The sequence below is a fragment of the Halichoeres trimaculatus genome, unplaced genomic scaffold, assembly GCF_033239565.1.
Source record: "Halichoeres trimaculatus isolate MK-OKI-2021-1 unplaced genomic scaffold, fHalTri1.1 fHalTri1_scaffold_6, whole genome shotgun sequence".
In the NCBI taxonomy this organism is placed as follows: Eukaryota; Metazoa; Chordata; class Actinopteri; order Labriformes; family Labridae; genus Halichoeres; species Halichoeres trimaculatus.
This window is the reverse complement of record NW_027437184.1, coordinates 32,739,830-32,861,725: the sequence shown is the minus strand read 5'-3', so window position 1 is coordinate 32,861,725 and position 121,896 is coordinate 32,739,830. Positions and strand designations below refer to the sequence as shown.

The 121,896-nt window shown below is 41.8% G+C and overlaps 2 protein-coding genes across 6 annotated transcripts; both read left to right on the top strand.

Annotated features, from left to right (window-relative positions):
- The first annotated feature begins 1,520 nt into the window (after positions 1-1,520).
- mtmr4 (myotubularin related protein 4) lies at positions 1,521-85,015 on the top strand. 5 transcript variants are annotated; one of them, XM_074671928.1, is made up of 19 exons: positions 1,521-1,608; positions 16,535-16,635; positions 43,371-43,460; positions 54,368-54,484; positions 58,270-58,352; positions 59,381-59,547; positions 59,659-59,755; positions 63,004-63,117; positions 66,624-66,823; positions 67,499-67,627; positions 70,691-70,802; positions 71,360-71,555; positions 73,619-73,804; positions 76,847-77,017; positions 77,463-77,617; positions 77,791-79,225; positions 79,393-79,503; positions 79,678-79,766; positions 83,291-85,015. In XM_074671928.1, the coding sequence occupies exons 2-19, from the start codon at positions 16,633-16,635 to the stop codon at positions 83,466-83,468; spliced, it is 3,633 nt and encodes a 1,210-aa protein (XP_074528029.1). In that variant the 5' UTR covers positions 1,521-1,608; positions 16,535-16,632; the 3' UTR covers positions 83,469-85,015. The 5 variants fall into 5 exon arrangements, with proteins under 5 accessions (XP_074528029.1, XP_074528031.1, XP_074528030.1 ...); XM_074671930.1 differs by lacking the exon at positions 1,521-1,608 and adding an exon at positions 15,406-15,508; XM_074671929.1 differs by lacking the exon at positions 1,521-1,608 and adding an exon at positions 15,759-15,880.
- A 6,990-nt stretch (positions 85,016-92,005) lies between these two features.
- On the top strand, positions 92,006-103,472 carry ca4a (carbonic anhydrase IV a). Its single transcript, XM_074671455.1, has 8 exons — positions 92,006-92,201; positions 95,573-95,617; positions 96,865-97,029; positions 97,121-97,266; positions 98,756-98,848; positions 98,933-98,999; positions 99,090-99,253; positions 100,915-103,472. The coding sequence occupies exons 1-8, from the start codon at positions 92,138-92,140 to the stop codon at positions 101,092-101,094; spliced, it is 924 nt and encodes a 307-aa protein (XP_074527556.1). The 5' UTR covers positions 92,006-92,137; the 3' UTR covers positions 101,095-103,472.
- The last annotated feature ends 18,424 nt before the right edge of the window (positions 103,473-121,896 follow it).

Genomic DNA, 121,896 nt, shown 5'->3' with positions numbered 1-121,896 from the left:
GAATCTTCAGAGGGCTGCAGGACAGAGAAAAGACTGATGCAGTGAGCTGTTCTGGGTAAGTCTGAGGTGACAAGAAGTGATGAGACAAGAACTGCAACACCAGAATCAGTCCTTTACTGATAATCACTAATTTTGAATTCAACTTAAAACGATTCATTCATTTTTATCTATGTGATGACAAAAAAGCCAAAATGGTCAACAGAGGACCAGAAATCTTGATACTTTTTTGAATAATTGATTTATTTCATTGATTTTCACCATGGAGAAGATTGGTGTTATGAACACCGTGTGAGTGTAGGCAAAGAAATTCAACAAGTGTAAGTCTGAACACTCTATGCCACAAACAAGTTAATCAAATCATAACATTTCGACCCGCTGGTCTTCATCAGGAAATTTAGAAAGATGACCCTCAGGTATAAATTTTGCACTCTATCTAAGAGATGAACCAAAGTTCAAAAAGGCTACAGGGAAAAGAAGACTTTAATTTTTCTTTCTTTGACCCCATATCACATAAACAGCAGTCTATGCACAAAAATCCTTACAATGGTGTCTAACAAACGGGTAAAATCTGTACCAGCCGACCATATTTGCAGTATATTACAATTTATTCATTTATCTTTTGCATATTTTTTCACTTTGTTTATATATTTATTAACTTTTTATGGCATTAAGTATGTGTGCACACTTGTTTTTCTTCATGGTAAGACGTGTTATGACAGATAAAGCAGAGGAATGCAGAAGTAGCCTCAAAGACTGAAAATGATAACATTAAGGAAAAAAGAATCACACTGACTCCACTTCATAGCTTAGAAACAAAATTAGTACACTAATACGGGCCATGAATTTGAACATGGTTTACCCATAAAAGGTGTTCTTCACTTATTTTTAGAAGACAATACATCTTCATTGTGTATTTTCATTTGGGAAAATACACAATTCTTCACCTCTAAGAGGCTGGAAACAGAAATGGCTGGGTAATGTTATTTATCATTTTGATAATCGATGACTGTGAATTGACTTATAATTCATTTAACTGTCACAGTTTTAGATCAGCTGATCCCTATTGTTTAAACAGTGAAGGCTGTGCTGTCTTGATTTGCATAACAGCCCTTGTAACATTTTTCTGAACAATCTGTTACAGACTGAGCTCTCTGTTCCTGCCGCTCCTTTAAAAAAAATGTCACGAATTCTTTTAACATATTTTCCCTATTTTTGGTCACGGCGTGTATTCTTGAGCTTGTTTCAAAATGACAGCATTTTTGTAATTGATCCATTTTGGAAACCCTCCTCGATCGGCTTTTATTGCTGTAACTCTGCCTGGACGCACACACCGAGCTCTGTTTGTGTGCTGCCAGTTTGTGCCGCGCTGTGATTTTCTATTGGTTCTCCTCAGGAGCTCTCCGGCACGTGATTGGCTGATCTGTGGGTGTGTGAGAGTCACTCGCTCGACTGTTGTAGAATCTGTTTGGCCGCCATTGTTCTCTAGCGCCATTGGTCTACAATGTTCAGTTTGCTGCTTTGCTATTGGCTCGCAGTTTTGTCATCACACAAGAATGCGGAAGTCGTGCAGTCTACTGAGTCACCGTTGTGTCAGCTGATTCTTTCTGAGTGAGTAACTCGATTTATTTTATGAAATTAAGTAACTTCTGAATGATGTATTGTGTGTGACAGTTTACCAGGCTTTCAAGCTCATGTTCGACGTACGAACCTGAAGCCGTTTTTCGTTTTGTGTTTGAAAATGGGCGATTTATTCATACAATCTCTACTACTGCTGCTATCCGGCAGCTAGCACCATGCTAACGTTTGCAAACAGTCAACACACACATAGGCACACACACTTTCGGTTTGACTAACTAGTCTCCTCCTGGTACACTGTCACTCTGCTGGGAAGCTGTAGACCAGTTTCACTTTCACCTTACATGTGTGTGAACTTTATCCCTTTTATTGTACGTGTACACCTGTTGTTTTGTCAAACATTACCTGTTCGGTAGTACTGCGCTGGAACTGACAATATTACCGGTTATTCTGGAAATTTCTCCATATTTCTACAGCCAGAGGAAAGCCCCGTCTGGAAATTTATTTTTTCAATGAGGAAGAGAAACTGGTTTTCTAAAGGCCATGCTTCACACTTCTGATCGTTTGTATCTGCTTAAATGAGAAAAGTGCAAATTCCTCTTTTACACAGGTACGGTAATTCACCCCTACTCTGCATAAATCAGAATTAGACAGTTAATATTAGGTATGGTTTGCATGTGTCTAAATTAACTGCTGAACAACCTTTTTAATTTCTCCATTCAACATTTTGTCATCTAGACTGTGTATTAAAATAGATACCATAAGTGTTCACTGACTGTGAAGGCAAAAGATTGAGAGCTCCCCCTACTGACTTGAGATACAGGGATTAACTGTTTTGATTATAGACTGCTTTAAAATCTACGGCATCCAAAAGCGCACATTGCTGCAACTTTAAGCTCTGTTCTTTGTGTAAAAATACTTTCACTTAACACTAAATGAAAACTGTAAGTGGAATAGAAATGTCTGTTTTTTTTCTGAGGTTGATTGTCAGGAACAGTATCTTCATCATGGACTCAAGTTCCACCGAATCTTAATAGGATCATGGCCGTTAAAGAGCAAGCAGTGTTTTGTAGATACGAGTGACCATGCTAACCGTGGACCTTCAAATGGATGTGTCAGTGGTTGTTGCCTGACAGTAACCAGTAAACAGGGTCACATTCAACACTGAAACACCAGTGACTTCTGTGACTGTGAGCTATTAAATGTGTTTTCTGTATTCAGCCACATTTTCTCCACAAATATGCAAAATGAATTTGATTTTCTAAATTCAGTTTTTACTTTTTGTAGTTAATAAAAAAGCTGATTATAAGCCAAGGTTATGATCATTGACTGTTAAGTAAAACGGATGTCACCTTGCTTGGCTCAAGGGAGGTCTCCAAAGAAAACAAAAACGCCCCCCCTGGTGGCTGGCTGCAGTACAGGTTAAAAAAATCGGTCTCCCCAGCCATTCCAGATGAGCTGTGGTCAAAGTTTGAAAAAAAAATACTCCTTATAGAAATGTTTCCTACATTCATATGCTGTGGTGATTTTACGATATTACTGGGTTGTACCATGTTCAAGTCCTATTTTTTCTGAGAAGTTTCATTTGTATTCGTTTTAGACGTTAAAAACAAGGCTTTAAGTCACGTTTAACAATGCTGCTGTTTTTATTGTGACATGTTTGATGCAGTTTTCTGGATGTAGTTTTTTGGCTCCTTTATTAAGACCCAGGTCTCATACTCAGGGGTGGTTAACTCTAATGCATTGCTAGACAAACCATTGTACTGTGCAGTTCTTTTGTTGCCAAAATGCGTGTGCAGCCGTAACTGTTTAAAAACAGAAAATGGGTCTATAAACTTTTGTTTATAATGTCATATTTAGAGAAAGAACGCTCTCCCACTCTGAGAGTTTCTGTTGTCGCCTTTAAACAGGAACCGGTTCATTTCGCACCATGTGACAACAAAGTGATACCTGTGCAGGGTTTTTCCCACATTCGAGAGAGGAAGCCTCAGAATTCCCCCCCTTGTTAGAGTCTGGTTATGTTTATATTCAAAGAGCTCAGCTTTCTTTGGACATTATCAGGTAGCTTTGTCATTCCTGGCAGCATTTACAGCAGTACAGTGGTATTGTGGCAGAGCTGTATCAAAATCAGTCCAGTGTAGTGGAAAAGATGTTGCCAAAACTGTCTGTGCTTCGGGGGAAGGTGTCCCTACTGATAGTTTTTTAGATCCTTGAGCTACAATTCTTTTTCTTCTCATCTTATGAAGACTGGAAACTAAGGCGTGTTGTCCATTCTGTCATAAAACAAAAGACTCCTGATTGATTTGCAGATATGACTTCTTATCTGTTAATCAAGAAAACTATAAAAATTACAAAATAAACAAAAAAATCAATTTAGCCTAAGGAATTAGAATTGCATTAAGGGATGAGTACCTTACACATTTGAAATTAGGGATGTTTGATACCACTTTTTATGCAGACCGATACCAGTACAAGTACTACTTCTTGAGTACTCGGTGATACCGAGTACTGACACTACTAGTACTTTTGATACATAAAATTTCAATTAACAATGACAGATTATTTTGATCAAAGACAGCACAGTCACTCTGACATTAAGTCCAAATAAAACACAAACAACTCTGAGTTTAGAACTTATTTTGATCAACATAAAAAAGTAATATTAAAAGTGCACAATAAAACTAACAACTGTCAGAGTACAAGTATTTACTTAAGTAAACTAAAGTGCAAAATAAAAAAAGTTTAACTGTTTACTCTTCCTGGTTTATTCATATTGTCTGAACAGGACCTGGCGCACATTTGCAGTAGTGATAAAATGCAGCAACTAGCAGCAACTAGTGGCGAGGAGGACTTGCTCGACATAAGATTTTTTTGCCTAGAGTATCTGCTGCTAGTATCTGCAGCCTTCACGAGTACTGAGACCTTGTAAAAAGGCTGGTATCGGCCCATCCCTATTTTAAATGTTATGGTACTAGGGTCGTTATTTGCCTGGCACTTGGTATTGGTACTCACCAATTTTCTGTACTTTTGAATGTTTATGTGGTAATAAATGTTAATTTTTAACCATAAAATCTCAATTTCTTTCAATTTAACATATTCATTTCTTAATATATAAACTTTCAACTTCCACTCCCTCACAGTCACAAGGATGTGTTTAGGTACCTAAACATGATAACACTTGATTTTATGTGAATCGGTACTTGATACTACAGATACAATTCAGTTGGTACCTATAAAAGTACCTAATTTAGTACCCATCTCTAATTGTATTGCAATGCATTTATTTATCTCAATATGCTGACTTCATAGTTTTTGGGTCCGATCTGAATTTAACATTTATATCACTTAATATGAGGATGAGAATGAGGACATTTTGGCAACTTCAAAATCAACTAAAAATAATGTTTGAAGTAACGGTATTATCATTCAATGGGATTATAAATGTGTGCTGAGTAGATCTCCAACACCTACAGGAAGTACAGTTTTACTGTAAACTAGGCACTGATCACAATTTTCTGGCCGATCTCTGGTCACCGAATCTTTAAAAAGCCTGACCTGCCAATACCAATATGGGCCGATACTGATTTTTATTTTTTATTTTTTATAACTGACAGCATAAACCTTTAATGTTCCAATCTTATTTTATTGAAAATCATTGAACAATACCTGTAAAAAATAAAATCTTTATTTTTTAACTTGAACCAATGAAGTGTCCTGAGTTTTAGGTCTCAGAGCAAAAAGCAACAATGGCTGGCTGTCAGACCTTCCTGGAAGAATATATGATCAGTTTCATATGTAAGGATGGACTGATCATCAATCCCCCAAAATTAAGGAAATTGGCACTGATCTATCAGTGTATGTCTACTGTAAACCTCAGCAGAGGATAAGTGGGGAAAATATATTACTCCATGGATCGACCCTTTATCACCAATGTCTAATTTTTGACATGCTCACAAGACGCCATACATCATCTGTGAAGTCTAAGTCCCAGAACTGGAGCAGTAAAGCGTCATGGTGGTTGCCAATAACTGACACTGCTACTATGGATAGGAGCAAGTGGCTTTGCTACAACGATGTATGATCAGCATTTCAACCCTACAGTAAAAAACAAAAAAATGAATGATGAGGTTTAAATGTTTAGTCAACTAAAAGCAAGATTCCCTGTTCATAAACGTAGCAGATGATAGTTAAGGAGAGCTATAAAGAAAGGTCATCAGACCTCACACTCTTGACATAAATACCCTCAGATTATTTCCCCTGAGCCTCAAGAGAAACCTGCTATTTAAAGATGTTTTTTATTATCACAATTATTCAAAATAAGTCTCTTTTTATCTCTCATACAGCTGTTTCTGACTTCAGTGACTGAGTTTCACTTCTCTTACTGCTCGTACTCAGATATGGGAAAGCATCTCCTCGGTCTGCCACTGAGCAACCATCACCTCTCAGAAGATCAAAAATACACTGACTTCAAAGCTTTGTGTGGGAAGAGGTTCAAACGTGACTTTTCAGTAGAAACTCTAATTTTTGGATTTTGTTTTGATTTTATGTGTTTTGAGCAGTGACTTTGGAAAGTAATGCAATGTGGTGTTGAATGCTCGCTCAGATTGTTTTCCTCTTTAGTTGTAATTTGATTCGAGTACGAAAGACAACATTTAGAGAGCTGATGTTCAGCAAAACTCAAGAGTAAAATATGTCTCTTCTTAAAATTTATAAAATAAATATGCCTAGGATTGAGTTGGAGCTTCATCAATGTATGATGTGTAGTCTGATATAAACCCTCCTCTTCAGGTTGAGGAGCGTCTGTCAGTCCACTGCGTTGAAGGAAGTCTCCAGTGCAGTTTGTTTTGACCTTTAACCAGTGACGCGGTCCGTTTCAGTAATTTATATGCTGCTATGGAACAAATGTCACGGTGGCTGTCTGCGGTGGCCATAAAGAAGAGGGAAGTCATTCTGTGATGATACCTGATGCTGTACCATATCCCCCCACCTCCCCACATCAACACCAACGCTGCAGAAGTGAGCAGCTCACAGCTGGCTCTTCTCCTCAGAGTCAAATGAAAAAAAGGTTTTATTTCTCTCACAATAAGCTGATCAAATAAGTAACGCATACAGACTGAGACTTTATGTTGTGTCAATATACAGTGTCAAACCAGACGCTGAAATGCAGCTTATTTTAATCCCAAGGCAAGCAGCCGTCAGTGAAGAGTAACATCACGTACGAGTTTAAAGGTGCTGTGAGGACTTTCTGTTTGGCGTGCAGTGCAGTGACACCTGAGGCTTGAATCTGTAGTCTCTAAGCACCGTTGTGAGGACGTGACTCTTACCAGGGTGTGAGTGCTTTTAACTAGGGCTGTCATTTTAATTAATTAGATTAATTAAGTACACCGCAAATTAACGTGTTATAAAAATTAACGCAGATTAATCTGGATCCCAAACCCGCGGGGCGTTCAAAGACGCACTTAATTTTAAATGTCTGGCATTTACAAACCGTGTGTCCTACTTGGAAAAAGAGGTGTTCTCGTCAGATTTTCAAATTTCCGACGGTCCCTGAATGTATCACACAGGACGTCAGCAACATGCTTTAAACCTGAGGGAGGGAAGCGAGAGTGATTGTGCCTGCCGTCCACATCGCGTTTATTCACACGTCCTTTTTGAACATCTGCAGAAAATCAACCATTTGCTCTAGCTCAATTCTGTAAAAAACAGATAATTCTACACTCTTTACTGCATTAAACAAGCCCTGAATGATCAATATATATCTTGTATTTAAATCTAAAGAATCCTTTGAAAATTTGCTTCCATCTTCCTGGCGTCATATTTCAGCTTGGGGCTGCTATGCACCAATGAGCAACAGTTTGTGTGTTCAGAGCATGTTAAATTGAAAATACTTCACTTTTCTTTGATCCAAGACTTGAATTAAGTGATTTGTACATAGTTCCTCACAGTTTTTAGCCTTTAGCCCTGGTTCTCCTGACCTCATAGAAGTATAGAAGTTCATATTGCAGTGAAAATTGAGTCCACATCTAGTAAAAATGTGACAAAAGCAAAAACCGTCCTAAAAATCAAATCAGCTTATTTTAGGTGCAGGACTGTGTAGATTTTGTAAAGATAGAACCATAAAACTTTTTTCATGTGTTCCTTATGCATCAAGGTACCTAAATATTAGTTGTATATATTCCAACCTTATTTTTAAATGTTTTTTTAATGTCTTTTAATGTAATTTTAATGTCCTGGAATTCAAATTCTTTATGTTGGGACCTTAAGCAGATATGAGATTGAAATGCGATTAATTAGATTAATTAATTACAAATCCTGTAATTAATTAGATTAATTTTTTTAATCGCCTTACAGCACTACTTTTAACACTACTTTTCTTTGTTTAAGACAACTTTTCCTAGGATGCAAAGCGAGGAGAATGTTTTTGTAGTTATGTAGAGCTATCATTTGAACTACAACAACAGTCAAACTTTGTAAACTCAGTTGTGTGTCCAGAAGGTGAGCAGACTATCTGTTAAGTAGGGGTGTAACGGTACACAAAAATCATGGTTCAGTACGTACTTTGGTTTTAGGGTCACATTTCGGTACATTTTTGGTACAGTATGGAACAACGCAGAACCATTTGCTTGTTTAACATGTTTATTAAACCAAAAACTTGCCATCATACAGTGAGGGGAGAGTCTTCAAGCTCCGGTTGGTCGTTAGCAGCAGCCATGATGCACAATTCAGACACAAGCTCCTGTGGCTATGGAAGCTCTTTGATATTCATCTTCTGATTGGCTCACCGTGAGACGTCACGTCCACATGATATACACATGATTGCAAAGCACGAATCACAGACCACTTTCCTCATGAATATTAAAACGCCTTCCCTGCTCAGCCAATCATAGACGAGTACTCAGGTGAATATTAAAGAGCCATGTGCAGCGGCTTATGTAAATTTACTGTACTTGTTCGAATACAGCACTGTACCGAACCGAACGGCCTTATGGAGCGATTCAACACAGACACATGTACCGTTACAACCCTACTGTTCAGTGTTCCTCAAAGCCTGCTACTCTGAGTAGGGATGGGTACTGAATTAAATACTTTTATAGGTACAGCCCAAATTACATCTGTCGTTCCCTGTACTGATACTCGTAAAATCAAACTGTACCATGTTCCAGTACCTAAACAAACCTTGTGACTGTGAAGGAGTGGAAAGTAGGCCATTTTCCATGTGGGACATGAACACAGGATTACAAGTTTATATACTGAGGAATGAATATGTTAAATTGAAAAACTTAAAAAAATTATGATGAATGATTCCATGAGGAGGACCTGTTTAAATTGCACTCCCTTGCCACCTTCTGGCCTGTAGTCTCCACACACTTTCATAAACTACTTTTGGCAAGGCCTGTGTTTGTTTTGGAAATAAATGGAGACTGGATTAAAACAAATTTTCTTTGTTAATACAACTTTTTACTGGATACAACGCACCGAAGAAAGGTGTTTATCTGTGCAGTTACGTAGTGCTACGGTTTGAAACGTGACATCAAGTAAACGTTGTAGCAGCCAGCTATATGTAGTGCTATCGGCAGCCCGGTGCTCTGACATATCTGTAGGCTAATGTGACGACAAGTAAACACTTTCATTTTGTTTGTAGTTCAGTAGTTGTTTATATTTAGCTCAGCTAGCAGCTATAACGTTAGTGAATCCTGGTTATGTCCTGCCAGTCATCTACCAAGCAGAGCTAACGTAACCTCACTCTTCATTTTATTGATAGACTCTCAAGTTTGAACAGACCACTGCAGAATAGCTGCTGACTGCGGGTTGGGATAAACATTACCACAAACAGATTAACCCGTGTTTTAGCTCGTGCTCTATCACTGTCCTGTTTAGCTTTCTTCTGCTCTGACATCCTTTTTCTTTTTGGTCCAGCTCCAGTGTCCAACATTACTTCTAAATCAATCACAGAATAACTTTCCAGCAGAAAAAAAACCCTCTCATCAGCGTGATGTCAAAGGGACTTTCAGTCTGCGTGCTATAAATGAATTCATGTTCTCCCAGAAAGTCTGACCCAACCACAAATACAGAGGAATAACATTTAGAAATAAACAATGTTGACACTGAAAGTCTTGTTTTAAATCTTCGATTATGAACAAACAAATATATAAAACTGAGACTGTATCAAGATGCCTTACAAAGTCCTTACAAGACCTTCAGAGAGACAACAAGGTGTGATCTTGTCAAGGTGTTTTATTAATGTTTAACTGCATACATGTCATGTACAGTATGTTGCAGCAGTGTTAACATAATATCAGAGAACAGTAACAGGGTTTGACTTGTTAAGACACGTCAGATCCTCAGGAAGGCGTGGTCATGACCTGGCAACATTTCTCTCCTCACCTTTGTGTTCAGAGGAACACACCCTGCAGTGAGTGGAATCACACGATAAGACATTTAATTATGTTCAATATGACAACACCTGAGCAGTACTGATCATAACCTGTTTCCTCTATCACTTCTGATAAACTGTCAGTGTTATGAGAAGAACTGGAGGCACGTGGCCTCAACGCCTGTCAGCTGATTTCTTTGAAATCCTTCAGGAGCAGGATGGTCACAGACAGCTGGGGCTGTGCGTCATGTTTGTGTTTCATTGTTTGTATGTAGGAAGAGTGAATGGTGGCAAAGCATGCTTGGTTATCTGCTCTACACAGTGAACTGATGGACTCATGAAAATGGTAGAAATCTGCATTTTGAGGAGCTTGATTATCAAACTTGAGTCACACGCTATTCCAGTGTGGTTGATCCAGATTAAATGTTTGACCAACCTGAATGATGGCCTTTATTTTCTGGATGATGTAAGCCAGAAAGGCAGAGCGCCACAGAGTCAGCTGTGTCAGCTGAAGCGGATACTGACACGATTTTGGTTTTTAAGTTGCAAGATGAACTTTAAAGGTGGGTCAAATGTCGGCCCATTGGCACGTTTTCCATGCTGTGCACAGGATAGCGTGAGGGCCAGTCATTGCTGTTCAGCTCTCTGAAATGGTCTAACGGCTTTCTGGCATGTCCAGATGTAGATTTTAAAGCAGAGCCACAGGCGGAGTCACCAACTTTAGGGCTTGTTGTCCTTATTGTTCCCGTCCAAAACAGCTGCTAAAGCACAACGATGGCACGCTGTGAGTAAACTCCAATCAGCTCTATTATGGTGACCACCTCTCCAATCATGTCCAATCATGAAGTGATTGTTGTGCTGTGCAGCTTATTCATGTTTTCAGTTGGGTCCTCTCAATTCAACTTCTGCTCAGTTTTGAAGAAACTTTATTAACAGCAACATTTTCGAACGTCTTAAAGTGATACTCCAGGATGGAACAAGTTGGGTCCTATCACAAGGTTTAGGGCAGAAATTACCCCTACAACAGTGTTTTTGTGCAGCAGAAGCCCAGAGCGCTCGCACCAAACACCCCCTCCCTGCTCGTCTGCTGGTTTCCTCTGCACTCAGACGGGGCCATATTTTACTTGACCAATAACACAAATAAATGGACTCCCACCAAAAAACTCTGATATCAGTCTGTATTCACGCTTTCTATAGAGGATTTTCAGTGTGTTACTTTCACACAAAAACACCGCTAAATAAGGCTCTAGTTCTCATCGTGTCTCTTCGTCCTGGCAGACTACCTGCGTTTGTTCATATCTGGCCTGCCATGCGTGGACTGATACACTAAGCGGCGAACGCCTCATAGCCAGCTGTGGCTCTGCAGCAGAGGTAGCGCCGTTTTATGACACGATGAGAACTAGAGCCTTATTTAGCGGTGTTTTTGTGTGAAAGTAACGCGCTGAAAATTCTCTAAATAAAGCGTGAATGCAGACCGATATCAGATTTTTTCGGTGGGAGTCCGTTTATTTGTGTTTTTGGTCAAGTAAAATATGGCCCCGTCTGAGTGCAGAGGAAACCGGGTGGCAGGGAGGGAGTGTTTGGTGCGAGCGCTCTGGGCTTCTGCACAAAATCACTGCTGTAGGGGTAATTTCTGTCCTAAACCTTGTGATAGGACCCAGCTTGTTCCATCATGGAGTATCACTTTAAGGGGGCTTTACACCGCCGCGCGGCAACCTGCCGCCTCCAGTTATTTCAATGAGGGATGGGTGGCAGACGGCAAGCAGTTTTGGCTGCGGTGGTAGGACCCAGAAGCGGTTGCCGCCCACATGCACCCGCACAGATCTTCCTCTGCCGCCCGGAGTCCAGCCTGTTGAACTTTCTGGTGGCAGCCTCCAGGGAACAGTCAATCACATCAAAGGAAGAAGAAAACCCGGAAATAGCAGGCTTCGCCGGGCAAAACGAGCAATGGAGGAGCTAATACTGCTGGTATCTGAATATCCAGAGCTCTACAATAATAATAAAATCTTTCATATGCACATCATACAGTAAACAGAAACTATAAGGTACTACTCGGGGGGTAGTGTTTTCGAGGAGGGAGTGTTGTGAAGGACTTTTGGGCGGGCTCTGCTGTGACATCCGCCGAATCACCTCTTAGTCACTGCCGCCTGTTACCCCATGCTCATGCCGCGGCGGCAGGAGCCGCTTTGAAAAACGCTCTGCGTTTCAGGGGTCCCCGCAGGCAGAGAAGCGGTTGAAGGGGCGCTTTAGTCTAAAATTTGAGCTGACATCCAAATATGACACATACCATCACACAATAAATGCCCGGCCTCACACGCTTCTGAAAAGACTGAGGATTTGATTTTCAGTTAAAAAAATGTTATACAGAAAAAAGTGGTAGTTAATTTTTTTTATAAATTGTTTCCATCACGTTTTCTGCCCAACAGAAAAAACTGAAACATTTAAATTTCTAACACTCTCAGCACCATCTGCTGCACACCTGGAGAGACCTTGGCTTTCACTAGAAGTGATTAACAGTTTGTGATGATTTTGATGTGTGGTTTTAGATTAGGAATGGGAGATGATTCTAGTATTATCCCAAATATTATCTCATTACAAAAAGTTACTTTTTCATTGTTTTCTCAGGTGCTTAGTTGTAGTGCTGTACCCCCACCAAGCAGTGGCTGCAGCACATACTAAAGCTGTTTGCAAACTCCATTATATAACAGGAGAAGAAGATTCTAGGTGAAACCGTGTCGTGGAGGTCTGGTGGCTGCATCAGCTACTGCTGCAAAAGCTATAGAAGAAAAAAAACAAGTAACAGTCGCTGAAATACAGGTGATCCAGAAACTGAGAGAATGACAGAGACCGAGCATGGCCGTTAAGTGTCAACAAACACCAGCTGATGCTGAGTCATGGAAACACTGGCATAAAGGTTGTGACAGCAGAATCTCTTCCTGGTGAGCACACAAATGAATTGTTACCTCGATGTGTGTCACGTGGAGCTTTGTGGTTGTATGACTGGATTCCTAAATGATGCACATAAAAGATAACCACAACCTGAGTACAAGCCTCTGGATTTTATTAGAACATGTAAAACCAAAAGCAGAAAAGAGCAATATTAGTTTTTTTTTTTATTGATTAGCCGTGTGTTCCTGCGAAACACAGGTGTAGTAAACCAATCGTCAGTGACTATCTACTGGTACTTTAGCTTGAAACCTCCATCTTTACTTCAGAGTTATTTGTTGAAAAGTGCAGCCTTTACAAGACATTTGTGCAGTCATTTTTAAAAAGTTTTTTAATCCAGCCACCTGATCAGCAGTGGTACCCTTGTAACCCTAAAAATACTGATTTGGGCCCATACCATTTTTTTTTCAAAACTGACAGCATATACCTTCAATGTTCCAATCTTATTTAATATCATTGAAAAATACCACTGAAACAACAACATCTTTTTGTTTTAACTTAAACAACCAATGAAGTGTCATGAGTTTTAGGTCTCAGAGCAAAAAGCAACAATGGCGGTCAGACCTTCCTGTAAGTATATAAGAACAGTTTAACATGTAAGGATGGGCTGATCTAGGCCTGTCACGATAATCAATAAATCAATTAACTGAATGATAAATAAAAACTTCCTCGGTAAGTTTGCCAGCCTCGATAAACTGACACGTGCATGCATGTTTGTTTTCCTCCTCTCTTTCGACCAAAGAGGCTGAAAGAGAAGATGGCTCACTACGTCTATCTTTCCTAACATTGGGGTGCAGAGGTTCTATAGCGGATTTAGCAGATTTATAGCAGAGTGAGCATCTGTCAAAAATGCGATCTTTGGGGTGAAGACGGGGCTGCTCGCGCGTTCACACGGAGAGAGCTGAAGCTAGCGTCCTGAGGGGTAAGGAGGAAACACACGCTAATATGAGTGATGGCACCAAAGATACGGTTCTTAAGCCGCCTGTCACAGTCACAGTGTGGGAATATTTTGTTTTTTATTAGAATGAACAAAGTGTGAGCTCATGAACACCAACAAGCTGATATGTCGCATTTGTTTGAAAATAGTGGCGACGAAGAAGAAGAAGGGGAGGTGCAGTGGAGCCTTGTTCTTTGACAATCCGCTCTTACTGAGGCTTTTAGTCTGCAAAGTAAATAGAAATAAAAGCACCAAATGGTGGGCGCTCAAAGACAGCTACATTGCCAAAGAAATGCAGCCCTTCAATACGGTTGAAAGCCAGAAATGTTCAAAATGTTTGACACAGTACGGATTGATTGGGAAAAAGTACATGCTACAAACAATTCAGGAACTGTATAAACTCCCTTTTATTTAGGCTATAGTTTTTATTGTTGTTATTTTTTTGGAGTTTCGTTTTTTCTTTAGAGACAGGGTCTATGTTTTATTGTTTTTGATTAGTATTAATTATTTTCATTGACATGTATTTTTTTTCTAAATCAGAGTCCATTTCATTTTTATTGTATTTTTTTTCTCTTTCTTGTTTATTAAATTTGTTATATTTTTTTGTTTAATTTATTTTTTTTTAAATATCCTGACCTTTTAATTACAGTTAGATACTCTGAACAAATTAAAGTTTCTTGCTTTTGATACGGTGTACTCACTTTATCTCATTTATCATAATTACATCAATGAAAAAATGGAAAAAAAAATCAAAATAATATTGACATTAATATTGTTTATTGGCAATAATATTTTGGAAAATTATCATCTAGCAAAATTTGTTATCATGACAAGCCTAACAACAAACATGCATTCACATGGTGATATATCGAGGCTGCAAGATTATTGAGTTCATGTCATTTATCGTATGATTAATTGATGTATTGTTTGACGATCTTCCCTAAGCTCTGGTAGACATTTATAACTATCTGTCCAGCCTAAACTGTGTGCTCAGTTAGAAGTGTAAGAAGTTATAAAAATGACAGCAGCTGGTTGAACCAAAGCGACCATGAGCCAACATCTGGGTCATCTGAACCTGAGTTCCAAGTTTTTTTCAAACAGCAGATCTCTGGTTTGTGCAGCATGAAGTTTTGCTTTTTCTTGAGTGTTTTTGTGCTGAATCAGTGTTTGACTTTTCTTAATGAATAATAACTCTGATCAGGCTTTTGTGTTCTCTTTCTTTCAGCATGTTTAAAAAGTCTGGCTCTATTTCTGTGTAAAGAGGTGACTCATACTGCCCGGGGTACAGAGTCGTACCTTTTCAAAGCAGTTATGACCAGTTGCCTACATGTGGAGTTTCTGTATTCATTCCTTATTAGTGCTGAACGCCGTCCCTGTTGATAGAATGAGTCATGATGAGCGGAGGTGGGCGACAGAGAGCCAGCTCGTGCCCTGTAGTATGGCTCCTTTCGCTCTGAGAAGCCTGGCACTGAGGGAGTGGGAGGGAGAGGGAGTAAGCCGTGGAGAGGGAGCATGAGCAGGAGGGAGGGAGGGAGGTATGTCATGCTCTGGATTACAACCAGAGTGTTTGGGAGACGAAGTCTGCTGCTTCTCTGCAAGGCACTGACTTTAAATCCACTTTAAAGTTGGAGAAAAGTTTCAAGAAAAGTTTGCAGCCTCTGCGGCACTTTGTTCAGGTGAGAAACATCGACTTTGGTAGTATTTTCTGAGTGGAGAGTAGTAGTTTTTCTTTTTTTATATGTTGGAGCGTGTGCAAAAGGGGGTGTGTCTGGAAAAAAAACAAGTGCAGGAAAGTAGGACAGGGAGATCTCTAATCTAGTTCAAGTTGTTTCCTTTTAATCAATGTATAATAGATATGTGTCGTCCTAAACACAAGGAAGGGAACACGCAGGCTGTGTTTTGTCTTGCTGCCTGTTTGTTTAAACCCTGTGTAGTAAACTTACACTGGGCTTCCTGACTGAGCAGCATTCACAGGAAATGAATGCAGCTCAGGTTTAGAGCAGTTTTCTTCACGGTGGCTGAATGAATCAAGTGTTTCGCACTTCAAAGTAAGTGTTTAAATTATTTTTCTGACACCAACTAATCCCTCTTGTGTTCGTGTTGGTAGAGAATCACGATAACTTCTGAGTGAAGGCACCTGTTGGTGTGCACTGGGTGTGGACACCAGTTGTAAACTTTGTCCACATCGGCAGTCTCCTTCCTCCGCACTTATCTGTTCTCTGATAATCTCGTGAAGAATGTTCAGTTTATGTTTCTTGTAAACCTGATTTTCCCCCATCAGGTGGGGTCAGCTGAGGTGATCAGACTCCACACATGTGGCTGCATGCCTGTCTGCAGCGCTGCATGCTCCAAATGTTTACACTCACTCGATCTCGTTTCTATGGTCTGCTTCGTCTTGTACCAGACACTTCAGCCGTCACTCAGAATGAGAAACACTCGTCTGTAAGATGCTGGATTTGAGGCTTTCAAACAGGAAGTATGGAGTTGATCAAAAATGAAATACATCCATGTGTAACCTTTTAAAAACGTCAGTGATTTAAGGGTCAGCTTTTCTTCGTCTGTTTCTCTTTAAACCAAGAAAGGCTTGTCTTTGGCGACCAGCCATTTACGCAATCACTCACGCTCAAAAGCCACCCACACACAATCACACTCACTCACACTCACACCCTATGGCTGAAGGTAGTGTGTTTGTACTTTTGCAGGAACCATTGCTGGCACAGCTGAGCCCAGTAGACTGGAGGAGAGGGAGGGATCTGAAGAGGAGCGCCCAGACCGACTGTCTACAGCACCGGCAGGCAGCATGGTGAGCCAATCACACCAGAGGGGAGTGGAGGGGAGGGGATGCTTTATGTTTGTATACACTCAGCTGCAGATTCCTGAGTGCCGCTCTGAGCTCCATGCGGGCTTTTTGAGGATAGAATGGCAAGTTCGAACCGTTTCACTCTCACAGGAAATGGCACAGCACTCCCACAAGCTGAAACAGCGCTCAGGGTGTTGCGACATGCTACAAAAACTTCTGGCATTTATTCTTGACTCACCACACATGTGGTTTGGAGCTGCATGCTTAATTTTGCTTATTAGGTCAAAGTGTTCATTTTCTTTTTCAGACAGTTTTCTTCTGTTCATGTGTTTGTTTTTGCAGCAGTTTTAACAGAGCATATAATGTGATTTCTGTAACAACTAAAGAACCCATATTTTTGTGAGGGTGTCCTGGCTCTTATTTGCATGCAGGCTCCATTGAGAGGTGGATTAAAGTTCCCCTTGCAGCATAGTGCTAAAAGTTTGCTGAAATTTATCACTAGAGACGTTTAAAGGGGACATATCATGCTGATCCCTGATATAATACTTTCATATAATATAATAAATTTGAAAACAAGACCTTACACCCCCTGAATTTTCAAAAAATGAGATATTGTATTTTTTCTGATATCCTAGAAAGAGATTTGATGCCTCTGAAAATAGGTCATTGACATTTGGCTGCAAGATTTTGACCGTCGTGACGACACGAGGTACATTTCTTTTTATTGGAGTAATCTGATAAAGCAGCTCCTCCTCTGTGATGTCAGTTAGTCACACAACCGCCACCAAGGGATACACCCACCAAGAGCGGACTGACTGAGTGCTGGATGCAGGGACTCTGCTCTGCTGAGCAGCTTGGCTTTACATGGTGGATTAGCAGTTAAAACACTGTAGTTTTAGCAGACGTCGTAATACTTGTGAGACTGTGATATTTGCATGCTTGTTCTGACATGCACTGTGAACCTGGACCACAATAATGCTGCGGTAATAACATAGTGACGAACTGACGGTAGAGGCGATCTTTAGACTACACTTTCAGCATGATGGATAAAACAGACAGAGAAAAGTGAAGGAGCAGGATGGAGCCCTGTTATAGAGATAGTTTATTGGTGAAGTCTGCCTATATTTCCACGTATAAACTATACCTGTTACAGTACCGGTTTGACTCACCACACTGAAGCGTCCTGAGATGATCTGTGTCCAGGTGGATTTTCTTCCTCCTGAGCTGCAGAACCGTCCGGTTCTGACTCGGGGTCCAATACAAAAGGACGTATCCTACACTCTGCCATTTTATTAGTGCTATCAATGCCTTACGGTGAAGTTTTGGCAAACAGCAAACTCGCTCGGTCTGCTCCATCCAATATGGTGATTTTGTAAATACTGCCATGCTGCAAAAACTGCCCCCTGGCTCTACCCCCTCCGCCCCTCTGATAGAACTGACCAATCAGAGCACAAAGGGCTGTGACGTTGCGAGGTTACTGGAGGTCATTCTGGAAACAGAGCGTTTCAACAAGATCTTCAGAACGGCCTAAAATGAGGATATTGAGAACGCTATTGTGGGGCAACGAAGGAACTAAATGACTTGTACTGAGGGCAGAAATGCTTTACAGGCATCCTAGTCTGGCATAGTGAAAAGGAGAAACAAGCATGATATGTCCACTTTAAATTAAAAGTGATTTAAAAGAAAGTTGCATCCAGTCACATGATGAATTTGTCCATGTTTTTGAGTCTTAAAACGAGCTACTCCAGTTGATTTTTTCACACAGCCTGGAATCTAAACTGGAGTAAAAGTCGATTTTCCTCAGGCACCATCTCTCTGCTCTCCAGTAGTAGTTTCCTCAGCAGGGTTACGACTTTATTGCAAAGTTTGTTTCATTCAGGAACGTGCTGGTGCATCAGTAAAAGTGCTCTGTAGCACACAACAGATGTGAGGCTTCGTCTGCCACGTGTCTCTTCTACGCATACAAACTGTTCCTCACATATAACACACACACAGTGAATGTGACATCAGGGATCGTCAAATGAGTGTAAACCTCAGCTTGATGCCTGGAACATGAAATGTGTTGCTGTTGTGCAGTGGTTGAGACGCCCCCCTGATGCTCTGGTACAGAACGTGCTGACCTGGACTCTGTCCATTCATCTGCCCTCTAGTGGATGCAATTGGCTATAACGCTTTGGGCAAAATTGAGGCCTTTTTTTATTATGTGCAATGTTCCTCAAAGTAATCATTGTAAAATCACAGAGGGGTAGTTGTGGGGCTCCGTGCTGCTACGTCAGTCTCTGATTTTACTGTATGTGAGACAAATAGTGGTTTGTGGAGTATGCTGCTGCAGTCATGGCTCCAGGGTTGTAATTATAGTGAGGCAGAACAAATAAAATGGGCATGATGCAAGACATTTGTAGGTCACAGCTCTGCTTACAACTCAAGGGAGACATGCTGCATGTACTTTTTTTAGACAATTAGTCCAAAGTTTAAAGCTGGAGCTCAGTTTGAGGGTGAATGTGTGATTTGTTTCAGTGTTATCACAGCACATTAAGGCTATCCTGTGTTGTGATAGCAGAGATATACATAGCTGTTTTTTAGGAGGACCCTGGGCACTGGGTGTTCCTCTTCTTCCCTGTTCAGCGTACAGTGAATGTTCCTCAGCCTGGTCAGCCAGAGAGGGGAAGCAGTGACCAGAAGAGCAACAAATTCCTCTTGAAGCTAGTGTGTGCAGCTTTTATGGGACAGAAATAGGAAGTGTAACAGGAGGATGTGTGTCCCGAGGTTCTGGTCAACTGCCTCCACAGAATGCCAGCCTGGCTGACTGCCCAGCTCGCAGCCTTTTTATGGGACACACACACTCGAGCTGTGGGCTTAATTGATGGCGGGGCTGACAAACAAATAATGTGTCCAGCGAGGCAGGTTAAATGAGAGTGCAGACCCCAGATCGTCCTGGGGTAGTCCTGTGTTAAAGGGTGATTTCAGACATTTTCACTGGTCTCTACTTCAGGTGTGTTCAATCAAACGTGCGTTGGATTGCATGTAGGCCTGTCATGATAACAAATGACGATAATTTTCCAAAATATTATTGTCGATAAATGATATTATTGTCAATATTATTTGATTTTTTATCCATTTTTTCATTGATGTAATTATGATAAATGGGATAATAAAGTGAGTACACTGTATCAAAAGAAAGAAACTTTAATTTCTTAAGAGTATTTAACTTTAATTAAAAGGTCAGGATCTTTTAAATAAAATAAATTAAACAAAAAATATAATAAATTTAACAAACAAGAAAGAGAAAAAAATACAATGAAAATGAAATGGACCCTCTTTTAGAAAAAAATACATGTCAATGAAAATAATTAGTACTATTCAAAAACAATAAAACATAGACCCTGTCTCTAAAGAAAAAACGAAACTCCAAAAAAACCAACAACAATAAAAACTATAGCCTACATAAAAGGGAGTTTATACAGTTCCTGAATTGTTTGTAACATGTACTTTTTCCCAGTCAATCCGGACTGTCTGTCAAAAATTTTGAACATTTCTGGCTTTCAACCGTATTGAAGGGCTGCATTTCTTTGGCAATGTAGCTGTCTTTGAGCGCCCCCATTTGGCGCTTTTATTTCTATTTACTTTGCCGACCAAAAGCCTCAGTAAGAGCAGATTGTCAAAGAACAAGGCTCCGCTGCACCTCCCCTTCTTCTTCTTCGTCGCCACTATTTTCAAACAAATGCGACATATCAGCTCGTTGGTGTTCATGAGCTCACACTTTGTTCATTCTGATAAAAAACAAAATATTCCCACACTGTGACTGTGGCAGGCGGCTTAAGAACTGTATCTTTCGTGCCATCACTCATATTAGCGTGTGTTTCCTCCTTACCCCTCAGGACGCTCGCTTCAGCTCTCTCCATGTGAACGCGCGAGCAGCCCCGTCTTCACCCCAAAGATCACATTTTTGACAGATGCTCACTCCGCTATAAATCCGCTAAATCCGCTATAGAACCTATGCACCTCGATGTTAGGAAAGATAGACGTAGTGAGCCATCTTCTCATTCAGCGTCTTTGGTGGAAAGAGAGGAGGAAAACATGCATGTACGTGTCAGTTTATAGAGGCTGTCAAACTTACCGAGGACGTTTTTATTTATCGTTCAGTTTATTGATTTATTTATTATCATGACAGGCCTAATTGCATGTGTTTTCAGATGTACAGAACACACCCAGAGGTAATTTAGTTTGCTGCTGCAACAGGTTTGAAGTTCCATAATGAGAGATTAAATAGAGAGATTAGAAAATCAAATCATCTGGTGAATATTACTCAGAACAGAGGACATGAAGAGACATCATGCAACATAATTCTGCATGTGCTGTGTTCTTGCTGCATCAAACTGCATTTCTGGGTCACTTTAAAGACTCTGTGCTGGTCAGCAAACGATATTTCCATCTGCTCTCGGTTGCTGTTGATATAAGAGTTATCTTCTTTAGGTGGGATTGCCAAGCGTTTGTTCCAGCAGCTTGTTCCACAGGTAACATGATCCTTTTAATTCTGTCTTGTGAAGCAGCTCTTAATTGCTTCTCAGCCCACAGCCTCTTTTTTCCCCCCTGCAACAAAACAGGAAGTATTGAGTTCATCTGTTGTCCACTCATGCTGCAGCATTAGAAACAGGATAATAGAAGCATGGAAAAGGGGACAGTGGAGTTGTTTTACCCCTGCTCTCCCTCCCCACAATGCACTGTAATGCTACCTTGTAGGGCTGACAGGACTATGAGGTAAAGTTTGTGTAGGCATCGTGCAGCTTGGGTGTTACCGCCCTATTAGATGTCACCTGCTTACACAGGATTAGGTCACTCTTTGCACAGGGTTTCTCCTTTTTTCAGAAAGCACTGGATGCTTACAGGAGAAATAAACCTGCAGAGTTCATGGCAGGTTGTTGTTAATAATTCCACCTTTGTTGGACTGTGACTCTTAACACTGTTTAACTCAGCTCTGGTACTTCATCTTGTGGGATTTTCAGAAAATGTCTTGAACAATTCAGGAAATTAGGCCTGTGAAGTTTTTCAAAGCTGTTAACCTGGCGTGTTCCTTCCTGAAGTTAAAATGTGTGTGTGTGTGCGTTTGTGTGTGTGTCTGTATGTGTTTGTGAGGGGGGGGTATCTTGCAGTGAAGGTCACGCTGTACCGTTAACAGCATATCAAAAGCCCTGTTTCCACCAAGCAGTCCGGTTTGGATCAGGTTTGCCTGACCCTGATAGCCTTTCCACACCCAACTGTGCCCCCTTGTGGTAGGCAGGGTGTAAGCCAGATGCCGATAGCTGCATTATTTAAATAGTTGTGTGATGCTGTAGCAGCGCAACACAGTGTACCTCGCTAGTAAATCCAACAAAGACAATAAACGTGGCACAGTAAACAAAGAGGAATGATGGAAGACATCCGGCAATTCGTCCTCTTTGTGATTGGCATGTGATTCTTTTGTACCAAGAACAATCAAGCTTTGTTTCAGAGAAGGCTGCCGTTGTGGCATGGTAAGTGACGACTCTTTCGACCAATCAACAGTCTGCAGTGTTGTAGCTCCACCTTCCAGGATCAGATCAGTTCAGTCTGGCACCCCTACAGAAGGGTCCCAAAAAGTGGGACAGTACGTCTTGGTTATTTGGGGATCTGTCCTTGGATTAATCAGTGGAAACTAGGGATGTCCCGATATTACATTTTCACTTCCGATACAATACCAATACTGCAGCATTGAGTATTGGCCGATACCGATTTTAATCCGATACTATATCATGCATACCTTTATGACTTATTTTGTAGTATGTCTATCATGTTAGAAAAGGCTTGATTAAGTGATATTATTCAAACAAAGAACAGTAGTCAGCAACAGTAGGGATGAGGAAAAACTGACCCATTTATTATTAACCAATGGGTAACAGAAACTGCTTATATCGGAGTTTTAGATGCATTCCGAAACGATACCGATATTTGTTTTTCTGCTGATATCGGACCAATAGCCGATATCAATATCGGATATCAATATCGGACTGGGACACCTCCAGTGGAAACCCCGTAAACTTTCACCAACTGAACTGCTTGGTGGAAACAGTGCTCAAGATGGCAGACAAAGCTGTGTGCAGTACTGTAACAACAGTTGTTTGCTATCTCATTGGGTGGTACCTGATAACATTTTCAGTAGATCAGTCGTGAACGTAGAGGAGCAGAAAACTTGTGCTGTCGTCGAGTTAGACTTTGAAGCTGCGACTGGTCATCACGGGCTCAGCTTGGAGTGGATTTTATCTGCTGTTTTCACACAAACTTCTGAAAAAGAAACAATCTTAAGCTCACTTTGGAAATTTTGAGCAATAAATTGAGTGCATGTCAGAAATACTCTCTGGGGTTAGAGCTTGCCTTTATTACTTTTAGACATTATGCTTTCGGATTCACAATTCCACTTTCTGGTTATTCATTATCAAACCAAAAGCTTATTGTTTTTTCCGCTTCATTCAAAATACTAAATAATCTCCTATACCTCCTACCTGCATTTTCTTTGCTATGACGTCACATGTTTGCACCTTGGCTGCCAGTCATTTTCAGAGCATCTTGATCTATCTTTAAAGACAATTGGTTTTTCTATGACTATGCAAACACTAAAACTCGAGTGGACTCTCCTCTTTCATGTCTCTTTTCCTGTTTTTGATCCAAAAAACAGAGAGAACATACTTCTTTTAGATTGGGCTTGTTTTGGGCACCCTATCCTTTGATCCTCTACATGATCTCCATCATCTTTTCTCCCGATTGCGCCGCTCTTTCTTTCTAAACTATGACGACACATCCTCAGTTGGAGCATGAGCTGCCTGAACTTTTCTGACTTGCAGCGTCTCGCTGTGCCTCTATCATCTCACATCTTCTCCTCACATCCATGCTGATCTCTCATCCAAAGAGCACGCCGCTCTCACCCACAGTAGCTTACGAGCTTGATATTAATTGACAAGCTCCACTCCACGCTAAAATTTTTTTTACTTCTGTAGACGCAGTAAACAGCTGTAATTGAATTGAAATCTATAGATGTCAGTGGCAGTTTGTTATAATCTGGATTATCTCTTCATATAACTGATATTTGGCTGAATTATTTCAGGATCAAAATGTTCTTGGTTGTGAGTCAGGCATACATAAAAACAGCCAAAGTAAATCAGAATCTGTTTCTGTAGATCTGAAGCTTTCAAAATGGAAACTTAATTTTTATTTTCTTGGTTAAAAATCTTTTGAGCAATTAAGTGTGGAGCTTTCTTAAACTTATATTGAAAATTTTAGCCACATTTTTTTGATTTCTGTCTCTGAGTGGGTTCATACAGACTCTGCAGTGTTCCCCGGGGTTAGTACAGCATTTATGTCTCACATATCGAACCTGCCCTAATTCCTCATATCTTATTCATATCCCACTTCTGAATCTGTGTGTCAACATGTAGGCTGACACTCTGTGTCAGTGACTCGCTGCCCTCCTTTCCTAAAATAAAACCTGAGACACAACGGGGCCAAATCTGATGCTCACTTTATGGACAGTCCAGGCTGAGCTGGACAGGCAGAGAGGGGGAATGTGAAGCAGGGGGTTTGGACTCTGAACCCCACAAAATATAACTCATGGAGCAGCACTGGGAAAGACTGAACCGTTCATTAAACTGTGCATTTTTTCAACCATATAAAAATATGTTGAAAGCTTTAAATCTTCTCGTTTCAAAGTTTATTGATAAGTGAACCCTCCCTTCTTCTTTTTCCTTTTAGAAAGTCTTTGATGAACTTGCGTGCCTCTCTCTAAGGGGAAACCCGCAGGCTTATAGACTTGATGAGGCTGCACTTGTTCGGGATATGAAAAGTTTTAATCTTTGGGCTCCCGCCAAAGAAATCAACACTACTGACTGAGGTGTTGAGAGATTTCCTGTCCCGGGACAGATAAGCTAGTGGAGCCTTGAAAGCGTTTGTTCTCTCGCCCTCTACCTGCTATGAAAACCAAGGTGGTGCACAATGAACGTCCCAGTAAAGACGTCTCTGTGAGGCTGGTATGTTCAGGTTCTGCTGCAATGCAGAAGACTTGATTTCACTTCTCCATTCTGCTGAGGGGAAATGAATCTAACCACAGGTCACAAGTTTACCATGTGACATGAAAATGATTCTGGGTGAAGTCCTGCTCAATTTATAGAAGTGCACTTTATGGCAGTGGATGCATGAGTCCATTAAGCTGATGAGACGAGAGCATGCTGCACTGGAGTGAATGCAGCATGCCTCCTGCAGCACACGGCTCATCCTCCCCGTTATCAATGACAAAGTCTAAACCTTCAGATCCACTCACATTGTCTTATTTGGGTCTTAAAGGGGACATATCATGCTGATCCCTGATTTATTACTTACATATAATATAATAAATTTGAAAACAAGACCTTTCACCCCCTGAATTTTCAAAAAATGAGATATTGTATTTTTTCTGATATCCTAGAACGAGATTTGATGCCTCTGAAAATAGGCCATTGCCATTTGGCTTCGAGATTTCGACCATCATGACGACACAAGGATCCTTTCTTTTTAATGGAGTAATCTGATAAAGCAGCTCCTCCTCTGTGAAGTCAGTTAGTCACACAACCACCACCGAGATACACCCACCAAGAGCAGAGTATAAATAAAGCTCCCTACTAGCTCTGGCTGACTTGACTGAGTGATAACATAATGACAAACTGACGGTAGAGGCGATCTTTGGACTACACTTTCAGAATGATGGATAAAACAGACAGAGAAAAGTGAAGGAGCAGGATTGAGCCCTGTTAAAGAAATAGTTTATTGGTGAAGTCTGCCTATATTTCCACGTATAAACTATACATGTTACAGTACCGGTTTGACTCACCACACTGAAGCGTCCTGAGATGATCTGTGTCCAGGTGGATTTTCTTCCTCCTGAGCTGCAGAACCGTCCGGGTCTGACTCGGGGTCCAATACAAAAGGACGTATCCTACACTCTGCCATTTTATTAGTGCTATCAATGCATTACGGTGAAGTTTTGGCAAACAGCAAACTCGCTCGGTCTGCTCCATTCAATGTGGTGATTTTGTAAATACTGCCATGCAGCAAAAACCGCCCCCTGGCTCTACCCCCTCCGCCCCTCTGATAGAACTGACCAATCAGAGCACAAAGGGCTGTGACGTTGCGAGGTTACTGGAGGTCATTCTCCAAACTGAGCGTTTCAATGAGATCTTCAGAATGGCCTAAACTGAGGATATTGAGAATGCTCTTGTGGGGCAATGAAGGAACTAAATGACTTGTACTGAGGGCAGAAATGCTTTACAGGCATCCTAGTCTGGCATAGTGAAAAGGAGAAACAAGCATGATATGTCCACTTTAATGAATAAATGAATGAAAGAAAACATCTTCAAATTTGCAGTTCCTAATGATGTTACTCTGCACGTTAACTGGGCGAGTACTGACAGGACATACTGCGGTCAGGGCGGCAGCTGATGCATGTGCAGAGAACATATGTTGAAGCCATGTGGTTAAATAACAATGTCTGGCTGTTATATAACTGTATCTTTTTTTGATTTGTGATCCCTGAGACTCATCTATATGAGATAATTGGTCTGAGGAGATGGTCTGTTTTTGTTCTTGTGGTCATTTTATCTCAGCAGAAACAAACTTTGATGTGTAAATAATGAGCCCATGTCCTCCCTGCTGTGTAAGATAGCAGCAGTTGATTGACAGGTTGTTGAAGTATGGATCCATAAATTCAAAGAAAATAACTCCAGATTTCTTCAAATCTTGTTTTTTGCTTCTGTATTTCATCTGCTTTTTGTCTGGTAGGTTTTGCTTTGCATCTTCTCCTTATCAAAACACTCTAGTGTTATTAATTTAAATACTTAAATAAAGGTTTATTTTTGTCATCCATCATAAAAATCCTTCCTCCTGATGATCTATCCTGTAGAAAGAGGCTTTATTACACAACCCAATTCACCTCGACAGCACACTTAATCCCACTGATAGTACTGCAGTGTGCATGCAGCCTATGCTGTGTGTACTATGTTATATGTATTACATAACGCGGGTCATACAGCTGAAGGCGCATGGCTGTCACGACTCTGCCAGGGAGGAGGACATAAGAGGGTGGAGGGAGGGGCTCTGTGTGTGTGTGTGTGTGTGTGTGTGTTCCCCTGTAGTAACGGGGACACCGTGTCCATCATATACAGCCTGTGACCTTCACTGCAAAGATTTCCTGCCCCTGTGTTTGGCTCTGAGACATGTAGAGATGGAGGATCCTGCAGAATGCTGTGTCACTGAGGATCCCTGCATAGACTCCCTGCTCCTCCCTCCTCTGTCCTCTGCCACACATTTCCCTCTCGCTTTCTGTCCGTGCTGCCGCTTTGCTTTCTGATAATGAACCAGGTGTCTCCTCCATATCTCTCTGTGTGCTGCAGAGCTTGCTCCTGGACTTGTTCTGCGTTCGTCTGAGCCCAGAGAAAGAGCCTCTGCGGTTGATATCAGATATTGCACGTACAGCAACCGGAGCATCCTCCTGTTACTGGCTTCAGCGCGTCGTTGCTGGGGGAGAAGCATATTTATGAGGCGATGTCGGTGAAGGGTGAACAAGGAGGGAGTGGGGGAGGAGTGAAGGATGAGAGAAAGACAGAGGGAGAGATGTGAGCACGTGAATGTGAGGGAGGGAGGTGGATGCGCATGCAGAGGGTGGAGCTTAGCATCAGGCTGTGCTGCCTCTCTTCCTTTCTCTCCTGCTCTCTCTTCTGGCAGTTTCCTCTCATCCATTCGTCACAGTTTGGAGGCTCATCTGCAGTCAATTCATCACTTTCTCCTCAGTTTGAAGTGATTTCGTGGACCCCTGCTCTGGTTGCTACCTTGCTGGACTATCCTCCCTCTTTCAGCCGTGCAACAGGGGCTGTCTGCAGACTCCAGCGTGCTCTCTTCGTACTTTGGGAGTGGTGGGGGAAAGTGGGATCGGTTCCTGAATGAGAGTTGGGCCCAGCGTGTTGTCCCACAGCACCTCTTGAGAAGGGGGACCATCCCAGAGGGTGGGAGGGGGAAGAGGTGCGTCAGGCAGAGGGGTTTCGGAGTGGACGAGGGGAGGAGAGGCTCCAGCTGGGAGAAGAATGGTTATGCCGGCTCCTCGTGCTCCGGTCGTGCTGCTGCTCTGTAGGCTACGTGTCATCCAGGCACGGCCCTGCCTCTCCTCGACATGAGCCTCGCAGGAAGGGTGTCCTGCTCTATGCTCAACTGCTTTGTAAGTGCTTTATTTCAGCTGTTTGTTTCTGAGGGGTGTGTGCACAGGCTTTCTCCTTCAGAGCTCGTCTGCTCGTGTGCGCCTGCCGACAGGTCAGTGGGGGAGGGGGGGAAAGGGGGTGTTGGTCGACACACGTGAGCGCTGTGGTTATCAGTAAGTAAGCTTTGCTGACTCTACCTGCAAACAATTCAATCGCCTCTGGTGCTTTCTCGTGCATGTGATGATGAAAAGAGACTTCATCACTCTCATCAATCATCTGTGAGCTGCTGGTGTGATGATTGACGGGGAGGAGTGAGACGTGTAAAGTGTGTGTGTGTGTAAGTGTGTGTGCTGCTGGGAGCGAGCACATTGTGCTCTCACTGTTCCATCCATGGAGCGCTGAAGTGTCTCACTGCAGTGGAGGATCTGCATTGAGCTGCTAATGCTGCTGCTCTGTACAGGGGTCATGGGCTAATGACTGATGCTGAACAGGTGTTTCTTCAGCTCGCATTTTCAGACAGAGAGGTGAAGAGCAACATGAGGCAGTCAATGAGTTATGTCTCAGGGCCAAAATTAGCTGAAGGCTCACAGGTTAACCCCTGACCCTTCAGCCCAGTGTCTGGATCTTTTCGTGACTAGCTTTGAGTCACTTTGTTTACTGCCTGCACACAGTAAAACTGGTCCACCAAACAATATCTGGAATCTATGAACCTGGTTGAAATTATTTAATAAATAAATAAATATGCAAAAAATAAAAAAATAAATTATATATATATATACATATATATGTATATATATATATATATGTATGTATATATATATATATATATATATATATATATATATATATATATATATATATATATATATATATATATATATATATATATATATAAAGAAATAATAATAATATTATTATTATTATTAATGATGATAATAATAATAATAATAATAATAATAATAATAATAATAATAATAATAATAATAATTATTATTATTATTATTATTATTATTTTTTATTATTTCTTTATTATTGTAATAAGAGCTACAGTTGTGATACTTATAAAAAACTATTTGTTTATTGATCATTGTGTATGCTGGTGTAGAACAACTGGGACAGAATTTAGTTAACAGAACAAAAACTTGCTGAATGTGAAAATAACGGCTGGTGTTTGAAATGACAAATTAGCAGGGAGTTGATAATTATCTTGTATTTCATACCATATTATTCATGTTAAATTTACAGCCAGTAGCCTCCCCCTTTTGAAACATCTCACAACCTGCATAGGGCAAATCTCCCTCAGACATTTTTATCCCTTTTGACCATAAAACAAATGAGTTCGTCCAACAGGTGACTTCAGACTCTGTCAAATAAAAAACCCTCCTCTGAATCAGGGGTTGAGTTTACCTAAGCCTTCCAGCATGAAACTGACAGGACACGACAGATAAACAGCAGCTCCTGACATCAGTACGTGGCACATTCATTGCTGATGGGCTGATGTCTGTCAACAATGAAGCGGTCAACCCAAACCAGTGTTTATCTGACACATAGGTACAGCCCTAATAAATTGACACATACCTACACACACAGAGTGAGAATGTTTGAACGGACACCAAGGACATAAGCTTTATCTTTACAACTAAACTTAGCTGTGGAGTCAAAGCAGCGTTTGTGAAGAGGGCTAAAATCAGCCTCCAAACATGCTCACAGTAATAATACTAAGTTAATACATATTGACATATCGTAGAAGAAACTACTTAATCTACTACTTGGTCCATTCACGACAATGGTTTGAGGATGAAATGCAAAAGTATTGTTGCGTTTCTGCCTCTCTTTTACACGGAAATATTGTTGAAGCCGACCTAAAGACAAACACCTGAAAACAGCCTCCAGAGTGATTTTTTTTTTTTCGTACAACAGTTCCATTGTTACGATCGTGATGGACCATCGTGTTGTGCTTGTGCTGCTCAATCTGCTGTATCTGCTGACTGTATCTGATGCACAAAATGAACATCTGTTGCTCCACTTCTGCTCTTAGCATTCACCAACACACCAAATGATCGGCCCAACTCTAATTCAGTGGAGATCTACCAAAAGCTGCTTCTGGACAAGACAGTTATAGCACCACCTACAGGCTTGGCATGCTTACTACAGCGTTTTCAGCCCCTCTGTGTTTCAGTCAAAACAGATTTCTTTTTCACTGCGTCTTATGTGTTTAAGGGTGAAACATTGTTGTGTAAACGGGGCTTTAGCCACTCAGTGAGCACAGGTTAGCAGAGAGTGTTACAGAGGGTCAAATTGAAATAAACGTGTTACAGGTTTGAACAGTACATGGAAAAATGCACTGAGTTTCCAGTTTCTTGAATCAAATTAACCTTGTTGATTGAGATCTTTTCTCATGTATCTAAAATATATTTTCTTCCTCTCAATAAATTTAGACACTTACCCTGCTGCTGCAGATTCTCACCCCCTGCTAAGAATGGAAGAGTGATTAATTGCGCAGCCTAAGTGTGAACAACGCATTCACAACCAACAGCAGTGGTTGTTGAGATGTTTCACCACAAACGTCGACCTCGTGGCTGCACAAGAAGAGCAGTCAATTCATCGTCTGGTGACCATGAGTGTCTCTTCAGGACTGTGTGCGACCAAAAAGATGATAATTCATTGAAGGTAACTTGCTGGTTGTGTTGAATGTGAACAACCAAACATCCAAAGTTGTTTACCTCCCCCTGACGAAAGGTCAGCATCATAGACTAGGGCTGAACAATTTTTGAAAATAATCTCATTGCAATTTTTTCAGACCAAAAGATACTGTTAATATTTTAACAAGTCTTTTTTGCATTTCTTAAATGAAAGAGAAAAAGGAACACTGGAAAAATGTACTGTCTTCCAGATGTCATTAAGAGTAACAATCCGTACAAAACAAAGTGATTAAGGGGTATGGCTCTGCCAGCGTCTATCATTCTACTGGATGGATCTTTGTAGCTCACATGGGGTTTTTTTTTTGCCAGAAAAAACAGCATTTTAACTTTTGCTGGTTTTAAGGGTGGCCAAATACAAGTTACTATATTCCTTCCAGATCTGTGTACATGAAACTTATTTCTTTTTTTCAAATTGCAGCCTTTGCTATTTGAATATTGCATTCTATTACATTGCGATGTAGGTTTAAAATGGATTAATTGTTCAGCCCTATCATAGACCGTATAAAACATGGACGTAATCTCCCCGACGTCACCCGTCTGTTTCTAAAATGGTAAATGAAGCACATCGGCTATAGCGGCCATATTGGTAGTGGCAAGGGCTTCGCCTACAGCCATAGGGCACTTGTCGGTCACATGACCCTCAGCTGTGCCTCTTATTGGGGGAGCTCGCAATCTTAATATCCTCTGAATGGCCGCGTTAGAAAAAAATTCACCCCCGTACAGTGGGTGCAAGTAGTAACGTTAGCGACTCAGACAGGAGACGTTCTTTGAACCAGGCTGTAAATAGGTTAATTTCTGCTTTGAAAACTGTTTTTTTTGGCTTGGTGTGTTTGTGACTTCCGTTACTTCCAGAGCCAGCCTCAAGCGAACACTCGAGAAACAGATTTTAGCACTTCAGCATTGTCTCATTCTTAGACCAGAGGTTGCCGCTTGATTAGCATACACAAACATCTTGTATATTTTACATCATATGCATCAAAACAGCCTGCAAATATTCATTGATTTTATCGATTGGAAGCTGATGTTGACATCAAAACATCCACCAATCAATGAGGCTCTACTTTGCTTTCCATCCCCGTCTCTTCTTCAAGAAACATTAACCGTTGATTTGTCATGTGGATCAGGAGGACTGTGGCTGCTGGCTCCTCTTCTTTGTCTTTGTGACCAGACATAGGCAGGCGTTGCACAATTTATGAACTGTCTTTCATATGTCTACTGTGGCTGAGTTTGCAGTTCTTCCTCTGCGTCACTCACTGTATAATTTATTATCTACATCCTGCGTTACAAAAGTGGATCACAGCTCTGTCAGTCTTGTTCTGAGGAAGTGGGCTGTAGCTCTCGGCTCACTTTGCATCGTCATGACGATCATTTTGACCCAGCTGTGTAAAAACCATAAATGCTCCTTCTGTCTCAGATATATGGTGTTTATCTCCCTCAGCGTAATGTTGTCTGCACCAAATGGAACTATAAAAAGCCTAATTGAATTCGTTTGAAAGATTTTCCATGACTCAGATTCTATTATACCAGGTGGCTAAATGAGTTAAGGGTGTAAGTACGGCCAAAAGCTTTTTGGGGATATGCTTTATGTCTACCTTCCCACACTCTTTTTTTGTGCCTGTGATGGTCGGATCTTGAGTTTAATCACCCTGCATCTAACAGTAACATCCCCAAGAAGTCTACACTTAATGTGTCTCAACAAATAGAGAAGACATGGGACATCAAGGGAGAGAAAGTTTTAATGTCCTCAGGAGACAATCATGAAGATGAGGCTTCGGGGCACTTAAGCAAAATGCTGGAAAAAAGAGAACAAAATACCTTTTAATCTCTGCACTTCCTGCCAAACAGAAACCTCTGGGGTCAAAAAAAAGAGGCCAACCCAGAAATACCAAAACATGCAGCAGTTACTTTAATGGCCACCAGAGGCAGGCTGGCTTATTGGAGCAATAATATACACATTTTTCCAGCCTTCTAAAAAAGAAAAAAAGGGAAAGAGATCATTTATAGGGGATGCCTTTTAATAGTTTATTTTTTGTGCATCTGTGCCCATTTATCCAGAGACAGTGGGCACAGAGTTGAGCAAAAATATTGAACTTAATGTGGAGCTCAGTTCTCATTCATCTGAGAAAATGCCACCAGAAGTGAGAAAGTTCCCTTTCTCACATTGAAAAATATTTGTAACCTACTGCTGTAAATTCATATTCAACCCAGTCTGATTAATGCAGTCCTATTGTGATCTGAAATTGTGTTGAACCAAGCAGCTCAGGCTGACAGCCACCACAGGGCCAAACAGAGGCAGCAGTCCTTAAAACAGGGGGTGAGCCTGTTTCCTTTCCTCAGTGTTTGGAGTCTGTAATGTTATTAAGTTTCTTTTTTCACTCAGTGTTACCTCCATAATTAATGACAACACCAAATAGGGTGTGTTGTGCTTTATTTTGTATTGATTTCCTTTGATCCCCCCCTTTCAATGATTTTCAGCTAAAAAAAACTTACTTTTCTCACTCTGGTGTTTTACAGAACCCTTATTTAAGCCTCTGTCTGAAATGCTTTATTTTAGCTGCTGTCTCTTTAAGACTCCCAGCCCCACAAACCCCCTTCATTCTGATTGGTCAGCCTTCTCAAGGCCTCACATACCTCTTTTAGAACTGGTGCTGGTGCTAGCTCCAGTTCTAAAAACTGCTGCTAAATAAGCACCAATCTTTGCTGGGCCAGAGTGAAGCACCGACTACTTCAGGGGGCGGGGGCGGGGCTACAAAGACCAACGTTCAGAGATGTAAAACAGCCATTCTCAGAAAGAAAAGCTACAGACAGATTTGTCTTTGAATTTGTTGGCGTTTCCTCATTCAAAACTCAAAACTGCAGCAAAATTGAAGCAGCAATGCATTACCTCTTATACATCAGGTCTGTACCTTGTTTTTCATTTAACGCACTTAATAGCCTTATGTTTATCTAGTTTCACAAAGATTAATTCTACCTCATGTTCATGCTTTCACATTTCTGCCCCTAAGTGTTCACAAACACAGGTACACATGTAAAGGCACACACACACACACAGATGAGCACACTCTGTGTAGCAGTCAGGAAAAATAATGTCACAACCATCACAAAAATAACAGTTTAAAAAAAAAAACTCTGCCTCAGGGCTGCACGATATGGCCTAAACCAGTGTCTCGATAGTTTTGAGCTGCATCCCGATTCACAATATATATCTCAACATTCTGATTACTACTTTTGATCACTATATAAACTATAAAATCAGCCCTTTAATGCATAAAATGACAGCTATATAACAGTTCAAGGAGCCCCTCAGTTGGACTCTTTTAGAATTTGCATAACTAACCCTGCTACTGACGAGATGCGCAACCAAGTTTTTATCTCTCTTTTCCTGATGGAAAAAAAAAAAAAAATCAGCTGGAAAGTTTTCTGGGTGGGCAGGGAGTGAGCTGCTTCCTGTGGCAGGAGCACCAGCAGAAAGTGAAGGAAGTGAAACTGGAAAGAGAATTATATTCATCTTACAACATTTTTGTTTCGCTTTCTACTTGGTGGTGCAACAACCTGCGATATATTGTGTATATTCGACATATCGCCAACCTTCACGTCGCTTTTTTTCAAGCACTTTTGGCACCATTTTTGTTGCTGCCTGCTGCCTCAGACGTCCACAGCCAATGCTGGCCCTCCAAACGGCTACGAATGCAGTGATGAAGTGACGTTTGCAGTGACACAGTGACGTGGCTCTAACCTGGCTCTGGTTACTAGCGCCCAACGAGCACTGATGGAAAAGAAGCATTGGGGGCAGAGACATGGGTGGACCTTGGTGTTTGAGGCCCGTATCTCCAATGTGTCATTCACTAATTGTATTCTCATGTGATGACCTCATTATTTCAGCTCAGCTCAGTGAGGTTTTGTGAAGATCCTGTTGCGATTTTTAGAACGGAGCATTTTAATCGGTTTAAAGACGGATTCAGGTGTATGTCAAACACTGGAACAAGCATCAGTTTGAGAATCTGCGCAGGTTTAATATGAACGTCATCCAGTAGTGTTTAGTTATATTTATGTTAGAAATAAAGAAAGTATTATACCCCCTCTTTAACATAGTCTGAAAGAGGACGGGGAGGCAGGATCATCTATTTAAATGATTTGTCACATCATCCTTAATCTCGACCTTTCAGTCAGGCTGCTTCACTCTCACTTCAGTCTTTGCCATGTTTGTTCTTCACTTCCTCTCTGATTCTGTTCTGCTCCGTCCTGTTGTCCTCTGTTTCCGGTTCCTCCATTCTTCCTTATTCACGCTGCGTACGCCTCATTTAGTGTGTTCAAAACAGTTCATACCTCAACTCTGAAAGACATACGAGCTCCAGTTTATCTGCATTTTCAGAGGTCACCTCTGCATCATGTCAGGATTGTCTAATCTGTCCATCTCTAGGACAAAGCCCCGTCCAGATTAAGTGAATAATCTGATGAGTAAAGACAGAAAATTGTTTCCCAAAGCTTTGGAGAGACTCTGCTTTGAAAAAGAGGTTGTTGTATCTATGGCAACCAGACACTTATTCATGAAGACTGAGCCAGCGCCTTTTTAATCTGTCTACCTTTAGATGTCATGCCGCCTATTTTAGTTCTTTTTTTCATTCACACAGTTACAGAAGTGTCTGGAAGGTATTTTTCACACCTGTTCTCCCCTGACAGCGTGGAGCCCTGTTTCAGTGCGTGTTTTCACCTCAGCATCCTTGTTGTTAACCTGCTGTTTCATTGTGGTCCGCGCAGCTGCCTCCGTTCACTATTGCTATTGTGTCAGTTCATGTTATCGAGCAATTACATGTGTTATCCACTCTGACATTAATACCGGAGAAATGCATGGAGGCGTATGTGTTTGCCTGTCAGCTCCGGCGTTCTGCTTTCTGGTTGGACAAAGGTGGGGGAGGGTGAGCAGGCTCGCAGCAGTGACGAAGCAAAAAACGTGTCGGCCACAGGACAAGCTGTGCTCCATCTTTGAGAGTGAGAGCATTTCTCTTTCTCCCTTTAATCTTCTCTAAGCTGATTGTCCGCCCGGTTTTGGACACAATGCAATATGCACAATTCAAATTTCAGCAAACAGAGGAGCCTCTCTGCTCGTGTTTGTTTGCAGATGTAAGAACAGGGCTTTAAGCTCTGTTTTGATCAGCTGTGCTCTCCCCATGCTAAGGGATTTATAAAGCTGGAGTATCAAGGTTGTGTGCAGGAGCAGTTTCTAAACACAGATACCTGGGCTTCAATACAGCTCAGCCCAGATTCCTCGTTCACATTTTCTTCATAATAAACAACTGTAATAACTCATCAGGGAGACATTTTAATACATAATCTAATGTTTATTCAGTATTTTAGCACTAATGCATCAGTGTGAGGCGTCAGACTGTTATTTACGGACCTAAACAACATCTACACAACTTTGACTCAGCAGTTCAGTGCTTTAAGGTACACTGTGTTCCCAGCGGCCGGAGAGAATAGTGCAATGTCAGGACTGCTCCATAAGAGAATCAAGGAAACGCTGCCAAAAAATCTACCAGGTTTTGCTGCACAAGACATATAGGATCCAACAAAGTGGATGGATTATTGATTCAGGATGTGTGTATGTGTGTGTAAAGATTAAATGTTCCTCTCAGCTGATTAACATTGGATTTCTTGGTGGGGTGGTTCTGTAATCATTGCTTCTCCAGTAATTTATGATGGCTGTCTGGCATGCCTTGGTAAACTTTATTCCCTGAAAAAAAGAGGCAAAGTGCATGTATGTGTGTTTGTGTGTGTGTGTGTGTGTGGACCTGGACAGCTCTGGAGGTGCAGACTGCCCAGCAACAGTGTGTGAGAGCAGCCTGTATTAACCTGACCCTCTCAGGATCCCGCTGACGGATGGTCGCTGTCATGCTCCACGTATTCTCTGCTGGAAATAAGTCAAACTGATGATGCACAGCTGCCTCGTGGGGCTGATGCCGAAGGCTGACTCAGGTCAAAGGTCAAGAGATTAGCCAGGCTGCATTGCTGAGGGATTTAGAGGAGTTCAGACAAGTTAACTAGTCTGAAATTTGGGCTCCTACTGATGTCTGGAGAATCTCTTTGTTTTCAAGGAACACAACAAATGTAGTTTCTAATCCACATTCAGAGTTTGGTGTATCGCTCTCTGGCTTTGTTCTTGTTTTTGATATCACCTGTTCACTTGACCATGTAAACAAGCAAGAGTACAAATAGAGAAAGAAAAGCCCTTTGATTTTGAACTGTACGTGATGGCAATAATGTCTTATTGGCATTGGCGTTAGATATAAACACTGGTTGATCATTAATTTTAATAGTGTTCTGATATGTTATGCCCGTGTCACCAGCCCCGTCTCAGAAAATAAAAGCTCACCATCATCTTCTTTATGATTAAATAAACAAATAAAAACGTACTAAACTGGTGAGGGAATAGTTTGGATGTGAATGGGGTATCTTGTGCTCTCTGGGTAGTTCGACTTCCTCCCACAGTCCAAAAACATGCTCATCAGGTTAATTGGTGGCTGTGAAACCGCCTGTAGGTGTGAGTGCATGTGTATGCATGTTTGTTTCTTCATGTTAGTCCTGTGATGGACTGGCGGCGTATCTGGTCCAAGGTACCCCAACTCCTGCTCAGTGACAGCCGGGAAAGGCTCCAGCCCCCTGCCAACCCAAACAGGGTTTAGGGTTTAGGTGATGAATGGATGGATAGATGGAAAGGATACCCTGCTTAAAGTGATACTCCGGGATGGAACAAGTTGGGTCCTATCACAAGGTTTAGGGCAGAAATTACCCCTACAGCAGTGTTTTTGTGCAGCAGAAGCCCAGAGCCCTCGCACCAAACACCCCCTCCCTGCTCATCAGACGGTTTCCTCTGCACTCAGACGGGGCCATATTTTACTTGACCAAAAACACAAATAATCAGACTCCCTGCGAAAAAATCTGATATCGGTCTGCATTCACGCTTTATTTAGAGAATTTTCACCGCGTTACTTTCACACAAAAACACGGCAAAATAAGGCTCTAGTTCTCATTGTGTCGTAAAACGGCGCTACCACCAGTGCAGAGCCACAGCTGGCTAAGAGGCACTCGCCGCTTAGTGTATCAGTCCGTGAGCACAGCGTGCCAGATATAAACAAACGCAGGTAGTCTGCCAGGACGAAGAGGCACGATGAGAACTAGAGCCTTATTTAGCGGTGTTTTTGTGTGAAAGTAAAATATGGCCCCGTCTGAGTGCAGAGGAAACCAGCAGAGGAGCAGGGAGGGGGTGTTTGGTGCGAGCGCTCTGGGCTTCTGCTGCACAAAAACACTGCTGTAGGGGTAATTTCTGCCCTAAACCTTGTGATAGGACCCAACTTGTTCCATCCCGGAGTATCACTTTAACACAACAAAAATACAGTCACAAAGGAAGTTAACGTACACAGAAAAGTTGTGAAAGTAAGTAAATGATTGTTTTCTTTTATGACTTAAATATAGCCCTAATGCTAACATTATCACATGAATGATTCATGAAGCTAAATATAAGATGATGTATTACCAGTAAATAAAGAAATAAAAGTACTATGAAGGATATCACAGCACCCCTACAAAGATATTTATCACAGATGAATTTTAAAAAAGATGATCATTTACTGACTTTCACAACTTTACTGTGTCTGTTTGGATAACTAACCTTTTTAACTTTAGTTGTGACTGTGCTTCTGTTGTGCTGTGGCGTTTCCATTCACGTTGCAGCTTTTGCAAATCGTCTGACACCCATTGACCACCATAGAAACCTGCATTTTTATAAAGACAAGCTAGCTGGTTACAGAGTCTTCTTCGGCTGTATCTTTGTCTTTAAAAGTTTGTTCATCCTTTGAGATGAATTTATTATGGAAGCTCAAAAGAAACAACAGAATATCTTTTTTCTAACTGCATATTTGGCGCTCTTATCCTAACATTCATGTAGTATAAACATCAAATAGAAAGTATGATAATAAGCTCTATCTGGTGACGGGGATAACCATCTTTGAATAATCTGTGATAAAATCCCAGGTGGGAAGAAGGACAGTTTTCCTTTTCCTTCCCTTTCTATGAACTTTTTCACTTCAAATCAGCATCAGACTGGAGAGAAGCTTCCAGCTCGCCTTTAACGATGGGTGTAAGACTCAAACAAAGGGTTAGCACCAACATAAAGGCATCAGTTCAGTGAAACGGAGCAGAAGCACACAGAGATACAGACAGTACTCAGTGATGGAGCAGCTCACTGTGACACAGCCTTGACACCCACCTCTGTGTCTGCCACCATCACTGACGTTTATTACAATTTATGGTGCTGAGGTAGCAGGTAGACTGGCTGTGTGTCCAGACTCATCCCATTAATCTCTCTCCCAGTACACACTTTTTATACCCTCAATACAAACTCAGACCTCAGACCTCGACACCTGCACTCTGTGAACTCAGCTTCAGGGCTGGAACTATCGATGTGATCCATTATTGATTTGTTTTAAGCTCCTTGTTGAGCTTTATTTTCAGTAAAAAGGAAAAAATCAGTGAAATGTGTCTTTTTACATGGTGCTAAGTTCTTGTTTTATCAGACATTTTCAATATGTCTAGACAACTAGACGTAAAGAAGTAATCTAGAAATGTTCTGTTTGTTAATTATTCGATCATAAAAGGACCATTCAAACTAATTTAAAAGCTTATCTTTTTACATAAATGCATACATAAACATGGTAGACCTTCTTCTTTTCATTATTAATCATATTCAGGGACATTTTTTAGTCATCTTCTTTGGCTTATAAATTCAAACTGTTAATCTTCAGTGGACAAACCTCCCATGTTGTCAGAGCTCATCCTGAAAACGCTTCGGCTGTCCAGCTCCTCTGATCTCTCCTCCTTTGAAATCAGATGGAGACAAGTTGGTGGCTTGTAGAGGAGGGGGCTGTCGCTGTGGGATCTCCATCTGTTAGCAGATAGCCCAACGGGTGGTATGCTTATCATGGGGTATAATCACCGGCTTGAACCTTTTGGATGACAGATGTAATGATTGTAAACATGGCAGGAGGTCCACGCTGTCGGCCTTTAAGGAGTTTCTGCAATAATATGACATTTTCTGTAATTGTCCACGGACAAGTCTTTTATTTGCAGGCACCAACCAGTCAGTGGATCTGTCCAAGTGGGGAAAAAAACAAACAGGTTACCATGTTTTGCCTCGCACTGCTCTGCCCTTCAGGACACCATCTCTGTTTTCATTAGGAAAGCATCAACATATGGTTATATCTGGATGTAGAGGCCAAATCCAAAAGAGGAGCAAACATAGCAGCTCTGTGGAGTCAGTGCCATTTAAAAAGGAGGGAAATTATAGAAGTAAGTAGAAAACATAAACAAAGAGCAAACTCAAAATGATAGAAAAACAAAAATAAAGTTATAAATGGTATTTTAGGTCTGCCATGCAAAAATGCTCCAACCTACTGGCGTTGACATAATACAGTTATTGTAAACGCAAAGAAGCACAAAATTAAGTTGAACAGATCTGTCCTACGGATTGGCCCTTTGTCACCGATGTCTGATGCCATTTACTCAGATTGAACAATGCATACTCAACACGTCTTGTTTTTAATTATAAAAGCTGAAAATGCTGGTGACTTTCCTTGTGAGCTGTGATGCAGAAACCCTTTCAGCTGCTGCAGCTGTCGCTCTGCTCACTGGTTACTTCCATTGTTTATTTAATGCTCTACTACCCGGATGTAATCAGGCACAGGTATCAGATTGAATAATGAGGCATGGTTAGGTGGAATTTTGAGATGAAGTTGTTTGTAGGCTGTGTCTGGTTACAGTAGCATAAAACTACTGGACCGGATCAGTGACCAGCACAGGGATGTGGACATTAACGTATAAGAGGACTGAAGGGCTGGTGGTGCTAGCTCTGCTGGGTTTTGTGACACTCTTAAAACATGTTGGACATCATGTACCTGTAGATTTGTTTGTGATTAGCTGTGTTTAAATGTTTTGTTCTAACAGCTTTTTAAATGTTTTCTTACCTCAGGACCAAGGGTATAATAGTTTTGAAAATGTCATTATAGTTTAGTTTAAGTTAGTTTTGACATTTTTTTCCATTACAATTTAGTTTTAATTAGTTTTACAGCGGGCATTCTAGTTTTTTATTAGTTTTGATTTTAGCAACAAGGCTTAGTTTTACTTTGGTTTTAGTTTAGTTTTAGTTTAGTTTTAGTTTAGTTTTAGTTTAGTTTTAGTTTTTTCATACCTTATTAACCAGGTGCAGGATTCAAAAAGGTCAGAGTAAATGTTTTGTCATACTGTTTATTTTTAAGTCCAACATAGTGCTCACTGCTCAGTCAATGCTGATACTGAACTGTTGACTGTTGTCTGAAACACAAGAAAAAAAATATAAACTTAATATAAAAAATATAAAGATAAATTGTATAAAAATAATACAAACATAAGTGATTAATACAAACATAAATGATATAAAACAATAAAATATGAGCTTTAATAATTAGAAACTTGGACTCTGTAACAATAAAGACAGACTCACATGAAATTAAACTATTACAGATGCTCTGATTCATTGCTCCACTACGTTTCGTCGCAGCACAGCGCACAGCGAGTCAGTGCAGTAAACAAGCACGTCTCAGTACGTCGCTATGATGGTGCCGTACGGCGCTGACAACTGCTGAAAACTGTCGTAAAATTGGTTGGGAAAATGTGTCAGACTAATTTAAATCTTAAAGGCTATTAATATTGTCAAAAACTATAACTAAGGACATTTTGTCTTGAATTTTGGTTAGTTTCAGTTAGTTTTGTGAACACAAGGTACAGTTTTAGTTTACTAATCGTTTTTGTTTTCTTTTCTAGTTTTTATTAGTTCGAGTTAACTGCAATGTATTTTAAATTTTAGTTTTCGTTTTTAGTTTGGTTTTAGATAAGTATTACAATCTTGGGTCAGGACACAATGGTCAGTTTGACACTCGAAACAAATCAGTCATTTGTCTCAACATTTTTTTATTTTACGATGAACTTTATCATAGATTTCTTTTTACACTTTTTACAATTTTTTTTACTTATTCTCTTTCTAGGATTTCTCTTTATAATATCTTTATAATTATCCCTCATAATTTCTATTACTTTCAGCAGCCCCCAATAATTTGTCATGACAGATTTATTTGTTTATCATTATTTTTATTATTATTATTTTTTTATTTTTTATTTTTTTTTGCAATCCTGTAACTCTATAGTGAAGAGGCATCCAAGGCAGGTTCATCATTAAACAATGAATAAATCAGTTGTTGCTGAAATAACAGAGATAGACTGCGTGTGGAGGAGTGAGAGATGTGCAGGCACTCGTCACTGCAGACAAAAGAAAACTAATGTTACAGTCAGTGAAGAGGGCCAGAGTTTATCATTGTTCTGTGTGAAAGGAGGAGGAAAAAAGTTATCTGTTAAGACTTTAATTTGAGCTGAAACAGACATAACAGTATGTCTATGTGTACTTGAAGTTATTGAGTAGAAGATTAAACACATCAGAAAAAAATGTTTCGGCTACGTGGGCATGGCCTTGACTGACTGGAGTAAAATTGGTCAAGAGAAGTCCAATAACAGGTGAAGTTTGCTTGTAATGAAAGTGTTTGTTCAGCCTGAGAGCGACACCGGCTCTGTACGCTGCAAGGTCGACTGCTGCTCTGTTCCCCTCTCGCTCTCATCTCGGCTTCTTGAGGTGTTGCGGTCTAAATTTAGCCAAACATCCATCATAACTTGATAAGTCTCCATTTGGATGTCGGATTTCTCAGCTCGCTCGGAAATATCACCATAAATAGGTCCTCGAAACAGCGGTTCATGGGAGGGTAAGGGACACCAGGAGTCAATGTCAGAGAATGACTCATGAAAAACTCGCCAGGTGTGTAAAATACTTAACCCAGGGTGAGATCCTGCACATGACTGTAACACCCAGGCACAAAGTCTGCAGAGGTTTCAGAGTCTGATGCCAAGAGCTGTTTATCATTTGTTTATCACCAAGTACCTGCTTGGTGCCAAAGCAAGCAGAACGTGTACATGTACAGTCTGGGTTTTCCCGCTACTTAAAAAGTTCACAGACGATGAAGGGGGAAAGTTTCAAATATTCTGCCTCGCTGACCAAAGTCAAGGTCATTTCCCCCCCTGTTTGAAAGGACTTTTGGGTCTCTTGTGGTCAATTTTTAATCTCATACGTGACGCCTGGCAGTAAGCTAATGGAAATTGTGAAATCCCAGCTGGCATGCATCTCACACCAAAGTCTAACCGCCCTGATAATATCCAGGTCAAGAACACAGACAGAATATCCAGTGGGTTTGATTTTGGGGATGATGTTTTTTTTTGTGGTAGCCTCTCAGTGTTCTTTCTGTTGGACTCGTTGCTATTTTTATATTTTTCTGGAGAGGACTTGTACTGGGAATTTCATTTATTGACTGTGAGATCATCCATAATTTGTGGGCAAGCTTTTGCTATTTTAACCATTGGCATCTCTTTTTGTCTTGAGCCAGAAGTTGACATATTTTGCTGAAGGGTATGAACTGCTTGTTTGAGGGATCTTAAGACTTCAATAGTACATCTACTTATACCTAGTGCAGTTGCCCCCTCTTGGCCAGGATAAATATTACAGGTTTCAAACTCCCCCACATTATTTTTTCTTTTCAGACCCAGAGTCTCCATCGGTTCCTTAAACACAGCCCATGTTTTTAATTTCTATCTTTGCGAGCCGACCCGCCCTGCTCTGTCAACCAAGAGAATGACAACGTTTTTATTTACCCGACCACCTCTGTGTTGTGTTTGTGTCTGACAGGGTGAAGAGGGGCCTCCCAGTCTGGAGTATATCAAGGCCAAGGACCTGTTCCCCCAGAAGGAGCTGGTGAAGGAGGATGACAGCCTTCAGGTGAGCCACACACAGTTTTTATTAACCCTTGACTCCAGCTGCTCCAGAGCACAGACCCATCTGCTCTGACACTCAGCGGCACGTCTGGAGAAAACCAGGAGCTGCTGAAAACACAGTGTGGCACTAAAGCATCATGACCTCATCTTCAGTCCAGGCTGCTCGTGTGGCTGTGAGCGTTCCTCTGTAAACACCTCTTCTCTGTAACGTTTCTCTGCCAAGACATTTCTGCTGGAGTCACAACTAGGCAGTGTTAGGGCCAGAAACTTAGGCCAGAGCCTTCATGTCCTCTATCTACCAACAGTTCTACTTTTCAAACACATTAATTCATTTATTCCTTGGAAAACCCACTGAGGTAGCCCCCTCATGTCAGTGATGCCAGGGTACAGGAAGTAGTACGGCAAGTCAAATAAAAATCATTGGAACAGTCTTTTTTAAGATGGTACAGAGTTTATTTTTCATCTTTAGTCCTGAGCCTTGGTGTTACAACGTCCCCCAAAAAATAAGTCTATAGAAAAGAAAAAAAACCGAATAGTTGTGCTGATTAAAGTCCCAGAACACCATTTGTTGAAAATGTCAGAAGCTTGACTTTCCTGTTTTTACTTTAAAGATTAAAATATGATAATCGAGCCTTTAATCGAGCCACAACAGGGAAGTTTACAGGATTACAGTAGCAAAAGTGGTCTATGGTGGAAACAAAATTAGCATGAGAATATTAAAGATAAAATAATAAGTGGAACTTGAAAAGTTACGTACAGAATAACTTATGATAAGATAAACTTTATTATCCCCAGAGGGAAATTTGTTATTGACATAAGTGCAGTGCTGCTCACAGTCAACTCATCATTCATTCCTCCACCAAGGATGATGTGTTTTTGGGAGTTTGTCTGCTTGCCTGTCTGTGAACAACATAACTCAAAAACTAATGAACGGATCTTGATGAAATTTTCAGCAAATGTTCAAATTGAGACAAAAAAGAAGTGATTAAATTTTGGAGGTGATCCGGATCACCGTCTGGATCCAGAACTTTTTTAAAGGATTCTTTATCATTGTGAGATAGGGCTGTTTTCACCATATGTGTACATAACTACGCTATAAATGGTTTGATTGCTTTGCAAAACAATATAAAACAATGTCACCATAATTTCTGACAGATGTAAAAGTACAACCTAGATCCTGGCAATATTCTGAATACTAAGATCCAGAATATGAAATATTTACCGGGTCATCATATTTTCGACACTGTCAGGTAACAAATTATCGAACAAACCGGCACCTAACACCAAATTGTAGCAGACAGTCTGCTGAAAAGGAGTATTACATTAAAGTAGGACTAAAGTGTTATGCTTGGTGGAGGTCTGCGCTCTCCGAGTGCTTTTCTAGTTCATACATTCATACTAATTTATAATAACGTGCCTGTAATAGAATGAATAACTTAATGAAAGCTAAGTTCACTGTGGCATGCCAGTGACTCAGCACATGTCAATAAATAAAAAACATACCAATGAAGTAAAATCAATGTCTTAAAAAAAAAAAAAAAAAAAAAAAAAAAAAAAAAAAAAAAAGTAGGGGAGACTGGGGACAGTTGCAACACTTTTTACATTACCCTCAGTTACTCTGAGAATATTTGGACTAGTCTCACCAAATCTGTACATATTAAACCTACATCTGTCTGCTAAATGCCCATACCATTTAAAGATGGCTACATATAACATATTAATCACAATATTAATTTGAATAGAAGAATTCAGACGTTGCAACTGACCCCAAGCCTGGGGACAGTTGCAACACAGATCAGGGACGGTTGCAACATATGAAAAAAACATTAATGTTTCACTAATTATCCTCAGTGTTTTGTCTAAATAGGACAAATACTAATGTTACGATCCAGAGTGGGCTCAAATTCAATTTTCATTTCTGTACAGCTTTAATGTATTTAATTAGTTTTGTTTTGTTTAAAACATGGGCCTACCTTGAGTCAATGTGCAGATATTACTGAAGCTATAAAAACTCAATATTGCATTTTGGGACAAAAAGAATGGAATAATTTCTTTTTTTACAATTTCTCTATTTAGATGATTCATTCACTATATGACAAGTTTATATGACACATACAACATACAACAATAACTAATTGCTAATTTTTGCTCTACAAATTATTTGGGAAATTATTCTGTTCATCATTAGCGTTAGTTTCGCCATATGATTGCATGTTCTGTTCATCATGAGCAATAAAATATATTAATTTTGCCTATTTTGAACTAAAAATCTTAAAAAGTATGGTTGTGTGGTCTCTTCTAATATGACTAATCTAATATCATGGGGACAGTTGCAACAGTTGCAACTGTCCCCATGATATTAGTCATAACAAAACACCATGTGCAAGCTAGCCACATTGACATTGACACATGCTCACCATGTCATTTAATGGTCAACAAACAGTGATTCAAACTAGATAGGTTTGGGTTAATTCATACATAAGGTCAGGACAGTATGACAAAAAAACAGTTCATGAAAAAAGCTACTTTCATACCTCCAAAACAACTTTACTTGATAGAAGCAGGACCAGATGCTCAATATGGCTTCTCTCTCCTTGGTGGGTAGAGGGTCTAACTGAGCATGTGCAGTGTGAGTGTCATCACTCTAGCATGTTTCTGATTGGAGAAATAAGGCTTGTTGCAACCGTCCCTTGTTGCAACTGTCCCCAGTCTCCCCTATGATTGAAGGGCGGGGTAATTTTTCTTACCTATCACTCTCATAGCACATTGAAGCATTTTGTTGGTCTTCAATTTTCACTAAACAGATAAGGCCATCTATCTGATCAGACTTCCCATGACAGCTTTATAGAAGGTCAGCATCACACTCGCACTGATACCAAACAATCTGAGTCTACGAAGAAAACGCAGTCTCTGAGCAAGTTTGGCACACAGGAAATCAACATGTACATCCCACTTTCGTAAAATGTCTATCTGGGTGCCCGAATACATAAAAGTTCACCTGCTCAGTTTGCTCAGTTTAACTACAGGAAATAAGTACAACCATAATACAAGGATGAAATGTGCACAGACAGGTCACATAACAAGGTAAAAACTAACACAGAACAATAACACATGGTGCGAGGTGCTGCATATGTTAAGAGTTCACCTGTTTATAAATTGTATGGGTAATAAAAAAGTTATTGCCTCCTGAAGAAAGTGAGATTCAGCATTCACAGGAGTGAAAGCGTCTGTGGTGATTATCTGGTCTGACAACAACAACAAAAAAAAGAAAAACAAAAGATTTTAACCATGAAAAGTATCATATCACAGGAGCCCAGTAATAAAAGAATTTATAAGCTACGTGTTTTTGGAATTGGTCACTGTAGGGTTAATATGTGCCAAGTTGTTGATGTGGTGCAGAATCATTTTATGCTCTCCACAAAATCTCCAACCAGAGAAGAATCCCTGAACTTCCTCATAGCTCACAGCTTATTCATGCACGACGTGACAGGAGTGGCAGGAATGTTTCTGACACAAGAGGTTGAAAATGTCAACACAGCGTTTTTGTGCACAGGATGGAGGAGCTGGAGAGGTGTGAGTCACGTTTCTGTAGTAGCAGCGTTTCTGACGTGTGGCTGTCAGGCTGACAGAGGAATGACAGCCTGCTCCTTTACCGCTGCCTCTGGTGTGTTCTGCATGACTTAAGGGCGTTTGTAGCCCACGTAACACACTCATGTCTGTCTGTCAGAGAGATGAGGGAGACCCTTATCAGTTTCATCAGCTGAGGCTGTCAAAGTTTCAACTTGATGATGCTTTTTAATACAGTGTCATTTGAAAAGCTTCAGTCAGGCAATTTCATTTTTACGTTTGATTATATCAAAAGCACCAAAGCTTATGAAGGCTTATATTTCCCATTAGATGAAAGATCTGCCCAAAGTCGCTGTAAAATCAGCACAAATACTTCACACTAACAACAACTCCATCCAGTTTTTAATAGCTGAGCTTTACAGGGGCTGGGAGGCAAATGGTTCACATTGTATTGGGCTTTTTTGTTTGACAATATTAGAATTGTCATTCTTCATCAAAACATTTTTTTTTTCTCTGAATCTTTGATTTCAGTCTTTGTTTATAAACTGGATTTGAAAACAGTTACCACTTTTCTCCAGCAGAGGGTGAAATGTTTCTCTCTGACTAACGAGATGTGCATTTTTGGGGGGTAAAATTTTTTTCCTGATACAGTCTGTTATAGACATGCCCTGATAAAAGGATCGATTTTGGGGGATCGGTGATCGGCCCAACCTTACATATGAAACTGATCTTTTTACCTCCGGGATGGTCTGACAGCCAGTGTTTGTTGCTTTTTGCTCTGGCCTCAGGACACTTAATTGGTTGTGTAAGTCAGTGTTTCCCTACCCTGGTCCTGGGACCCCCTGCCTTGCTTGTTTTTTATGTTCCCAACTCCAACACACCTGGTTCAAATGATCAGCTCGTCATCAAGCTCTGCTCGAGCCTGATAACGAGCCATTCATTTGAATCAGGTGTGCTGGAGTGGGGTAACATCTAAAACATGCAGGGCAGGGGGGCCCCAGGACCAAGGTTGAGAAACACTGGTGTAAGTTAAAAGGTTAAGATTTTATTGTTTCACAGGTATTGTTCAATGATTTTCAGTAAAATAAGATTGGAACGTTGAAGGTATATGCTGTCAGTTATAAATAAAAAAAATGAAAATTGGTATCGCCAGGTAAGGTTTTTTAAAGATCTGTGATCAGCCAGAAAATTGTAAGTGGTGCACCCCTAGTCTGTAGACATTATCATCAATATTCAACTTTTTGACATGGTCTGGTGTTACAAAAAAAAAAAAAAAAAAGCAAACTTACGGCTGAAATACACCAGATCCACCTGCAGTCCGTCTCTGCTGCATCATGGCAAACAGATCTAATAGGTTTCATTCAGGTCAATGGGTCAACTTACACTGGATCTGTTCTTTTACAGTACGTCTGCGTGGCTGCTCCGTCATGTCAGGTAATACGCAGCTCTCCTATTTTTGACGGACGCAGAGCTGTGACGCTTAAATTCAGCATAGAGAAGTATGACCATGACCAGAAACTACCTAAAAGTACCCAGTGACTTTAAAATAAAACAAACCATCAAAATTGGATTATATTCAGCTTGACTATGACGACAAATGGACATAATAAGAGGAGCCAGACCAGGAGCCAACAGGTTTGAGGTTTTATAGCCCATCATGAATGAAGAGAGACTTATCAATGGAGAGGGACGCGCGGCAACTTCTCGGGCTGTGACTCCAGCTGACTGTCAGACACGCTGCTTGTTGGACACTTCAGATGTATGTGGTGTATTTTGGGCATAATAATCGGAAAAATCAGAAATACGGAAGAATCGCAATTTGAATCAATTTGGCCCCCTAAAAATCGTCAAAGAATCAAATCACATGAATAGCATGTCAACCCAGTTTGTATACTTCACTGTGCCTCTGAAAAAGCAGACTCCTGAGCTGAGGACAAAGAGCGGAGCTGATTAAAGCACCAGCGTCACTACAGTAAGCAGGATGGATCTCAGTATTTTTCACAATGGAGACACCAGCAGCCGGACAGAGCTGGGCAGCTTGCACAAAGTGCCCCCTGTCCCGTTGAGTTCATGCTCTCCGGCTGTCTGGTGGGTAATGGAGCTGAGCATCATGTGTCTGGAGAGCTGGACAAAGGGAAGGTGGAGCCTGGGGTGACTGTTGTCTCTGTTTTTATGGGTTTCAATCAAAGCAGCTTTCCGCTCGGGTTGAAATGAACTCGAGGGAGGAAAACTTGTTCAAAAGATTTTTCTTTATGAGCAGCACTGGTTTTTAAGTGCAGCGCGTGCTCCGAGGTCTCTGTGGTAGATCTCTTTATTAAAACACTTTTTCTGCTGCATGGCGTCTTTGAATGTCATTCACCTTCCAACATTTATCAGTTTCTGCTCATCTCTGCTAATGCCTTCCTTCTCCTTCACTCATTCTGTCACTTTCTAGTGTTTGTCTTTGTGGGTGAGCTTCACTGACACATGATGTCTCTAACTGCAGCTTTCTGCAGGCAAATTACAGGCATTCCCCTTCCCCACTGCGTTAATACCCCGCTGCCTCTGCTCCTGTGTGCGTGCAGGCAGCGGTGCATGCTTGCAGTTGTGCTTATGCACACGTGCTCGTCCTCTCAGGCAGGCTGCTCAAACCGGAAGTCACGACTCTGAAGTCAGCGAGTATTATTCATGGGTCTCTCTGCTCCCCCATCCCTCTCTCTCAGTCTTTCTTTTTTTTTAATAATTCTGCTGCTGAAGGCTTGGCAGAGGAAACGTGACACAGTATCTTCTGCTGCACTCACTGGCTGCCGGTGACTCACGCACCTACTTTTGGAGCACAGCTTGTAGAATGCAGCTCCAGTCTGTACAGCATGTTAACTATGGCACTCTCAGCAGGACGTGTTAGGTCTCTCACACAGCCGAGCGGCGGCTCAGACACTCTCTATCTGCATGCTCTCATCTGAGCGTTCTCCTGCTGATATCTAATGGAAATGGGCAACATCCCCTGATTCATCAGGGATGCAAAAACGCTCCAATTTAGCCTCCCCTTCTTTCTCATCTTTTATTTATGTCCCAGAAATGTATCTGCATATTTTTCTGTCACTGTCAACAACTTCAGCTGCTGTGTTTTGTTGTGGTGCCAGCTCTGTTTGTGCGCCTGTCACTTGAAGTATGATTGAGTTGCAGAGATGAAGCATTTCTCGACACATGCGACACCTCCCTGTCGGATTTTACAGATTCCTCTCTTTAGAAGTTCTTGTGCGGGGTGCCAGGGGGGCCTGCAGCCTATATTTGGCTCTGTTGGTGTTTGAGTGTGGAGTACTACGTGCTCCATTTCCCAGGTTAAGCTGTTCTCTCTCTTATCCTGCTTCCTGTCCTGGATCACGCACATGTTTCATGTTTGCAGTGTGCAACAGCAGGCGGAGTAATAAAAGTCAGGGTGTCTTGTTTTCAGACAGCTCTCTAGAAAGTCTAAAAACACCATAATAGTGCTGATTTATTCTATATGAAGGGTGTTTAGAGGCTTGAGCTGATGCTAACACATATTAGCTTCTGTGCCCTGCGTTCAATAAATAAGGCTGTTCTTTTTAACCATCCTGCCTAATGTTGTTTTAAGTCAGCCTGATTTTCTGACATCTTACCATAATCCCCCCATCTGCCCCGCTGCATGTCCCCTATTAACATGCACCGCTGGGCCTTCCTCTGCGTGACTCAGCAACGCATGCTAAAGCAGGATGAGGTAATGTGGTCTCCAAGCAACGCTGTTGTCTGCACTACCAGCAACTAAACAACGAGGCCTGAGTTGCAGTTTGAGGTCCCCAGGCGCTCACACACAGCAGTGATGACTAAGAGAAACTCAAGTGTGAGGAGGTCGTGTAAATGAGGAGGGAAGTGGTGTAATACAACCTCCGGTTTGTAAGGAAAGAAAGGGAGCCCGGTCCACGCTCTGATATTCTTCCTGTTTGAAGCAAGTGATGGTGTGTTTCTGTGGATGTCACAGCTGAAGTCTTCCTGCTGCCCTAAATGTTCTCGTCACTAACAGAGCACTTACTTTATTTCCAAAGCAGCCGCAGTAAACAACAGAACAATAACAATTAGCCGAGCGGTCAGGGTGAAACTGACCCCTCTGAAATCTGCTGGATGCCTCTGAGTCTATACCAAATGAGACATTGTTTAGAAGTTGGCTACAGTAGCTGGCTAATGCCCGGCCTGAGAAATGTTTTCTATTAACCTCCGTTGGGAACCAATTATCTTAATGTAAGGGTCTCACAGCAGCCAAAGTCTGGACTTGGCCGCGTGTCTGATAAAACGGGAACGAGTAAGAATGTTAATGGACAGTTTGCGATCCCTCCCGGTGTACAGTCTCAGCTCTGGAGCAGACAGGCTCTCTCCCAGCAGAGCCTCTTGTCTGCCGCTCATTCAGCCTCACCAAAAAGCCCACTGTGCTCACAAAGGTCCTTCTGTAAAGCTACTATGTGCTAATTGGACAGCTACACATGCACACTGTTTCCCACATCTACTCCTCTTTGTCATACCTGAAAGGTTACCCCTGCTCTGATACTCAGAAGTTGGGCCTCTGAAGAGCAGGAGGTGCCAACACAAACTTTGCTCTTAGTCTTTGGTCATGTTGGAAATTTTCTTGGGTTAAATTTTCAGTTCCAGTGAAACTCTCCAGAGTATGTCTGTATCAAATCAGGGTCATTTATTACACATTAATGATTAATCTCTTAAACTTTGCTTCCTCAAAGACACCCTACAAGTTGTAGTTGTTGCATTATCAAAACTAGGAACATTCATTACCACTTTTTTCCAAACCAATATCTGTACTTCCTTTTAGGGATGGGTACCTAGTTAGATACTTTAATTGGTACTGACCAAATTCTGTCAAAATTACTGACTGATGTAACGTCAAAGTTACCATGTTTAGGTACCTAAACACATCCTTGTGACTGTGAGGGGGTGGAAGAGTATGCGATTTTCCATGCTGGACATGAACGCAGCATCGCAAGGTTATATATTGAAGAATAAATATGTTAAATTGAAGACAAAAAAAATATCCGTAGACAAATTGATATTTTTACCACATAAACACAGAAAAGTACAGAATATTGGTACCGTTGAGAACCGGTACCGATTGCCAGGTAACGGGTATCGGTACTGTATCATTTCAAATGTGAAAGGTACCCATCCCTACTCCCATTTGAGCACTTGCTGATACAGAGTGCGGATACCACTAGTACTTTTGATACATAAAATTTCTATTTACACTGACAGATCATTTTGATCAAAGACAGCACAGTCACTCTGCCACTAAGTCCAAAATAAAACACAAACAACTCTCTGAGTTTACTACTTGTTTTTTAATAAATTAACAAAAGTGCGGAATAAAACAACAGCTGTCAGAGTTTAGTTATTTTAAGTGCAAAATAAAACAGTTTGACTGTGAACTCTCCCTGGTTTATTCATGTTGTCTGAACAGAACCTGATGCCAGTTACTGTGGTGTCAAACAGCAGCAAGCGCCAAACTATTGGTGAGGAGGATTTACTTGATGTAAGATTTTTTTACCTTGAGTATTGGCTGGTATCCACAGCCTTTGAAAGTACAGATACCTTGAAAAAGGCTAGAATCAGGCTGATACCAGTACAAGTACTCACCCATAATCAAAACTCAGTCCATTTAAAAAAGCTAGTTATGTTTTTTGGAGACCAAGCCTATGACAACGTTTTTCTACAGCTTTTTTTCCCCCTCCATAATGGAATATTTACACCAATCTTGAGATCATTGGTCACTTCAGGAGCTCTAAACATTTTTTGAGAAGGATGTTAGGCCATTAAAAAAAATAAATCTGACACTTTTTCAGTTCTGGCTTTCAAATGAGTTATTCCTCAGAACTGTGACTTCAACCTAAAAATACTATGAAGTTAGGATTAGAGATAGTCAAGGTTATGTCTTTAATCTGTGGTATACAAAGTTCCTCTTCAGCAGTGCTGTGCTGACATTGCCTGGTGGTTAGTAAGGATGAGGTGTGATGTTAGAATATTTGAATAATCCAAAGTTTGTGTGACCTTTTTTTAATCTGTAAAATGTAGCAGTCAGAAAGTGGTTGTAGGTTATCTGAACGATGTTTCCTTTTTGTCATTAAATAAAAGAAAACTGATCATAACTTAAGAGTGTACTAAATAACATGAGACAGAATAAATGTTAGTTGTTGGTAAAACAGTAAGCGCTGTGAGATACAGGGCTGGAGAAGAATGACGCCTACAATGTCAAAAAGTCTTGAAGGAACTCATACAAAACAAAAATCCAAAAAGGTTTCTAAGAACCTCCTGTTACTACTAAAAAGTATTTAAGATCATATCCAACTAGCCTACAAACAAAAACTTTACACAGTCATTAAATGGATCTTCAAATGATTCAAATAATTAAGACAGCAGTGACTATCAAATGGTTTGTTTTGCCTGAAATGCTCATCGCTAGCAGTTAGGTTGTACGCCCCATGAAGTTAGCCTTCCAGAAAGTGGCCCAGGATTATTTTTTTACCCTTCCTCCACCTTGTTTACCGCTCTATCCACAGTCCAATCCTCTCTCTAAAAATAGGGTGAAAAATACAAAAAAAGTTACTTAAAGGAAAAAAAAGTAAATTGTGCAGCAGTTTACTTTTCACTTTGTTGTAGCACTTTTTGCAGATCACAATCAGCTATTTGGGTGTATAGTAAATGTAAAGGTTTACCCAAAGTCTTTCCTCACTCTCTCTCTCTTTAATCACTTTACTGTTTTCTTAATTAAAAGCCAAAGTACCATCCATTAAAAGAAGTTTCTAAGGACACTGATAATTGCGTATTGATTGTTAACCAACATCTCCTCAGCTGTGGAGTCCTGCCCTCAATGCTGCTCACAGTGCTGAGAGTTTTATCAGCAGTTCAGTTAGAGCACCCTCTACTGGACAAAGTCTTAAATCACCCCAAGCATCATCTTCTGCATTCACGTGTTCTGCTACAAATTGTGAGTAACATTTCAGAGGTTTCTTTTGTTGAAAGACAGTGATCACCACAACAGTCTGTGGGACTGAAGGTATTATGGTCTAACTAGCAAACGTGAGCGTGTTTACCAAGAGAGTGCAAGTGTTTTACTTTGTGCTTTCTGAATATTAACACCAAAGCTCTTCTTGATGCTTGCGTTTAGCTGAAAGCAGCACCATGCTGAGGTAGCACCTCACAGAGCAGCTGGTATGGCTCCATGTAGCCTGTTTAAATATGCATGTTGGTCTGCCCTGCAGACATAATGAAGCTCGACAATAAACAGGTGGTTGTGCTGTGTTTTTGCGGCGGCGGCCTTAACAATCTGGTTGTTTTGTGTTTCTGCAGGTGCCATTCCCAGTTCTCCAGGGGGAAGGGGTGGAATATCTTGGTCATGCCGATGAAGCCATCATTGCCATTTCCAACTACCGGCTCCACATCAAGTTCAAGGACTCTGTCATCAACGTGAGTGCAAGTCTGAGACAGTAAACACTCAGAGGAACCACAAATGGAGAGAGTCAGTGCAGCCTAAATAGCCTGAGTGTGTTCTCTGCTGCAGTCATGTCATTACTGAGGCCAGCAGCAGGAGAGAGCAAGCAAGAGGGGCTGTAATGTGTAGTCTGGATGCACACTCAGGCTTTTACTCTTTCCCTCATATAAATTTTTATAAACACATAATTGTGCTAAGAGGGCAAATAAACCAACAAGAACTTCACATAAAGTGGTTTTCATCATATCCTCGCCCAGTTGGCATCAGGTTGTTGCACCACAGGAGCGGCAGGCCCTCAGATCTCCATGCAGGGGAGGTTTAATGTGACATCAAGGCGTCCAAAGACCCGACCCCTGCTGGCACCCATGTCCAGCAGCTCGCTCCTGCTGACGTCAGGTCTTGCTCAAAGACAAACAGGCCAATTGTTTGCATTCACTGGCAGCAGAATTCCTCCTCCTTCCAAAGCCCCTGTCATGTTTTCCAGAAGGATTTAGGCTTCTGGAAAAGACGACAGGAGATGGGAAAGGAGGAGGGGGCAGGTCACATGGATAGTCCTCACCTTAACTTAGGCAGCAGAGTTAAAGTGAAGCGTTCAGATGTCACCAGTGAGCCGTCACTGTCAGGATGGTTTCCTGCCAGAGTCCTGCCTTGACCCAAGCACCACAGATGAACTCTGAATGAACGCCAACAGCCGCAACCTTTCACCCACCCCTCCACCACTCCTCCCCGTGCTTCAGAGCTGTTTTCTTGCCCTTTGCTCCCGTCCATGTTTGTCTTTCTCTCCATGATTTCCATTCGGCCTGGTCATGTGCTGCAAGTAGCACACTCCATGATTCACTCAGTTATCGTTTCATCTTTCAACCTCTTTTGATGTTTTCCTTTCTGTTAACTCTTCATTTCCTTTGCTTTCCTGAATTCCTTTGGTTTAATAGTTTTCCCATTTCCTCCTGTCTTGTGTCTTCCCTCCCTCCCTCCTTCTCTGTCTGTGTGTGTGCTCCATGGTGTCACTGTGTTTTAGACCTTCCCAGGTGTGGACAATGAGATATCTGTGAGTACCATGTGATAAAACATCACCCTCTGCCACCGTCTAGACAGCTTAAGTCATTCAGCTGCTCTTCACTTAAAACAATTACAGTACACCAGGGACAGACAGTCATTTACACCCTACCTGCTGGTAGCTCTGATTGATTCAGTTCTTCTCGCAGATTATTGTGGTACGTGGAGTTTTCTGGCTAGGAGAATAAATGAATACAATTAATAAATAAAACTTATTTTTAAAAAAAACACAGCATATTATGTATTTGAGAGCTGTTTGAAAAAAAAAGTTACTAAATATAAAGTTGCTCAGGTGAATGTGAACATCACCTTCACAGGTTCATATTGTGTTTCATATTAGACAAAACAAAACTTAACAAAATGTTTCGATGTAAGATACTTTGTCATCCACAAAGTAAAATATGTGGCCTATAATTAATATACAAGTCATGAGAATTCATGATATTTGATTAACTGAAGAACACAAAATGCTTACAGTGTAGGATTGACTTTTATTTTTTAATGAAGTTGATTTTAAAAAACAAACTTCTTTAAAAAAAAATCAAAACAACTGCATGTTAGCTTTCAATCAAACACATGTAGCCTGTGAATGTAAATCTGTTACACAATAAAATTTAGTTTAACATTGAACTCGGAAATCTCTAAAGCGTCTCTCCCTGTTTCCTGGACTTAAAGAGGGGGTATTGTGCTTTTTTCAGTCCTGCTGGTTTCCTCATAGTACCTTTGGATGATTTACAGCTAGACAACTCCCTATTCTCTTCACCCTGGTGTTTTAAAACTCTTCTATCAGCCTCTGTCTGAAACACTTAATTCGAGCTGCTGTCCCTTTAAGGCCCCCCGCTCTAAAAACACCCTTCAGTCTGATTGGTCAGCCCTCTGGAGGTCTGTTGGGGCCAGAGCTATGCGCAGATCTTGGTGTTTAAGCGCCCACCCCTCCTGTGTGTCATGAACCAGTTAGAAGATCCCCACATGATGACCTCATCATTTCAGAAAGTCTCCTGCAGATCCTGTGAGGATCTTATGCAGAGCCTAGGGATGGGTATTTTTCACATCTGAAATGATAAAGTATCTTTAAAAAGCCTGGCCTGCTAATACTGATTTGGGCCGATACCAACTTAACTGACATAAGTTAAGTTGATATAACTGACACCATATACCTTCAATGTTCCAATCTTATTTTATCCAAAATCATTCAACAATACCTCTGAAACAATAAAATCTTTATTTTTAACTCAAACAACCAATAAAGTGTCCTGAGTTTTAGGTCTGAGGGCAAAAAGTAACGACTGGCTGTCAGACCTTCCCAGAGGTATAAAATCAGCACCGATCGTTCGGCGTCGATGTCTATACTCAACGGTACCAATATTGGGTACTTTTGTGTGTGTTTATGAGGTTTAATAATAGAATGTCAAAGGTTTCAATTCAGTGTATTTATTTCTCAATATAGAACCTTGCAATGCTGTGTTCATGTCCAGTATGAAAAATCTCCTACTCCTCCATGCGTTAAGTACTTAAACATGGTACTGTTTGATATAACGGGAATTGGTGCTTGGTACTACTGACAAAATTCCGTCTGTAATTATAAAAGTACATAATGCGGTACCCATCCCTAATGTAGAGGTTTGAGAATTTGAATGTTTAGTTTGAACATCCAGCATTGTTCCTTTATATCCATAATTAAATTATGGAAAAGCAGAATAACCCCTCTTTAAATATCAGCCAATGAGTTCTTCTGCTACAAAAAAAGCAAACATAATCATTGGGTAGAAACACTGGTTGCTGACGCCTCACCCTCTCTACAAAGAGTCTATTAACAAAATGTTTAAAAATGTGAACAAAAACATAGTTCCTGTCTGCAAAGTATTTTCTTTCTCAGTTTTTGTACCTCCAGAAGTGTTTCAACAAGCGTATGCTGCAGGAAAATGTTCTGTCTGGAGGGCAATTAAACAGGAAAGTAATTTGACATAATTTATTTCTTTCTCTCATGGCAGCCATCTAAAAACCATTTGGCTCTAATTGATGTCTTTAAACAGAAATCTGCATACAATCTGTTCTCAGACATCTTTTTTCAATGACGACTCCATCTCAGCTTTCCGGATGGTCTAATCAGGCTTTAACTAAGGCAGTGGGGAATCTTGGCTGGAGGTTTTTGTGACTAACTACTTACAGCACTGGAAGCTCAGAAAAGTTGGCAGGTAGCTCCCAGAGGCATAAATCATCATCAGACTTCAGACTTCTCTGAACACTGCATGTCTGTTTGCTGTCATTGTCACATGTTAATTCATGTTTCATTGAGGACTAGAACCATGGTGCTGGATCAGAGCAGTGATCAACCTCCTCTCTGCTTTAAGATACTAAAACTTCTTTCTATCAGTGTAAGGGTTAACTGCCGTCTATCCTTCCCTCACTCTAACAAAAGGAGGAAGTACTGGAGAGAATAAAACCTTAAATCATAGCCCAGGACAGTTTGATTGCTTGGAAGTCACAATGAACTTCCTGTTTATAGCGTTTGTGTGTTAACACGACAGCTGGTTTCGAGTCAAATGACTTCAGAGGCCTTTTTCTCCTCCACCATGAGATTAAAGTTTTACTATGTGTATCTAACCTGGTTTCATTCTGTACTAGAGCAGAGGGTGTTAACCTCTGTGTGCGCTGACAGCGTGCCAACGGCCTGATCACACCTGCTCTCTGTCTCCCCCTACAGGTGCCTCTCAGGCTGATCGAGAGCGTGGAGAGCAGAGATATGTTCCAGCTGCACATCATCTGCAAAGACTCCAAAGTTGTCAGGTAGGATAAGCACCTCTCACACACACACACACACACACACACACACACTGCAGACATATGAGCTCTGCAGGCAGATTGATGCTGTTATTAAGCGGAGTAAATACAGAGCAGTGGTCTGTGAGGCACTGGAATAAATAATACAGGAGTTCAGCTGCGTCTGCCTGTAGGAGACAATTTATATCTCACACAAGCACGCGTAGCCGCAAATCAATGTGTCCAGGTTTAAAAATAGAGGCTACAACTCCAACCGTAGTTTTATGGTATGAATATAATTAAAGTGCTTCATAACCCAGAGACAGCGGCGGTTATGAAGATCATGTCCTCACAGTTAAACACAGTTACCTCTGCCTATTTAAAGTAAGGGAGCTCAGCAGGTGTTCTCACTGAGAGTGAGAAGAGCTCAACTATTCTTACCAACACATGTTTTTATAAACTGATTCCTGCTTCCACCTTTGGTTTGAGTTTGTATTTATAATTTTGTGACCACTCTTTGTGCCTCTGTCTCTGTCTTTGGACTGAAAAACAAACAAAAAAAACTTTACAAGCCTTTCTACAAGTTAGAACAACCATCGTTACAATCTGCTGTATTACACGTTAAATAAGATAAGAATACGATGATGGTGGATGCATCTGTTGTTTATCTTAAAGTGCGTAAGAGAAGGAGCTGTGTAGTGTGTGCTGAATTGGAGCTGTGTTTATTTGATGATTTCGTTTCTCCACTCTCATGATCAGCTGCCAAGATCAGACAGATGGCATGTATATAACTACTACCTAACATGCTCACGCTCAGAAACAGTTTCCAGTCAAGAAGAACAAGGCCTGCTTTTAAATTCAGAGCGTGGATTCTGAATCCTCGTCTGTCCGAGGACGCCTGTAAAGTTCCAGACCCAGAGAAACCTCCAGATCCTCAGCAGCAGATGTGCGGGCAGCGCCCTGGTTCCACTTCATTAGGCAGCCTTGTTATCAGCTCGGTTTAAAAGCTGGGAAATAACTCTCATCTCGCTTTTTTTTCTGTACATTTTCCACAGATGCCACTTTGCAACGTTCAAGCAGTGCCAGGAGTGGGTGAAGCGCCTGAACCGGGCCATAGCTCACCCGTCCAGGCTGGAGGACCTGTTCGCTCTGGCCTATCACGCCTGGTGTTTGGGAGGCAGCGCTGACGATGAAGACCAGCACGTTCATCTCTGTCGCCCAGGTAAGAAATATTTCATCAATGATAAATATTATCTATTATCGTGCTTTACACAAAAACATCTTAAATTCCACTTCCTTTCTTTTGTGTGTGTGTGTGTTTTTGTGTGTGCAGGTGACCACGTGCGGCAGAGGATGGAGATGGAGGTGAAGAGGATGGGTTTCGACACGCAGAACGTCTGGAGGGTGTCAGATATAAACTGCAACTACAAGTACGACACAGATACTTCACCTTAAAAAACCTGACGCCTCTGTAGCAGCAGATATCTTCATAGCGCTGCGTCTTTAAAAAGCCATGAGCTGTGACAGAGCAGGGGCACTGTGTACCTCTGTGCTGCCTGAACAACAACTTGTCTTTGCACAATGAGGCTCTGAGTGTCAGGTCTTAATCAGGAAGTGGGAGTTCACTCAGTACTGACATTAGTATCATGTCACAGTTTTGCCATGGCAGTGTGACCCAAACCTCCTCTCGTGGTCATTTCCACTGTTGTTATGAAAGAAAGTCAACGATGAAGAGAAACAGAAGAACTGAACTTCACATGACCGCCGGAGCTTGGAGTTGCGGTTTCAAAGTGTTTTTCTGGGTTAAGATCACTCTGCTTTGCTCTGAGGCCTTTAAAACTTGTTTCTCAAGTCTGAAACATCAGAGCCTCCCGCTTTTATGACAGCCAGCCTGATTACAAAAGAAATACACAACAACTGTATATACCTTATATAAACTCTGTTTAACAACATATTTATCAGACCACTACTCAGTTTCAGGTGTTTGCCACCCCTGCCTTAAATTAACATAACATTTTTGATTACTAAGACATTCTTTTTCTCTGTAATGGTTAATTCACTAGTATGAAATCTTTAATGCTAAAATTTTGACATTATTACTCATGAATATTCAAATGATATGCTTTACATAAAAGCATAAAAAAAGTAAATCTTGTTTTAATTTTTTGATTGCCAGTGTAGCAGTTACCTCAGTTTGTGAACTTGGTGATCAGATCTTAAGCAAGCAGCAGCCCCTGGACTTAAAATGTGATGACCCATGTGGAAATGCTAAAAAATTGCACTACTTGGAGATTAAACCAATGACCAGCTGCAGAACCACCAAAAACCACCATCGTGTCGTAAAACGGCTCTACCTCCGCTGCAGAGCCACAGCTGGCTACGAGGTAGGGCTGAATGATTTTAAGAAAAGATTGAATTGCGATTTTTCTGGCAGATATTGTGATTTCAATTCGATTCACGATTTTCTTCAAATCAAGCTTTGGGATATTCACATGTAGGGCTGAACGATTTTAGGAAAAGATCTAATTTTTCTGGCAGATATTGCAATTCACGATTTTTTAATCATCAATAGTGATGATAAATAATCTGTTTTCATCAACTTCTACTCTTAAACAGAGGCTTTGTGTTGTTGACCTGCTTACCAGCAGTTTTAACACATAGATTGCCTACAAATTTGTAAAACAGAATGTGTATAATACTTGACACAACAGATCCTGAGTCAGTCAGGAGCGCTGCAAAAAAAATTGCTGCTTGGCGATCTCAAAATTGCATTGTCTAAAATTGCGATTTCGATCTGAAAACGATAAATTGTTCAGCCCTACTACGAGGCGCTTGTCGCTTAGTGTATCAGTCCGCGCGCTCGGCGTGCCAGATATAAACAAACACAGGTAGTCTGCCAGGACGAAGAGACACGATGAGAACTAGAGCCTTATTTAGTGGTGTTTTTGTGTGAAAGTAACGCGCTGAAAATTCTCTAAATAAAGCGTGAATGCAGACCGATATCAGATTTTTTCTATGGGAGTCCGTTTATTTGTGTTTTTGGTCAAGTAAAATATGGCCCCGTCTGAGTGCAGAGGAAACCGGCAGAGGAGCAGGGAGGGGGTGTTTGGTGCGAGCGCTCTGGGCTTCTGCTGCACAAAAACTCTGCTGTAGGGGTCATTTCTGCCCTAAACCTTGCGATAGGACCCAACTTGTTCCATCCTGGAGTATCACTTTAACTTATGAGTTATGCCCATATAAGGTCATGGCTGACTTAACTGACAGGTGGGCGCCCTATAGCTGGCTGCAAAGAGGCTAAAGACCCGCCTCTGTACAAGAGATAGACCAGATTATTCCGGGCTGATACCGATACAGATTATTAGTAGGCAAGGAGGCCTATAACCGATATTTGAAGCTGATGTTAATTTGCAGTCAAAGTGAAAATATTGGTGTCAAAATTTTGAATAATACAAACTCCAACACTTAACTTCAACTGCACTGCTGACTGGCTGTTTCCCAAGCCATGGCTCTGCTTGTAACCAATCAGATGGTACTGTGGGTGGGACCGTGCTGGGGAATGAGTAGTGGCTGCAGCAGAACCACATCAACGCAGTTTTAAATTTGTTTCTTATCGGCCGTCGCATTTAAAAAAAAGCTCAATGCCTCAAAATGCCAAATATCGGCCCCGATAATTGGCCCAGCTGATAATCGGTCTATCCCTACTCTGTATCTTATCCAAACTAGAATGAAATTAAGTTGAATACAGCATTTCCAAAATGGCCTCTCAATCCCTCCTCCTGAAACACTGAGGTGCTTTTATTTCTGTAGTTAAGGCTCATAGCATGGTATCAAGTGCCTCAAGGTGGATGTTGATGTCAGGTGTAAACAGCATCTTCCTTTAAAGGACTCTGACAACACGGATCAATGTGAATATGTTTTCACTTCGCCTCATCTGACCTCAGAGCCCCACTCCGCCCTGACTAATGCTCAGTGTTTACCCATCAACATTACACTTGAAGCAGCCAGTCAGGCAGAAATAAAGCAGTTTACAGTGTGTTTATGTTTACCTGTATCAGACTCAAGTCTCCTTCACCAAACGGCACACATGAAAAAAGGTCGGTCTGCTCAGAAGACCCCGGAGAGCTCATCCTGCTGAGGGAGACAGACACACAGGACAACGGGCTAATTAAACGAGCCGCAGCCTGCTGAGGCCCATGACTCAGCACAGAGTTTCACTTTCCCTCTCCCCATCACACACACACACACACACACACACACACACACACACACACACACACACACACACACACACACACACACACACACACACACATGCACACACAGCCTCCCTCCCTCTTCTGTCCGCCAGCAGGTGAATAGAAATTGAAGAGAGCATCATGGGAGAGGAGGAGGAGGAGACCGGAGACAGATGGAGTTAGACTGAAGCACTCAGTGATTTATTTTCTGCCAGAGCTGAGCCGTTGATGCAGGAGTGACCCTGAAAACCACGTTTGTGTATTGTGTATCAAAGCTCTGTTTAACCCTGGTTTGTGTTTTCTCAATGAAACACTCTGTCCTCTCACACAGTTTGGTTGAGTTCGCTGTGGTATACATTCACTGCATAATCTTTACTGCAACATAAACAACATTTATTCCCCTTGAGTGAAACGTAATGCATCTTATTTATTGTCATCTGCAGGCTGTGCTCCAGCTACCCGCAGAAGCTTCTGGTGCCAATCTGGATCACAGACAAGGAGCTGGAGAGTGTTGCCTCCTTCAGATCCTGGAAGAGGATCCCCGTGGTGGTCTACAGGTTTGTTTACAGACACACAGTGCTCACATACAGAGATAGAAAGAACTCACACTTTATACTCAGGCAGACATGCAGGTACTTGTGTAGAAAAAGAAACAAGTGACAGCTCTTAGTCTTCTCCTTTTGTTTAAGTAACTGTGGAAAACAGCAGCCTCTGAAATGTATTCACAGTGTAAAAGTCATGTAGGCCCTGAAATCAAAGTTGTCTTGACACCGCCTGCACAAAAAAAGTCTCCACCTGGATTTAACTAAGCAGATGGGTACGAGCTTCCTGTTGGATAATTACTGAATGAGCGATTATCTTTCATCTGGCAACAAGTTATTTAACCCCAACTGGTGCAATGAGTTACTTCCCATTTCTTCAACAACCATGTGGAAAGACACATCTCATGGTTGTCGAAAAGATGTTGGTCTGTTTGAGAAGGGTCAAATCATTGGCGTGCATCAAGCAGAGAAAACATCAAAGGAGATTGAAGAAACTACTAAAACTGGGTTAAGAACTGTCCAATGCATTATTAGAAACTGGAAGGATAGAGAGGCCCCATCATCTTCCAGGAAGATATGTGGCGAAAAAAAATCCTTAATGATGCTGATCAGGGATCACTGAAATGTTTGGTGAAATCAAATGGAAAAAAAAAACAACAGTAGAACTCAGGGCTGTGATTAAAGTGAAAGTAAGAGCATTCCCACGCACACATTGTGAAGGGAACTCAAGGGATTGGGACTGAACAGTTGTGGAGCCTTAAGAAAACCACTAATCAGTGAGGCTAACTGGGAAAAAAGGCTTCAGTTTGTCAGGGAGCATAAAGATTGGACTCTGGAGCATTGGAAGAAGGTCATGTGGTCTGATAAGTCCAGATTGACCCTGTTCCAGAGTGATGGGCCATCAGGGTAAGAAGAGAGGCAGATGAAGTGATCTCCCATCATGCCTAGTGCCTACTGTCCAAGCCTGTGGGGGCAGTGCTCTGATCTGGGGTTGCTGCAGTTGGTCAGGTCTAGGTTCAGCAACAGTCTGGGCTCAAAGAATGAGGTCAGCTGACTACCTGAATACACTGAATGACCAGGTTATTCCATCAATGGACTTTTTCTTCCTTGATGGCACGGCCATATTCCAAGATGACAATGCCAGGATTAGGGATGGGTACCGACCGAATTCTGTCAAAAGTACTGGGTATCAATTCATGTAAAACCAAAAAGTACCATGTTTAGGTACCTAAATGCATCCTTGTGACTGTGAGGGAGTGGAAGTGTAGGTGATTTTTTCATGCTGGACATGAACACAGCATTGCAAGGTTATACAGGTCCTTCTCAAAAAATTAGCATATTGTGATAAAGTTCATTATTTTCTGTAATGTACTGATAAACATTAGATTTTCATATATTTTAGATTCATTACACACAACTGAAGTAGTTCAAGCCTTTTATTGTTTCAACATTGATGATTTTGGCAAAAAAGTAACAAAAAAACAAAAATCCCTATCTCAAAAAATTAGCATATCATGAAAAGTTACTCTAAACGAGCTATTAACCTAATCATCTGTATCAACGAATTAACTCTAAACACCTGCTACAGATTCCTGAGGCTTTTAGAAACTCCCAGCCTGGTTCATTTCTCAAAACCGCAATCATGGGTAAGACTGCTGACCTGACTACTGTCCAGAAGGCCATCATTGACACCCTCAAGCAAGAGGGTAAGACACAGAAAGAAATTTCTGAGCGAATAGGTTGTTCCCAGAGTGCTGTATCAAGGCACCTCAGTGGGAAGTCTGTGGGAAGGAAAAAGTGTGGCAGAAAACGCTGCACAACCAGAAGATTGTGGAGAAGGGCCGATCCCAGACCTTGGGGGGACCTATGGAAACGGTGGACTGAGTCTGGAGTAGAAACATCCAGAGCCACCATGAACAGGCATGTGCAGGAAATGGGCTACAGGTGCCCCATTCCCCAGGTGAAGCCACTTTTTGAGCCAGAAACAGTGGGAGAAGCGCTTGACCTGGGCTACAGAGAAGCAGGACTGGACTGTTGCTCAGTGGTCCAAAGTACTTTTTTCAGATGAAAATAAATTTTGCATGTCATTTGGAAATTAAGGTGCCAGAGTCTGGAGGAAGACTGGGGAGAAAGAAATGCCAAAATGCCTGAAGTCCAGTGTCAAGTACCCACAGTCAGTGATGGTCTGGGGTGCCATGTCAGCTGCTGGTGGTGGTCCACTGTGTTTTATCAAGGGCAGGGGTCAATGCAGCTAGCTGCAGGAGATTTTGGAGCACTTCATGCTTCCATCTGCTGAGAAGCTTTATGGAGATGAAGATTTCATTTTTCAGCACGACCTGGCTCCTGCTCACAGCGCCAAAACCACTGGTAAATGGTTTACTGACCATAGTATTACTGTGCTCAACTGGCCTGCCAACTCTCCTGACCTGAACCCCATAGAGAATCTGTGGGATATCGTGAAGAGAAGGTTGAGAGTCACCAGACCCATCACTGTGGATGAGCTTAAGGCTGCTATGGAAGCTTCCTGGGCCTCCATAACACCTCAGAAGTGCCACGGGCTGATTGCCTCCATGCCACACCGCATTGAAGCAGTCGTTTCTGTAAAAGGATTCCTGACCAAGTATTGAGTGCATAACTGAACAAAATTATTTGAATGTTGACTTTTTTTGTAATAAAAACACTTTTCTTTTATTGGTCGGATGAAATATGCTAATTTTTTGAGACAGGGATTTTTGGTTTTTCTTTACTTTTTTGCCAAAATCATCAATATTAAAACAATAAAAGGCTTAAACTACTTCAGTTGTGTGTAATGAATCTAAAATATATGAAAATCTAATGTTTATCAGTACATTACAGAAAATAATGAACTTTATCACAATATGCTAATTTTTTGAGAAGGACCTGTATATTGAAGAATAAATTTGTTAAATTGAATTTTTTTTATTTCATTATTTACCAAATTGATACTTTTTACCACATAAACACAAAAAAGAACTGAAACTTGGTACCGTTGAGTACCGGTACTGATTGCCAGGTACCGGGCATTGGTACAGTATTGTTTCAAATGTGAAAGGTACCCATCCCTAGCCAGGATTCATCGGGCTCAAATGGTGAAAGAGTGGTTCAGGGATCATGAGACATCATTTTCACACATGGATTGGCCTCCACAGAGTCCAGACCTTAACCCCATTGAGAATCTTTGGGATGTGCTGGAGAAGTCTTTGCTCAGTGGTCAGACTGTACCATCATTGATGAAGATCTTGGTGAAAAATTACTGCAACACTGGATGGAAATAAATCTTGTGACATTGCAGAAGCTTATTGAAACAATGCCACAGCGAATGGATGCCATAATCAAAGCTAAAGGCAGTCCAATGAAATATTAGAGTGTGTGACCTGTTTTTTCAGCCAGGCAGTGTATTACTCCCCATCTTTGCACACGACACTAAAACACCTTCAACCCAGTTTTCTATTCTTAACGTTTGGATTTCTGGTCACTGACTTCATGTCCTTCACTCCCAGGCACCAGAAGAACGGGGCAGTGATCGCCCGCTGCAGCCAGCCTGAGATCAGCTGGTGGGGCTGGAGGAACACAGATGATGAGTACCTGGTGACATCCATCGCCAAGGCCTGTCAGATGGTCACCGGAGCCAAGGTCACCTGTGGAGCGCCTGGCTGCAGACAGCGCGGTGAAGCCCCAGACTCCTGCGACAGTGATTTTGGTAAAGCAGTTGTTTTGATGATGAATGCAGATTCATGCGTGGATTTTAAGTGCATGGAGGCTCTAAAAATATGATCAAACTCAGACTGGTCCTTATGACTCAGAGGGGAGAAAACACTTTGCATAATTTACATGTCTCATTAGTTTCCCTTCTGTAAAGTGGACCACAGACAGATAATGATGCTCAACACAAGTGCAGAGAACAGAACATCTTCAGCTCTGAAGTGTCAGTAATTTATAGTGAGCTAAGATGCAGAAAGTGACATTTCTGCTCTTTTCTTGTTGTGGATTTTATGAGGACACCAACAGGTCAGATAAATGCATGTGGAGAGCGATAAAGTCTCTGAAAGACGTGAAAAATGAGCCCAACGCGAGTGGCAGCCAAACAGAGACCGAGTGCACAGAGAAGTGGTCCAGTCAGCCTTAGAGTAATTACCCGTCCTGTCTCTGTGGTAGTTTTCAACTCGGCTCTCATGACTTTAATCGTTACCAATAGCAACACTGTTGTTTTCTACAGCAGGTGAAGATATTGATTTTTCAAATTGAGTCAGTGTCCAGTTTGTAAAGTCCCTGCTTGCTCCTCTCTGACTCACACTGTCTCTCCTGCTCTCACAGAGGTTTTCTTCCTCTCACAGAGCCACAAATCATCTGTCTGTCCTCTCTCCTGTGTCTCCAGACTCCTCTCTGACGGGCGGATCCGGATGCGATGACAACACAGTGCCACACAAGCTGCTGATTCTGGACGCTCGCTCATACACTGCCGCAGTGGCCAACCGAGCCAAGGGTGGAGGCTGTGAATGTGAAGGTCAGTAAAACCAAACATCTGAAAAGTCTCAAACAATTCAATGAGTTTTTACTGCACGAACAGAACTAATGCTTGGTTTTTGTCGGTATGACTCAATTTCCTCTTCCTTTATTAAAAACTATACAAACAGCTTCACCCGTACTTTTAAAGACGAGTCTCATGGAGCCACTTCTAAAAAAAACATTCATCAACAAAAAAATGAGTTAATAACAGAGCTGAAATATGAAGTCTTAAATAGGGATGTGACGATCTACTTGGCTCAGGAGACGAGACAAAACAGGATATTGGGTTCACGAGACGAGGCAATATTTTCACACTACTTTTAGGATACAAAAATGAAAGTTAAAAAACAGTGCATTTGCATTTTAATTTTATTAGTAACTTACACCCATGCATGACCCAAGGATGAGCTTTTAACTTAACTCCAACTTTTTTTCAAAATTAAAATTAAATATTCTTTTTTAAGTGCAAGCAATACGTGCAAAACTATAACCAAAAGTTTTACTCTGTCAAAACAGAGTCTGAAAAAGTGAAAGAGACTGATTCTTTCTTTTTGAGCAGTACAAAGCCTAGCCTCTGCTATGGTCATGTTCTTTTTCAAGAATATGAGCATATCTTCATTTTCTGGAAGCAGTTAAGACCTTTGGGCATTAACTATGTCTCCTGCAGTTGAAAGCAAAGGCGTCCGTCAGTGTTGTCTGGCCTGTAACAGTTTTCGTCACAGGTGCAGTTGCTTTTAGAAGCGAGCTGCAATGGAATTGTTTGTGCCTAATGCCACACCGGACCTGAACTTGTGGATTTAAATGCGCTTCATGCCTGTAACGTGCCGAGTAAAAGCCCGAGTCTGGACACTGGACTATTTTGACAAGCTGAGGGGCTGATGCGCGTCACTTTGCTGGCAGAGTAGAGAGCCCGCTCATTTAAAGCCCAAAAGCCCAAAAGAGCATCTGAAAAACAATGAGCTTTGGTTTCAAAAGCATGACAGGAGAGTGTGTGAAGGCTTTGGAGATCACAATCAAAGCCTCATCCACCTCCACTGGCCCTGCTTGGCTGTTCCCTGCAACCTCATCCTCAACCCCCCCGACCCATGTTCCTGGAGGTCTCCCTGGGGATAATGAAGGGGTCGAGGAAAGAGAGGAGCACAGAGAACTTCCATCTTTTCCCTGGCTCTGCCCCTGCCCCACTCTTTCCTCCTCTCTATCAGGCTCAAAATTCCACTGAGAAAAACACAGTCGGACTCAGTGATGACCCGTGCAGGCAAATCCAGCCGGGAACGAATGTTTACAGAACTTACATTCAAAACCTGTCTCCTCAGAGACTTTCAACCAAGCCTACTCCTTTTATTCCGTATAACTCTGGATAATGACACAGCTCACAGATTATTTTCTCCTCCATCTTCTGGCGGGGCTGGAGACGGAGCAGGTGGCAGTCCCCCCCCCATCGTCATCAAATCAATGACGTCGTGGGGGAATGTCATCACTGATTGGCTGCCGCGGCACAGCCTCACACGAATTCACGTTGTAAGTTCAATATTTTCAGCTCGAGCGATTAGGCGTCTGGCTCTCAAATGCGCCAAAGCTCGAAATGCACGCGTCCAACAGGCCGTCTAGGGCAATCTGCGTCGAAACGCGTCTTTGCATTGACTTTGTGTGTAATCTTGACGCAAATTTGCTTTCGGTGTGACCGTACCATTAGCATCATACTTGTATTAGCCACAGTGTAAAGCACTATTCTTTTACACTGCTTACATGTCCTTGTCTTGTCCATCAATCAGCTGCCGTCAATTACTTCCACAGGATAACCAAAATTCTGCCACACAAAAGATTTAAAAGTGGCGGGGGCATCTTCAACAAGGCTATTTTTAGACTCCGACGTCATTCCTGCTGCGCTTGATATGCTGCTTCTTCTCCTTTTCTTCTTATTCTCAGTTTCTGGTAGACTGAAGGTCTTTGCACACCAGACGCGTAATTTTCGCGCTAATATTTCGCACGGTTTTCATTTTTTTTCGAATACAAACATGTTTTTGAATGTAAGCTTCTACACCAGCGATGTTATTTCGCAAAGCAAAATTGCGGCTTTTATTTTTTCGGACCGTGGTTGATTTTTCCAAACCTCCGCTCATGACGAGTACACAACCTACCAATCAAAACACTCATTGTTGGCACGGCACAGACAGAGAAACATTCAACATGGCGGAACAGCTGATCATCCTTGTGTCTCAGCACCTGGTTCTTTTCGACTAAAGATTCAAAAGCTACAAAGACAACAATTTTAAAGACTATGTTTGGAGGAGAATAGCTGTTTTTTTTTTTTTTTGAGAATGTATTAAATCGCATCGCTCCTGGTGTGCATATACACACGTGTCAAAATTTGCCTCCGAATTATTCGCAATTTCGTGCCGTTTAATTGCATCGCCGCTGGTGTGCAAAGGGCTTACCAATTGGAAAGATGCCTTACTGCCCCCAACAGGTCAAAAATAGAAAACTGAATAGCTCACAGTCCGAAAGGCATCTGCCCTGGCTGTACCTGGGAATCAGCTACGTGTTAAATGAATGCTGGTATCAGACAGGCTGATATATAAACAATAGAAAGGCAAAATAAAACCAACAAAAAAGAAAGAAATTATTAGTCAGTCTGGTGAGAAGGTAAGAGGTCCATAAAAAGTTAACACTTCAGCTGAAGCCTACATGGATATCACTACATGCACCTTCATTTTTACAAGTTTCAGATTTGATACTTCAGAATTCTTAATCTCTAAATAGGAAAAATGAAGGTTGAGGCACCTTCAAACAGGTGAACCAGTTATAGAGGAACAAAAAGCTACCTTAGGAAATATCAACTTGTTGTGTGTAACATGTGCCCTGACCCAGATAATAAACAGAGGCTCCTCTCTGTTTGATGACATGCTTCTGCAAATGTCCAGTGTTATGAAAACTCTAACTGCTCCACCTCTCACTGTCAAACTGAAACCACTCGTCTAAATCCATGTGCTGTAGGTTAGCGTTCTTTCTGTCTCATGAGTTGTGACCTTGACCCAGGTTGTTTGTGTCGCTGTGTGTTTAGAGTACTACCCAAACTGTGAGGTGATGTTCATGGGAATGGCCAACATCCACGCCATCAGGAACAGCTTCCAGGCTCTGAGGACTGTCTGCAGTCAGATCCCTGATCCAGGAAAGTAAGTCGATCTCTTTGACCTTTCCGGTTCTCTAAGCCGCTCTGCCTCCCTCCTCATCCCCCTCCCCTCCCCCGTTTGAAAGGCCTCACCTCACAGTAAGGCAACACCACACAGAGATGGGAACAGTGCCACCCAGCCCAGACCCCATCCTGCTGGGCGGGCCAGCTGTCAGTCTGCGCACACTGACAGTGGACTCGTCTGTTTGGTGTTCCTGTTTGTTTTCAGCGCGTTTGTGTGTGTGCTCTGACCAGCTGTGCCTGTTTAACTCCTGTGTTTACACATGTGGAGGTGTATGTAGGACATGTATCACTATATGTACAGTACGTAGGGTAACCCAGCTGCTCTGACGTCACACCCTGTTGTTTTCGAGGCTCCATCACCGCCACTGATGGAGGTGTGTAGAAATGTAGGTCAGTAGTTTCTTCCTCCTCTCCCACAGCCTGATGGTCTGAGTCAACTCTACAGATGTGTTTCTGGGACCAGATCACATCAGTTTCTTTAAAGACGATCCATGCAGATTTGTCCTCTCCTCATCAGTGTCCTCTCTCTCCTCTCAGCTGGCTGTCGGCGCTTGAGAGCACCCGTTGGCTGCAGCACCTGTCTGTCATGCTCAAAGCGGCGACTCTGGTGTGTTCGGCGGTGGAGAGGGAGGGTCGTCCTGTCCTGGTTCACTGCTCAGACGGGTGGGATCGCACACCTCAGATTGTTGCCCTGTCCAAGATCCTGCTCGACCCGTACTACCGGACGTTAGAGGTGAGGGTCTGAATAAAACAGTGAGTGTGAGGGGAGAGTTAAAGCACAGTTTAAAGCAGTTTTACTGGGATATAAATAAACCTACTGGAACAGTAAAAGTCTGGTGAAACACTCCAGCTTCTCTTACCTTTGTTTTTCTCACAGTCCCACAATAACAAGGACAGCTCTGGCTCTTTGCTGCAGGCAGATCTCAGACAGGGGCAGGTGTTCAGTTTCACAACAGCTCAGTGTTTCCTGTTAAAAATAACATACTGGAGGAGAAGAATCCGTTTTGTTATCAGGGATGATGAAGTTGATGAAATGAGGAACCTGATAAAAAAGGTTTCAAATTGTGATAAGTTCGAAGTGCATTGTGGGTAGGCCTGGGCGATATATCGATTATATCGATTATATTGATTAATTCGAATTTTTCCTTGTGGACGATTTAAAAAATGAAAAATGTGATTTTTTTTCTCACCACTATTGCACACCTTTTATACCGCAGCAAGCGCTGACTCTGTGCAGTGTGATTTAACAGTTCACTATCAAAACAACAGAAACCTGAATGTCATAAAATGTTCTTGTGCGTCTTTGACACCCAGCACCTTGACGGACACGTGTTCCTTATGGTCCGTATCAACAGCCCAAAGAGGTTGATATGAACTAGACCTCTCATCAGTAAACGTTTAAATCCCTTTCTTCCAATCCTCTGTTTTCTATCAGTCACTTTTCAGGAGTTTGTGTCCATTAGAATGGACAGTAGGCCTGAAGCCATGTCACTGACCTCAATTCTCCAGTATTGAAGAATAAGTTTACCACAATAAAAATAGTACACCAGAACAAAAGAATGAATTGATAATCATTTGAAAATGTTGTATATGCAGAATATACAGTCCTTGAAGTCCTTCAAATGATCAGTGATGGAAATGGCTCTGATATTGACATTTTTGAAAGCGATGAGGAAGATGAAGATGCTGATAGATTCATAAGAGTTGGTGAGTGTAGGAAGTCAGTGAATGCCATATTGAGAAATTATCATGTGTTACTAAGCATAACATAATATTACATATGAAATCTAATAAAAAATAAAATGCAGACAAACCTACTTAGTAGAGACAGATAGCCTAATGTTTTGCTAATGATTTCAGCGAAAGACAGGATTGAGGCAGAGGTACCAACAGCAGGGGAAGAAGCTGAGGTTGAAGCAGTGGAAGGTCAGGATGACAAAAACAGAGAGGATTGTGAGCCCACAGAAAATGAGTTGTTGCACACCCTCTGCCACTGTGTTGATTGGGCCCAGCTCAGCTGAGTTGGCCCATCAACCCACCTGGTGCTGCCTGTACATGGGCTGGTCAGACCCCGCCTCCAGGGAGGCTTGGACTGCCCAGGCCACCACATGAGCCTAGACAGAGCATAGCATCTGAAGTTTATTGTTGCCTTGTTGGTTTTGTTAGTTTGCTTTAAGTTGTAAACTGTTCTTATCAAGCCCATCTGACATGTGTTTCCAGTAAATACATATATATTGTGTTTTTTTTTTGTTTCACAGCTGTTGAGACCCAATGTCCATTGAAATGGACAAAAAAAAAAAACTATTGACTACTGTTGATAAAAAAAAAAAGATTGATTCTTGTTATTGGAGGCATATAGATGGGAAAAAAGTCGTTATTATATTTTTCGCAACCTAGGAACATAAATCAGGTCTGAAGGGGTTAAAACTTCAAAGTGAAGTTACTGAAACAGAAGAAAAGCTGAAACTTTAATTTCAAAAGTCAAATAGAGGTTACTTTTGTTAATTTTTTGACAAAATTAAAACAAAACTGGTTTTCAGTTATCTCTGACATTTGTACTTATTGTTTTCTTTAAAAGGAAAAAAAATGGTCAAAAAATCGAAAATCATTTTTTTTGTGAAAAAATCAGAGATTTTATTTTTAGGCCATATCACCCAGCCCTAATTGTAGGTAATGTAGGCAGAAAAATCTGAGGTGGTTTCTATCCTTGCAGGTCTCTGTGTTAAAAGTCTGCAGTGACAGATTAATGTCAGCTGTCCTGTAAAACTGTTAACTTGATCACTGCGTGGTCCACAGGGTTTCCAGGTGCTCGTAGAGACCGAGTGGCTGGACTTTGGTCATAAGTTTGGGGACCGCTGTGGTCACCAGGAGAACGCTGACGACGTGAGCGAGCAGTGTCCCGTCTTCCTGCAGTGGCTGGACTGCGTTCACCAGCTGCTCAAACAGTTTCCCTGCCTGTTTGAGTTCAACGAGGCCTTCCTGGTAGGAGCATCGTCTTTCCCTTCCTCTGTTGCTCTCATGATAACTGTGAGAACGTACTGTGGATCAAGCTTCAGCAGTTAACCTTAAAGTGTGGTGCAAACTGGAAAAGACTTTCAACATTTTAAAGACGGAAGTTTTTCCTTCAAAACACATGCAATATTTCTTTATTTATACGCTGATGTCATGTTATACTGTCGTTCTTGATCTTTGTGGCTTCTCCATACACGGGATCAACCCCACGTCTGTTCAGCCGTTTAAATTCAGACTCAAACACAGCGTTAGGACAGAGAGTGCTGCTGACAGAAAGAGGAGTTCTTTGCAGGGACACTTTCTCACTCAGCGCCATCGATCTGCCCCCACTCTCACCTCCTGATCACCGCGATTGTCCTCTTCTTCTTCAACATTGTGTTCACTCTCTTTTTTGTCCTCCTCACTAACACTGCGCTCAGGGTCAGACTGAAGCAGCTGAACAGACATGGCAGTTATCTCCTGTATAGACTGGCTACAAGGATCAAAAAGCGGAGGCAATGAAAGACGTCATAAGAGCACACTGTGACGTCACCAACAGATAAAGGCGATCTTGAAGCACATTTATCTGTAGTTTGCTTTAAATGTGGACATTTTGCATGCACTTTTGTCAGGATGTTCAGGACATAGAACTGGTAATCAAATGAACCCAACATGTCTTATTATGCAGATCTCCTTTTGCAGTATTTTACTTGTTTTGGTCTCCTGAAGGTGCAGACTGGTACTCAAGATGACGTCTTTTTCTGACATTCTTATGTTACTGGACGTTCATTTATGACGTCCTTTAGAGGTGTGAAAAAAATACTGACACTGCGATCGATATTTCAGCTCTCAATATTGATATTTTTGAAAAAAATAGCAGAGTTGGAAGTGAATTACTACTTCTGCACTTCCATTGGGATGGATGGCACCAAAGAGCTACTACCCTGAATGTTGCCAATAGGTTGTATAATAAGTGTCGTTTTAAAGTATATTTAAAATATTTCATTACTAAAATTGAAAATGTGGGTTTTAGTTGTACTGAGCAAGGCAGCATGCCATAGACATCAATGCTTTCTTTGGTACTTTTGATTTTGAGTAGTATTTTTATTTACATATACATCATTTCTGTTTTACTTGGTAAACTCTGTAGAATATCAAAACACTATCACAATATTGTGATACTATCGTATTGTGACCCAAGTATCATGATGTCCATGATGTTCATGGCAGGACTTGAACCAGTGTCCCTCCAGTTTCAAAGTCATGTCCCTATCAACAGAGCCGCCACTGCAGCCACTTCAGGCATTCTTATGTTTTTTTATCCTACCTCTAATTTCTCTGCATAACTGAAGTCCAGTTTCTGAAGGTGGCAGACTGTTCCAGTTCATTCTCCTGAAGCTTCATTTGATTTTTTCAGCAGCAGGTTTTAAGTGTAAAAACAAACAGAGGGGTTAAATGTTTCCTCTTCAAACCTGATGCTGACCCAAATAAAGCTACAGGGAAAATAACTGCTACAGGATAACACATCGCAATTTTAAAATTCAAAACAGGAAATGTAAACAATCAAAATATTCCTTTAATTCAAAACTGTTTAAAATTAGATGTCCAAAAATGATGTTTACAAAGATGTCCTTTGAAGGTCTGTCTGCGCAGTGGGGAGGTTATAAATGGACGTTCAGCAAAGAGCAGAAAAAACACAGACTGGAGGAACAGTCCGCACCTTCAGAAGATCAAAGTTAGACGTCCAAAAATGCCGAAAGGAAATCCTTTTAACGTCTTTTTGTGCAGTGGTCTCATTCAGTCCTGCTTAGACGTCCACTTGACATCCTAAAAGTGGACATTCAGATGTAGAATTGCGTATGGACTCAGGATGGGTCCTGAGTTAGGTACTTTTACAGGTACTGACCGAATTCTGTTAAAGGGTAAGGTACCGACTCATGTAACATCTAAAGGTACCTTGTTTAGGTACCTAAATGCATCCTTGTGACTGTGAGGGAGTGGAAGAGTAGGTGAATTTTCATGCTGGACATGAACACAGCATTGCAAGGTTATATATTGAAGAATGAATATGTTAAATCAATAATATATATTTTATTCTCAAACAAATTGATATTTTTCATCACATAAACACAGAAAAGTTCAGAAAATTTGTCAAGTTGAGTACCAGTACCGGGTATCGGTACCGTATCATTTCAAATGTGAAAGGTACCCATCCCTAGTATGGACGTCCAAGTGGGGTCCTGGTTAGACATCCAAATAGAGGACCTAATTTAAACGATTTGTAGACGTCCAGAATTGGTCTTGTATAGACAGACGGGATATACCTCTCATCTGCACGTCCATCAAACATCTGGTTCGTGGGTAGGCGTGGGACAGCTCCCTCTCCAGGCGTTCTAACTAAGAAAGTCAACTCTCTGAAATCTTCCCATGAATCGATCTTTCAGATTGACATGATGTAATCAGTCTGCCTCTGGTTGTGCTCATGTTAGTGAAAGTTAACTATCATCAAGAGGTTTTGACCAATCAGAATCAAGCATCAAACAGCCAGTATATCAGTAAAAGAGCTATGTAATAGAAAAAACTTCACCATTTTACCGATGAGGACAGAAATAAAGAGCTGGCTTCTTGCTTCAGTTCAGAGCTGAAGGGCGCCTGCTGGCGGCAGAGATTTAAAGCGCTAACATTAGCTTCCTCTCTAACAACACTAATAATGACTCTCAGAGTTGATAATAACACGGACTGGTAGTGTTTCACTGTTTCCTGTTCATCGTTTTGAAAGAAATCCAGTATAAACCATCCTGAGCATTTTAAGGCTTGACTGACTCTGCCTGCTCATGATGCTGGCGCCGTGATTAAACAATCATCTTGCTGAAGGAATTTATCAAAGGGTCAGCTGAGAACAAACACCTTCAGCCAACAACCGCAGCTAATCACGTTTTGCCTCAGTCGAGCGTTAAATTGAATAAGCTGAGCCTTATTAAACCATATCAGATGAAAATCACTGCTCTGCTCTTTCTTCTTCTGTGGTTCCAGGTTAAGCTGGTGCAGCACACGTACTCGTGTCTCTACGGGACCTTCCTGTGCAACAACGCCCGAGAGAGGGAGGCTAGGAACATCTACAAACGCTCCTGCTCCGTGTGGTCGCTGCTCAGGAGCGGGAACAAGAACTTTCAGAACTTCCTGTACATCCCCTGTCATGACCTGGTAACTGAGACTTTTATAAAAAACCTGTTCAAGCATTTATTATTATTATTATTATTATTATTATTATTATTATTATTATTATTATTATTACTATTATTATTACTATTGTTATTACTATTGTTATGCTTTTATTAAGTAAGAACTGGAGCTGATCTGAGCTGTGTTTAGAGGAAGGTGACACGTTTAAAGTGGAAATAGATTGGTGGACTGTAGCATAACTCTGCACATGAACAGAGTGCAGCTTTAAAAATCATTAATACAAAATAAGACTTTATTTTCACTTTCATCTTCAAGCTCTGAAGCTTAAAACAAGGCGTCATAGCATCAAAAAGGAATGGATTAGTTTTCCAGGACTGAGGCGACGGCATTGACAGAATAAAAAGCGTTTCTATTTTTGTGCTCTGACCTTCAGAGTTTCACCTTGTGCTTTGTTTTCGTCTGCCAGGTGCTGCAGCCAGTCTGCCACACTCGAGCATTACAGCTGTGGACATCTGTCTACCTGCCCACCTCCTCCCCCTGCACCGCCGTGGACGACTCCATGGAGCTCTACCTCCCCCCCAGTGTCGCAGGAGAAGAACTCACCTCCCGCTCCCTGGACAGGTGTGTTTGTTTCGTCTGTTCATTCGTTTCCTGTTTGAACTCGTGCATCGCTTCAGAGTGCACATTCTGCAGAGAGCCAGGCTGCCCTCTAGTGTCCAGAGCTGTAAATTACACCTTTACTGTTGTAGATAAAGTAGGGAGAATCAACCTTCTGTCTGTGTTTTTATTTCCAGACTTCCCAAGACTCGCTCCATGGACAACCTGCTGTCAGCTCTAGAGAATGGGGTTCCTCTGACACGCACATCCAGCGACCCCAATCTCAACAAGCACTGCCAGGAGGGTCGCACTCCCCCAGACCCCTCACCAGCTGCAGGCGACTCGTCTGCCATCGTCTCCGATGAGGCTGTGCAGGAGAACGGACTGGACAGCTGTGAGGGGGAACCTCTCCTTCAGAGTCCTGCAAAGACCCCAGAGACTGACCCAGATGCAGAGAGTGAAGACCCACCTGAGGAGACCTGTCTCACCACACAGCCTCTCCCCTCCCTGCCCCTCCCCCCTGTCCCTCCCAGTAAGGACGTCACTCTGGAGGACACTCCTGTCCTCCAGCAGGCTTTGCCTCAGACCACACACTCTCCACTCCCACCGCCCCCGCCTCTGCCGGAGGCCGAGAGCCCCTGTAGGACTGCTGAAAGCACCACGTCACCCTCCCATAAGTCGGAGCCATGTTTACCTCTCCCCTGTACCGGCTCACAGCCTGCAGTCCCCGCCCCCACTGCGCTGCTCAACGGCCACACCGACGGCCTCCCAGAGTCTCTGAATCCGTTGGCTCTGAAGCAGCTGGCACCACTTCCCCTGGAGGACTCCACTGAGACCCTCACAGGAGAGGGAGAGCCTCCTCCAGTCCTGCCCCCCTCAGTGGTTCAGGATCTCACCCAGACCCACAGTGAGGATGAGGAGCAGCTGGAGTCAAAGCCGCAGGTTCAGATCCAGAAAGAGGACCTGAGGACAAACGTAGTGAAAGGAAGAGAGCGTGCGTTGACGGTCGCTCCTGTGGACTACACCCAGGTCGCAGCTCGCCATCTCATCTCCCAGAGCCAGCTCTCAGACCTGTCACTGCTGGGCTCCCACTGGGAGAGCGTCCAGGGCCTGGTCCAGTCGGCTCACTCTGGCATGGGCAGAGCCCTGCAGAACAACACGTACCAGAGCCGGCGCCTGGCCAGTAAGCTGCTGCGCTCGCAGGGCTTCTCTCTGGCCAACGGGTCGCAGTGCTGCCGCAGAGAGGCTCTGTGCTGTCCCAGCAGCCCTCTGCAGCCTGCCTGGATGTCTGCCGCCAGGACCACAGGCTACCCCGGCCTGTGTGGACCTGCTGCTGTTGTCGCCGCCCTCAATGGTTCCCCCCTTGGAGGCCACCAGGTTCTTCCTGCGTCATTCTCCTCCCCCTCGGCCTCCAGCTCCCCTCCCCCTCCTCAGGCCCCGTCTTACCTGGACGACGACGGGCTGCCGGTGCCCATGGACGCCGTGCAGCAGAGACTGCGGCAGATCGAGGCGGGCTACAAGCAGGAGGTGGAGGTGCTGAGACAGCAGGTGCGACAGCTGCAGATGAGGCTGGAGAGTAAACAGTACGGCACTCCTCCCTCAGAGCCAGACATCGACTACGAGGATGACATTGTGAGTGGTTTCTTGTGATGACATTAATTTTGGGCGGTCTGGTCCTTTAACCTTTGTTGCTGTCTGCAGACTGTAAATATTTACGTTTGATTATCTCCAGGAAGTGCTCTGTCCTCTCTGCCTCTGCTGTCAGTCTCCTGACCTCGTCACTGTGTCTCTGTTTACAGACGTGTCTGCGTGAGTCAGACAACAGTAACGAGGAGGACTCTCTGTCCACCCACAGCGAGGACCGTCTGTCTGAGGGCAGCTGGGACCGAGTCGAGCCCAAAGACACAGAGGTCAGAGTCCTTCAGTGCTCCATCGTCTCATAAAGCTTTATTCTTCACTTTCTACTCCTCACCTGTTACAGCTCACTGATAGAGGTGTTAATGTGTGTGTGTGTGTGTGTGTGTGTGTGTGTGTGTGTGTGTGTGTGTGTGTGTGTGTGTGTGTGTGTGTGTGTGTGTGTGTAGGTCACGAGGTGGGTGCCCGACCACATGGCCTCCCATTGTTTCAACTGTGACTGTGAGTTCTGGATAGCCAAGAGACGTCACCACTGCAGGTGGGCCCTCACTGCTGGTTTCTCACCTCTTACTGGTTTCTCACGCACACTCACTCTGCCAGAGGTCACAGAAACACAACACACGGTTATGAGCACGAAAACAGCAGTGTTTGCTCAGGGGTTCAAGGCAAGCACCCCAGATACAGAGGCTACAATCATGACTACATCAGCTGCTGGTTTGATTCCTCAGTCTTTGACCTTTCCTGTCCTCTTCTCCCTCCATTTCTGGTCTTCAGCTTTCCCATCCAAAAAATGCAAAGATAAATAATAAATAATGACTTCTGCTCATATCCTCACAGATTAACAGTTTTAAGCAAAAACAAACTTTATTAAAGTTTGTCGTGCTCAGTTTGTTGCACAAACGATCCCTCAGAAGATAATGAATCTAAAAATAGTCCATGGTTGATCGGTTTAAACTCAGAGCTGGTATGAGGACTAATGAGGAGAGCTGAGGCAGAGTTAATACATGAGACTCATTCATTAGCTGATACTCGAACTACCAATTAAATAACAACGCTCCAGTGGATGAATCATCCCTCTTCACAGTAAATAGTACAAGGCAGTAAAACTTATTACACATAACCTCTGCTTCTAAAATATTACTTAAATAATACAAAATGTCCAAACATTATTAAATATATGGTATCAAGTAAAATATAGGAATCTTTAAGTTGCATAAAGGTGATCGTCATCATTATCATGAATTATTACACCATCAGTAATTGGAGTGTCACAAAGTTTTCTGTCAACGAAAAAGAAGAAACAAAAATCCAGTTTTTACTTTTTTATAATCTCTCGCCACAGTTTAATAAATTGAACAGTTTCTCTTCATTTTGAAAAATAATGACATGACTGATACTGTCCTGATGTCTGTGTGCTACGGACAAAGTTCCTCTGAAAGCTGCATTAAGAGTTAACCTGGGAAATTCTTTTAGTGTAAACCCTCATGATGTTGTGTTAGTTCCGGTTACGCAGGTTTTTTCCAAGCAGTAACCTCCGGTCTAAAACTATGAGGCAATGTGGCAGTGCTAAAATCTGCAGTTCATTAAGTGTCCACTAGAGGCTGGCTCCTGAAATACCAGAAACCACACACAACAACAAAACAAAACACATTTTCACAGCAGAAATAAACATGGTTAGTGTCCGATATGTGCAGACAGTTTGCTTCAAAACTCATACGGCTTTAGCTCCAGTCCAAAACTACGCCCAGTCATTATACAGTCTGTGGTTATTAATCATGTAATCAAGCTTCAAAGGTGGTATTAGGAAGGATTGTGCGAATATGGCAAGAGTTCTAGCTAGCAGTTTCCTTTCCCATCTTTGTGCTCAGGATCGACAGATTATCGGCCGGGCCGATTATCGGGGCCAATATTTGGCGTTTTGAGACATATCGGCATCAAGGTTGTAATAGTTCACTAAAACGAAACTAAAAACGAAAACTAAAATTTAAAATACATTAACTCAACAGTTAACTCAAACTAATAAAAACTAGAAAACAAAAATGATAAGTAAACTAAAACTGTATCTTGTGTTCACAAAACTAACTGAAACTAACTAAAATGATAGACAAAATGTCCTTAGTTATAGTTTTTGACAATATTAATAACCTTTAGGATTCAAATTAATCAGACACATTTTCCCAACTAACTTTACCACAGTTTAAGGCAGTTGTCAGTGCCGCACAGCATCATCACAGCGACGTATAGGGACGAGCTTGTTTACTGCACTGACTGGCTGTGCGCTGTGCTGCGACGAAACATAGTGGAGCAATGAATCAGAGCATCTGTAATAGTTTAATTGTTACAGAGTCCAAGTTTTTATTTATTGAAGCTCATATTATATTGTTTTTTATAATTTATGTTGATATTATTTTTATGTAATTTATGTCAACATTATTTGATATAATTTATGCTTATATTTTTTATACATAGTGTATATTATTTTCTTGTGTTTAAGGCAGCAGCCAACAGTTCAGTATCAGCATTGACTGAGCAGTGAGCACTATGTTGGACTTGAAAATAAACAGTATGACAAAATATTTACCCTGACCTTTTTGAATCCTGCACCTGGTTAATAAGGTATGAAAAAACTGAAACTAAACCGAAACTAAACTAAAACTAAGCCTTGTTGCAAAAATAAAAACTAGAACGCCTGCCCTAAAACTAATTTAAACTAAACTGTAATGGAAAATAAAATGTCAAAACTAACTAAAACTAAACTACAATGACAAATCCAAAACTATTATAACCTTGATCGGCATCTGCTTTTTTTTTAACCTACAGCCAATAAGAAACAAATTTAAAACTGTGTTGTTGCACCTCTGATGCAGCCGCTCCGCTGTCTGCAGTCACTACTCGGTCCCCAGCACTGTCCCACCCACAGCACCATCTGATTGGTTACAAGCAGAGCCATGGCTTGGGAAACAGCCAATCAGCAGTGCAGTTATTACAGTTATTGCAGTTACATTGAAATTGTGGAAAACTTTATATACTGTAGAAAACTTGAGCTATTTATTTTTTCAAGTTTTCATTTAACTTTATAAAACATGCTGCTGAGCCTGGGAGCTGTTTAATAAAGTCATGCTTAAAGGTATTTGAATGAAGTTAAATGTTGTAGATTTGTATTGTTTAAAATTTTGACATCAATATTTGCACTTTGACAGCAAATTAATATCAGTTTCAAATATCGGTTATCGGCCTTTCTTCACTACAAATAATCAGTATTGGCCAGGAAAAATCCATATCTGTCTCTCTCTTGTATGAATATGTATTTGTTTCCTGATTAATACATGATAACGATAGAAACAACAGTAATAAAAGGATAACTAATTAAGAAGATGCCAATAAGAATTTTGAGCAATGAGGCCCTCAAGACAAAATATAAATAAAATGAAACAAGCAGCAAGTATGAGGCAGTGTCAGCTTCAGAGAAACAAAGCTCAGCTTGATAAACTGCAGCTTGTCTGATACTAAACAGTCTACGAAGCCCTTAACGTGTCACAAAGTCTGACAGCATCCAGGCAGAAACCTCTCCTCAGTCTGGAGGTCCTGGTGCTGCATAGTCTTATCCTTTAATCTTTCACTCTTCAAACCAATGTGATAAAGTCTTCTTCCCAAATTGTGAGCTCAATGTCCTCTGATGCTCCTCACTGTTTTCTGCCTCTAGAATCAAACCTCATAAACTCCCATCTATTTGTATTTATTGTATTAGTCATCAGAGAGCAACAGATCCTAAGAACATTTGTTTCCTGTTGTTTTTTTAGATCCACATTTGTTCTGGCTCTCTTTGTTTCCATAGCATTCTGCCAGACCAGCAGCCCGAGACTCAGAGACACTGTTTGTACTTTACAGAAAATGAACAAAGCTTTGAGAGAAGCAGAGAATTACTGCAGCGTGAAGTCAGCTGTTATATCTCTCCTCTGTCCTCTGAAATGAATTTAAAACCCCCAAAACAAAGATGTGCCATCACTGTAACATCTCAGATTGATTTATTTTTCTTTTGTTGTGCCGTCCGTCTGTCTGCAGGAACTGTGGCAACGTGTTCTGTAAAGACTGTTGTCACCTGAAGCTGCCCATCCCCGACCAGCAGCTCTACGACCCTGTGCTGGTCTGCAACACCTGCCACGACCTACTGCTGGAGTCCCGCACCCGTGAGATCCGCAGCCAGCAGCTCAAGAAGGCCATCGCCACCGCCTCCAGCTGAGAGACGCGCCGTGCAGCTTGGCCCTCCTCGGCTCTGTCCTGCTTTCCGGACTGATGAGCCGAGCGCCTGTTGTGACCCTCGACCTGCTGTGGTTTTTTGGCTGCGGAGGGAGGAAGAGGAGGCAGAGTTTTTACTCGGTGAGAGGCTTGGTTTGGAGACGGAGACGCACTGTGAGAAAGTCTGGGATGGGAGAGTCGGCGAGGGATTAAAAACCCTTCTGCTCAGAGACATTTTCAGCCTGGAGCGCTGCAGCGTCCGGCTGCCTCCACACGGCTCAGTCCTCTAGTGGTGCCCTGTCTGAGACACACCTCCCACCTGTCCACCCCCACAGAGACGCCCACCAAACTCCTGCACCCTCCTCACAGACACTGTCTCACACCTCAGAGGACAATCGCTCACCCTTTCAGCGTGTCTGGGACTCCAAAGCCTTTCCCTGTACTACTGGAGGCTTTCAACTTTAAAAGAAAAGAAAAATTGCTGCTACAGTATTTAAAAGTCTAATTTTGTATTCTTATTTTGTGCACTACTAGCTGTCGTGTGTTTGAGGGAATCTGAGACCAAACTTGAGCAAAAAGGGAGAAATCTGCTGTTTACTTTGCCACCGCATCTTTTCCTGGAGCCTGAATGTAAAATGTACCGAGGGGTTTAACTGGACGGACTTTCTGTTTCTGTGCATTTGATTGGTCGTATCCGTGTTCATTGCTGCGATGTGTTTAAAGAGTTCTGTACATGCACAGTCTACGTGGTTCTGTCTTTATCAATGCTTTCTGCAGTATAGCCATGACGCGACATTCTGGGGGCTGTGTGTGCGCGCACAGACGGATGCGGCGCAGCGTGCTGTTTGTTTTGTGGGATGTGTGCTTGATGTGTGAAGAGGAAGAGAAGAAGAGGATGCTGGGAGACGGCAGATTTTCTGTAAAGTCTTTTATCTGATGTGAGAAAATGTGTTTTGAAAGTGCTGTGGGAGTCCCTCAGAGGTTTCTCTGCTGAGATGTTTGTGAATGAACGGCTCGTCGTCGTCCACCTGATCGATGACTCCTCCTCAGATCGTGAAGACTGAACAGAGCTCGGGATTTTCTCGTTGTTTTGGGGCGTTTGGCCACAGTCCCCCCCTCCTTCGTAAAAAAAGACTGTGTTTGTGTCTGCTGGTTGTTCTTTGAGACAATAGTGCCATATTTTGTTCTGTCTATTTTTAAAGCCTTTTTCTTTCGTACAGATGGCAGCAGGTTTCCAATTGGCCACTTCTCTCTGTTTGGACGGTACAGATAGTTAGCTGCTTAATAACACTGAGACGACTAAAGATTAACAGATGGTTCAGTACGAGGATCAGACGTCACTAAATTAGGAAAACTGTGTGTCTAATATTTGGGATTTTCGTCACACGGTCTCCATGAAGTCAAAATCTTACAGAGAATTTCAGAAATGTAACATACATAGTAATCTGATCTGTAGTGGTGGCTAAAACCTGACACTTAATGAATACTTGTTGTAAAGAAATGCACTGTAAAAGTTAAATCCCATGGGTTAAAATAAAAGATTATATCATGGATCTGTTTCTCTGCTTCTTTGTTCACATATAACCACAGTGATGTCATGACGCTCTGATCTTTGTCTGCAGATTTGTGGGTTTGGTCACATTTTCAGGTGCATAGAAGAGATGAATATCACAACCAAGCAGCGAATGATGGAGCAGCCGTTTACGAAGACCACTTCATGACTGAGGAACTGTCCTCAGATAACTTCTCAAGTGATTATTTCTCTTTGTTGGCTGTTTTGTCCTTGACCAAACAAGCATGTTTTTATCAGTGGTGATTACTCTAAGACTGCAAGGGAAGCTCAGCTTCCCCTAAAATGTCCCCAAAAAGTGGTGATATGTACTGCTGTGTGTACATTTCATTGATAAAATATGCGCTAGAATTCCTTCATCTTTTGTTCAGAATCAGCTCCTATCACAGGTAACTGGCTCGACCTCCTTCTCATTCATCCCCGCAGTGTCTCATCTCTTTACCACAGTCAGACGCTGAGCGTCTTCTGACTTCAGCGGGGAAGCGTAGAGTGGGTTGTTCCACTGTGGAATCATTGGGCTTTGTCCAGCCCTCGGACGCTCAGCGTCTCTGGGGGTCTATGAGGCAGTGAGCTGGCCTGGATGCTGGCCTTCTGCATGATGATTGGATGATCTGTCTGAGGCGGAATCCCTTTTTGATTGACAGTGAAATGAGCCAGTCAGCAATCTTTAAGTATAACCCTCCACCAGAGCATCATCTGACATTTATATTGAGTTGTTCTGGACTGATCCGGAGGCTTTATCGATCCCCAGTGAGTTTACCTTCCTTAAAAACAGCAAGAGTAAAGAGAACACTGGTAAAATCCCTGGACAAAACACCTGGTTGGTACAACAGGGTCACAGATCATTTTCTTGAAAAGGAACAGAGGGTAGAATTTACGTTTAAATAAATAAAGTTATGATGTAGGCTGGAAAAAAATGAGCTTCCCCTCCTTGACCAACCAGCAGCCGCCACTGACATATATATGTATATATGAACATATAGCTAGCTTGACAGAATTTAAAGAAGTCTATGTACAAAAGAGACCAAAGACCGGATTGACGTTATCTTCAAGCCCTGAGACAGCCCTGCATTAAAAACAGACATGACTCTGTAGTGGAGATCACTGCATGGGCTCCAATTTATTCCAAAAATGTAATTGTCTGTGAACACAGCTAATCACAGCATCCACTAATACAGGTTTGTGTCCACCAAACAAAGAAGAAATCACTTAAACATGACATGTAGCGTACCTCCCTGGACCTGATCCGGTTTAAGATGGACAGAGGGGAAGAAGAAATCTAAAATCTCTTTAAATATCATGGTCCCCACATCATCAGCATCCCTGACAATCTGTGGATCAGGAGTGTCTATGGTATGGGGACTAAACATATCCCTGAAGGATAATACATCCAGGTTTGGGAGCAACATGTGCTACCATCCAGACAAAGACTTTTTAGGAAGGCCAAACTTATTTCAGAGAGACAAAGACAAACCACATTCTGCAAAGATTACAACAGCATGGCTCTGTAGTAAGAGAGTCCAGCTGCTAACTGACCTGCCGGCAGACCTGAATTGTCACCCATTAAACATTTGAAGCTTATGACACATAAAATCTGACAAGGAAGACCCTTAAGAGTTGAGCAGCTGAAATCTTCTGAATGAGACAACATCTGACCATGAAAACTTTTTTTTTTAACTTGGTGCTGGCATCAATTTTGAACTAACACATTTTTCATTGAACAATAGTACTTTTCAATTCTAACTTTAAATGTGTTATATTTCCTTCTTTTTCAGCTCAATAAAGGCATTAAATGATCAGCCCATAGCAGAAATCTTTTTACACAATGTCCCAACCTTCCTGGGGTTGGGGTATAACAAAAAGAAAAAGTGATGAATTATAAATAAGATTCATAAAGATTTTAAAGTATGAGTGGATGAAACATAAAGAGTTCCAGAAACTTAAAGCTCTTAAAACAGCAACACAAAGTAGGGGAGGTAAAAACAATGAGGGTTTTTTAATAACCAATAAACAAACAAACAACCAGACTGACTACTTCTGTCTCTCATAGCAACTTTAACTGTTTTTAACTTCAGAAAGACATAAATTCCCTTTATGTCCATGTTTGCGTTAAGTAAGAAATCTAAGCTAACAGAACATTTGATGATTAAAAAAAACTCAAACTCATCACAAAGTTGCTTTTATCTAACTGTAAAAACTGGCACAGTTTCAGGGAAAGGAGTTTTGAGTATATGAGGCTTTATGTGTGCAGACCCTCAGAGGTGAAACATTAAATTGTCATTAATACAGACAGGAGTTAAAGAATAAGCCCATATGAGGGACACGTTTATTCTTGAAACACCCTCTACCCTCCTTTTTTTATTAAGTCAACTCTCAGAGTATAGTAACCGAAGGTTTGAGATTTCCTATCTGAGCAGCTCACTGAATGATGAAACTAATTCACAGTCACAGAGCAGTGAGGAAAAAAACATTTAGTGTGAGACTCTGAACAAATTAGTGGAAAACATGAAGTAAATAAGAATGAGGCAAAACACATTTATTTATTCATTTTTTTATTTATTTATTTCAACCAATGAAGACTTTGGGTTGGTAAATCAGTTTGTTGGGTCTTGGTTTGAAACCAGGGGGCGCTGATTCAGGCTCCATCAGGGAATAGAATAGAATAGAATAGAATAGAATAGAATAGAATAGAATAGAATAGAATAGAAAAGATTACTTTATTGATCCCAAACTGGGAAATTGTGGTGTTGCAAAAGCAATTATTATCAGAGCCAGTAGAACAATAGAATATAAACATAAGCACTGAAAATATAACAAGTGGGATCGTAAAGGGTATATACACCAAATTTTAAATAAACTACTGGTTTTAAAATGAGAAATTAAATACAACATGTCATCTGAATGTAAGAAATGTGCAAATATTGCTGCTTTAATTGCCAGGCGACTTATTCTTATGAAATGGAAACAGGAGGCTTCCCCTACTCATGATTTATGGATTGCAGAACTTATGAGGTATATACACATGGAGAAAATAAGGTGTACACTAGGTGGTTCTACAGGAAAATTTTACAAGACATGGCAGCCATTCTTAACATATATGAAAACTCTAAAGTTGTGTACCTTGTGATTGACTCATTTTGATGTCCCTTTTTATTTATCTATTTATCTTCTATCATTATTATTATTTATTTATTATTATTTTGATTTTTTTTAATGATTATTCTTATAATTTATTACTTATAATTACTTTTGCATATATTATCATTGTTATTTTAAACTTGTTTATTTGTCTGTGTGTAGGTTTGCTTGTGTATAGCTTTGTCTATATATATATATATATATATATATATATATATATATATATATATATATATATATATATATATATGTGTGTGTGTGTGCTTTACCTGCGAGTGGGAGGGGTTTGGGGAGGAGGGGGTTCTGTATGAAAAATTCATTGAATGGTCCCTGTATTGCTGATGACAAAATAAATAAAAATGGGAGAAAAAAAAAAAAAAAAGAAAGAAATCTGCAAATAGCTGCTTAAGCTAAGAGGCCATGCTTATAATATAAAACAATATAAAATAATATAAGATAAGATAAAATAAAATAAAATGAAATAAAATAAAGTAAAGTAAAATAAAATGAAATAAAATAAAATAAAATAAAATAAAATAAAATAAAATAAAATAAAATAAAATAAAATAAAATAAAATGCAGTAGTGACAGAAGGAAACATAATAATGGTACAAACTCAGAGCAGTCTGACAGTGTTTTGAACTTAAATATAATGTGATGTAGCATGCTCAGTGGCATGAGCAGAGCTGATCGTGAATAAAGAACAGGTCTCAGAGTGAAACTTTACTTCCTGGGAACAGCTCAGGTGCTTGAGCAAGAAACTTCCAACTGTCTTATTCTGAGCTCTGAAACAAGAGTTCACACTGCAACTGTCCACCAGGTGGCGCCTTTTCATCAGTAGAGAGAGCTCCAGCTCTGCTTCTTAGAAGTAAAAAACAGTGAAAGCAGTCAGGTATTACAGATATTTCCTCAATGCGAAGTTTAGAGTTTCTTCATTTCTCTGTAAATGAAGAAAACAGTTCGTCTTTACGAAGACCAAACAGTCATTTCCATCTGTGGAATAAAGTGAATTTAGGAACTGATGAGAGAGAGTATACACACACGCACACACACACACACACACACACACACACACACACACACACACACACAAATCACAAATGTCATAGGCCTGGTTCTCTTCAAACACCGCTGACAGAGGTTTCTAAAGAGAGCGGCCTCAGCTGATTCATGTTTTTAGGATGAAGGTGTGCCAGCGTCCCTCACCCTCCTCATCCTCCTCACTCAGCTGCATCAATAATTCAGAAGGAGTGTGTTCAGGTTTCATCCTGCTCCAACTTTTCTGGGGAAAACTTGAATATGTTTCAGAGGATTTTGCAAAGCTTTGCACTGAGTGGACGATTTTCCAGGAGAGAGTGAAGTGATGTGGAAACTGAACTTTCAGAAGTTTTAAGGTGTCCTCTTTTAGAGTCAGACTCTCAGGTAAAAAAAAAAAAAAAAGAGAGAGAGTGTGCATGAGTGTGTTTGTCTGCTGCTTTTTTCTCTGTGATTAACAACTGAGCACATTCAACTATGAGAAGCTTTTCTTTTCACTTCAGTATTTGTAACTTTTGAAACTTGCTCTCTTTATTTCAGGGAAAGAATCCATAGAAAAATAAACTATTTTACATTAGAATAACAAAACCAATCCATCGCAGTAAAACTATCAAATGTGCTGATCTGATCATAAACTAAACTTCAAAGATAGGCCACAAGAAGAGCCTCAAACAAAGACCTGAAACATTAAAGAGTGACGTAAAGCTCATCCAACCCAGTTTACAGCCGTGTTTCATGTTTCTGACACATCCAGGAACAGCTGATAGGTCAACCTCTGTGGTTCTCACCATAGAGAAGGGGTCAGGGGGATGTGAGACAATAATGGGAGGGTGGTGGGCACAGAGCTTTGAGAGTGATTATCTTTTTTGAATGATTTAAAATGTGACTTTGATCTTTTCTTGTAAAATTCAAATAAAGGTAAAATCTTAACTAATCTTAAAAAAAAAGAAATCTTTCTTTCCATTTATTTTATTTCATTTTATTCTATTTATTTTTTGCATGTTTTGTCACTTTATTCTGCTAATGAACTGACCAAAGCAGCAGCAGGGTCATTCACAGCTGTGTGTGAATGTAGGCTGGCTCATTTTCAGCGGAGAAGCTGAATGGAGAATACAACAACACGTCACACTTCTGGGGACAGTGAAGATCTTAAGCTCCTTTATATAAGAGCCCAAAAGTTTGCAAATGTCTCCTGGGGATAAAGTGTGAATATGCAGAACACAGGTCTGTGTCAAACTCATTTTCATTCAGGAGCCAAATTACATCAGACTGACCCACAAAACCAGAGCCAAATAATGATCACATTGACCGAATGGCATCTTATTAGAAAAAGTGCAATTTTTCAAATATAATGCCTTAGTTTATCACTTACTCGTGTATAAAACATACTTATCACAGTTTAACAAAGATATAGAACATTTGGGATATGAACTGAGCTTTTAAGCCTTTTTTACTTTATGATCAAACAGCTTTTAAAGATTTAGAGAAGATTTTAACTTTAGATTTATTTTTAAAATCTGAGGAATAATCCTGACAAACCACACCCACAAACTGAAGAGGTAACTGTTAAAGGAGAAGGTGATGTAACCCCCTGACTGGTAAATGTGTTGGATTTATTCATTAAAGTTGTGTCAGTGCATAAATAACAGGGTTACTTTAAATCAAACTCTTTCTCCTGAAGCTGCTCTTCTTTCTGAATGTAAATCCATTCAGAGCCTCAGAGGTCAACAATATTCAAAAACCAGAAACAGACTCAAAGCCTGCCTGTCTTTCCATTCAGAGGGTGAGCAGTGCTTCCTCTGACAGAATTCGTCAACATCATGAAGATTTCAGATCCTCAGGAGGGGTCACACTGTTTTGACTGGTTCGGCCTAACGTGAGCACAGAGTGAGCAGGGCCAGCCGTACCCACACAAGTTAACAGCTTTTACACTTTCTGCCTTCACCATGTGAGTATCATACAGCTGTTTTAGTGCGGTGTGTTATTCTCAATCTCAACAAAGTGACACCTTTTATACTGTACATCCTCTTTAATTATAAAAGTGTTTGTACTTAAGAAGAATCATAGTGTTAAAGTCTGGACTAAAGGCACTAACAGTGAAAATGTGGGTCAGAAAAGTCTCAGCAAAGCCCTGAGTCCCTCCTCTGACAGAGCAAACAGCCTGATGTGGCTTATAGAGATGTGGCTTTTATAGTCAGACTGAAATCTTACACAGGTTTGCTCACAGATCTGTAGTTTTACATGTTCAGCTGACATATGGACTCAAAACACATCTTCATTTAAGCTCCAGCTGATGTCTTTAACAAATGAACACACTTTGAGGAGTCTGTTAATTAATTTGATCATCTGATGAGCTGCTTTAGCCAAAGTGTTTCCTCACTGGTATCCAATGTTTTTGTAAACACAAAGAAAATGTGTTAGGTAAATGTTGGGAGCAGCTGAGGGAGAATCTCTGGTTTCTACTTGTCTGTGCTTCGCACTGTTTTTTTCCTCTGACTGGCTCTGAATGGGGAAGCTCGTCGTGTTGTAATGTTAATGAGAATGTAATGCTCGCATCTCTCGACGATTATCCCTCTAAAGACCACTTCTACATACCTGTGGAGACCCCCCTCCCCCCTCTATCGATGATTAACCCCCTCCAGTGGCGCTATTTCCCCTCAGATCTCCGCTAACAGTTTGCACATCTCAGCAGAGCGCTGATTGCATTATGTTTGGCTCCTGCGCACCAGGAGCCCATCGACTGGCCCCCACCTTATCAGCGCGGCGGAGCCCTATTAGAGGCGATGCCCGAAGGGGGAGGGGCCACTCTGTCTTTCCTGTCGGGGGATGCTGATAGATAAGTATGAGACCCCCTGCAAGAATGCGATCACATTGGAAAAAAACAAGTCTCCGTGTTGTTCCCAGCTCCGCCGAGTCACAGACGCTCCAACATGCAGCAGCTCATCGTGTCCGCTCTGCTGGCTTCACTGTGGACCCTCAGCACCGGAGCCGGAGGTGAGTGGCTTTTCATTCATTGATGAAGAAATGATGGGAAATGTCCCACAGCTGTGAGTTTTATTGTTTTTTTACTCAGAGACACACCGCACAGAAAGGATCAAGTATCATCTGCGTTAACATGACTGAGATTTTACATAAAGATTTGGATAAATTCCGTTTTTTTTCATCATGATTAATTCAATTGTTTAATTAATGTCTCCTAAACCCAATCAGAGATCGAAATTTATGAGATAATTTAAGGTCAACGCATGTTTCTGATTTATTATTGTCATCTAAATCAGAGTTAACTCTTTCACTGCAGCTCATTTTGAAAAAGGTAAAAAGCTAATTAAGACAACAGACTTTAACTATTTTTTGTATGAGTGGATTATTTTTCGAGTACAAAGTTAATATTCGTCGAAATCAGTAGAGTTTTTCGAAAAAAAAAATAATCAAATTTTAATCCATAGAGATATTAAGAAGGTAAAAAAAACAACAGAGCCACTGCAGCCCCCTGGTTAAAACAATCCTCCCCCCGCACCGAAACCGCCTGCGCTCTACGCTCCCTCCTCGCGCACACACCTGTCCTCACACACTGATGCAGCACCGAGCATTCCTCCACGGGTCCGACTCGATCATGTACGACCCTCCGCCGCTGAGCCCCGCGTGTGCAAGGGCACGAGATGATTCAGAGCTCCTGGATCAGCTGTGCGCTCGCGCTCTCCCCTTCTCTCTCTCGTGCACCTGCTCAGACTCAAGCCGAGCCAATGAGCCAATGAGCGTTCGCGTCCTTGTTGCCGCACAGAGAGAGCGAGGGAGACAGAGAGACAGAGGAGCGCGAAGCAGGAGGCGAGCCGAGCGTCTGATGGGGAGGTGTTAAGTCTGCGCAAAAAAAGCCGCAAATTCTAGCACCGAGATTCTAATAGATCAAATTATCGGTAATTAACGTGTGACTGGCGTGAAACCACTGCAGGCTCCAAGATATCCACGCTCCATGATGTCTCTGCTGGTATCAAATGCGAGAATTTAGGGAAAAATCCTGCCTGGTGAAAGGCGATCCATAAAAACATTTACCTTTGGGGGACACAGGTGGCGTTCTGAAACAGGGAAGCTATCCTTAAAATTTACATTAACCCTAAAGGTCATGCAATCGTATTTTACATCTTCTTCCTTATCCCACTGAAAAAAAATCTCGACAGATCAAACAGCACAGAATTAATTTCACATTCAGGTGGAATTATTGAACATTTTCCTGCTGTCTTCATCTGAGACGCCGCACCGTGAAGTGCAGACGCTGCTCATCTGATGGTTTCTCTCGCGCCGCTCACCGTGCTCCTTCACGTGCTGTCACAGCAGTCCCACGCGCTCAGGACTGCAGCGTGGTGCTTGAACAGCTGTAATTCATGTGGAGCAGCAGACCCAGTCAGACCTTTAACACTTAAAAGGGGTCGCCTGAATGATACAGGGGACACCTGGTACACACATGCAGTCAGATTCCCCTTCTCTGGTTTGAACTTGTGTTCAAATAACAAACTGTCCTCTTTCCGGGGCCGTGGGTCCCCGAAGACCCGGTTTGGTACGTGATGAGGAACAAGGACTGGCAGTACATTGCAGAGTGTTTCTTTTGAACCGTGTTCGCTCCGCACAGTTTATGTCTCGCTCTGTGCAACACAATGGCATGAAAAGGTCCGTCACTTTACGCTCGTGTGTGCTCGACGTGCGCGTGGAGACGTGACCCCTTTGTTTCCCTCCTCGCCGCCCTTTGTTTCTCTTTTTGACAGTTTCCTTAGGCTTCTGCTCCCCTGGCAGAGCGCTCAGATTATTGCAATTCATTCATATTGTTCACTTGGTGAGCGGCGCACAAAAGATCAAAGCAGGGCGCTGATTGGGCGAGAGTTGTGCGGACAGAAATCTGATTGGCTGAGATGAACTACACTAACCAAAGACTTTAAAAATAGATATTTCGTACCACAGACTGCCATGGAGGAAGTACACTGACTAATTGTTTCTCTTGCAATTTATATCTTAATAATGTACCTGAAATTAAATTGTAGAACACTACATGTGAACAAAAATCTTTAAGTGTTCAAGTCTGAATTATCCAGATTATCCTGATGGATATACAAAGACAATAAATATTCATTAACACAAATCTAAATAAAACAAAGTTTGACTCTTGAAATGTTGTGAAAGTGGATTTTAAAGAGTAAAAATGTGCGTTACATTTGGTCCCAGAATCTGATGTCTGCATTTCTAAATCAGTTGGCAATAAAGGACTGTCCAGATATGAGCAACACCATGTAGTGCTTTCACTGCAGATTTATAACCAGACTCTTGTGACGTTCTGTAAAGAGCATCTCTTCAGCTCGGCCTTGACTGATGATTGACATGTTATCAGACATGAGGAGAACATCTTGTCTCTGTAGATTGTCACGGTCGTGTGTCTGAGAGCAGATTTGATGCCTGAGTCTAGCTGCAGCCTGGATTCAGATTTTTGGAGCATTTCTCCTGTCCTCTCTGTCAGAGCATGCAGCCCGTAATGTAAAAGTGAGACGAGGTTTGAAATAAGTCATAATCCTTTAATACGCTGTGTGCACCCAGGCTGCAGTCACGGAGTATTTAGAACTTTTTAGATAGTGAGATGATTTCCTCTGCCGTTTTTAGCTTCTCTTACAGGAAATCCTGCATTAATAATGCAAATTATGGGGTTAGTTCAGTGAATTTGTCTTTTATTTACTGGGACCTCTTTACAGGGAAAATCTGGACCCCCTCCCCAAAGGTTGCCCCCTGCTTGGTTTATTTTCAGTCCCCATTATCATGCAGTTGCAGCAGGAAGAGACTAACCAACATGGCTAAGAAACCAAGCAGTGACTTCCTTTACAAACACCGGGAGAAGCCCTCAAACCACTCCAACAACAGAGCAGGAGACCCTCCCCGAGCTTTTTCAATGGCATGTGTGTTTTCCCATAAATATTTGATTTGTGAGATAGCTGCAGATATTTGTCTCCGGGTACTGGGTGGAAACATGCAAACCAATTGTGAAATATTAATAAACCCGCAGACAAACATGTGAGAGCGGGGCCTCGCTGATGCTAAAGATTGGCTCTGTGTTCATTCTGATAGCACGGAAAGATAAAACATAAACACTAACTTTTTGATGAATGGGACAACAATTCCTGTGTATTAGGGCTTTTTGTGTGGCGGGGAATAACATCTGACTTCAACCAATAATAGAAGAGCTCACTGAAACAAAGATGTGTCATTAAAAAGATTTATTTTTAACACATCAAATCTTATTGAGAAGCTGTCAAACATCCAGTCCTGGGGGCATGATGATGTTGGGTGTATGGGTTTTGTCTTTAAGAAATATTTGATTTCCTGTGTTTCAGATTGGTGCTACCAGTCCCAGTTCAGCTGTGATCATCAGTGCAATGGTAAGCTTTCATTATCACAGTAATGTGACAATAATTTATAACTGCATTGAAAATTAAAAAATAATAAATTATTTAAAACAAAATATCATTCAAGCCATGACAAATCAAGGTGCTTTCAACAAATAACATTTAGAAGTATGTAAATAAAATAAAATCATAAAATAAGATGAATGCATATCCTGAATACAGCTTGATAAACTTGATCCTGTGATCCTTGTGGTTTTTTTCCTGCCATTTAAAAGGTAGTTTCAGGTATTTGTTATTGGATCATTATAAACCACTCAGATCAAATTCAACCTATGTCACAGCCAGTGATAAATCCCAAACAAGAGCTTCAACTTTAACAGTCTGCTCTATAACTTATACAACCAGTGAAGGACTTCTTGAGTTCATATGACTCAGCTGAGCTCTCTTGTGAGTCGTCCTGCTGATGCAACCTGAGCTGAAGTTTGGAAAGGCTTTCCTGACTCAGATTAATTGGGATTAAAGTGAATTACAGTAAAGTGACTGTGATGTAACACAAGCTTCAGTCTAAGAAGGCAGGTAGCAAAGGTTTCGTGTTTGTTTTTTCTTAATGTTTAGAAGTCAAAATTAAGCCTGAAGGAAAGAAAGATGACGAGTGTGAGGGTGCCTGAAAAACGGAAAGGTGTGAAGCTAAAATTAGTACTGTCTGTTTCAAAGCTCTGACTTAAGTTTGATATCTGGGAGCAGATTGCTGACATTTAAGAGCTGTCCGAATGAAAATAGTTCACTGGATGAACAAGTGTTGTTGTACATTAAGAATAGTGAAGGATCAATGATGGATTCCTGGGGAACTCCATGCATTGTTTATGTAAAAGAGGGTTAATAACTCTGTATGATAACATGACTGTCAAAACAAACCAACATCATTACAAAAAAATCTATCTAAAATTTAAAGATTCTGTGGAGTCATCTACAGCTGCTTGGAGATGCTTTCAATTAAAACTAAAAGGGACTCTTTAACTGTCATGCCCTGCTCTATGACACATTCTTATCAACAAAAGAGATTTTAGTTTTTGAAATGAGATAACACTCAAAAGCCTGTAGAAAAACAAGAATTTGCAAGATGATAATGTTTCCCTAAAGTTAGCTTGTACATGTAGAATGGTAAAGGACTGAGGACGGATCCCTGTGGAACTCCATGCAGGGTTTAAGTAACAGAAAAGAGAGAAAGATCTGAACAAACATCAATGACTTGTTGAACTGAAGTGATTTTCTGTTTCTAGCACCAGAAAAATGGGACCATGCAAACAGTAACTGTGGAGGAAGACAGCAATCACCCATCAACGTTGTCACCAGGAAGACTCTGAAAGACGAGCGACTGACCCCCTTTAAATTTCAAAACTACCAGCAGACTTTCAGTGGCACGATCAAAAACAACGGACACTCTGGTGAGTATGTTTAACACTGGAACAGCTTACACTGAGCTGGTTTTTGACACAGCCATATGAACACTTGGTGCTTTGTGTTTTCCCCCTTCAGTTCAGGTTGGAGTCCCTCATTTGAGCACCATCTCAGGTGGAGGCCTGCCAGACACCTACAAGGCGGTGCAGTTCCACCTGCACTGGGGCAGCAATGGAGGGCCTGGCTCTGAGCACACCATCGATGGGGAGCAGTATCCCATGGAGGTAAATCAATCTGTCTACTTACAGGGATCAGGGTGATGGGTGTCATCATTTTAAAGACCAAAAACAGCCACATGTGATGTACAGGGAAAACTAAAAAACAAGAGTCGGGAGTGGCCAGGGTTGAGGTCCTCTTGAAAAATGATTGGTCACTCAGGGTGTCCTGAAATTCCAAACACTGAACGGCTTTTTGGTCTAACTAGATGCGAGCAGGTTTTAGGGTTGAGTTAAAACATGAGGGTTGTCTTGACACCAATGTTGGAGTGAAAAGAACTGCAGTTCCTCATGTGTCCACTTGAAAATGGCTGCAGAAGTAAAGAAGGCATCTTTTTTTAAACAGAAGGAAATCAAAGCTGAACAGGAAGAACGACATCATTATCTTTGTGGTGAAATGTTTTGACTATGTCACATATTGATTTAATCAGTGTTAGACTGTTCAACAACAAAAAAAAAAAACAAAGAGAGAGAGAGGCATGTATATGTCTGAATAATCAGGACCTGGCTTGTTTTACTAACAGGTTTTCCAGGTGGCTTTTTGCTCCCCATAGCTCCTCTGCTTTGTCAGATCAAAAGTTAAGTTGAGTTCAATGGGGAAACACCGCCACCACCATCATCATCTATATAAAGGAGTTTTTAAAGTTTTACTTTTAAAGTTGAATATTTTGCACAGGAATACCTTTAATAGTACATTTGATTCAACTCAAGTCTTTTAATTCATTAGTAACAGGTCTTAAAGAGGCTGTGCAAATGTCATTCCACCCCTGTATAAGTCAGTAACCTGGGCTGGGGCACCTGACCTCAGACTGTCTGGACACACCCCTGAAAAAGAATAATAATTAAAAAAAAAAAAAAAAAAACTTTAATATTTCTTTAGTTAAAGTGATGAGTGAAGCTTTAAAGCATGAAGAAACAAAAAGATGTAAAGGGACTAGTGATTCTAAGTGATAAGGTATTGAAATATCTGTGGGGTTGAAATTCAGATTTGCTGTTGTTCTAGAAGGACATGTCAACATTTTTCTTCTGTTTTAGAAACTGTGAAGTGTTTAACCTTTCAGTCCCCCTGTCTGAATCAGGTGTTATGATCTGCTGTCATTGACATAAACTGCTAGAAACAGTCACAGAAAGGCTCTTTACTTGGATACAGATCTCTTAGCAGAAATCATTCAGATAGGATTGAACTCTGACTGAGACTGTTTAATCTGTGTACAGTGTGTGAGAGTTGACCTTACTGAAATGAACCCTCTGTCTGTGCACTCAGTAAAGAAAAAGCCTGTGGCTCAGCATGCCTTTTTGACATGAGCTTAACAGAGTTTTCTGGATGAATGGCACAGAGGGTCAGAATAAATCAGCGTCTGGACACACACAGAGTCAAATCAATACAGTGCTGAAGGCGTCAAACTGAGATATCTGCAGCTTTTGTTGGAGCAGGTAGTCAAACAGCACAGCCGTGTGAGGAAATGAGGTTGTGACATGTTGAATGTTTTCTCCTCAGCTGCACATTGTTCACATGAAGCACCAATACACTGACCTGACCACAGCGCTCTCAGACCCAGAAGGTGTCGCCGTCCTTGGGATTTTCTATGAGGTAACACTTCAACATCCTTTAAAGTTCAGGGAACAGCTGTTGAAACCTGCCGTGCTGAGAGGAGTATTTTTTTTCTGTTTTCAGAGGTCAAACAGTGCAAACCGAAAGTATGACCACATCATCAACGCTCTGAAGAGCATCAAGAACACAGGTGAGCGCCAGAGTTCATCTAATCAGGTAAAAGCTCTCAGGTCAGAGCTGATACTCAAACTTTACTCTCTGCTCTTTTCTCTGTTTGCAGACGGAAACACGTCTCTGCTCCCCATCTCTCTGGCTCAGCTGATGCCAGCGGAGCAGAATCTGACCTCTTATTACCGCTACAAAGGCTCCCTGACCACCCCAGGGTGCACTGAGGCTGTGATCTGGACTCTGTTTGAGCACCCCGTCCCCCTGAGCATCGAACAGGTCAGGATTCAAAAGAAAAAGAACAACTTTTCACACTTTCTTTGAAAGTCCATCAGAAAGTCTTTAGATCAGAGTTGTTTGAACGCTTGTCTCATCACTTGGGTCAGATGGATATGTGGTTCAGATCACTGCTCTGTGATGCTCAAACATCAAGCTTATTGTGTCTTTAACAGTCAACAGTCAACAAAATAATTTAAAGGAAAGTGTCTCTAAAACACTTCTTACATTATAGGAAGTCCCAAATAAAACTTAAACTGTGACTTTATGTCACATTTTAATCTGTCAATTAATCCAAACTGTAAGATACTTGTGGTGAGGTGGAAATTTAAAAATCAAAGATCTTAAAAAACAGTTCCTTAAATATTGACTGTTAAACATTGTACTTGTGAAACTGTTACTTCATAGAAGTGTTTCACAGTGATCTCTTTTCACGGAGTACACTACAATGAATGAACGGGGGTGAATAAAACATTAACTGTCTTTGGATGACCTAAGACTAAAGAAGATAATTTCCACCATTGTCTCAAACTGATTTCACCTTCTGTGAGCTGCGTTGTTAGGGTCGCAAATTTAAAGCTTAACATGATCATGGTGCAAAGCTAACTTAATGTCTAACGCTATATTTTTTTGTTATTGTGCATAAATTTTCTGGATAAATGACAGTCATCAGTTTTTAGAGCTGTATAATGTTAACTGTTTCTTTTATAAAGCAACAAAAAACATGAAAAAAGACAAAACATTAAAAATGATACACCATTCATTTTGTGGGTGTTAAATGCATGAGAGGATGTTGACATTTTTTCTAAAACTTAAACAAATATAAGTAACAACAAGCAAGCTTCTATTGTTAAAGGTAGGTTCTGCAGAAATTTTCCTAACTTGTAAGTAAACACAATATTCAAACTAAGCTCCTCCTCCTTGGCTCAGTGCCAGCAGCAGCGCACACCCATAGCCTCTGACCATGACTACATGAACACACTTACCAGCCAAGCAACCACCTGTAGCATCACATTGTGGGAGAGACTGTACATCTGACTTAGCATGTTAGCACAAGCTAATCACAGGTGTTAGACACATACCTGGTTAGCAGAAAACCAACTTGCGTCGCTCTTCGCCCAGTGTTGCTCTCCAAGTGCCTGATAGAGACTGAAAATTGAGCCAAACTTTACCCTTGTTTGGTAAAAAGCTTTATCTGTTTGGCATTTGTGTGTCCCTTCCTTTGTGCTATGTCCTCTATCTTAGCTGCTCTTACTAGCTTCCACTCGCTATCATCAACACACAAAGTCAGTTGCGCACTGGATGTGCTGTGATTGGCTGAGGTAACCACACTTACTGTCTGCCCAGGAATGTTCCAGCACAACCAAAACATCAACATACAGGCAGAGGAAGGGGCTGAGGCAGACACAGACACTGACACACATGTATAAAGGCTGATAGGAGAGGACTGAACAGGATTATTCCTGTAAAAGCTGACTTTTTTTTTTTTTTTTCTTTTAAGGAAAATCCTGCAGACTCTCCCTTTAAGCTATCACTGATCCCTGACACGACTGATATCTGACATTAGAAAATGTCCACATTCACCATGACAGATTAAAAAATGGCCGTAGTGACTTTAAATCATCAAATTTCTCTAACATTCATGTGTATCTTCTGTCCTCCAGCTTCGAGCCTTCTCTGAGCTCAAGTTCCACGACGGGAAGCCGATGGTGGGAACCTTCAGGCCTGTGCAGCCTCTGAACGGCAGACAGGTGTACCGGTCAGGTGGTGCCATGATGCTCGCCAGCTCTACTCTCCTGATGCTCGCCATCACTACTGCCTTGGGATTCTCCCAGTCCAACTAGAGCCAGACATCACATGCTGCACTGCGACATCCATGAACACTTTAAGTTCTGTACCTTTTAAACTGAACTCTGGTTTGTAAACTCTCCATCGCATGGTTGCCAAGATGACGGACCACGTCGTAGTGCAGATATCACTCACCTGGTGTTCCTCCCTTACAACACAGATGACAAAGGCGTTTTGAGGAATGCTTTACGAAAGGTGATGTAGGGATTGATCAGCGTTCATGCATGCATAGTGAAGCAGTAGGTCTATTTCAGCGTTTTGAATGTGCCATAAAGAAGGTTACCAAGCACTTAAGTCATAACTCAAACTCAGCACCAGATCCCTGAGTCATACCCAAACTTTTCACTACACTGTACTACAAACAAAAGCACAAACACACATCCTCGTACCCTTTAGACGTCATCCGCCTCTTCCAATGTCAGGTAAATTTAGTCTCTGCTAATGTCTCTGATGGGTTGTGCTCTGAGTGCCGATGCTACCCCCTGACCCAGCACGTGATCTGTGGTTCCCTCAGTGGGGCATGTGAACAGCATGGAGCTATTAATAGCAGAACTGAGTCACAAAAACAAGCTCCATTTCAAAGCCAGCGGTCAAAAGAGTCAGCACTTTGGCTTTTTTTTTTTTCCTCCCCTCCCGGCTTGGGAGCACAGAGCGCAGCCGCCAGGTGAACCTGCAAAGTCACTCAGCCAGCAGCTGGTGGGACGTGAGGCGGGTGTGAGGAGCGCGAGGTTTAGCATTTCTCACAGGGAACAACTGATCGGAGAGCAGAGCTGCAGTCTGTCTCTGCCAACAATCAGAGGCTAGTGACACCTGAGACCAGCATGAAGAGGCAGAGATGCTTACACTAATGATGACAGAGCGAGTGTTAGTCTGATGGAGGAGGGAGGAGGGGGCACAAAGACTGGATTAAAGAAGTGGGCTAGCTGCTGCGTCATCCTCCGTCTGTTTAAAAACACCTGTTTCAATCCTTCACTTTGACCTTTTTGGTGATCACATCTTAATTTTTAGGATTAGAGGTGACCACATGTAACAACAGGGTGAAAATGAAGTGTCAGATTCTTTATTATCTTTTTGAATGACAGCAACTCGTTCAGCAAAATCCTGAATCCTCATTTGCTTAACTGATATTTCTCTCTCTGTGGGACCATAGCTTCCTAAAACACATCTTACTGTAGAAAAGAAGACTTGAAACTAGTGGTTAAGATCATAATTATCTATAAATGTTTACTAATGTATTGAATCCTCTGAGAATAAGGCTCATTTTTACAAACAGATGAGTTGCCCCCTGCTGGCTATTAGAAACATTGCAGGTTTAAGGCACTTAAACTATTTTCTTAAACATAACAACAATCTGTCAACACCCAGGAAACTAAATTTTACTGCCATCTTTGAGAAGTCTGAAAACCTGCAGTTCCTAAAGTGTCCACTGGAGGCTGAATCCAAATCCAAAGGAACTCCGTTAGAGCCAATATGAAAATGCTAATTTTTACGATTGACTCAAACATGTTTTGCAAACTGGCACAAATATGTTTTTTTTCTCTTCATCTCATTACTGTATTTACAAAAAATCCGCGACAGAGAGGGTTTTGGTTTCTTAGCTGTTGTAATTTTATAAAGACTCAGAGTTTTGCACATATAGAAGAGATGGTTGGTTTTGACCATTGTTACGCCTCATGACGCCTGTCTAAAAACCCAGTGGGATGAGCTCAGTGTTTCTTCCACTCTCGCTGCAGACATCCATCTCCAGCACTCTGCATGAGTATGCATGTCTTAATGTTGCAGATGCTAATAATGAGCTACATGTTCATGAACGCAGGGTTAAGCTACTCACACAAATTGCCAAATTCATTCACAGCTCGACCCGGTCACTCCACTTAGCTTCTGGCTGAGAGCATGTGACCGTGTTCATGGTTTGTTAGGAAGGGTCTCGGATGCACTGAATGTTATCGACTGTGAATCACACCCCACTGAGTCCCCGCTCATTTATCCAGGAGGACTCCTTCTGTATTCTAGCGAGAGATCTGTGCAATTCGCCAGCGACATGTGCTGTGATGACCGAGCAAGGAATCTGTGTAAATATATATTCCATTGTTTCATAATGCATCGAGTTATATTTCTATGCTGTGTCATTGTACACATGTATTTATGTACTGAATGTGTATATTGATATGAGACGCACAGTTATTGTTATTTATGTATTGCAGAGTTTAGTACTGAATGCAAACCCATATGTATGAAGCATCAAGTTGTCAGTGACAGATCGACTCTACTTCTGACCTGTAAGTGTATGAGATTGTCAGGTTGTCATGCTTGAACGTGTCATAAATAATATGGAGAATGTGTTCCAGCTGAACTAAAGAATAAAATACTTACATGCCTTTTTAATGAGCGTGTCTTCTGCTTGTTTGAGCGCGATTCAAGCTAATGGAGCGGGGATCAAAACGATGTCTGCTCCTGCTTCTCCCTGTTCTGAAACTGATATTATTATTCACTCTGCTGGCTCTGTTTTTTTTTGTCTGAGAGCTCAGACTCACGGCAGGCCTCTCACTTTTCCTGCACGCACAGATCTCCATCCCTTAATCCTTTTCTAATTGACCCGTCCTTGAAGTTAAGGAGGCTGTTAGCTTGGAGCCAAAGAGAAGCTTGTTGCAGCATCAAACCTCTTGAAACAACACACACCTTTTGTTTTCTGGAAGCAGCTGCTCTTTGAAACTCCAGCCCTCTTTTCAAGCATCTTAAAGCTCCTTTCTCGTGTTTTCCCCCCGTCATAAAGGAATCAAAAGCTTAATTGTGACGGACATGCATCACTGGAGAGCAGAGGGTGGATAAAAGCCTCTTGTTCATTCTAATGCCTCCTCAGTGAAGTATCAGGACAGGCTGGAGATCAGTGGATGCTCCGTATATGACCGAGCACCTTGATCTATCTAGTCAACAGTGCTCGAACAACCTCACTAACTCTTAAATCTCTCCTCGGGTGACCCGTGTCCCTGAGGGTCTGAGGGACAAAGGGTGCCCTTCTCCCTCAGAGGATCCTCACACCGGCTGAGATCCTCTCTGAGAAAGAGGCAGAGCTTCCCATCAGATAGTCAGCTGCAGGTAAAGGTCAGTGGGCCAGACTTTGTCAGCATGTTTCAGAGAAGAACAGTCACCTTCACTGCCTTTTGAGATTCAAATCTCCAACACATGAAGCCCACGCCGAGTGTGGATTGATGCTGTGAGATGTGTGTGTTAACACTGATTCAATTGATAGAGCGGCTAACCTTGTTATCAGGCTGACAGTGAGATCACTCAGAGCTGAGGGCACAGGGCTGTCTGCAGGTGGTAGAGAAAACAAACAGAAGCATCAGGAGGTTTCCTGATTTAACTCCTGAATGCTGAAGAAAGTGACAAACTTTGACATTCAGTCCAGCACTGAAGTCTCACTCACAATAAAAAGAAGTTTTCTGTTTCAAGATTTTAAAGGAAGACAACTGGAGTTCTCTGCGGTATCAGAAACTTTCAGTTATCTCTCCCCTGTCCTTCTTCCAGATCCTCTCAGGATCATAAAAACATGCGACCCTGACTCGTGTTGCCCAGCTGGGGCTCTGACCTGCGCTTGAGTGGTTAAACCCCTTACTGCCTGCATTAATTTACCATTATATTTAAAAAATGGTGTTGCATGTTTTCACATTCTTACAGATGCTAAATTCAGTGATGATTGTACATTTCAATAAAGCAGATACAACAGCTAAAGATAAGTTATATGATATACGTAGATTTACAAAGTTCACCCTGCGACCAGTATAATGGGACATAGTGTGTTTGGTACAGTCCTTGGTTTGTGTGGAACAGGGGTCCCCAAACTTTTTCCCGTCAGGGCCAAACAACTTTTCCCTTCTCTGATGGGGGGCAAGGGTCAGTTTGTAAAAAAAACGTGTGACAAACGCAGAGGTGTCCAAACGTAAATATTTATTGTTTCCCAGAAAGCCACGAATAACCAAATATTAATAACCCTTTCTGGGATCTTGACAGAAAAAATCAGAAAATAAATAATAACACTGTTAATGAAATATAAACAACTATTTATGAAGTAAATAATAACTGAATAACCCTTTTCAGGTTTTTCACAGAGAAAAAGACCATAAAATATTAACTTTCTTGTAGACACCACTGTTTGCAGCTCTCTCTCATTAACTTCACTGTGAAAACCATAAAGCAAGCGGGCTGAGAAACCAAACTAAGTGACACCTTCCAGCACAATACATTTAACCACCAGTATAGTAACAGTATATATAACGGTATAACAGGATTCTTTTTTTTATGGGAGGGGTTTCAGATAGGGCACAAACTGCAGAAGGGTGGAATATAAAGTTACGCTCTATGCATGTGTAAGTCGCGATCACATGACCAGACTGAAAAAAAAAAAAAATTTTGCCTCTGGTATTGTTCAGGGGGCCGGGCAAAATGTGGAGGCAGGCCGTATCCGGCCCCCAGGCCATAGTTTGGGGACCACTGGTGTAGAATATGAACCAATAGATAATAATGAGATACAGAGGTCATTTCAGCTGCACCAAGACCTGACAGGGTATATCACAAACTCGCGATATCAGGCATCAAGGGGTTAATGTGGCATGTGTGAACACTAAGCCTCATCCCCAGGTCTAAAGATATGGAGTCAATGCTGAAGTTTTAAAAACTCAAATCCTTCCAGTGTCCACTTGAAGCTGGCAGCAGAAAGACTGGAAACTTCAACACACCAAAATAAACAAAAATAAACATGTTCACATCCTGGTTCAAAAAATGGTTGTGGAATTATTGAGCTAATTATGTCATGATTTGAAGCTGAATGGTGGCACAACGGTTCGTGCTGCAGTCTCACAGCAAGAAGGTCACCAGTCACCCAGATTAATAGGTGGGCCTTTCTGTGATGAGTTTGCATGTTCTCCTGGTGGGTTCTCTCCAGGTACTCCGGCTTCCTCCCACAGTCCAAAAACATGCTCACCACGTTAATTGATCACCCTAAATTGTCTTTAGGTGTGAGTGTGTGTCTGAATGGTTGTCTGTCTATGTGTCAGCCCTGTGATTGACTGGCGACCAGTCCAGGGTGTACCTCGCCTCTCGCCCAGTGACAGCTGGGATAGACTCCAGCCACCTGTGACCCTGAACAGGACAAGCTCAAGATCAAGAAAACGATTTTTCGGCAGGAGTAATGAACATTTAATTACAAAAATACACAAATAACCATTAGAAGCAAGTCAAACTGATAACAAACAAAGAGAAAGGAACATTTGACCACGGATGTTCAACACAGTAAATGTTTGTAATGTTTCCAAGCGGACAGTGGCAAACCCCCAAAATTCATAAGACAAGCTGATTTGTGGAACATGCGCCGCAGCAATGACTCAGTACCTCGATGTATAGCTCATAGTTTATGAACTCCAACATTTCACCACTCACATCTTGGGAGGATCCAGACACATAATCAAATTAATAAAACTGTCATCAGCAAGCCCCACCAGTCAGAGACTTCAATGGTCTCCCTTGTCCCATCACTTAATTTGAAAAATAATGTTGTTTCTCATAAATCTAAAGTTGCTGTATGGCTACAAATCAACATCTTTCCAAAGGATTGTCCACTGTCTTTGCACATGTCGTCTTAAACTGTAATTCATTGCATGATGTCCCCCTTTAAACAGTTGAACAGACTCTGTAATCCTGCATTTAGCGCCTGTAAAGGTGGGGTATACCTCCATTGGATGTAATGCTCTTCTGGACCGTTAACTTGGCTCATGCATACTAATTGCTTTTTTTTCACTGTTAGAACAAACAATCTGTTTTCCTAAAGGCTGGACATGAACACGGGCCCTGGTCTTTACCTGATCCTAATTCAAAGCTAGGTTGAGTTTAGCATTTCTAATACAGCCTCTGTTGAAAATGGCTGTAAAACCCAGTTTATTTATCCTTCTGACCCCACTGATTAAATCTACTGAACCACTGACATTAAAGTATCAAACAGATGTCATATTCAACTGTTTGATTTTTAAAATCAGAAAGTAACCTAACAGAGTATAAACCTTCTGATATTATTTCTTTTAAGGAAAACAAGTTTTCAAACCAAACACAGTTCAATCAAGTCCAGCCCGGGAATGAAATCTCAACCTTCTGGCTCATAGTGGCCCCTGCAGTGGACAGATATGTAAAGTCATTTTCTCAGTGGTTTCGATGCTAGAACTGGAAATCAGCCTTTGGAGTGCTCTCTGCTGCCACTTTCCCTTTGAGCTTGAGCAGTTAATGTCAATTAAACATGAGTCCACAGAAGTGGAAACCATGAAACACCAAGTATTTATCCACCACAAAGTTTAAATGAGTGAAAATTTTGCAAAGCATTAAAAAATATATTACTCATAAAATTACCCAAATGATACACTTTTTCCTATTTTTAGATTCAGTTTATGTAATCAACTAGAGTGAACATGTCTATAACCTTATGAAAATAACAGTTTTAAAAAATCTATAATATTTGAAATAAGAATATAAACTTTTTTTCTTTGCTTGAAGAAGAATCAAAATACTTATGGACTTTCATATTTCATGTACCAGAGGGTCAATAACTCAGTTTAAAAAGAAATTGAGATTATATGTTTAGTTGAACTAGGGACACATTGTTGATAGACTTCAAAACTCTGCTTCAGAAACAAATGAGTGATGTCACAGATACTATGTCTATGTATGACAGAGACACTAAAGCTAACTTGTGTATGCTGTCCGTAGAAAACACTTGAATCAGTAAAATTTAAGAACAGAAATGCTGACGGATGATGGAGTTCATGAGCTTGCTATTTATTTTTGTTGTTGTTCTGAAATGAAATAGTATTGCTAGGAATTTTAAGAGGAGTTTGTTATGATCCACATTAGCTTACACAGAGGGTGTGCAGTTTTCATTGGTCAGTTCAATACAAAACAGTTTGATACCACCTAGTGAAGTATTTGACAAACCACTGGACAGAACATGGGTGAAAACTTCACAAAAGTTGTTTTTTAAACCTCTTTTGATCACTGTTAAAGTTTTACTAGTCTCTGTTTGTTCTAGTCCCAGAACAGTCTGTTATCTTTGATGAGACTCAAACGTTTGGCTTCTTCTGAACTCAATCACAGGATGATTCATGTAGAGATCAAGCTTTGGTTCTGTTGAGTAAGTAGTGAGGAGTTACAATTATCAAACTGGTTGTTTTAGACTCATCGAGTATAACTGTAGTGCTGCTGCTTGTAACTCTCTGATGTCAGATTACATTGATTACATACTTGAGTCATCAGCATACTTTGAGATACGTGACTTTTCTCATACCAAAGGAGTATTATTGGTGAAGACTGTGTGCAGCAGCAGCCTGAGACGGCTTCCTCCGTGTTTCACAGGCTCCAGTGCCCCCCCTGACCAACCCTCTGGCACGCTCCTGCACAGGAAGGAGCAAAGACGCAAGGAAACAACACAAGTGGACAAATGAGTGAAATGAAAGGTACCCAGTGTGCTGAATGCTGCTTTGTTCTTCACACAATGGCCTTCATCAAAGAAAAATAAAATAAATACGGAAGGTGACCATTCACCGCTAATATCGCTTTAAGATCCTACTTTTCACAGCACAGACGTCGTCACAGGGTTCAGTGGCGTTAATGTCCTGACATCTGTTCACAGCAGCTGACGTGAGTTTACATCCACAGCGTGATGAACGATGAGAAAGCAGGAGAAACACCTTGAAGCTTTTTGATTCAGCTCAGAGGGACAACAAGTAAATCAGAGTGTTTAAAGAGACTTCTCAGAAAGCTCATTCTTCCTATAGAAAACACTCCAGTTTAGATAGCAGGAGAGGTCAGAGGTCGCAGCACAGCACTCCACAGAGAGGCTTTGAAGTCTTTATCTTTGAGCCTTGTTTGCATCCTGATCAGATCTGTGATCACAGACAAAGACGTGATCCAGACCCAGAGCACTGAGGAATCATGTCTGAATGAGACCCACAGCTCTGTGTGTCAGAGAGATGAAAGTGAAGTCAGTACAGCAGACGGACGCAGATCAGAGTCCGCTCTCTGAGGGTCAGACGCACTGATAGGTGAACCAGCAGCCTACGGAAAGTGATCTGCTGCAGTCCGACTCTGAGCTCACTGGGTTTAATGGACGAGTGTCAAGAAATACAGAAGTAACATTTTCAGCAACAGGAGAAGAACTGTTTAGAGTTTGTGGTCCAAACTTCCTAAATGAAAACTTCAAATGACATGTCTGTTCACTTTGAAGCAGCCTGTTATATTACCATGACACAATCAAGGTCAGGATGTGTTTTCATTATAATCATGCATCATTTTTGTCCCTTTTATCACAGAGTTAGTTCCTCTTGTGTCTTCCTGTCTGTGATGGAAAATAATGACTCCACTGTGTTTCTGAATGACTTATTCCTCTTTAAACTAATAATAACGAAACTAAAACTCTCTTACACTCAGCAAAAACTTGACTTTTTCTTCTTAGAAAAAAAATAAACCACTTGTTTTACTCTGACGCTGTCTCCCTCACTAACATGGTTTCAGGTCACACTTACAGGCTGAGGTTTGAGCCAGAGAAGCTGAGTTAAATTCATTTTTACTGAATTTAAAGAAGCATGATTTGAAATTGAATTGTATTGAATGTAATTAGTGAGATAATGTTTTTTAACCCACTGAAAAATTGAAATCTTTATATTTTTTTATGTCAAAAAATGCATAACTCAGTTTCAGTTCATACAATACAGATTCAGTTTTACTATTCAGATTCTTGATGGGTTGACAAATTCAAAGGGTAACCAATCTTAACACAACATAAGCAAGAAACATAAAACATAGGAAACACGTCTTTAGTCCAGCTGTATGTAACAAATATGGGTAACAACCAAGGGGCAACATCCGGTTAGTAAAAATGAAGCCTATGTCAAAGTGCTGAAAGTTGCTGTTCATTAAGGGCGTATTCGACCTGGACTGTTTGGTCCACTTTAAACGGACCAGGGTTCGTTTCCCACGCTGGTGCGGACTTTTCATGCAGGCGTGAATAGACACAAACGAACCCTGGTGCGGACCAAACAACTCACTTTTTGAGGTGGTCTCTGTCCGCTTCCAAACAAACTCTGGTGCGGTTCGTGGTTCTCCGGTGCAGGTCTGAATACAAACCAAGGTCCATCCAAACTAACTACAGGATACATGCGCCTTTTTGGCCTGTAAAGCCACCGTAACCTGACCGTCTTTGGTTCATACCTGATCCTCCGTCTTCTGTTTAGCCACGCTGTTGCTAGCATGTTGTGGGTCAGGACACGCAGAGCATAGCGTCTCCTTGCTGCGCGTATTCGTCTTCGCTTTTCCAAAATTGTAAACGGTGTTGTTAAGCCTTCTTTGAAGGAGCTGCTTTTGAAACTGAAAATGATTTTGCAGCTCTAATAAGAGCACAAACACATGTTTACCTCCATTTCCGGGTCTCTATTCTGTGTGCAGCCCTTTGTCAGTGCTGTCCAATGAGAGCACCGATCGTCACACACGTGGATGTGTTTACAGAATATGGACCACTTGCAAAAAGTACAATCTGAATACGAACCGCACCAAACGAAAAAAATAAAGTCCGCTTTTGGTCCGGACCAAACAAGTGGACCAAAGGACTTTTCTGGTCTGAATACAGCCTTAGAATCCGATTGAGTCTGGCTGCAGAAAGACCAGAAGTCATGTACACACACAGCCATAAAAACTGACTTTTGCAGCATTAAAAAACATGTATATGGCCTGGTTAAAAAAAAAGGCTTGGGTCTCAAACACTGATTTCACTATCGACACACACTGTTCGGTGAGTGAATTTTTCTCTCACTGTGGTTTAGAAGTTGCTTGAAGAAAAACTAACGCCGTGCTCACATTGGATTGGACTGAATTTTCCGCAAGCTGCCTCTCACACTCACTCATTCACAGCTCCAGATAGAGGCTGTGGCTGGCTCCAGTGCGAGAGTAGAAGCTTACATGGGTTCACGTTCTTGTCTCGACTTCACGCTAGAACAAGCTAAATGTATTTGCCTCTTACACTGCACGCTCTTGTTGTCAAGTGCTTTTGGAATTATTTCCTTCTACAATGAGTAATTACACAAACCTTTATTCCTCTAATGTTTATTATTTTCAATAACATTACGTTTTTTTTTTCTTGCATTATCCTTGTAGGAAGGATGGGACATGTCATATAAAATGGGATGACTTTCCACTTCAAGTATGAGTCTCCCGTCGTCCATTGTTGTTATCAAAATAAGTGAGAAGATGCTGTGCTGCTCATTTTTGCGACTTCGTGTCACCGGGTGTGATGTAATGTTTGCATTTACTACTAGTGTGACTGTGCTGTCAAAGAAGAGTCAAGTTATATTTGTTTGTACGCTGGTTTTATTTTGAAGTCTTGCGGATTCTTCCCGCAACTGGACTCGCACCGCGTGGGGCTAATGTGAGCCTACAACAGTGATTTTAATGAGACGGATTACATGCAGAAGCTGCACTGGACCCGCAAAGGATTCAGTGTGAGCCTGAGGTAACAGCTGGCGTCATATCAAATGTGGCTGTGTCAGCAGATTGGCTTCATTTCACAGTTTCAGGAACAGACGGGTGACGTCACGGAGGCTACGTCCATGTTATATACAGTCTATGGTAACAACCAACCCCAACTGGAATTTCTCGCTAGTATTAAGGCTAACAACCTCGTAACATGTAGTAAGCTAGCTTATAACTATCTAAAGTATAGCTTTCCCCTCACACTCTTTAAGGGTAACAATTGTTTTCTTATAAACCCATTGGGTAAAAGCCAAGAAGAAAAATACTGAATGAGTAGTGAGGAGATCTGATATCTACCGAGGGAAGCAGCTATGAAGCAATTTATTAAAGTGGACATATCATCCTTGTTTCTCCTTATCCATATGCCAGACTAGGATGCCTGTAAAGCATTTCTGCCTTCAGTACAAGTCCTTTAGTTCCTTCATTGCCCCACAATAGCGTTCTCAATATCCTCATTTTAGGCCATTCTGAAGATCTCGTTGAAACGCTCCATTTGGAGAATGACCTCCAGTAACCTCGCAACGTCACAGCCCTTTGTGCTCTGATTGGTCAGTTCTATCAGAGGGGCGGAGGGGGTAGAGCCAGGGGGCAGTTTTTGCAGCATGGCAGTGATTACAAAATCGCCATATTGGATGGGGCAGACCAAGCGAGTTTGCTGTTTGCCAAAACTCACCGTAAGGTATTGATAGCACTGATAAAATGGCAGAGTTTAGGATACGTCCTTTTGTATTGGACCCCGAGTCAGACCCGGACACTTTTGCAGCTCAGGAGGAAGAAAATCCACGACACAGATCATCTCAGGACGCTTCAGTGTGGTGAGTCAAACCGGCACTGTAACATGTATAGTTTATACGTGGAAATATAGGCAGACTTCACCAATAAACTATTTCTATAGCAGGGCTCCATCCTGCTCCTTCACTTTTCTCTGTCTGTTTTATCCATCATGCTGAAAGTGTTGTCTAAAGATCGCCTCTACCGTCAGTTCGTCACTATGTTATTACCGCAGCATTATTGTGGTCCATGTTCACAGTGCATGTCAGAACAAGCATGCAAATATCACAGTCTCATAAGTATTACGTCTGCTAAAACTACAGTGTTTTAACTGCTAATTCACCATGTAAAGCTGAGCTGCTCAGCAGAGCAGAGTCCCTGCATCCAGCACTCAGTCTCTCGGCTCTTGGTGGGTGTATCCCACTGTGGCGGTTGTGTGACTAACTGACATCACAGAGGAGGAGCTGCTTTATCAGATTACTCCAATAAAAAGAAAGGATCCTCGTGTCGTCATGAAGGTCGAAATCTCGCGGCCAAATGTCAATGACCTATTTTCAGAGGCATTAAATCTCGTTCTAGGATATCAGAAAAAATACAATATCTCATTTTTTGAAAATTCAGGGGGTGTAAGGTCTTGTTTTCAAATTTATTATATTATATTTAAGTATTAAATCAGGGATCAGCATGATATGTCCCCTTTAATGGTTGTCAGAAAGAAAAAAAAAGTTTAGTTCAAAGTTCCTTTTTTATTCTATCTCACTGTTCAGGCAAATGTTTGGTTAGGAGCTAGCTTTAAAGTCATTAAAGCCCAGTTTCCACCAAGCGGTTCAGTTTGGTTCATCTCAGCACAGCACGCATTTTACAGTGATCCACTGACTAATCCCGTGACAGATCCCCAAATAACCGTGACTTATCGTCCCACTTTTTAGGACCCTTACCTAGGGGTGCCAGACTAAACTGATCTGATCCCAGAAGGTGGAACTACAATACTGCAGACTGTTGATTGGTCGAAAGAATCGTCACTTACCATGTCTTCGTGGCACACAGTGTTCTCTGAAACAAAACTTGTTGGTTCTTTGTAACAAAGAGCCACATGCCAATCTCAAAGATGAATATCTAGATGTCTTCATCATTCCTCTTTGTTCACTGTTGCATATTTCTTCTTCGTTGGATTTATTAGCAAGGTCCACTGTGTCGTGCCACTTTGGTGCTGTTATTTGACTGATGAGGCATCTGGCTTACACGCTGCCCCATGAGGAGCACAGTTAGTAGTGAAAATGCAACCAGGACCAGACTTAACCAAGCCAACCTGTACCAGACCATACTGAGCTAAACCGGACTGCTTGGTGGAAACAGGTCTTATGTGTCCTTATATCACAGCAGGTTCAGAAAACAGCTTAAAGTTCATTTCTTTTTTCTTTTCAAATTTGCACACAGTCATTCAAAATTTGACGAAGCAACGACTCTGACAGTTTGACTGACAGGTGGATGAGCTGCAGATTGAGGGCTGCCTCAGCTCCACCTCGGTGCCTGTGTTTCATCATGTTGCCTACAAAACCAATGGGTGATGTTCATGAGTCTGTCTGTGTCATTCACGACACAATTTAAAGATTTCAGCTTTAATCTCATGTAGAGTGGTGAAACAGTCACACAGACACACCTCTTCATTTGATGCTGGATTTAAACAGAGCTCCAGTGACAGAGAGCAGTGTTTTCAGAGATTCACATCGCAACTGCAGAATGATGTTTTTAAATGCTTGTGACGCTTCCGACGAACCAGCCAATCGTCCACTCAGGGAGCAGTACCACCATTTAGATCTCCAGAGGCATGCAGCAGGTCTGCGTGCTCACCGCAATTACATAAGGACTGAGTCAGACTGCCAAAGGGAACTTACTGCAGCTTTGAACTCTGGCATTAAAGCTTAAATGAGTTGACACAGGAGGGATCTCTCACGTTGAAATCTGCACAGCCAGCGTGGAAGGAGGCACAACTACTGCTAAAGAAATCTCCTTCAGTGCTCATCGTAGAGTCAAGACGTATTTTAAGCAGAGACTTATGAATATTTACAGATCATTTTATTCAACTCCAACTTTGGGGACGTCATAAAGTGGACATAAGGTGACACAGGAGTGACACAAACTGTCCTTAGAAATCACTCATTTAGAGTCACTGCGTACAACCTAAACAGCGTCAGTAGTGATGGTGCCCTTGTAGAGGGACCTCTTGTGGTCTCTGCATTAGAATGGAGAAAGGTGGTTTAAGAGACTTTGAATGGGGCATGGTTGATGGTCTGAGCATTTCAGAAACTGCTGATCTTCTGGGATTTTAACCCACAACCATCTCTAGGGTTTACAGAGAATGGTCCCAAAAAGAGAAAATATCCAGTGAGCGACAGTTCTGTGGGACAAAATGCCTTGTTGATGCCAGAGGTCAGAGGAGAATGGACAGACTGGTTGGAGCTGATAGAAAGGCAACAGTAACTCAAATAACCACTGGTTATGACCGAGGTCTGCAGAAGAGCATCTCTGAACACACAACACGTCCAACCTTGAGGCAGATGGGCTACAGCAGCAGAAGACCACACCGGGTGACCCTCCTGTCAGCTAAGAACAGGAAACTGAGGCTACAATTCACACAGCAAAACACCAAAACTGGACAATAGAAGATTGGAAAAACGTTCTCTGGTCTGATGAGTCTGGATTTCTGCTCCACATTCAGATGGTAGGGTCAGAATTTGGCATCAACAACATGAAAGCATGGATCCATCCTGCCTTGTATCAATGGTTCAGGCTGCTGCTGGTGGTGTAATGGTGTGGGGGAGATTTTCTTGGCTCACTTTGGGCCCCTTAGTACCAACTGAGCATGGTTTAAAGTCCACAGCCTACCTGAGTATTGTTGCTGACCATGTCCATCCCTTTATGAGCACAGTGTACCCATCTTCTGATGGCTACTTCCAGCAGGATAACGCTCCATGTCATAAATCTCATATGCATGACAAGTCATTAGCGGGGAAAACAGACCGTTTTTAGTAATGGCGGGGAAAAAAATGATTAACGGTATTGGGGCTGGGCAACGATTAAAACTTTTTATAGTAATTAATCGCATGATTTCCCTGATTAATCATAATTAATCATATTGTGAAAGTGCCATAACATCTGTCATGCAAACACTAAATCAGTACTTGTTATACAGTAATAGTTAAATCACATATTTAGTGCAAATCAAATTTACAAAATGTAAATACAAAATTAAAGCTTATTGCCACTGTCAGGGCATTAAAGTGATACTTCTGGATGGAACAAGTTGGGTCCTATCACAAGGTTTAGGGCAGAAATGACCCCTACAGCCGTGTTTTTGTGCAGCAGAAGCCCAGAGTGCTCGCACCAAACACCGGGGGCCATATTTTACTTGACCAAAAACACAAATAAACGAACTCCCACCGAAAAACTCTGATATCGGTCTGCATTCACGCTTTATTTAGAGAATTTTCAGCGCGTTACTTTCACACAAAAACACCGCTAAATAAGGCTCTAGTTCTCATCGTGTCTCTTCGTCCTGGCAGACTACCTGCGTTTGTTTATATCTGGCACGCTGTGCGCACGGACTGATACACTAAGCGGCGAGCGCCTTTGAAAGGCAACTCCGTTTTTTTTACACCTGGACCTTATTTATAGGTGTGTGCATGCTCATACAAACTCAGACAAACATTGTGCAGCTCGGAGTCCTTTAGAAGTTATTTAGATCCAGCTGATTTTAGCCGCACTTAGCGGGGGCCACGGCAAGGGAGCTTCAGCGCGGGACATAATCTCGCTCATTTTGGCTATATTTTTTCATCCATCGCTATCCATCGTTATCACAAACACACTCCTCTTCTGTTGCCATAGGTGAACACGGTCCACAAGCACACCACAAGTCGTGCTCCTGTTTGTTGTTCTCGAGCCAGCTCTTCGTCTCTCTCCCTCTGCATCCTTCTTTCATGGAGCTCCTCGCCCGTGTACTCAGGCTCAAACGGGTAAGGACAACCGTCAAACTCGAAGTTGTAGTCTGAAGACGGTAGACGAGCTGACTTTATGATAACACTGGCAATGGATGAAAAAATATAGCCGAAATACCCCTCTTCTCCATGCTTGTTTTGGTTACTCATCGTGTTTTTCCGCCAATTTCACTTCCGGTCAGCGACAGACATTTACAAAATAAAAGCATGTGAGCAACATGCACTAACCTGCAATAAAATATTTAACGGCATTAATAGATTGACGGGTTAACGCAAAATTAACGCGTTAACTTGCCCAGCACTAAACGGTATGCATGAGCAAGGTTTACGGCACAAAAGAGGGTTAAATATAATGGAGATAGACCCCACCATTGCAGGCGCTGACGGCAGGATTGCAGCGCCTGTTCAGCTGTTTAAAAGCGGACATTGCTTGAAGCACTACCGTTTGGGACGAAATATGCAAAGACAGTGGTCAATTCTTTTGGAAAGGTGGTGATGTGTAGCCATACAGCAACATTAGATTTAGGGGACACATTTTCTTTCAGTGAACAGATGGGATAAAAAATGGTGAGGCTCACTGCCATCAGTTTAACAAGTTTGATCGGCTCTTTGCTTTTATATGTCTGGGTCCTTCAAGATGTGTGTGGTGAAATGTTGGAGTTCATAAACTGCTTTAAAAGTTATTCATAGAGGTACTGGGGCGTTGTTGCAGTGCTTGTTCTGCAAAGCAGATTTCATGTTACTGATTTTATTATTGAGGTTTCTACTGTGAGCTCAGAAACACCACACATTTACTCTGTTAAAGATCACTAAACTTTCTCGTTCTGTTTATTTACCTGATTGACCAACTGATAACAGTTGTTGATCCATGTGTATTCCTGTAATATAATCTTCATTTTTCCAGCTAAAAAATGTTTCTCTTGATCTTCCCTTTGTCACACTGTTACAGCTTACCAGGTTTATCTCTGTTTTTGAGTGGTAGACATGCACAGTTTTGTGTGGATGACGGGAGTAAACATATACAATTGTGTGCAGTTTCACAGATACAGTTTACAGCTCATAAGTTTACATACCCTGACTGAATTCGGGATTTTTTGGGCCATTTTTCAGGGGATATTAATGCTAACATGAAAACTTCTTTCACTCATTGTTAGTGGTTGTATAAAGCCATTTATTGTCAAACAACTGTGTTTAATTTTATAAAGCGTAATGACAACAAAAACTACCCAAATGACCCTGATCAAAAGTTTACATACCCTGAGGGTTTTGGCCTGATAACACACACAGGCTGAGACAAACTGGTTTGAATAGCTAATAAAGGTAACTATCCTCACCTGTGATCTGTTAGCTTGTAATTAATGTGTGTGAATAAAAAGTCAGTGATTTTCTGGGCTCCTGTCAGAGCCTTGTATGTATCATCCAGTGCTGCGCTGACTTTTCTGGATACGGAGTAATGGGGAAAGCAAAAGAATTGTCAAAGGATCTGAGGGAAAAGGTAGTTGAGCTGAATAAAACAGGAATCGGATATAAAAAGATATCCAAGGAATTGAAGATGCTAATCAGCCGTGTTCAAACTAATTAAGATGTGGGGAATGAGGGGCTCTATTGAAACCAGACCATGGTCAGGTAGACAAACAAAAATTTCTGCCACAACTGCCAGGAAAATTGTTTGTGATCCAAATAACTTCAGCTGAAATACAGGAATCTCTGGAAAAAAGTGGTGTGGCTGTTACAAGACTCACAATAAGAAGGCACATGAACAAAAATGGGCGGCAGAAGAAAGCTGTTTTTACGCGAATGCCACAAAGCATCCTGTCATGGTTCCTCCCTCACTCCCTAGTGTTTCAGTTGTTTTCCCCTCCCTTGTGTGTGTTGTTTTTTTTTCCCCTGGTCTGTCTGTCTGTCAGGGCGTGGCTTCCTGCACTCTCTGGTTGCCTGTCTCCTCCACACCTGCAACTCATCCACCTATCAAGCTCCTGCAGTATATATAGCCCTGCTCCTCGACCAGTCTTCGCCTGAGTGTTCAGTGCAACTCGTGGTACCAGCCTTAGTCTAAGAATTTTTCAAAAGAAACTTTTCGCATTCTTCCTGAGATCAACTCTGTTGCTAACTCCTGGTTTTCATTTTTTGTCTCAGGATCTCACCTCACCCTGGATTGAAGTCTGTTCTGGCCCACCTGCCCTGCTCCACCAAAACCTCAACCTCAGATCCTTTTGCTTCAATAAAACTCGAATTCAGTCTTCAGAATTGCTGTCTGATTTTTTGGGTCCTGGAAAGATACTTTTTGACAGAACACTCAGGCCAACATGGACCCAACAGAACAGGATCAGGAGACTGACACCTATACAGCATTAGTCAGTCAAGGAAGATTACTGGGACAACATGAACAGGCTCTTCGGAATCTCACTGAGAATAACCAAACTCTGGTAACTCAGATTGCACAATTAACTGCTCAAGTTGCCATGTTAACTTCTCATCTCACCCAATCAGCTGCACCTGCACAGGCCACTGGGCCCGTGCCTCCTCCTCCCCCAGTGGCTCCTCCAAGCAGAGAATCTTATGTTCCAGACCCTGAACCTTTCTCAGGCGAATTGGATAAATGCAGGGGTTTTCTGCTCCAGTGCTCCTTGGTGTTCAAACAGCGGCCTCAGACTTTCCCTTCAGATCAATCTAAGGTATACTACATCTTGGGACTATTGAGAGGGAGGGCCTTGGCTTGGGCAGAAGCAGTAAATTCCAACCAGTCTGTGGTCAACCTGTCCGTTGAGGATTTTACTGCTATGATGAAATCAGTCTTTGACCATCCAGATCACAGTGGAAATGCTGCTAAACGTTTGTTAAATCTTCGCCAGGGATCTAGGAGTGTGGCTGATTATTCTGTGGAGTTCAGAACTCTGGCGGCTGATTCCAAGTGGAATGACGAGGCCCTACGAGGAGTGTTTGTAAAGGGGCTCAATGAAAGTTTAAAGGATGAACTGGCTTCTCGTGATGAACCTACTGACCTAGATTCTCTTGTTTCTCTCGCTATCAGGCTTGATAATCGTCAGCGAGAACGGCAAAGGGAGAGGGCTGGACGATCAAACCAGTCAGGTGCCTCTCGCTCCTCCACACCTCATCTCTCAAGGGCAGTAGTTCAAACTTCTCCAGTAGCCCAAGCAGCAGCTTCTCTTCCTGAAGAGGGACCCATGCAATTGGGTCGAGCTCGCTTAACTCCAGCAGAGCGACTCCGTAGAATAAGTTCGGGTGAGTGCCTTTACTGTGGAAAATCAGGTCACTTTATCGCTTCCTGTCCAGTGCGCCCAAAAGACCAGGCTCACCAGTAGTAGTGGGGTCATTGGTGAGCCAAACTGTTTCCCCATCTCCAAGTAAACCAAGGATGCAAGTTCAAGCCACCCTTTGTCATGGACAGTTTTCCCTGCCTCTCCAAGCTTTGATTGATTCAGGTGCTGAAGACAGCTTTTTAGATAAAGAGGTAGCCCTTCAGTGTGGGATCCCCTGTGAACGCTTACATGCCCCCATCAGGGCCAGTGCACTTAATGGTAGTTTTTTGGCCAACGTAACCCACCGCACAGTTTCTGTACCCCTGGTTTTGTCTGGCAATCACCGTGAAAGCATTCAGTTTTACATAATTACCTCCCCTGAATCTCCCCTTGTGCTTGGTCATCCCTGGTTGAGGAAACACAATCCTCATATTGACTGGAGGGCTGGAAAAATTATAAGCTGGAGTCCTTTTTGCCACTCAACCTGTTTGCAGTCAGCTGTGCCCCCGGCAGAGGTCACTGTTGCTCCCACCAGCCAGGACACTCCTGATTTGTCCACTATTCCTCCTGAGTATCATGACCTGAAAAAGGTTTTCAGCAAAGACTTGGCCCTCACCTTGCCCCCACATCGCCCCTATGATTGTGCGATAGACTTGCTCCCAGGAGCTCCTCTCCCCACCAGTAGGCTTTACAACCTATCACGCCCTGAGAGGGAGTCTATGGAGAGGTATATAAAAGACTCACTGGCTGCAGGCCTGATTCGACCTTCCTCCTCCCCTGTTGGTGCAGGGTTCTTTTTTGTTTCTAAGAAAGATCGCACCCTTCGTCCCTGTATAGACTACAGAGGGCTCAATAACATCACGGTAAAGAACAAGTACCCTCTACCTCTCCTGAACTCAGCTTTCGAGCTTCTCCATGGTGCAACACACTTCAGTAAGCTCGACCTCAGAAATGCATATCACTTGGTGAGAATCAGAAGTGGTGATGAATGGAAAACTGCTTTTAACACACCCCTGGGACACTTTGAATACTTAGTCATGCCTTTCGGACTCACAAATGCCCCAGCAGTGTTTCAGGCTCTTGTGAACGATGTTCTGAGGGATTTCATTAACCGCTGTGTGTTTGTCTACCTTGATGATATTCTCATCTTCTCCCGAGACAGGTCTGAGCATGTTTCCCATGTCCGCCAGGTTCTCCAAAGGCTCCTGGAGAACAAGCTCTATGTGAAAGCGGAGAAATGTCAGTTTCACGTCAGTACCGTCAGCTTTTTGGGATTCATCATTGAGAGCGGGCAGGTGAGAACTGACCCTGAAAAGATCAGAGCAGTGGCAGAGTGGCCAGAACCCACTAACAGAAAACAGCTTCAAAGATTTTTGGGTTTTGCTAATTTTTACCGCCGCTTTATCAAGGATTATAGTAGGGTTGCAGCTCCACTCTCATACCTCACTTCCCCCAACATTCAGTTTTCCTGGACCACAGAGGCAAGACAGGCCTTCTCAAAGTTAAAAGAGCTTTTTACATCAGCTCCCGTTTTGGTCCAACCAGATCCCTCCCTCCAGTTCACAGTTGAAGTGGATGCCTCTGACACTGGGGTAGGAGCTGTTCTCTCCCAGCGCTCTGGCCCTGACCAAAAGCTACATCCATGTGCTTTCTTCTCTCGTCGCCTCTCCCCAGCTGAATGCAACTATGATGTTGGAAACAGGGAGCTACTTGCGGTCAAACTAGCCTTGGAGGAATGGAGACACTGGCTTGAGGGGGCAGAACAACCTTTTGTGGTCTGGACAGACCATAAGAATCTAGCCTATATCCAAACAGCTAAACGTCTTAACTCCCGCCAGGCTCGTTGGGCACTGTTTTTTGGTCGCTTTAACTTCATTCTCACCTACAGACCTGGTTCCAGAAATGTCAAACCTGATGCTTTGTCCCGCCAGCACGTTTCTGAGGAATCACCCTCCAGCCCTGACACTATCCTCTCCCCCTCCAGTGTTGTGGTGGCAGCTGTTTCCTGGGAGATTGAATCTGTGGTGAGGGAGGCTCAAAAGAATCAACCAGCCCCAGGTAATAGCCCACCTAATTGCCTGTTTGTGCCTGATTCAGTTCGTTCCCAGGTTCTTCAGTGGGGACACAGTTCCCGGTTTGCCTGTCACCCAGGCATGAGTCGTACCTTGTCCCTTCTAAAGAGACATTTCTGGTGGCCTACCATGGATGCCGA

Excerpts from the sequence above, each read along its gene's own strand:
- mtmr4 (XM_074671927.1), top strand. The coding sequence starts at position 27,833 with ATGAGCCTCGCAGGAAGGGTGTCCTGCTCTATGCTCAACTGCTTT. Across the intron at positions 59,756-63,003 it reads GATATAAACTGCAACTACAA|GCTGTGCTCCAGCTACCCGC; the intron begins GTACGACACAGA and ends TGTCATCTGCAG. Across the intron at positions 73,805-76,846 it reads AGTTCAACGAGGCCTTCCTG|GTTAAGCTGGTGCAGCACAC; the intron begins GTAGGAGCATCG and ends CTGTGGTTCCAG.
- ca4a (XM_074671455.1), top strand. The coding sequence starts at position 92,138 with ATGCAGCAGCTCATCGTGTCCGCTCTGCTGGCTTCACTGTGGACCCTC. Across the intron at positions 92,202-95,572 it reads CCTCAGCACCGGAGCCGGAG|ATTGGTGCTACCAGTCCCAG; the intron begins GTGAGTGGCTTT and ends CCTGTGTTTCAG. Across the intron at positions 99,000-99,089 it reads GAAGAGCATCAAGAACACAG|ACGGAAACACGTCTCTGCTC; the intron begins GTGAGCGCCAGA and ends CTCTGTTTGCAG.